Source organism: Ostrea edulis, chromosome 7 (genome assembly GCF_947568905.1).
Source record: "Ostrea edulis chromosome 7, xbOstEdul1.1, whole genome shotgun sequence".
Taxonomy (NCBI): domain Eukaryota; kingdom Metazoa; phylum Mollusca; class Bivalvia; order Ostreida; family Ostreidae; genus Ostrea; species Ostrea edulis.
In genome coordinates this window covers 15,637,169-15,757,168 of record NC_079170.1, presented here as the reverse complement: position 1 = coordinate 15,757,168, position 120,000 = coordinate 15,637,169, and the positions used below count along the sequence as shown (strand labels likewise).

Genomic DNA, 120,000 nt, shown 5'->3' with positions numbered 1-120,000 from the left:
AACTCCTTGTTTTCATTAGATATCTGACTAATTTACAACTATCCATGTGAAGTGGAATGGTATTAGGTATCTTGATATGCCATCGATTTTCAGATATCTACCTTAAGGAAGTCAGCTACTTATACCTTTTGATTCCTGGTAATCTGAAATTTCAAGTTTTTCATAAATATCTTAAAGAACTTTGAGTTTGTATTAGATATCTGACTAATTTACAATTATCCATGTGGAGTGAAGTGGTATTAGGTATCTTGATATGCCATCGATTTTCAGATATTACGCTTAAGGAAGTCAGCTACTTATACCTTTTGATTCCAGGTAACCTGAAATTTCTAATTTTGCATAAATATCTTAAAGAAGTTCTTGTTTGTATTAAATATCTGAGTAGAATACAACTATCCATGTGAAGTGGGATGGTATTAGGTATCTTAATATACAATTAATTTTCAGATATCATCCTTAAGGAAGTCAGCTACTTATACTTTTTGATTCTAAGTAACCTGAAGTTTTCCGTAAATATCTTGAGCAACTCTGCATTTGTATTAGATATCTGACTAACTTACAACCATCCACGTGAAAAGGAGTGATATTAGGTATCTTGATACCTATTATCATACCTCTTCACGTGGATAGTAGTTTACTAGTCAGATATCTAACAGAAACTCAGAGTTCCTTAAGCTATAGACAAAACACTTTAAATTTCAGGATGTCTGGAATCAAAATGTATAAGTAGCTGACTTCGTGGAACGTGATATCTGAAAATTAATTGCATATCAAGACACTTCATATAAAGCCCTGTAATATCGGGAAATATAAATTAGTCAGATATCTAACATATCTATCTGAAAATTGATGGTATATCAAGATACCTAATACCACTCCACTTCAGATGGATAGTTGTAAATTAGTCAGATATCTAATACAAACAAGGAGTTCTTTAAGATATTTATGAAAAACTTGAAATTTCAGGTTACCTGGAATTAAAAGGCATAAGTAGCTGATTTCCTTAAGGTAGATATCTGAAAATCGATGACATATCAAGATACCTAATACCACTTCACTTCACATGGATAGTTGTAAATTTGTCAGATATCTAATACAAACAAAGAGTTCTTTAAGATATTTATCAAAAACTTGAAATTTCAGGTTACCTGGAATCAAAAGGTATAAGTAGCTGACTTCCTTAAGGGTGATATCTGAAAATTGATGGCATATCAAGATACCTAATACCACTCCACATCACATGGATAGTTGTAAATTAGTCAGATATCTAATACAAACAAGAAGTTCTTTAAGATATTTATGAAAAACTTGAAATTTCAGGTTACCTGGAATCAAAAGGTATAAGTAGCTGACTCCCTTAAGGGTGATATCTGAAAAATGATGGCATATCAAGATACCTAATATCATTCCACGTCACATGGATAGTTGTAAATTAGTCAGATATCTAATACAAACTCAAAGTTCTTTAAGATATTTATGAAAAACTTGAAATTTCAGGTTACCAGGAATCAAAAGGTATAAGTAGCTGACTTTGTTAAGTAAGAAATCCGAAAATTGTTGGCTTATCAAGATACCTAATATCATACTTCTTCACGTATATAGTTGTAAATTAGTCAGATATCTAATACAAATACAGAGTTCTTTAAGATATTTATGAAAAACTTGAAATTTCAGGTTACCAGGAATCAAAAGGTATAAGTAGCTGACTTCCTTAAGCGTGATATCTGGAAACTTATGGCATATCAAGATACCTAATATCACCGTTCTTCACTTTGATAATTGTAAATTAGTCAGATATCTAACACAAACAAGGAATTCCTTATAATATTGGTAGAAAACTTGAAATTTCATGTTACCTGGAATCAAAAGCTATAAGTAGCTGACTTCCTTAATCGTGATATCTGGAAACTTATGGCATGTCAAGATACCTAATATCACTCTTCTTCACTTTGATAATTGTACATTAGTCAGATATCTACCACAAACTCAGAGTGCCTTAAGATATATGTGAACAACTTGAAATTTCAGTTTACCTGCCATCAAAAGGTATATGCAGCTGAATTCCTTAAGCGTGATATCTGAAAATTGATGACATATCACGATACCCAATATCACTACTCGCTATACGTATCGTTGTAAGTTAGTTAAATATATAATATAAACACGGAGTTCCTTATGGTATTCACACGGATCTTGAAATTTCATTGTACCGATAATCAAAATGTATAAGTAACTGATTTCCTAAAGAGCGATATCTGAATATTCGTGACGTACCAAAACACCATCTATTATAGTCATAAATTCGTAAGATATCTAATACAAACATAAAGTTTCTTACGGTATTCACACTTATGTTGAAATTTCAGGGTAACTCGAATCAAATTGTAAAAGTAGAAGATATCTCAAAATGGATGGTATATCAAATGATTGAAGGTCTGAATTCAATCCGTATCACTTTTAAAGTAAACACTCAGTTGAAAAAGTTTATTCGTATTTTGCATTGCAACGTTATGTAATTGGGGATAATTGAGCATGAAATATCATACGACTCCTTGTCCTCTTTAGAAATAAATCTGAGAGATAATAATTTTCAAACTCATTAACCATTATCTGGTAGCGAGCTATCAGTAATTATAACTTTTATATTGTGTAGTAGCTGGCTACGAGTTGCTAACTTTTCTTACTTTTAGTAGCTGGCTACTAGTAACTGGCTACTAGTAGCTAACTTTTCCTGGTTCAAGTAGCTGGCTACTAGTAGCCAACTTTTCTCTTTTTAAGTAGCCAGTTACTAGTAGCTGGTTACTACTAGCCAACTTTACCGATCTTCTTGTGACTCAGCCTAGACTCAGACGTCACGGTGTCAACAAATAGAAATGTTCGCATATTGAATTCTATAAATTGTACCCGTATTTCTATTGCAAAGAAGATATTTAAAAGAATTGTTTATATACAAATTCCATTTTATTGTCTATATACATTTTTCATTTTATTGTCTATATACATATTCCATTTTATTGTCTATATACATATTCCAATTTATTGTCTATATACATATATCCATTTTATTGCCTTGAATCCCAGCTACTGACACCCCACCCTTGACCCTGGTGTTAATGGTGTGTGACAGTATGATAAATGAAGAGAACTTAACTGGTCAGAGACCAGAGGACCATCAAATGTGTGCAGGACAATAAACTTTCTAAACGAATACGGGATGTCGGAACCATTATTTCCTCTCCGATTCCGACGGTTTTAATATTTAGAAGTACATGCGCACACGGGCTGTAGAAACTTTTTGTCTTTTTCTTCGTGACATCATTGCATTTAAAGATCACTCTTACAGTTTTAGATACACAAACACTGCCATTGTGCCCAGTGTCAGGACAACCAGGTATGGGCTGCAATCCTTAAGGTACAGTGCTCCTAAGGTGTGGAACTCTTTGCCAAATGAAGCTACGCATCTTACTACCTTAAATCAATTTAAAAGTTTTATTTCCACTTGGTCTGGCCCCACATGTAAGTGTAAATCATGCAGATCTTAGGTCCAGTGCACGTAGCTTTATATGTTGCTTCTGCTCTTTTTATCCATGCAGCTTTTCATTTTGGTGTTTTTGCATGGCTTAGTAAATCTTTCCTTTTTTTTAGTTTATACCGAGCGAAGCTCGGACGGGCCGAAGGCCCGTCCGCGAAGCAAGGCTCTAAAGGTAACACGTATGTAAAAGAAAAAAGTCAAAATTAGCAGAAGAAAAAGAGATCATCTCTATATACGTTCACTGAAATTTTCGTGATCCATATGGGCGCCGCCATTTATTTTTTCATTACCTGTTTCAACAGTTATTCGTGTTTTATTTTGAATGCCAATAATAGAATACTCTAACGTGCAATTCGTAATTTAAACACTGAGTTTGTTCAAAGTGAATAGTATAATTATCATTGTAACAGGTTTTAGCAAATAAATACATATAAAACCGTAATACGACTAAATAGATGAACGAGTTCATGAGTTTCTTTAAATAAGAAGATACGATAAAATTATGGTTACTTTTTAATCATTTTGAATTTATTGGTTAATTTTGTTTGGTTTTAACGGCCTTTTTCGTTGCATACGGAATGTATTATTTTTGTTTATAATTGTTTGCTTTGAAAAAGAGAAAAAACTCGAGGTTAAATGTGACGTCACAATGCACAGTTTACGTCGCCTTGCGTTTTATTTGCCGCGTTCAACGAATAGGCGGATCATGTGAAACTGTTGTCCCCATATAAACTCCTTTAATATTGAGATGTTACTTTGTGTTTAGCGCAAGGAAATTTCATTCAAAATATATATTTATAAAAGAATCATAATCTACCGTACTTAACGAAATTATGATTACCACTCGGGACACGGAGTTACGTACATGCTTCGCTCGGCCCAACGGTCACACCGTATACATATTAGCGAGCGCAGCGAGCCAGCGCGGAGCGTTGGCTCGTACTGCGAGCTCTAATGACTTCAGCGCGGGAAATAATCCGAGCTAAATCTCAACCTCTAACAAGAATTTTATTTTGACGCCAATCCCAGAAGTCCTTCGTACAAAATGGCGGATGGTTCGATTCGTAAAATAATAATTAAAAAAATCTTTGAAGTATTACAAACCTTTCTTATTTGAAAGGAAAGGATGACAATCATATTTTTCCCCCTTTCTTTTTCTTTTTAAAATATTGTCTAAAGAAATGTAAACAGTCACGTCACAACTACCAGGCTACGTCACAACACGGTCGTTGCATTTCCCGCTAAACTGGTTCCTACATTGGCGAGAAGAGCAAGACAGTAATCCTACGTATTGACAGTGAACCAGATCAGTTTTCCTTGTTTTCAATATAAAATTTTTGAAAACGTATTCAGATATGCTGCGCTCGCCCCAACGGTCACACCGTAATCATATTATTTTTAGTGAATTCTGGGTGAATTTTAAATATTTGTATTCATTTAATACCATTATTGATTTTTAATCATATTTAAATTATATTCATTAAATCATTAATACTATTTACACAGCTTCCTGTTTAAGATAGTTTGTACTTTAAATTGCATTATTTGCAACAACAAATATTATGTTGCAAGTTTATTTGAATTTAATCTAATTAACATCAGACTTCTTAGATCCGCGCCGTATACTCTGCGTAAGAATTGTGGGCGTATCTTAGGATCTGATTTTAATTAGATTGGTTTGAATCTTACCGCTGCTTTTTATGTGCATCCCCTTTTGATTATAGTGTTTTATTTCTTCCTCTAAATCTTATGCCTTCGTACAGCCCAGTAGCTAAGTACTTCGTTACTAGCTTGAAAATACGGATGTATATTTAATTGCTGTGATAAAATTTAGAAATTCATTTCAAAATTAGGGATTATCTCCCTCATGCATAGCTCTTATCCTTGGACGAATTTGGCTTCACTTGTTTGGCACGCTGTTTTTGGCTATATTTAGATCTAAAACTTCATAGTTATTTCGGATTTCAAACATTTCGGTTGAGCATCACTGAAGAGACATTATTTGTCGAAATGCGCATCTGGTGCATCAAAATTGGTACCGTATAAGTTTTACATCTGTATATTTTCGCATGAAATGTTTTATGTCAGTCTGTGATATGGTCTGTACATGCATGCTATGTGTCTTTGGTATATGTGATAGTCGGTTAAAAAGCTCTACAGCGCTTGTGTTGACATGTTAATTGTATACAGTTCCGACTTCAAATAAAATATACTTAATTTAGTCTGTCCAACGAGCTCACGTTTTCTGCGTTAACTTGGGCAACTTTTCATGAAACAAGGGGGATGCTCATATACAAAAAAAAATCTAACCAGGCCTGTAAACATCACTTAAATTCAAAAGCAGTACAAAGTCGATAGCCTAAATAAGACAGGTGGTGAAATCAGTAAAATTTGTTGAAATTATTAACGAAATCAGTCTGACACGATGCATAGAGAGATAGTGAAGATTTTAAATTATTAACATGATTATCTTTAGCGTTATAGGTATGATTAATTATCAAATTATAACAATTGACAAATGATTTTTTTATTACAATTATTCAACAAGCATCTTGTACATATTTCATAGTATACCTTTATAATATGATATAGAATTACAGAAGTGTTTATTTCAGAGAGAGAGAGAGAGAGAAAGAGAGCTATGAAAAGATTTTGTCACATCTGTTTCAAATGGCATCAAATTTTTCAGTATCATCATTTTTGTAAGAAATATTTTTTTTTGTGTTTCATAGAAGAACTTAAAAAATTATATTGTAAAAAAAGAAACACTCAATTTTTTCTCTGTACACCTTGCTGTATAAATATAATACTTTAACCAAAGTATGAGAATATTTTTGTATACCCTTGTTTTTCTCAAGGATGCCTATTATAAAAAACTTTTTTGTAAAGTTTAGTTGTCAAATATTGATATACAATATCATCAAGAATTAGTTTTGTGGAATTTGAAAATGTGACGAGAGAGAGAGAGAGAGAGAGAGAGAGAGAGAGAGAGAATTGAAACGATATTTATTATTTATAAATCAAATCAAAAATCTGCACACGGCGTATTAGTTCGGAGACTGTGGTATTTCATATATGCGACATATCCGCTCATTGTTTGATAAAACCAGGAACCTGTGGCCCTCAGGATGGAATAATATACTGTAGGGGTTAGATATTGCTGAACTAATAGTTCTCGATTTTTTTCCATCGGAACTTATCTGGACAAGTTCATTCTTTTCATGAAAGTCACATACATAGATATTATCCTGCGAATCAAATGCAATTCCGCGTAAATATTGGCGTTTCATTTTGTATTCAAAGTGCGTGTCTCCACTCAGGTTTTGAGAGGTGACTGTTTGTTCCTCAATACCAGTCTTCTTCACAAACGCAATTTTCTTCGTTTTGTTTGATGCAGCCACGTAAGCAATACCTCCATCTATCGTGATGTTTCGTTTTTCCTTCACGGAAAAATCCAGATTTAGTATCGTAATTCCACTATTATCTGCACAAATGATAGTATCGTCCATTAACGTGAAGCTTTGGATCATGACCCCAGGACTCATCGGGATTTTTCTCAACAGAGACATTTGATTTCCTTCGTTGATGTTGTGAACCGCAATATAGGTACCAAAGGCAACATAAACCTCGTGTAGGACTTCGGTTTGAGCTATTGCATGAGGGTTATGATTACATTTCTCTGTGTATAGATGTATCCAAGTATTGCCTCTGACGTCATATATTTGGATTGTTTGACCCACTGACAACAGTACAGTGTCATTGTATCTATACAGACCATGATTGCTGTATATGTCATATTCAGATACCTTTTGGGGAATAAAATTCATTAGATCCATGTTCGCCAGCCACAGTTTGGGTGCAATGGAACTACTAGTATGCGTTGACACGACGATGCTCAGCTGTGCCACGGTTCCACACAATGGTTTTGACTGAATGCATTTAACATCTGGGACCTTTCTGTTATTTGAGACAAAGTCAGTGAATTCACTTCCCATTGAGTGTTGGTAGTCAGAAAATGTTTCTACGTCCATCTTCAATTTCAGTCTTTGAAAGTGTTCTGCAATCTGTGATTCCAATCTATGTGTCATCACAAACAATTGCTTAAGTGACCCCTTCTCCTGCAGAAGGGAAAATGTAAACCTTGCTTCTTTCAGCGTGGTGGAAAACCTTCTCATCTCGTCGCATGCAATGTCGAGAGTTTGAAGACAATCTCCATGTTTTTCTTCAAACTGTTTTTGCCACTGAGAAAAACCTTCATCCAGAGCTCTCTTTGCTTTCTCAATTTTATCTGCAACATCTCTACATATCACTTCTTTCCGAGCCTTCAGTTTGTCGACTTGCTCCCTGTTATTTTCTTGCAAATTCTCAAGCATCTCCAGGGATTTAGAAAAAATTTCTAATCTGGGCTGTATATCAGTCCGATCAAATCTGCTAGAAACATCCTCTAATGCTTCGACGCGTTCACATCTCCTGTGCTGGGTTGCGAAGCAGACGCTGCAGCATAATTTATCGTGATCCCCGCAGTATACTTCAATGGTTTTATTTTTGTGTATGCTGCAGGGTTCATCCACATCAAAATTTTCCAGACAACCGTTCGCCTCAGAAAGATTGACTATTTTGTGATTCTGCAGGATAGATACATAACTGTGTAATGTCTTACAGTCGTCGCAAATTTTCTCCATACAATTCTTACACCAGTGAATAGCAGCTACATCCTTGCCTTGTCTCTTGCATGTAACACAAAGTTTTTCTGATTCACTTGACTTCACTGAAACAGAATTCACCAGGTAGTTGATGGGTAAACTTATGGCCCATTCATCAGACGACATATACTTTGCTGGCGGGCGGCTTTCTTTGCGACATACCGGGCACTCAATACTCTGATACTCTTCTTCTTTACGAATGGCCGTGCTAGAAATATATGTCTGGATGCAGGACTCGCAAAATGTATGTAGACACGGTAAACATCTGGGTGTCCTGACTGACTCCAAACAGATAGGACAGCTAAACACAAGGTCTTTGTCGACATTTCCGCCCAGAGCGGTAGCCATCATTTGCAGGTCGCTTACTTTCTGTTTGAAAAGAAAAAAGGTCCGAGTTGTCTCTCTTTAGATACCCGGTACTCAGCGTATTTTGAAGCGTTTTGTCCAGACCTGGGCGCACTTGGGGGAGGAGGAGGTAATTGGTTTTTGTGTGGTTACTTGTTTTTTGGAGGGGTATTCAATATTCTAAAACAATCGCATGTCTTTATTCTGATCTATTATTAGTAAATTAACTTACAGGACATTCTCGTGACTCGGATTTTCTAACTTTAAGATATTTCAAATCATGTTTATAAATTCTTTTATCAAGACATGATCGATTTTAAATGCATCCTTACATTATGTTATTAATGTTTTATTTTCCAAATTGATCGATATCGATGTGAAATTGGACTATGGAAATACTGAAGCTGCACGTCACAGAAGATGCTATATGAAAAATATGTGATGCTACTTTCAAAATATGAAATATGTTTATTCACCAATTAATGGTCATCGGGAGGGGATGCAACATGTACATTTTAACTAGTAAATAATTATAACAATTAATAAGAATAAATAACAATCATATTCCAATACTACTGTCAGATTGATTGATTTATTGAATATATATTGTTCAATACTTGAACCCCAGTTTGATTACATAGAATTGGCAGCAAACCGGAAACACCAATACCATTACCCGATGTCACAGAGGGTTCATAGGCAATCGTAGCTACTCGGCCATTTCCGCGACAAATAACGCTTGCAGAAATGGCCGAGTAGGTACGATTGGATTCATAGGGTCGGAAACATTATCTACCCAGAGTTCCGTGCGCTACTTGCACTGTAAGTGAAGCTTGCGTAACGCGCCCTCTAGTGAGAGAACGGGGTCGGAAAGTCTCGTTTACTTTCACTTTCGATTTACTACTTCCGGACAGCAGTCGAAAAATCCCGCTTTTTAACGACCGTGTGATTGATCTAAAACACATTTTACTGAATATTTCCAATAATAAACGGCAATCAAATTAAAGGGTGTAGTGTTCTATGATGTAGAACTAAAATTACATTGCTCAATTATATTGTAAGTCACTTTTGATAAAGGAGACAACCTGAATGCAAAGGGGAGGGGGGTAAAACAATTAGCTGTGTGAATATAATAAATAATAATAATAAATTCTTTTATTTAGACAGGATAGCACAATTAGTACAAATGACTAGTTTACATTGAGGTCCTGTATTAAACATATTCACAGACAGATAAATGAGAGAATAGAAAAATACATAACATAATATAAAATATATACATAAAATATACAACGATATCACTGGGGGGGGGGAATAAACATATACATCATATCTATATATCACTTATTTGAGAAATAATGCTGCAAATATGCTGATTTAAAAGATGTAATAGAACCACAGCTTCTGACAGACTCGGGCAACTGATTCCATAAAAGTGTGGAGGATACCTTAAAAGACCGTTTATAATATTCAGTTCGAACTTTTGGTAAATATAAAATGCCACTATCGCTACTTCTTGTTGTTCTGCAACTAATTTGGCTGACAAAACTAAAAACGTTGATATATTCTGATGTTATATTAATAAGAAACTTAAAATATATGCAAGTATCTATTTGTACCATGATTTGTCAATATCCCTGATTAATAGTCAATCATATACACTAGTAATTACACATTTTTATGGGATGCTGATAGCTAAAAAAAAAAAAAAAAAGAGTCCACACATTGACAAGGCAATGCAGTTTCACATTTTCTTTATGTTTTAATAATGATATTGTTTAAAATGTTTTTGTGACCCTCACAGAAAATGTTACCGATTTGGAAATAACAAATAATAAAAAACATCAGCAAAGACCATTGCAATTACTGAAACTAAAATGACATGTTTTAACAACAAGTACAATAAACAAGAATACATGTAATACAAGACATAGAAAAGGTTTCTGATACACATAATACAAATGTACTTCATTTCTGTATATGACATATTTTTGAAAGCATGTGTTTGCAAAACAGTATGCCTCTGGTGGCAACAAAAAAATAATAACAATTCACCCATACATTCACATCTCAAATCAATTTAGATTCAGTACCACTTGCTTGTCGTAAGAGGCGACTGAATGAGACCATAAAAACCGGGGCCCCGTGTCACAGTAGGTGTGCCACGATAAAGATCCCTCCCTGCTCAAAGGCCGTAAGCGCCGAGCATAGGCCTAAATTTTGCAGCCTTTCACCGGCAATGGTGACGTCTACATATGAATGAAAGATTCTCGAGAAAGGCGTTAAACAATATACAATCAATAGATTTGTGGTTTTTGGAGTCTTTTTGAAAATGAAAATTCTGATATAAGATTAATTGATTTTATATTGTTTAACGTCCCTCTCGAGCATATTTCACTCATATGGGGACGGATTTGAGCAGGGAGGGGTCTTTATCGTGCCACACGTGATGTGACACGGGGCTTCGGTTTTTGCGGTCTCATCCGAAGGACCGCCCCATTTAGTCGCTTCTTACGACAAGCAAAGGCTACTGAGAACATATTCTAACCCGGATCCCCATGGGAAGTTTATTTACTGTTATAATGCAGAGGCGCGACAGGGGCGATCCCCCTTTTAATTGTTCATCTGTAATAAATATGGGAATTTGGGATGCAATGTTATTGGTTTTACATATCTAACCGAGCAGCAAGGAAAGTCTTTATTAGGTTTTATGTTGTTTATTTTTGTAGAAATGTACAAGGATAAGGATAAGGCATTGACCACAAGATGCACATGATGAAAGCTGGACAGCTAGATCTTTGAAGTAAAATGTAAACTGCTTTGATTTACTCAGTTTGAACGGTAACTTATATAGTTAGAGGTGAATCATTAGTCTAGGGTAATACTTAATGACGAATGAAATTTAGCGTTACAAAAATATCAACTCAATCCGATGTGCAGTAGAAATCCTACTCAATCCGAAATTTACTAAACTTTTCAAAAATATAATCAAACGAAAAATGAATAAATACATAACAAATAATTAGAATAGATTTGTACTACTACACATACACGCTTCTAGGCGGATAGTATAAATTACACCCCCCCCCCTCCTTTGCAAATTTTAAGATCCACCCCTGCAATACTTTTAATTATATGATTGGTGTAAGTTATGTTTACGTGCCTGATTCATTTAGCTTTTAATTATAGGTGTCCTTTGTTTTTAAAACAGATTACTTCTGAAATTCTCGGTATTAAAGGGACTTGTTCACGATTTTTGAACAAAACATTATTTTTATTTTTGATGTGAAACATTAAAAATATAACTCATTTAATGTTGTCAGCCAACATTTTGACCTACTGAATGCAAGAATAAAAGCAATATTTTAGCCTTAAATCTGTGTTATGTAAACAAAGACTCAAGTCTTTTTATGTAAACAAACAAACCAGTGAAATATCAATTTTGAAATATAAAGCATCTTAATTTTGCATAATCACAAATTTTAACTTTTAGATGACACATTTTACCCGAAGAATGCTTGAAATGTGAAAGATATAATAAACTTAGATCGATATCCTTTTCCTCTGAAAATTTTGTAAACAATAACATACCGCAATCTTTGTTTACAAAACAAATAATGAACTCTCTAAAACGAGCTTCTGTGATAATGTAGAACCTTAATTTTTATGTGAAATCATTTGAACACATTTTTTTTTATAATTTCATCATTCATTAAAAAGTATACATACTATTTGGGATAAAATATCCTCGGATACTCCCTCTTAATTCTCACCAATGGTGCCAGGGGCCCATTGGATTTAATGTATTTAATTATGAATATTATTTTATATAAGGCATATATATAATTTATATGAAAATACATAATATCACAATATGCATAATAACAAATATTTTTCGAAGTCATAAACATATTATATACAACGTTGATGTAGATATATCAACAGTAGAATAACATAGAAATTACTCAATGAATAATATATAAACAATGTAGTCCTAAGTTGACCGTATAGTTATAATGATAAATATTTAAGGATACTGGTCTCCTCACAGCAGTCAACTTACATTAATTTACAAAGATGTTCAAAACATTTATGCTCTTTTGCATTTATATACTTCAATACTGATGTATAGAAACATAATGATTTTTTTAACATGATTATACATATTAAAAGTCGTTTCACTTAAAGAATCTAATCTACATAACATTTTATGTTTGTATATTCTATAGGCTATATAAGTAATAAGTAAATTTAAGGAGTTGATTTTATCATTTTGTTCTAGAAAAAATCCAACAACAATGTGTTTCCATTGAACTTTGAAGGATAGATAACTGCTAACAGTGTTCCATATATTTAAAACATTATCACACTCGTAAATCAAATGTTTTGTAGTCTCAACTTGCTTACAATGTGTACATTCATTCTTTACATCTTTTTTCCATTTGCTAATGCATTATTACATAATGTTATTCAATAACTTATAACTGAATTCAGCTATCTGTTTATCTTTCAAATCTTTAATTTTACATTTATAAATGTTTATCCAATTTGAATCACCGAATATTCTGAATTCTTCAGACAGTAATGCCTGAACATTGGGTTTGCAAAACTTTTTTTCAACTAAATATTTATAAAAAAGATTACTTGATGTTTTAAGTATATTGGTTAATCCAAGAAGGAAGTTAAAATTAGTGACATTTTGTTTATTTACACAGCTAGAATTTTAAAAATCGTTTAGTCCTCGAATTTTTCTCATGATTGTCATAATAATTCTGTATTCACATAGCCAGTTGGATTTGTCATTAATATTTGAATAATGTTCTAACGGTTTATCATTTGAACACATTAGGCAATAGACCCTGGTCATTAAAAGTGAAAAACAAAATTTGGGAAAAAGCGTGAGTCAGTCCCTTTAATTGCACAATAATTTGGATATATAACTAAACGTCAAATACAAGGTGAAGATAACGAACAGTGATCAACCTCATAACTCCTACAAGCAATATAAAATAGATAGTTGGGCAAACACGGAGCCCTGGACACACCAGAGGTGGGATCAGGTGCCTAGGAGGAGTAAGCATCCCCTGTTGACCGGTCACACCCGCCGTGAGCCCCATATCCTGATCAGGTAAACGGAGTTATCCGCAGTCAAAATCAGTGTGCCAAGAACGGTTTAACAATCGGTATGAAACACGTCAGACAGCATTTGACCCAATGCGAGGTTGTATTGACGAACTAGATCGTTATAACGACCATACCTCCCCCCCCCCCCTCCTCCCCTTCTTTCACAAACTCTACAATTTGACGAACTGCACGTATTTTAAAATTTATTTATAAAATCAAAGATACTGTACCTTGTTTCGTCATAGATGTAGTACAAACTGTTAAAACTCACCTTAATAGATAATTTGGTAGTGTAAGTTTTACTATCCATGAAGCTTAGGAACGCAATGGTAAGCACGCCTCCAACTTCTGGTGTAAGGGGAGTAACTGCAAAAATGTAGGTAATCTTTAACAGACCATTTTTGAAGGGGCACTTGTTTTGTGTTAACAGTTTATTTTAATGTATAAATCTTCGTGTGGTAACTCATATGCCTAATGGACAGGAAAAGGTATTTTCTTCCAAAATCCAGTTTTTAATGATTTTTGTTTGACATTGAAGGTTTCAGTCCAAAATTCGGAAAGGGAAAATAAATTTTGGTAAAGAAAAATGTTTTGGTTGTGCATTTGGACGTTTTATTCTTAAATTTATAAGATCAATGTCATATCTTCTCTAAAGCAGTCATTTCCTATCATTTCCAGTTTTTCACTATTTCTTTTTTTTTTCAGAAAAAGGAAAGTTACCTACCTAAAACGGCATTTTTCCATATATATTGTCAATAATATATTTTTCTTACTTGTCGAACAGTTTTTAAAGAAAATCCTAACCTCAATTTTGTATTGGTAACCTCAAATGAATGAAAAAAATGTGAGTTTTCTTCTTAGAATCTCAAACTTTAACAATTATATTCAAAAAAGCAAGATTTTTCCCAAAAATTACAGTCACGGAAAGAATCTATTCTGCTGTCAAAAGTTTTAATCGAACATTTCTAGGTTGAAATTTGAAATATGAAACTGATTTTTACTGTATGTTACATGAAATGGACCTTTTCTTCCATTTCCATTTTTTAGCTATTTTCACAAACAAAAACCCGACGTCATTTTACCCCAAAATTCCAATTTTCCCATTGAAATACAAATGCCGATTTTTAATATATGTTGTATGCATGTGTTTTCTTGCATAAATGATCAAAATTTCATTTCTGTTGCAATTAGTTTGAGGTTTTGCTCATATATGGCTGGATTGACTACAACAAATTCTCTAAGCCCTGTTGTTATTCCCAACTCTCTCGCCTTTTGTAGTAAGCTCTGTGTGGTTTTCTACGGAAACCGATAGGTGCCAGGGTATAGCAGCGAGTCTAGTACATTATAGACACAGGGGCTCGGTTGTCAGATATTAAAGTTATTAAAATAAATAATATAAATAAAATTCAATCCGCTTTTGTTTTTCGTCGTTTTAAAAAAGGTGTATCATGTGTGCATTTATTTTTTTACAATTCACCCTAGTATTAATTAACTATCCATATTCTTTAAATACTAGTATCTACTTCATGAAGATTAAAACGGAGCTGTCACGTGCTATGACACATTATAAATTTGACAAATATGAAAGGAAATAATGCATGGTACCAAATGCATTTTTATGTTAGCTCCGAAATGAAAGAGCGTGAGAATTAGGTTATTGGGTTTTTTTAAGTCAAAATGTAGGTTGTACAGTCCTATATTCGAAACTCGTTTTCCGTTCTCTCTCTCTCTCTCTCTCTCTCTCTATATATATATATATATATATATATATATATATATATATATATATATGTATGTTTTTTGTATGTATGTATGTATGTATGAATGTATATATATATATATATATATATATATATATATATATATATATATATATATGTGTGTGTGTGTGTGTGTGTGTATATATATATATATATATATATATATATATATATATACATTCTGATGGTTTTGGAGAAGACGATTTCTAGAGAAATTTTGAATACATGTAAATCCAATGTAACACTTTGATCCCCTCTCGTGACTCAGCCTAAACCAAGAGTTCAGGGTCTCAACAAATAGAAATTTACACAAGGGTGTTCGCATATTGATTTCTATAAATTGTACCCGTGTTGCTATTGTAAAGAAGATATTTAAAGAATTGTCTATATACATGTTCCATTTTATAGCATTGAATCCCAGCTACTGAAACCCATCCTTGACCCTGGTGTTCATGGTGTCTGACAGTATGAAAAATGAAGAGAACTTAATCAGCCAGAGACAAGGGGACCATCAAATGTGTGCAGGACAATAAACTTTCTAAATGAATACAGGATGTGGGAACCATTATTTCCTCTCCGATTCCGACGGTTTTAATACTTAGAAGTACATGCGTACTCGGGCTGTAAAAACTTTTTTGTTTAAATTGTAAACAAATCCAGCCGTCTTTTTCTTCGTGACATCATTGCATTTAAAGATCACTCTTACAGTTTTAGATACACAAACACTGCCATTGTGCCCAGTGTCAGGACAACCAGGCATGGGTTGCAATCCTTTAGGTACAGTGCTCCTAATGTGTGGAACTCTTTGCCAAATGAAGCTAGGCATCTTACTACCTTAAATCAATTTAAAAGTTTTATTTCCACTTGGTCTGGCCCCACATGTAAGTGTAAATCATGCAGATCTTAGGTCCAGTGTACGTAGCTTTATATGTTGCTTCTGCTCTTTTTATCCATACAACTTTTCATTTGGTGTTTTTTTTTTGCATGGCTTAGTAAATCTTTCTTTTTTCTAGTTTATATTTTTAGTGAATTCTGAGTGAATTTTAAATATTTGAATTCATTTAATACCATTATTGATTTTTAATCATATTTAAATTATATTCATCAAATCATTAATACTATTTACACAGCTTCCTGTTTAAGATAGTTAGTACTTTAAATTGCATTATTTGCAACAACGAATATTATGTTGCAAGTTTATTTGAATTTAATCTAATTAGCATCTTAGATCCGCGCCGTATACTCTGCGTAAGAATTGTAATCTTCAGATCTGATTTTAATTTAGATTGCTCTGAATCTTACCGCTGCTTTTTATGTATATCCCCTTTTGATTATAGTGTTTTATTTCTTCCTCTAAATCTTATGCCTTCGTATCTGTATATTTTCGCATGAAATGTTTTATGTCAACCTGTGATATGGTCTGTATATGTGTACATGCATGCTACGTGTCGTTGGTATATGTTATAGTCGGTTAAAAACCTCTACAGATCTTGTGTTAACTTTTACCTGTTAATTGTATATAGTTCCAACTTCAAATAAAATTTATTTACTTTACTCTGTCCATGCAAAGAGATCACGTTTACTGCGATAACTTGAGCAACTTTTCATGAAACAAGTAAGGGGGGCACATATATATATAAAGGAAAAAAAGCTAACCAGACCTGTAAACATCACTTAAATTCCAAAACAGTACAATGTCGATAGTCTGAGTAAGACAGGTAGTCAAATCAGAAAAATCTGTTGAGATTATTAACGAAATCAGTCTGACACGATACATAGAGAGATAGGCAATATTTTTTTAAATTATTAACATGATTATCTTTAGCATTAAAGGTATGATTAATTATCAAATTATAAGAATTGACAAACAATTTTTTAAAATTATAATTATTCAACAAACATTTTGTACATATTTCATAGTATACCTATATATAATATGATATAGAATTACAGAAGTGTTTATTTATTTCAGAGAGAGAGAGAGAGAGAGAGAGAGAGAGAGAGAGAGAGAGAGAGATTTGTGTTTGTTAGAAGAACTTTAAAAATGATATTGCAAAATACACACTCAAATTTTTCTCTGTACATACTTGCTTTATAAATATAATACTTTAAACAAAGGATGAGAATATTTTTCTATACCCTTGTTTTTCTCAAGGATGCTTATTATAAAAGGTTTTTTTGTAAAGTATAATTGTCAAATATTGATATACAATATCATCAAGAATTACATTGTAATTTTGTGGAACTTGAAAATGTGGCGAGAGAGAGAGAGAGAGAGAGAGAGAGAGAGAGAGAGAGAGAGAGAGAGAGAGAGAGAGAAATTGAAACGATATTAATTATTCATAAAACAAATCAAAAATCTACACACGGCGTATTAGTTCTGAGACTGTGGAATTTCATATATTCGACATTTCCCCTCATTCTTTGATAAAACCAGGAACCGGTGGCCCTCAGGATGGAATGATATACTGTAGGGATTAGATATTTCTGAACTAATAGTTCTCGATTTTTTACCATCGGAACTTATTTGGACAAGTTCATTCTTTTCTTTAAAGTTGCACACATAAACATTATCCTGCGAATCAAATGCAATTCCGCTTAAATATAGGCGTTTCATTTTGTATCCAAAGTGCTTGTATCCACTCAGACTTTGAGAGGTGACTATTTGTTCCCCTTTTAAAGTCTTCTTCACAAACGCGATTTTCTTCGTTTTGCTCGACGCAGCCACGTAAGCAGTACTTCCATCCATCTTGATGTTTCGTTTTTCCTTCACGGAGAAATCCGGATTTAGTATCGTAATTCCACTATTATATGCACAGATTATAGTATCGTCCATTAACGTGAAGCTTTGGATCGTGACCCCAGGACTCATCGGGATTTTTCTCAACAGAGACATTTGATTTCCTTCGTTGATGTTGTAAACAGCAATATAATTACCAAAGGCAGCATAAACCTCGGGCAGGACATTGGTTTGAGCTATTGCATGAGGTTTATCATCACATTCTTCTGTGTATAGATGTACCCAAGTATTGCCTCTGACGTCATATATTTGGATAGTTCGACGCACTGACAACAGTACAGTGTCATCGTATCTATAAAGACCATGATACAGACATCCGCTATCATGCAGTATACCTTTGAATATATGCATAGAATGATACAGAGATTCCTCGCAGCCCTGTATAACATGTTCGGATACCTTTAACGGAATAACTTTCATTAAATCCATGTTCGCCAGCCAAGGTTTCGGTGAAGGTGACTTATCCGGTGACACAACGTTGCTCAGCTGTGCCACGGTTCCACACGATGTTTTTAACTCAATGCATTCAACATCGGGGATCTTTCCGTTATTTGATACAAAGTCAGTGAATTCACTTCCCATGAAGTGTTGGTAGTCAGAAAATGTTTCTACTTCCATCTTCAATTTCAGTCTTTGAAAGTGTTCCGCAATCTGTGATTCTAATCTATGTGTCATCAGAAACAACTGTTTCAATGACCCCTTCTCCTTCAGAAGGGAAAATGTAAACCTTGCTTCTTTCAGAGTGGTGGAAAACCTCCTCATCTCATCGCATTCAATATCGAGGGTTTGAAGACAATCGCCATGTTTTTGTTCAAACCCTTTTTGCCACTGAGCAAACCCTTCATCCAGAGCTCTCTTTGCTTTCTCAATTTTATCTCCAACAACTCTACATATCACTTCTTTCCGAGTCTTCAATTTGTCGACATGCTCTCTGTTATTTTCTTGCAAATTTTCAAGCATCTCCAGGGATTTAGAAAACTTTTCTAATCTCGGCTGCATATCAGTCCGATCGAATCTGCTAGAAACATCCTCTATTGCTTCAACGCGTTCACATCTCCTGTGCTGGGTTGCTAAGCAAACGCTGCAGCATAATTTATCATGATCCCCACAGTACACCTCAATGGTTTTATTTTTGTGTATGCTGCACGGTTCATCCACATCAAAATTTTCCAGACAATCGTTCGCCTCAGAAAGTTTGACAACTTTGTGATTTTGCAGGATCGATACATAACTGTGTAATGTCTTACAGTCGTCGCAAATTTCCTCCATACAATTCTTACACCAGTGAATAGCAGCTACATCCTTGCCTTGTCTCTTGCATGTAACGCAAAGTTTTTCTGATTCACTTGAATTCACTGAAACAGAATTCACCAGGTAGTTGATGGGTAAACTCGTGGCCCATTCATCAGACGACATACACTTTGCTGGCGGGCGGCTTTCTTTGCGACATACCGGGCACTCAATACTCTGATACTCATCTTCTTTACGAATGGCCGTACTAGAAATATAAGTCTGGATGCAGGACTCGCAAAACGTATGTAGACACGGTAAACATCTGGGTGTCCTGACTGACTCCAAACAGATAGGACAGCTAAACACAAGGTCTTTGTCGACATTTCCGCCCAGAGCGGTAGCCATCATTTGCAGGTCGCTTACTTTCGGTTTGTAAAGAAAACAGATCCGAGTTGTCTCTCTTTAGATACTCATAGTATTTTTAAGCGTTTTGTCCAGGTGCGCCCTTGGGGAGGAGGGGAGTAGTTGGTTTTTGAGTGGTTATTTTTGGAGGGGTATTCAGTATTCTAAAACAGTCGCACGTCTTCATTCTAATCTATTATTAATAACTTAAAATTTACAGGACATTCTCATGACTCTGATTTCCTAACTTTAAGATATTTCAAATTATGTTTATAAATTCATTTATCAAGACATGATCGATTTTAAATGCATTAAAAAATAATATGTTACATGATGTTATTAACGTTTTATTTTCCAAATTGATCGATATCGATGTGAAATTGGATCATGGAAATACTGAAGCTGCACGCCACAGAAGATGCAATATGAGAAAAATGTTTGGTTTTTGCGGTCTCATCCGAAGGACCGCCCCATTTAGTCGCTTCTTACGACAAGCTAGGGGTACTGAGAACCTCTTCTAACCGGATCCCCATGGGAAGTTTATTTACTGTTATGATGCAGAGGCGCGACGGGGGGGGGGGGAGCATCCCCCTTTTAATTGTGTAGGTAATCTTTAACAGACCATTTTTGAAGGGGCACCTGTTTTGTGTTAACAGTTTATTTTAATGTATAAATCTTCGTGTGGTAACTCATATGTCTAATGGACAGGAAAAGGTATGTTCTTCCAAAATCCAGTTTTTAACGATTTTTGTTTGACATTGAAGGTTTAAGTCCAAATTTCGGAAAGGTAAAATAAATTTTGGTAAAGAAAAATCTTTTAGTTGTGATTTGGACGTTTTATTCTTAAATTTATAAGATCAATGTCATATCTTTTATAAAGCAGTAATTTCCTATCATTTCCAGTTTTCACTGTTTCTTTTTTTCAGAAAAAGGAAGGTTTCCTTCCTAAAATGGTATTTTTCCATATATATTGCCAATAATATGTATGTTTTACTTGTCGAACAGTTTTTAAAATAAATCCTAACCTCAGTTTTTTATTCGTAGCCTCAAATGTATGAAAAAAATGTGGGTTTTCTTCTTAAAATCTCAAACTTTAACAATTATATCAAAAAAGCAAGATTTTACCCCAAAATTACAGTCAAGGAAAGAATCTATTCTGCTGTCAAAAGTTTTAATCGAACATTTCAAGGTTGAAATTTGAATTATGAAACTGATTTTTACTGTATATCACATGAAATGGACCTTTTCTTCCATTTCCAGTTTTTAGCGATTTTCATGAAAAAACACATGATTTTACCCCAAAATTGCAATTTTCCCAATGAAATACAAAAAACAATTTTTAATATGTTGTTTGCATGTGTTTTCTTGCATGCATAATAAATATGTCATTTCTGTTGCAATTAGTTTGAGGTTTTGCTCATGTATGGCTAGAATGACTAGACTATATCTAGAACAAATTTTCTAAACCCTGTTGTTATCCACCGCTCTCTCGCTTTTTTTAGTAAGCTCTGTGTGGTTTTCAACGTAGCGGGTCTTGTACATTATTGACATAGGGGCTCGGTAGTCAGATATTGAAGTTTTGTATTATTTGTTCCTGAATAATAAATTATATAAATAAAATTCAATCTGCTTTTTTCGTCGTTTTAAAAAAGGTGTATCATATGTGCATATATCTTTTTTACATTTCACCCTGGTATTAATTACTTATCCATATTCTTTAAATATTAGTATCTACTTCCTGAAGATTAAAACGGACTGTCACGTGCTGTGACACATTACAAAATTGACAAATATGAAAGGAAATAGTGCATGGTTCCAAATGCATTTTTATGTTAGCTCCGAAATGAAAGAGCGTGAGAATTAGGTATTGGGTTTTTTAAGTCAAAATGTAGGCTGTAAAGTCCTACATTTGAAACTCCTTTTCCGTTCTCTCTCTCTCTCTCTCTCTCTCTCTCTCTCTCTCTCTCTCTCTCTCTCTTACTCTGACGGTTTTGGAGAAGACGATTTGTACAGAAATTTCAAATACATGTAGATCCAATGTAACACCCTGATCCCCTCTCGTGACTCAGCCTAGACCCAGACGTCAGGGTGTGGACAACTAGAAATTTAAACGTGGGTGCTTGCATATTGATTTCTATAAATTGTACCCGTATTTCTATTGCAAAGAAGACATTTAAAGAATTGTTTACATACATATTCCATTTTATAGCCTTGAACCCCAGATACTGAGACCCCATTTTGAATTAACTTTGAATGGTAAATGTTCATATGCAGCATTTCATGTGGTGTTTTTGCATGGCTTAGTAAATCTTTCTTTCTTTTTTCTAGTTTATATTCGTAGTGAATTCTGTCTGCAAAGTGAATTCTAAATATCTATATTTATTTACTACCGTTAATGATTTTTAATCATATTTAAATTATATTCATTAAATTATTAATACTATTTATACAGCTTACTATTTAAAATAGGTTGTGCTTTTTGCATTGTTTGCAACAACAAAAATTATGTTGCGAGTTTGTTTGGATCCCATCTAATTAAAATCAGACTTCTTAGATCCGCGCCGTATACTCTGCGTAAGTATTGTTGGCGTATCTTAGGATCTGATTCTAATTAGATTGGTCTGAATCTTACCGCTGCTTTTTATGTACATCCCTTTTTTATTATAGTGTTTTGTTTTATTTCTTCCTCTAAATCTTATGCTTTCGTATCTGTATATTTCTGCATGAAATGTTTTATGTCAATCTGTGATATCCATGGTCCGTGTATGTGTACATGCATGCTATGTGTCTTTGATACACAATATATGTGATAGTCGGTTAAAAACCTCTACAGCACTTGTGTTTACTTCTTTTAAAATTATATATAGTTCCGACTTCAAATAAAATTTACTTACTTTAGTCTGTCCATGCAACGAGATCACGTTTTCCAAGTTAACTCAGGCAACTTTTCATGAAACAAGTAAGGGGTGGGGGGAGGGGCACGTATATAAAGGAAAAAAAGCTAACCAGGCCTGTAAACATCACTTAAATTCCAAAGCAGTACAAATTCGATAGCCTAAGTAATACAGGTAGTCAAATCAGTAAAATCTGTTGAAATTATAAACGAAATCAGTCTGACACGATACATAGAGAGATTGTCAAGATTTTTAAATTATTAACATGATTATCTTTAATGTTATACGTACGGGTATGATTAGTTATCAAATTATAACAATTGACACAAAAAATTATTATTATTATTCAACAAACATTTTGTACAAATTTCATAGTATACCTTTATAACATGATATAGAATTACAGAAGTGTTTATTTATTTCTGAGAGAGAGAGAGAGAGAGAGAGAGAGAGAGAGAGAGAGAGAGAGAGAGAGAGAGAGAAAGCGAGCGAGAGCTATGAAAAGATTTGGTTACAACTGCTTCAAAGGGTATCACATTTTTCAGTATCATCATTTTTCTAAGAAATATTTGTTTGTGTTTCATAGAAGAACTTTAAAAATGATATTGCAAAACGCACAATCAATTTTTTCTCTGTACATCTTGCTGTATAAATATAATACTTTAATCAAAGGATGAGAATATTTTTGTATAACCTTGTTTTTCTCAAGGATGCCTATTATAAAAGACTTTTTTGTAAAGTTTTTATAGTTGTCAAATATATACAATATTATCAAGAATTAGTTTTGTGGAACTTGAAAATGTGACGAGAGAGAGAGAGAGAGAGAGAGAGAGAGAGAGAGAGAGAGAGAGAGAGAGAGAGTTGAAACAATATTTATTATTTATAAAACAAATTAAAAATCTACACATGACGTATTAGTTCTGAGACTGTGGAATTTCATATATTCGACATTTCCCCTCAATGCTTGATAAAACCAGGAACCGGTGGCCCTCAGGATGGAATGATATGCTGTAAGGTTTAGATATTTCTGAACTAATAGTTCTCGATTTTTTACAATCGGGACTTATTTGGACAAGTTCATTCTTTTCATGATAGTCACATACATAAACATTATCCTGCGAATCAAATGCAATTCCGCGTAAATCTTGGCGTTTCATTTTGTATTCAAAGTGCACGTCTCCACTCAGGTTTTGAGAGGTGACTATTTGTTCCCCATTATCTGTCTTCTTCACAAACGCGATTTTCTTCGTTTTGTTCGACGCAGCCACGTAAGCAATACCTCCATCTATCTTGATATTTCGTTTTTCCTTCACGGAAAAATCCGGATTTAGTATCGTAATTCCACTATTATATGCACAGATTATAGTATCGTCCATTAACGTGAAGCTTTGGATCGTAACCCCAGGACTCATCGGGATTTTTCTCAAGAGAGACATTTGATTTCCTTCGTTGATGTTGTAAACAGCAATATAATTACCAAAGGCAACATACACATCGTGCTGGACATTGGTTTGAGCTATTGCATGAGGTTTATGATTACATTTCTCTGTGTATAGATGTATCCAAGTATTGCCTCTGACGTCATATATTTGGATAGTTTGATCCACTGACAACAGAATAGTGTCATTGTATCTATACAGACCATGATTGCTGTATATGTCATATTCAGATACCTTTTGGGGAATAAACTTCATTAGATCCATGTTCGCCAGCCACGGTTTGGGTGAAGGTGAACTACTAGTATGCGGTGACACGACGCTGCTCAGCTGTGCCACAGTTCCACACGATGTTTTTGACTGAATGCATTTAACATCTGGGACCTTTCTGTTATTTGAGACAAAGTCAGTGAATTCACTTCCCATGGAGTGTTGGTAGTCAGAAAATGTTTCTACTTCCATCTTCAATTTCAGTCTGTGAAAGTGTTCCGCAATCTGTGATTCCAGTCTATGTGTCATCAGAAACAATTGATTAAGTGATCCCTTCTCCTGCAGAAGTGAAAATGTAAACCTTGCTTCTTTCAGCGTGGTGCAAAACCATCTCATCTCGTCGCATGCAATTTCAATAGTTTGAAGACAATCGCCATGTTTTTGTTCAAACTGTTTTTGCCACTGAGAAAAACCTTCATCCAGAGCTCTCTTTGCTTTCTCTATTTTATCTGCAACATCTCTACATATCACTTCTTTCCGAGCCTTCAGTTTGTCGACTTGCTCCCTGTTGTTTTCTTGCAAATTCTCAAGCATCTCCAGGGATTTAGAAAACTTTTCTAATCTGGGCTGCATATCAGTCCGATCGAATCTGCTACAAACATCCTCTATTGCTTCGACGCGTTCACATCTCCTGTGCTGGGTTGCGAAGCAGACGCTGCAGCATAATTTATCGTGATCCCCGCAGTACACTTCAATGGTTTTATTTTTGTGTATGCTGCACGGTTCATCCACATCAAAATTTTCCAGACAATCGTTCGCCTCAGAAAGATTGACTATTTTGTGATTCTGCAGGATCGATAAATAACTGTGGTATGTCTTACAGTCGTCACAAATTTCCTCCATACAATTCTTACACCAGTGAATCGCTGCGTTTTTCTTATTTTGCTTCTTGCATATAACGCAAAGTTTTTCTGATTCACTTGACTTCACTGAAACAGAATTCACCAGGTAGTTGATGGGTAAACTCGTGACCCATTCATCAGACGACATACACTTTTCTGGTGGGCGGCTTTCTTTGCGACATACCGGGCACTCAATACTCTGATACTCTTCTTCTTTACGAATGGCCGTGCTAGAAATATAAGTCTGGATGCAGGACTCGCAAAACGTATGTAGACACGGTAAACATCTGGGTGTCCTGACTGGCTCCAAACAGATAGGACAGCTAAACACGAGTTCTTTGTTGACATTTCCGCCCAGAGCGGTAGCCATCATTTGGAAAAACACCAGAATTGCCTAGCTACAGGGCGCCGCCATTGTGGACACCCAAAGTTGTGCGGAGAAGAAAAGTTGACAGGAGATCTGATTGGTCATTAACAGAAAATCTTTGTGATGGAATTTAATAGTGAAATATAAGTGATAAAAATGACAGGTGACATAACAGAATATGTAGAAAGATACAGAAGTTATAAGGGAAGATCTGAGTGGAGAGGTGATATTTGGATGGACAATTTCATTCAGTGCGGATCTACACTAGTTGTAAACAGGCCAAAATTTGAAGGAAAAACGCAACGGCAAGCCATATATTTTTTGGTGGAATTTTGAAGGGGAGATGATGAACTTTGCTGAATGGTGACTGATTTTTTGAAAATTGGCTTAATAAATAATTGACAGTGATTGGAATTTGTATGGAAGTCTATGGGAAAACATTTGGTGGTGTTTGTCCATTTGCAGGTCGCTTACTTTCGGTTTGAAAAGAAAACAGATCCGAGTTGTCTCTCTTTAGATACTCAGCGTATTTTTAAGCGTTTTGTCCAGGTGCGAACTTGGGGGACGAGGAGGTAGTTGGTTTTTGTTTGGTTATTTATTTTTTGGGAGGGTATTCAATATTCTAAAACAGTCGCACGTCTTGATTCTGATCTATAATTGATAGGCTTAACTCAAAACTTACAGGACATTCTCGGGACTCGGATTTGCTAACTTTAAGATAGATCTATTTCAAATTATGTTTATAAATTCATTTATCAAGACATGATCGATTTTAAACGCATTAAATCATAATATGTTACATTATGTTGTTAACGTTTTATTTTCCAAATTGATCGATATCGATGTGAAATTGGACCATGGAAATACTGAAGCTGCACACCACCGAAGATGCAATTTAACCAAATTTATTTCAACATAATGAAGTATACAATAATAAATAACCAAACTTCTTCACATAATATATTTTACGGTGTGACCGTTGAAACGAGCGAAGGCACATAACCGTGGTGTAAGACAGGGGGACAATCTAAGTCCCTCTCTGTTCAAAATCTTCATCAACTATTTTCCATTATATATCTCGAAAAATGTATACCGGTAGGTACTGTATCACTTCAAAATGAAAATTGAAATTTTACGATAAAGTAATAATGTCAACACTAACAGACGGTTTACAGCAGATATAGTATCTATCATGGAAACGTATGGTAAATGACTGGTGTTAGAAAGTTAATGCTAAGAAAACAAAAAGTTATTGTCTTCAATAAGGCTGGGAGAATACTGCAGTGTAAATTTAGATTTCAGAACAAACATATTGAACACTAGGGTACCTTTTTCCCTGCACCTGGCAGTTTTAGTACTGATAAATCGGAACTATATAACACATATATGGTATGCATGTGTATGGTATCATGTAGTAATGTTTAATTGTTAAAAATTGCACACTATAGATAAGCTGTCTCGAATACGAGTACAAGACTGCCAATCCGATTGCTTTGGCACAGGCACTGTCCCTTGGAACCCTCTGCGTTCGGGACATTTTATATTGCTTTACGTTACTTCCCATATAGCATCCTTGTTAGATCTATACGGTGCATTTTCAGTCAGCATTGTTATGAGCCAATGTCAGACCAATGTCAATATAGAAATCCTTAACATGTGTGTATTGTATCATGTACTTATGATGTTTACTTGTTAGAATTGTATATGCCCCCTGAGGGCCCTTTATTGGTGAATAAATAAATAATAATGATATAGAATCCGTATGGTTTTTCGCCACGGAGAATCGTTACGTCAAAAAACAACGTCACAGCGTCGCGTTTCACAGTTTCTCAAAATGTCCTCTTCTACATTTCACACACAGCCTGTGGCGCCTTCTAACTTTATCGTCTAGATATCTAGCGAGCTGCAACTCTTCTCATTTCCAAATGTCCAGTAAGAATAAAGAAGACGGTGCCGGAGCTAACATCAAAATTATCTGCGAATATTCCGCGACAGTAACGTAGCCAGTATTTTACATAGCGTTACTTTTGACAAGTTCTTCACAAATAATTTGTTTCCTACCAGGACGTTTGTCATCCAATGTAGAGTCTCTATCACAAGAAAATTGTCTGTGTCATTTATACACTAAAGCACAACTCACTTATGACATATTATGGCATAATCTTGTCATTAGCATCGCGATGCTAATAATATTTGACGTTCTTTGACGTAACGTCTGAAGCGTTTAAAAGTATCAATAAATAACTATATTACAGTTGAAAATTAGATATGAACAAATGTTGTATATTGTTATTACATATAATTTTATTTTAACAGTTATCACTATTAAAGACCTCTTCTGTCAATATATACTCCTGTTATTAGCGTCGCGACGGTCTAGAGGTTACAGCAAAAATATACGTATTTTTAACGACCCTCGTATATTATAATATGAAGTAAAACCGTGACAGATATTCTTAGAATACACGTAGTTCTCTATGTGTCAGTTGTGACCTTTGAATATCACTATCACTATCTGCTATCCCAGAAACTGATGTGTGAAGCAGTTGGGTTATTTTATTTATCATGTTGTTAATTTAAATCTTGTCTGTAATCAATATTTCATATATAATTATAGATATGTGCAGTGCAGAAGTGTGAACTCTGTCAGTATTACCGGTAGTACTTCTGAATGATTGTTATTTATTTTCATTGTTATAATTAATTGCCTGTTAACATGTACATGCCCCCCGAGGGCCCTTGATTGGTGAATAAACTAATAAATATATGCTCTTTTAATGTTAATAAATTTAAATGTCATTTTTCTGTCTTACTTTCAAAAAATCCTCAAGTCATAAATCCTTTTTTAAATCTCGTAAAATCAATATCTTTAAATCATTGAATCTAGGAATTATGTGGACTACCGAGATACGGAGCCGTACGTTCACTTTACGGATGAAATCTGACGTGAAGCTTTCCTACAAGTTTAAAAAATATTTACCATGGAACACAAAAACCTACAAAATGTAAAAAAAAAAAAAATAATTATGAGTTAATGTTAATTAAAAGAAACACTCACCGCAAAATACAGTGGGGATTTTTTTTTTCTTTTCTTTTTTTTTTTTACAAGTGGAAATAATTTTAAGATTTTACTTGTAAAACGAAAATTTGATTACATGTAGTTCATTTGACTTTATCAACGCTGCATTTTTTGGTTTGTTTTTTAATTATAATTTGAATATTTACTAGAGTTAAAGAAACCATTGAACCTCCTGCACAGGGGCTAATACTGATGACCAAACCGGTACGGTTTGCTTTATTTCTACGTCTCATTTAAAGCTATTAAGTAACTTTTAAGGTCATCGATTGCTTATGCAATGCACTTGAAACATGAAATAGTTTATGCTAACTTTCTATCGGGAGGAATATGATTATGGAATACTGTTCTTTACACACCACTTCCGTTCTGTCAATAACCGCCGCGTCATAGGCGGAGGAGTGTTCGGTCATGTAAGAATCTGAAATGATTAACCCGTACTTTAATAAACCTACTGGAAATCTCCATGAAGCTGTGAGAAAAAATTCTTTTACCCTTGTATTTACTGTCCAAGAGCAATTAAACAAAACAACCCCCCCCCCCCAAAATAAAACCCAATATATTTTGAGGTCAGTACTCACATGTTTTTAAGTTTATGATCTCCCCTACAATCATCTACAAAGACAATAACTTTCAACCGACCTTTGGAATTTATTCAGTGCGTGGGCTTTATTTTATTTGGGCGACAAGAATTCAATTCATGGAAACCTAACACTCGTCAGACAAACTGTAAATTTACAAAAAAGCACACATTTTATCATATACTCGATGCATCATACCCGAACAGTACTTCAAAGTCCGATATGTTTAACGTGTCTCATTAAACCAAAATTTTATTTCATGGCTCGCTAGATCATCTCATATGAAGCTCCAGCTTATTTTAGATAAAGGCATTTTGTTTGCAAACAAGAGATTTTAAGAGTGCAAACGCTGTGATTTGATGCATATATCTATAAAAAAAACAAAAAACAAAAACATGCATCACTGTCTATCACTTAACAAGCCACTACATAAAATTTTGGTGTGATGAGCCACCTTAATTCCGTGAATAGTCTTGGTATACAGTTCTTATGCTCATAACTCCCAATCCACTTTGTTCTATCTGAACTTTCATCTCAAATACTTCTCATTGTTAGATGCATCTTGGTGACTTGATCACTAAGTAAATATGCAGAAGAAAAAACACAAATGTGTACAGAATCTCTATCATTTAATGTTACGATACTCTGAGGAAGTACATACAGGTATATACAAGATAATGTTTAACATTTACACTTAAAAAATTCATTATTATTTCATATTCCTAGAAAAAAAAATGTTATATCTTATTTTAAAATCAATCTTATTTCAATAATTTCCATTCAATGCTACATATTCTTTATCAATCTTTATATTAAGTACAATCACATATTGAAAATAATTCAAAAGTATTAATCATACATTTCATTACAAGTATTCCTCAAAATTGTTTTGTTAAAAAATGCACATTGATTTACAATGTACATCGTGATTAACATTGGTGCATGTCACAATTTGTGATGGTTCAGGTGTCAATTCCATTTACACATACAAACACAACATCTTCTATGATACAGAAACAAATATCTCCCATTACAAAAAAAAACAAAAAAACATGCATCAAAATGGCCTCTACACTGGTGAATGCATTATAGAACAATTCACTACATGATGACAATACATACACACAATTCCAATCTACCTCATGTTGATCAAAGTTTATATGTACTGTAGAACTAGTACATGCAGTCAAAATACACTGCACAGGTTATGATGTACATGAAGAAATGATTAGTTAGAAATAACTGAAAGACATGTCAATTCACATGTACAATTTGTATCAAAGTTACAAATACTGATAAACACAAATTCTTAAGCACTAGACTTGTAAAAAACATAAATAGTGTGCCCCATGTTATTAGCAATAAATAGTGGGAGTTTTACTCCATCCTACATCTCCGTTCACATGAATACTGGTAATAGTGACTAACATTATCTCTGATTGGCTATACTTAATCTATTCACCAGATGAATTGGACAAATTGTTAATTTACATCTTACATTTTAAACATCAAGTTCAAAACCTGTTCTAATAACAAGTTGTATTGCGTGTTTTTCCCCAATGAGAACTAGTGGTATTTTTGTTTCACTAGATCAACAATTGTCCTTGTTTAGTAAACATCTTTACCTACACATTGAACTAGACCTGTATAATGTTTTGTTATTAATACGCACACCGGTACTTGGAATTTTTAAGAGCAGTTCTGTTAAATGAAAACTTGAAAAAAATTTAGTCAATGAAAATTAGATTATGCTCATCAATTGCACCAGAGCAGAGGAACTAACAATATGACGATAGTTACGTGTATAAGATGAAATTTTATTACAATACGTAGTGTGTACCTATTAAAATGTATGTCGCAAATTATTTTTTTACATAGCCATAATTGAAAACATCAATTAAAATAACAGTTACATTATCCATTACATAAATCAATGAGCAGAACTCTCTACACACAAAGTCAATTCATTTACAATGATGCTCAATTCTGAAACTATGAAAAATGAAAACAGAAAACAAATCAATAAATACATCTTACTTTCACTTTGATTTGTAGCACTATGCAGAAGATATAAACACCTGAATTAGACACGCAGCATGAAGGTTAGTTTAATATTTTTATCATTGTACATGTGGGAACATATAGCAGCTGTCTTTAGTTGATTTGTTATGGATCAATGACAAATCCCTCTAAGGTATACTCTATAGACTTCATTACCACTCTATGGTATACCTTACACTTCATTACCAGAGATGAATTTCACGAATCTCCCCAATGATTTGACTGGCTCTTTGAAGTGCCTGGAAAGAATTAGCAATGTTGAAATTAACAGAAAGTTCATAATTTGTTATGGGTATGTACAACATTAGTAGAGAATAATTGTAGAGGATATAATGAATCTCATAAACTGAAATACACCCAAACAGCACCTGGTTACACATCAAGAAATAAAAGTTTTAAATTAAAAAAAAAAAAAAAAAAAACTATGTTGGTTCAGTAAACACATAATTATTTGATGAGGCCATGCTACTGTAAGAGTATTGATCAATAGCCGAGGTAGTGTTTTCCCCATACATGTAATTATTTGATGAGGTCATGCTAAGAGTATTGATCAATAGCTGAGGTAATGTTTTCCCCATACATGTAATTATTTGATGAGGCCATGCTAAGAGTATTGATCACTAGCCGAGGTAATGTTTTCCCCATACAAGTAATTATTTGATGAGGTCATGCTAAGAATATTGATCACTAGCCGAGGTAGTGTTTTCCCCATACATGTAATTATTTGATGAGGTCATGCTAAGAGTATTGATCACTAGCTGAGGTAGTGTTTCCCCTATACATCTGCATTTAGAGGCACATGTAAGAAAAAACATAAAAGTTACAGTGAAACTTGTCTCATCCAAATATTGTACAATCTGAAATGTTGTGTAAATAGTACATATACACATAATGATGGCAACAAACTTTGAATTCTATCATTAAAAAAACACTCAAATTCATAATTGTTGCCTGATCCAAAGACTTTTTTCTCTACGCACATCTGGATTAAAAAAGCTTCACCAAACAATTTACTTGAAATCTCGGTAAAGTAACTCATACATTCTCATTGTACATGTAATTTTAGTTAACTATACATAATTTACTTACAGTGCACTTAACCACAGATAAAACTCTATAACATCTGACCTGTAACATATCGCTGGCCTCATTGCATCTCTGTGCTATGAATAATTTACTTACAACGCACTTAGCCACAGATAAAACCCTGTAAAATCTTACCTGTAACATATCACTGGCCTCATTGCGTCTCTGTGCTATGTGTTCAGATTCCTCCAGAAGGAACTCGAGCTCCTCCTTCTTGTACACGAGCTAACGAGCTCACTCTGAAGATTGTCTTTTACAAAATTCACCAGGAAGTGCATGATTGCTTTGGGTATTGTGTCCTGTATGTTCTTCTTCACAATCAGGAAGTAGGATCGGATCAGTCTCTCTGTTGTAAAAAGAAAGAAAAACCTGCACAATCAGGAAGTAGGACCGGATCAGTCTCTCTGTTGTAAAAAGAAAGAAAAACCTGCACAATCAGGAAGTAGGACCGGATCAGTCTCTCTGTTGTAAAAAGAAAGAAAAACCTTCACAATCAGGAAGTAGGACCGGATCAGTCTCTCTGTTGTAAAAAGAAAGAAAAACCTGCACAATCAGGAAGTAGGATCGGATCAGTCTCTCTGTTGTAAAAAGAAAGAAAAACCTGCACAATCAGGAAATACGATCGGATCAGTCTCTCTGTTGTAAAAAGAAAAGAAAAAACCTGCACAATCAGGAAATAGGATTGGATCAGTCTCTCTGTTGTAAATAGAAAAGAAAAACCCTGCACAATCAGGAAACAGGATTGGATCAGTCTTTCTGTTGTAAAAAGAAAAGAAAAAAAATCTGCACAATCAGGAAACAGGATTGGATCAGTCTTTCTGTTGTAAAAAGAAAAGAAAAAAATCTGCACAATCAGCAAATAGGACCGGATCAGTCTTTCTGTTGCAAAAAAGAAAAAAAAAACCTAAATACATCCATTGACAGACAGAAAACCATGGACATTAATGCAGGATGAGAAGTATGCATCGTCAAAAGACATTTCTTTATATTCTTATTTTTTGTATACTTCATTTACAGCATCAATGCAAGAACAACTACAAAATGTACAAACTGTTTAGGGCTATTCCAGAAATAAATACATGGGGGGGGGGTCGGGAGGCACCTTTTGTATATACCAAGCACCCATAAAAAAAATAAAAAATTACCCCATGACCCATCAAATTAATAAACTCATTTTACAATGACCCATCTAATAAAAAAAACAAACTAACCAGACCCACCACAAAAATATTTTTAAAAATGAAAACGGTACAAATCTCGCGAGGTTTTCGGGACAAACATTCTAGTCAATGACGCGGTAATGCCTGTGCGACATTGTATCACAGTAGTTCTGAAGAAACGATGTCACATCAACAATCAAAGGCATCTATGGCGGGAATGTTGGAAAGATTGGGAGTCCAAACGATGCTTTTATCATGAAATGGGTATGGATATGTTTTTCCACGAATAGTTCGTCTTCTAATGGAGCCCGCGCCCGGAGGCCTCTATATCACCATCACACCGACTGATAAATATAACGCATCGGTACCCTCATATAAATCAACTAAGGTTTACCTATTTTTATTAGAAAACGGAGTACCTATTGGTTTCAAAATATTCCCAAAATCAATGCACTGTAAACTGTAATAATCTACAGAACAGACCCTACTAAACGCGCCTCTAATTTGAAGAGTGCCGTAATGGGAAGTTATGCGCTGCAAAGAGCGACAACTCGAATAGTTTTATGTTACTTCCGATTTCCGATTTCGAAAGCACGTTTTCAATTTTCCCTCCGACGTTTTGTAACCAACACGACAAGAGCGACAATAAAAATATTCTGAAAACTCAACACCAACGTGGCACAAAATAAAACAATAGAAACTACCCACTACCCATAATAAATATTTTTTTAACAGTCCAACCACGGACCAATTAAAATATGAAAAAATACGACCACCCACACAAAAAAATATCGTTTGCCGCCCGACCCCCCCATTTGATCATTTCTGGAACAGCCCTTACAATATACACATGTATATATGCATTCCCTGTCCAATTAAATCTGCCTGTTTGTCACACTGTAGAACGCTGTTGGAGCTGAAATGATATTACTTCAGCACTGAGATTTCCTTTATTACTGTAACCTACCTATAACGTCACAGTCTCTCTGTTCCCGGGGTGAAAGTTTTCTAGAAGTGGGCTGTGGCTATAAAAGATACAGATTCTTCACTACAAACACAGTCTGCTGATCTTCATCAAACACTTGTTACTTATATAACTATACAATGTACATTCAGAAATGCTGTAACTTCATAAACTACAGATACAGTCAAACCTCGTTATCTCGAACTCAATGGGATCAAAAAAACACTTCCGAGATATCTGAGGATAAAATACTTAAAGAATAGGTCAGGGTGTCAAGTCACTTTTGGTCTAAAAATATAGGATTATGGGAATTTTTTTGGTAGTTTATTGGGCAAATATAAGGACTTTTACAGCAGATTTATAGGAATGAATAGGTTTTTTATTAAAAAAAATTGTATAAAAGTTTATTGCTTCTGCATAAAAATCTAGCAAGCATAGTATCTTACTGGAGAAGAAATAATGTTAAACATAAACAAAGACAAAATCCTATCAGGTGTGAACAGTTTTCCAACCAATAGACAGTTCTTATACAATCATCAGAGCTATCATCTTCATAACAGTCTAATTAAATATCAATCTAGCATCAGCTCCTGGATCTTTTTTTTGGGGGGGGGGTGTCTTCTTTTTTTCATCATTTTTGAAAATAGGACTGTCATTTTATTTTAGATAGATAGGGCTTTTAATATGACTTATAGGGAAAACATAGGAACCTTCAAGTTTATAGGAAAATATAGGAATAAATAGGGACTTGACACTCTGATAGGTGGTTTGGACATCTGAATCACTTCGACATATCCATGGTATTCAAGATACTGATGTTTTCAATATCAAAGTTCAACTGTACATTGTAACTACAATATTAAATTTATAGTTGTGTTTTGTATTCACAATGTAATTGCTCTTGGTCTGTAATATACACTTTTACACTTCAGTGTCTGTACCCTTAGAAATGTAGATTTCATAATCAAAGTCCCAACATTTCATCTCAATTATATTCAAATAAAACAAACTTTAATTTACACTATTCATTCTATTACAAAACATGAAAAGTTTACACCTGTCATACAGATATAAGCACACTTATGCATGCATAATATGCTTATAAAAATGTGTGTATACGTATATACAAATCTAAAGAGAAAAACAGAGACCAAAAAAAAAAAAAAAAAAATATCCTTTTTTTTAATCAAAAGATCTTGAGAGAGTCTTTAAATCATATCCTATTGTACATCTGTGGTAGTATTTCTAATGCATCAGACAATGAAAATATCCATTCATAAGACTTACTACATCAGACAGAAGGTTCACGCCTTTGATACTATGAGCCGGTGAATCAGGTCGACTACTGGCCGGGCTGCTTGCCTGTGACGAATCTTGCTGCTGTATGTCACCCTGACCCCGCAAAAAGTTTGAAATTTTACCAGTATTTACTTTCTGTAACACAAAAAAGTCACGAATATAATCTATAACATTGGTTTAATGAGAATAATTTATCTAAATACTTTTCCCATTTTAAAAGTGTTTTCACAATGCAATACTGCTACAGACATGGATGTCATTAAATTTCTTCCCATATTTGCATATTTGTCAACAACAACAAAATTGAATGCATACTATACATTAAAAACTTGTTTCAAAAACATTTATTAATAGCATAAAATGTTTCATGATTTTCTCTATATGATCAACTTGTGTGAGCTTTCATACCTTATTATCTTTAGTAGATTCATTATTAACATGGAAATCATTCAGATGTTTAGTCATTTCCAATTCCTGTGACCTTTGGAATAAGTTAGCTTCATGAAAATCCGGATGTTTGGTATTAATATAGGATAACTCTATAGCTACTAAATTTTGTACCTGAAAAATAGCAAATACAAAATGCCGATAAACTGAAATGCACAACACTTGCTTAACATCAGATGATAGTACAACTACAAATGTCTATATCACAAAAGTTAGTCCTTGGTATAGGAAACAGTGTTAATAAACAAGAGGCCCATGGACCATATTGCTCACCTAAGTCACCTTGGCCCATATTTAAAGATTTTCCCTATCTATTCACATGTAAAACTTTGATCCCTATTGTGGCCCCATCCTACCCCCAGGGGCTTTGATTTTAACAAACTTGAATCTGCACTATGTCAGAAAGCTTTCATGTAAATGTAAACTTCTTTTGCTAATTGGTTCTTGAGAAGATTTTTAAAGATTTTCTCTACAAATTTGTATGTAAAACTTTGATCCCCTGATGAGGACCCCATCCTACCCCTGGGGGCCATGATTTTAACACATTTGAATCTGCATTATGTCAGGAAGCTTTCATGTAAATGTAAACTTTTCTGGCCCAGTGGTTCTTGAGAAGAAGATTTTTAAAAGATTTTTCCCTATACTGTATATTTGTAATGTAAAATTCTGATCCCCTATTGTGGCCCTATCCTACCCCTGGGGGTCATGATTTTAACAAACTTGAATCTGCATTATGTCAGGAAACTTTCATGTAAATTTGTACTTTCCTAGCCCCGTGGTTCTAGAGAAAAAGATTTTCAAAGATTTTACCTATATATTCGCATGTAAAACTTTGATCCCCTATTGTGGCCCCATCCTACCCCCAGGGGTCATGATTTTATCAAACTTGAATTTGCACTATGTCAGGAAGCTTTCATATAAATATCAGCTCTTCTGGCTCAGTGGTTCTCAAGAAGATTTGATGACACCACCCTATTTTTGCATTTTTGTGATTTTCTCCCCTTTAAAGGGGGCATGGCCCTTCATTTAAACAAACTTGAAAGCCCTTCACCAAAGGATGCTTTTGGCCAAGTTGGGTTGACATTGGCCCAGTGGTTCTGAAGAAGTCGAAAATGTGAAAAGTTTACAGACGGACGGACAACAGGCGATCAGAAAAGCTCACTTGAGCTTTCAGCTCAGGTGAGCTAAAAAAAAATCATCCTAGAAAATGAAATTTTTTTAGTCTTGGTACTTCCATAATACTTTTGCATCTTGGTTCTTCAATGTAATATTAAACATTAACAGTTTTAAAAGCAATGATGATGAAAGTTGAATCTGTTGTTTAAAATTCAGCTTAAGAGCCAACATGGCAAATGTATTTTGGAAATAAACATAATAGATAAACTTAAACATTGTCAATATTCTAGGATTTTTTGTTCATTAAATCTCTTTTCATTCAAAAATAGTGCAAATTTATCTAAATATTTGCCAATTAGCAGTTACATGTATTTTTAAAAGTGAAACAAAAAAACAGATCTATTAACTTGGTATTTTCCTCGGACTCACCATAATGTTTGTTGGTTGAAGTCGCCTTCTAAGCAAGTTTGTAACGACATCTACAATCTTTTCATGGAGTTTGGGAAATCTCAACATTTCTTGCTGTTTGAATGACAAAAGTGAGCATGAAAAGCTTCTGTATACACATGTACATGTAACGAAATACAGGTTACGTGTTCCCTTCACTATTCAGTGTGTATACACAAGTACATGTAACTAAATACAGGTCACATACAGGTCACCTGTTCCCTTCACCATTCAGTGTGACTAGAGGTTTATTTTGTATTGTTCAAATTTAGGACCAGGATAAAAGAGAGGAATATCAAACACTATCCACACTCCATCCCATATCATTCTGAGGCATGACAAGGTGTACTAGTGAAGATCAAACACTATCTACACTCCATCCCATATCATTCTGAGGCATGACAAGGTGTACTAGTGAAGATCAAACACTATCTACACTCCATCCCATACCATTCTGAGGCATGACAATGTGTACTAGTTCCTCTGCAGCACCACATACCACGGAGCTGTATGTTTACTCTCCTGAAGAGGATTTACTTTAATACAAGAACTAATTGTATTTTTTATGATTCCTTGTCTATAAAAGAGATTAGCTATCTCCAGAGCACATACATGTAATGGACAAGTATCCAGGTATTTAACGCAAAAGAGGATAGATTTTAATTTAAAATTAACATTCAAATTTACATGTACTATATAGAAAACTGATCAAATGTTCCAAGTTCACATTGGACTTTCATCAACATTTTCATGAAAACCTGAAATTTGCCACATCTGAATATCAGTAGGCGAATGATAAAATATCTATTAATATACATGTACCTGATAAAAAGACAAATGATTATACCAATACACAATACTTGTGAAATGTGAAAATTTTCATATGTACATGTACTATGCATAGCCCTTTCAGAGGGGTAAAATTATAAATCCACTAATCAAAGTAATTAATATTCATGTAAGAATTGCGACTTTTCCTTCTAAGCATCACTTACATGTGTAGACAGACATCACTACACTGATTACGACAGGAACACAGCGAGACCTTCTCTCCGTACATCTTATCTACATGTTTGTGTGTATATACAGAAGCAGAAATCAACATCAATCCCTAACTGCCTGAGGTGTTTGCTAAGATATGCTTATCTTGTCACACATTTAAGCTGCTTAACTTTACCTGGGTTCAGCTGCACAAAAGTAAGTTACTTTTATTTGCAAGCGATAAATTTTCACAAGGTTTGCGAGAACCTTATCATCACAAATATTTCTTGCTACGAAGTAGACTTTTAATGGATCTTGTATCTCGGTCGCAAAAATTTGTCACCAAAAAACCAGTTCATCACCGGTAAATCACAAAAATAAAGTTGTCACTAATAGGTATAGAGTAACTAACCCTTAATGCCTAGTCTAAGTCAACACTATATAAATGTTAACTGTCAGTCAAATTTATAATTGACCATCAGGCATCTGGGTTCTGATCTCAGATAGCGACATCTAATCGGGTCACATTTACAATAGATACTGAGATAGCGACATCTAATCGGGTCACATATTGACATCTAATCGGGTCACATATTGACATCTAATCGGGTCACATAGCGACATCTAATCGGGTCACATATTGACATCTAATCGGGTCACATTGACAATCACCTGTGTTCCGCAGTGCTGTATAATCCTCTGCATCTCTTCGTGAACTAACTCAACACAACGTAAGCTCGGCTCCTCCAGGCGCCGGATTTGTCGCTTGACGAGCAGCTCAAACGAAACCTCAGGTACAAAAAGGGCTGGTCTAGGGCCCTAAAGTCAAATGACATGGATTAAAATTCTAGGCAACCCTTATATCAATGCAATGATCAAAATTTAATTAATATAATTATAATTTGAATACATATGCATGCAACATACTGTACAATGACATGCATATGTACCAAGTAATTCATTGCTCCCTAAACTTTTAAGGTGAAGGACAATATACTATGATTTACACACATGTATGATCATGTAAAATACTAAATGTATGCATGTTTCCCAAAGCCTTTCACAAGATTTTTGTTCTGTTTCTTTGTAGAAATGATTATAGATTTCATTAAATATACAAACTGTGGCATTTCTGATGGCTGTCAATATGTCCAAGGGAGTTAACCCTCCTAGGGGGTTAACAATCTCCAGTGTCCGACCAAATGTCTCATGGAAAATGTAGCATATCCTTGCCCCTCCACACCTGAAAAAATACATTGACAATAAACAGGGGTTAAAACAGATATCGTACATATCCATAAATTTCCTTAGTTTCAAAAGCCAAACATTTTTGGTCCACTTGAAATGACTGCTGAATGATTTTTATACTGAGTATGTGTGCATACTTTATCAGGATTCATATTTTAGCTCCTTTTACAGTGAGTAAGAGCACTGATTTTGTGGTGGTGATAAACTATGAAAATTAATCCATCATGATACATAGAAAAAGCACTTTATCTTAATTATGCAAAATAGTGCATTTCTTTGAATCTGCTAAATTTTACATAGTACGTTATAATAAGCACACATCCTGCACGCAAACACTGATGTTCACTAAAATGTCTTTTCATGGGGGATATCAATAAATATGTAAATAGTCATCCATCCCCGGTACACAAGTTAAGTAAAAACGTCTTGCTTACAGTTCCGAGGTTTCGATATTCTTGGAGTTTCCCTCTATCGTGCTGCAGTAACCTGTCGCAAATCTGGTGATAATTTGTAGTAACAGCTGACTCTAAAAGATACAGAGATACCAAGTAATTAACATGTCTGGAGAGCGTCGTCATTAAAACATACACTTCTCACCGGGGAGAAGCTACTTTGATTTTCGTGATTGACAGTGGTGGTATGTGACAGGGTAACGTGGTCACCCAATCGAAGATGTGGCTTTTCTCCAGCTACTCTGGTTTACTCCCCTTTATAACAATGTCCAAGCCAATGATGGGCATTATCATTAATTATAGAACTTGTTTGTTAATAATCGCAAAATAAACAAAGTCTAAACTTTACCTATTAATTGTGGTATGACACATTGATGTCATATGAGGGTTTTGCTTCACGAAAAGGTATGATCACATAACCCCCTCATACTCCATGTCATATGTGTTTGTGATAACCTCTACATCACATAAACCTTAGCGATTCTTTTCTGAGACAATACTGGATGAAACCTCAATGTGACACAGACTAATTACTACTTACTTTGTCTTTTACTGGTTCTCCAAACCTTCATCTGACACAGACTAATTACTATTTACTTTGTCTTCTACTGGTTCTCCAAACCTTCATGTGACACAGACTAATTACTACTTACTTTGTCTTCTACTGGTTCTCCAAACCTTCATGTGACACAGACTAATTACTACTTACTTTGTCTTCTACTGGTTCTCCAAAACTTCATGTGAAACAAACTAATTACTACTTACTTTGTCTTCTACTAGTTCTCCAAACCTTCATGTGACACAGACTAATTACTACTTACTTTGTCTTCTACTGGTTCTCCAAATCTTCATGTGACACAGACTAATTACTACTTACTTTATCTTCTACTGGTTCTCCAAACCTTCATGTGACACAGACTAATTACTACTTACTTTGTCTTCTACTGGTTCTCCAAACCTTCATGTGACACAGACTAATTACTACTTACTTTGTCTTCTACTGGTTCTCCAAATCTTCATGTGACACAGACTAATTACTACTTACTTTGTCTTCTACTGGTTCTCCAAACCTTCATGTGACACAGACTAATTACTACTTACTTTGTCTTCTATTGGTTCTCCGAGGGAATTCAACAGCGACTGAAACTGGGCGATGGACACATTGACTCGAGTTTTCAGCTCCGGAAGACAGTCTCTAATATGATGCATCAGCAGCTGGGTTAATAGAATTACAGTATTTCTGTCATCTATCATTCAAAATGTAGTGATCAACATACACTAACAGAGTTGTGTAAATAATAACATTACAAGGGTTTGATTCAATTTGTGTATTGATGTTGTCATCTGTCACATGAAATTGTTAAGTAAGTTTCTACACATAAACTTTTGTGCACTGTATGACAAAAATGCAATACAAAATTTATGTTTCTACTGAAATAGTATATCTTCTGTAATCACTACTGTACGCAGTGAAATCAACTTGCTCTGTTGAGAGTTCTGCAATCACTACTGTACGCAGTGAAAACAACTTACTCTGTTGAAAGTTCTGTAATCACTACTGTACGCAGTGAAAACAACTTATTCTGTTGAAAGTTCTGTAATCACTACTGTACGCAGTAAAAACAACTTATTCTGTTGAAAGTTCTGTAATCACTACTGTACGCAGTAAAAACAACTTGCTCTGTTGAGAGTTCTGTAATCACTACTGTACACAGTGAAAACAACTTACTCTGTTGAAAGTTCTGCAATCACTACTCTACACAGTGAAAACAACTTACTCTGTTGAGAGTTCTATAATCACTACTGTACACGGTGAAAACAACTTACTCTGTTGAGAGTTCTATAATCACTACTGTACACGGTGAAAACAACTTACTCTGTTGAGAGTTCTGGCTAAATACTGTGAGCCATGTCGGCTGGCAATGGAGGGGTACTTTCTCTGGAGAAATGATGCCTCGTCTTTTAAAGCTTCCCTCATATCCTGATAACAAAACCAAACAAGGTACAGGTTTATGACACGTCTTAGTTCTCTTGTACAAATGAATACTGTAGTGTAAAGGTCCTCTGTAGTCAACACCTAACACTTCCTTTACATCACAAAAATCAAAATGTTTACAGTTTTCTGTAGTCAATACTTAACATTTCTTTACATCACAAAAGTTTACAGTTTTCTGAAGTCAATATCTAACAATTCCTTCACATCACAAAAGTTTACAGTTTTCTGAAGTCAATACCTAACAATTCCTTCGCATCACAAAAATCATAAGTTTACAGTTTTCTGAAGTCAAAATCTAACACCTCCGTCATAGCAATATAATGTTTGCATTGAAATCAAACAATTCCTTTAAATCACAATAATTGTTCTCTGTAGTTGAAACCTAACACTTCCTTTACAAAACAAAAAGAAATGTTTACATTGCCTTCTGTAGTTAAAACTTAACACTTTCTTTCCATCACAACATTAAAATACCTATACTTAACACTTCTAAACATCGTGATGATAAAGTATTACAGGGGTCTCTGGTTTTAAAACAATCTGGAACAACATGGACTTAAGCCCCTGAACAACACTTTGCAATTTGAAAATGAGAGAGAGAGAGAGAGAGAGAGAGAGAGAGAGAGAGAGAGAGAATTGTCACAATATTTATTATATATAAAACAAATCAAAAAAATCTACACATAGCATATTAGTTCTCCGACTGTGGTATTTCATATATTCGACATTGCCCTTCATTAGTTGATAAAACCAGGAATCTGTGGCCCTCAGGATGGAATGATATGCTGTAAGGGTAAGATATTTCTGACCTGATAGTTCTCAATTTTTTTCCATCGGAACTTATTTGAACAAGTTCATTCTTTTCATGAAAGTCACATACATAAATGTTATCCTGCGAATCAAATGCAATGCCGCGTAAGTCTTTGTGTTTCATTTTGTATTCAAAGTTCACGTCTCCACTCAAGTTTTGAGAGGTGACTATTCGTTCCCCATTACCAGTCTTCTTCACAAACGCAATTCTCTTCGTTTTCTTCGACGCAGCCACGTAAGCAATACCTCCATCTATCTTGATATTTCGTTTTTCCTTTACGGAAAAATCCGGATTTAGTATCGTGATTCCACTATTATCTGCACAGATTATAGTATCGTCCATTAAAGTGAAGCTTTGGATCGTAACCCCAGGACTCATCGGGATTTTTCTCAAGAGAAACATTTGATTTCCTTCCTTGATGTTGTAAACAGCAATATAATTACCAAAGGCAACATACACCTCGTACAGGACTTTGGTTTGAGCTATTGCATGAGGTATATGATTACATTTCTCTGTGTGTAGATGTATCCAAGTGTTGCCTCTGACGTCATATATTTGGATGGTTTGACCCACTGACAACAGTACAGTGTCATTGTATCTATATAGACCATGATACAGATATCCGCAGTCCTGTTCGGATACCTTTTGAGGAATAATTTTCATTAGATCCATGTTCGCCAGCCACGGTTTGGGTGAAAGTGAACTACTAGTATGCGGTGACACGACGCTGCTCAGCTGTGCCACAGTTCCACACGATGTTTGTGACTGAATGCATTTAACATCTGGGATCTTCCTGTTATTTGAGACAAAATTAGTTAATTCACTTCCCATGGAGTGTTGGTAGTCAGAAAATGTTTCTACTTCCATCTTCAATTTCAGTCTTTGAAAGTGTTCCGCAATTTGTGATTCTAATCTATGTGTCATCAGAAACAACTGTTTTAGTGACCCCTTCTCCTTCAGAAAGGAAAATGTAAATCTTGTTTGTTTCAGCGTGGTGGAAAACCTTCTCATCTCGTCGCATGCAATGTCGAGAGTTTGAAGACAATCGCCATGTTTTTGTTCAAACTGTTTTTGCCACTGAGCAAAACCTTCATCCAGAGCTTTCTTTTCTTTCTCAATTTTATCTGCAACATCTCTGCATATCACTTCTTTCCGAGCCTTCAATTTGTCAACTTGTTCTCTGTTATTTTCTTGCAAATTCTCAAGCATATCCAAGGATTTAGAAAACTTTTCTAACCTGACCTGCATATCAGTCCGATCAAATCTGCTAGAAACATCCTCTATTGCTTCGACGCGTTCACATCTCCTGTGCTGGGTTGCGAAGCAGACGCTGCAACATAATTTATCGTGATCCCCGCAGTACACTTCAATAGTTTTATTTTGGTGTATGCTGCACGGTTCATCCACACCAAAATTTTTCAGACAATCGTTTGCCTCCGAAAGTTTGACAATTGTGTGATTCTGCAGGATCGATACATGACTGTGTAATGTCTTACAGTCGTCGCAAATTTCCTCCATACAATTCTTACACCAATGAATAGCAGCTACATCCTTGCCTTGTCTCTTGCATGTAACGCAAAAATTTTCTGATTCACTTGACTTCACTGAAACAGAATTCACCAGGTAGTTGATGGGTAAATTCGTGACCCATTCTTCAGACGACATACACTTAGCTGGTGGGCGGGTTTCTTTGCGACATACCGGACACTCAATACTCTGATACTCTTCTTCTTTACGAATGGCTGTGCTAGAAATATAAGTCTGGATGCAGGACTCGCAAAACGTATGTAGACACGGTAAACATCTGGGTGTTTTGACCGGCTCCAAACAGATAGGACAGCTAAACACAAGGTCTTTGTCGACATTTCCGCCCAGAGCGGTAGCCATCACTTGCAGGTCGCTTACTTTCGGTTTGAAAAGAAAAACAGATCCGAGTTGTCTCTCTTTAGATACTTAGAGTAATTTTAAAGGAAGTGAACATGAAAATGTGACAAAGGGTTTAAATTTGTCATTTTGATGTATATATTGAATTCTGAAAATCATTAAGATGTAGCTTTCTTTGGTAGGGAGATATTTCATAGATATTAACTAATCTTTTCAATCCTTGGGAGCTGCCATGTTGAAAAATTATTACCTCCCTGCTGGGTTATCTCTTAGCATCCACTAGCCGACAGCACTGATGCTGGTGGCAGTAAGATACATTGTGTATTTTTGGCACATTGTAAGCATCAACGTTGAAATGTCAGCAGAAAGTTAATTGAATATGGGATATCAGTTTGAAGGTGATGTTACAGAGGAAGAAATTGTTTCTCAGAATAATTCCTCTTTACCAGCAATTTATTTTAATGAGAGGATTTATTTACATTCAAGGGGTGTCTTTGTTGTCGTGAGTTTTAACATTTTGTGTCAGATTACATGGATATACGCATAAGGTGTGGTTCTCTACACCCATATTTTGACATGGTGTGTCTAAGTCCTGTTATAATTGATACAGCTTACATTTATCCATGGATTTATGTATCCAGAGAGGAAGGGTCTCAGAGGACTTGAATAACAACTTGTTAAACAAGTAAGAAAAACACGAAAATGAAAAATACCGTCTGTATTCACATGTATTAAAATCTAAACATAACATAACATTTGTGTGTAAATATTTCCAATCACACACACACGTGATAGAATACAGTACCAATTCTGTTGCAGGCATGCTATCAAGATTTATGGCCTACGGACAGTTTATCAATTAGGTCAGACGCGGTCATCCTCTTGATCAGAGTAGTAAAATAAGGGAGTATTTCCTAATGGCACTGCAATTATAAAGGATTTCTTGAAACCATACATTTTGATACAGATTCTGAATACATGTAAGTAATTTTTATTAGTGTAAATAAATAATATATCTCCGAAATTTATCTGTGGTCCATGTTCATCAATTATTATAAAATTTATAAATTATATGCCTATATTGCAGTACTTTTATTACTGGGTCACCTTAATCATCTCCAAATATTTTAAAATCTAATAAAATTAATTGACTTGGAATCTTGAAATATAACAGTACTAGTGTTTCTGAGCAAGTTCAGAAGTTGGACAATCAATTAATCAATAGATTTGTGGTTTTTGAATTCTTTTTGAAAATGAAAATTCTGATACAAGATTGATTGATTTTATATTGTTTAACGTCCCTCTCGAGAATATTTCACTCATATGGAGACGTCACCATTGCCGGTGAAGGGCTGCAAAATTTAGGCCTATATGCTCGGCGCTTACGGCCTTTGAGCAGGGAGGGGTCTTTATCGTGCTGTGGCACAGGGCCTCGGTTTTTGCGGTCTCATCCGAAGGACCGCCACATTTAGTCGCTTCTTACGGCAAGCAAGGGGGTACTGAGGGCCTATTCTAAGCCGGATCCCCATGGGATGTTTATTTACTGTTATAATGCAGGGGTGCGACAGGGGGGAGCATCCCCCTTTTAATTGTTCATCTTTAATAAATATGGGAATTTTGGGTGCAATTTTGATGGTTTTACATACACACCTCTAGGGGGATAGTATAAATTACACTTGCCCCCCCCCCCTCCTTTGCGAATTTTCAAGATCCACCCCTGCAATACTTTTAATGATATGATTGGTGTAAGTTCTGTTTACATTTTTCAGAAAAAAAATAGATAAACTATATGAAACTGTAAAACGTTCAGAAACATAGAATAAAATAGGACTATATCCATGTTATACACAACAATAAAATAGGACTATATCCATGTTATACACAACAATAAAATAGGACTATATCCATGTTATACACAACAATAAAATAGGACTATATCCATGTTATACACAACAATAAAATAGGACTATATCCATGTTATACACAACAGGTTAAAATAAGACTATATCCATGTTATACACACAGGAATAAAATAGGACTATATCCATGTTATACACACAGGAATAAAATAGGACTATATCCATGTTATACACAACAGGAACTTTTTTAATGCTTTCCTAGTGCTCTTGCGTTTTTACTCGATGCAGATTTTTACTGGTGGGGTGGGGCTGGGGGTGTTTACCACAACATCAATCAAGAATCAGTTTAATCAAAAGTACACAAATGTATATTGCTGAGATTTTGACCGAGGACTTTCGATATCTTGAACTAAACTTCGAGATATAGATGTACGAGTGTTTAATATGTGTATATGATGCAAACGACTGTACAGTATATATTATGCAGACGACTGTATAATGTACACATATCTGTACTTTGTTGGAATGTCTGTCGTATTGACGCTTGAACAACTGCTGTAATTACGCAGAGCTCTTTATTTATCAACAAATTTTCTAAACCCTATTGCTATCCACTGCTCTCTCGCTTTTTTTAGTAAGCTCTGTGTGGTTTTCAACGTAGCGAGTCTAGTACATTATTGACACAGGGGCTCGGTAGTCAGATATTGAAGTTTTGTATTATTTGTTGCCGAATTATTAATTATATAAATAAAATTAAATCCGCTTTTTTCGTCGTTTTAAAAAAATGTGTATCATATGTGCATATATTTTGTTACAATTCACCCTGGTATGTATAAGTGCATGTTTATTTGTAAAATTTATTTTTATCTGGCTAGACAAACATGTACATGTATATACCCACAATTGTAATTAATTATCCATATTCTTTAAATACTAGTACCTACTTCCTGAAGATTGAAACGGAGCTGTCGCGTGCTGTAACACATTACAAATTTGACAAATATAAAAGGAAATAGTGCATGGTTCCAAATGCATTTTTATGTTAGCTCCGAAATGAAAGAGCGTGAGAATTAGGTGATTGGGTTTCTTAAAGTCAAAATATAGGTTGTAAATACGTTCAATATTCGAAACTCGTTTCTCTCTCTCTCTCTCTCTCTCTCTCTCTCTCTCTCTCTCTCTCTCTCTCTATATATATATATATATATATATATATATATATAGTTTGTAAAATCCAATAATAAAAGTCAAGAAACACAAAACTCGAATAACATTTCACTGTTAGCGCTTTCGGCTTTAATGCCTTTACAGACAGTCTGAAGAGGCATTAAAGCCGAAAGCGCTAACAGTGAAATGTTATTCGAGTTTTGTGTTTCTTGACTTTTATTATTGGATATATATATATATACAGTATAATTTGATAGTCCCTAACATTTCTTTAACAAATCCTTTATTAATAATTCCCTGTACTCCGGATACTGCGTATTCTGTATATCGGCCGGCTTACACAACTTCATGCAGTCACGAGATGAATTTTTTGTTAATTCACCCAAATGTATTCTGTATAGACACCTTATTGATAATGTTACCATTCAATTTTACTTGACAAAATCTATTCCGGAAAATCTTATTAATCTTTTAGCAAAATTTAGATTGTCTGCTCACCAGCTTAGAATTGAACACGGTAGATATAATGGCACAGCAAGACAAGATCGATTGTGTGAATTCTGTAATTTGAACGAAGTTGAGGACGAATATCATTTTATTTTAATATGTCCTTTGTACAAAAACCTCAGATCTGCATATATAAAAAAATATTATTGGTCGCATGCTTCTATGTTTAAACTGGTACAATTGATGTCAATTCATAATAGAAAACAAATCTGTAATCTGGGTAAATTTTTAAAAGGTGCTTTACTCTTACGATCTAGCCAAACTATCGTCTAATGTATATGCTGGTTTTTGTTGGTTTCTTTTTTATGTAAACTTGTCTTATAACTCTCTTCATGTATGTCCATCCTCTAATATTCACTCCACTTTTCATACTGTATACATCTTTTTTGTTTATACTTTGTAATTGAATATGTATTATGCTGATGAGCCGTAAGGCTTAAAGCCAATAAACAATACAATACAATACACAGCCCCAACTGCTATCAATTAACTTTAATTATCCTGTGTAAACCGGCCTAATTGTTACGGTCAATTGTATTCAGTGTACACGAGGTCCCAACTGCTCGTAATTAGCTCTAATTATCGCATTTAAACCAGCCACCCCATGATAACCAACCTGTCGGTATTCGGTCGATCACACGCGGCGTACACAAAGGGTATCTCAAGGGAAGCCACAGGTAAGTAAAAGAATGTAACTGGCGATGAGTCGCGATCAGTTTAAAATAAAACCTGATTTTTGGGGGGTGCAGTTTTCAATTATGACAGTACCACGCAGGAGGTAATGGCGCCCTCCCCTTAACAACAGAGACAAGAACTGAAATTAAAAGACAAAGTTCAATTAATCGATGAATTGATACATTCTTTGAATGAAACAAAATCGGCAACAATCCTGTTATATGTTTTCCAAAAGCAGGGTTCCCCTCGTGGACTTCTCGGAGCTCTCCAGCGAGTCAGACAGTGATGATATGCACTTAGTTAGCACAACTCGCCATGTCCGGTCGATCACTCGGCATTACATCAGTTTCCGTTTCACAAATTGAGACAGTTGAAAGCAATACATTTACAACGAAAGCTGGGAAAGACAAATTTTAGACGAACACAACACAAACTTGACGAACGTACAGAATGTAGCACTTGATGACGGCGATGATGTAGACGAAATCGACAATTTACCAAAAGAAAAGTGCGCGAATAATTCCCAGATTTTAAACTGTTTAATAAAAATTGATTTTTTTGCAAATGAGCACGAAAATAAAACACTGACATTTATATTTTTACATTTTGAATTCTTCTGTGATATAATAAAACGTTAGCAATCATTACACAGGTATGCATAGATAGTAAATACAAGGGAAGCAACTCTCACTCTTGTCAACATTCTGCACTCCGGACTCTGTGTAAACCGGCCAATTTATTTGGCACCACACATAGCCGGTTTGGACAGATTATACTGTATATATATATATATATACACTGATGGTTTTGGAGAAGACGATTTGTACAGAAATACATGTAAATCCAATGTAACACCCTGATCCCCTCTTGTGACTCAGCCTAGACTCAGACGTCACGGTGTCACCAAATAGAAATATTCGCATATTGATTTCTATTAAGGTGTACCCGTATTTCTATTGCAAAGAAGATATTTCAAGAATTGTTTATATACATATTCCATTTTATTGTCTATATACATATTCCACTTTATTGTCTATATACATATTCCATATACATATTTCATTTTATTGTCTATATACATATTCCATTTTATTGCCTATATACATATTCCATTTTATTGCCTTGAATCCCAGCTACTGAGACCCCACTCTTTACTCTGGTGTTAATGGTGTGTGACCGTATGATAAATGAAGAGAACTTAACTGGTCAGATACCAGGGGACCATCAAATGTGTGTATGACAATAAACTTTCTAAACGAATACGGGATGTCGGAACCATTATTTCGTCTCCGATTCCGACGGGTTTAATATTTAGACGTATACAGAAACTTAAAGACAAATGTAAACAAATTCAGCCCTCTCTGTCTTCGTGACATCATTGCACTTAAAGATCACTTTTACAGTTTTAGATACACAAACACTAGAAAGGTCTATAGTTATGGTATCACAGAGTTCGAGCCCAAAACGGGCTGGCCCCTGTCATTGTGCCCAGTGTGAGGACAAGCAGGTATGGATTGCAAATCTTTAGCTACATTGATCCTTAGATCTAGAACTCTTCGTCAAATGAAGTTAGGCATCTTACCACCTTAAATCAATTTAAAAGTTTGATTGCCACTTGGTCTGGCCCCACATGTAATTGTAAATTATACAGATCTTAAGTCCAGTGCACGTTATTATTGATTGCACGTCATTATTGATTGTAAATTATAACAAAATTTTATTCATTAAATTATTAATATTATTTACACAGCTTCCTATTTAAGATGGTTTGTACTTTTTGCATTATTTGCAACAACAAAAATTATTTTGCAAGTTTATTTGAATTTAATCTAATTAAAATCAGACTTCTTAGATCCGCGCCGTATACTCTGCATAAGAATTGTGATCTTAGGATGGATGCAAGGTGAAAATAACGAACAGTGATCAATCTCATAACTCCTATAAGCAATACAAAATAGATAGTTGGGCAAACACGGACCCCTGGACACACCAGAGGTGGGATCAGGTGCCTAGGAGGAGTAAGCATCCCCTGTTGTCCGGTCACACCCACCGTGAGCCCTATATCTTGATTAGATAAACGGAGTTATCCGCAGTCAAAATCAGTGTGCCAAGAACGGCTTAACAATCGGTATGAAATACGTCAGGCAGGATTTGACCCAATGCGAGGTTGTATTGACCAACTAGATCGATATAACGACCATAGAATTTGCGAAATGCTGACTTCAATCGAGACTGTTGAAACCCCTGTACCATCAAATTGTTTGTCAGTAGCTTACCTCGATTTAAAAACTGACTATATGCAGAACAAGCTCTTGCATATCGAATCAGTTGAGATATATAAACACCATATACAGATGATAATGGAATATTGCTACATAAATATGGGAAGTTGACGATGGAGAAGCTGAAATCATCCCGTTTGTCATACAGTTGACTTGTCAGTTTGCCGTTAATGTCTACTTTCAATAAAATATCTAAGTATGAAGCAGAAGTGGACGACTCTGTGGTGTCCTTTATTTCGAGCTCACAGGGATATATCAAATCGACATATGAATGAAAGCTATTATTGTTAATAGACAAAACGTCATCGATATAATTAAATGTCGAATTGAAGACCACAGCGAGAGATTTTTTCATATCGTGTAGAAGTTTTTGAATAAATTCTGCTTCATATGAATATACAAACAGGTCAGCTAACAAGGGAGCACAATTCGTGCCCATGGGAATTCCAACAGACTGTTGGAAGACCTGATCACCAAAGAGTCAAAGACCACGAAGATATTGTCAATGAGGAACTCTAGCATATTTTTTATTTCAACTTCAGAGTACTTGTGCATGGAATTAGAGTGGTGTTTAACAAAGTAAGTTTTTGAATGACTGATCACTAGATATGAATATTTCCATTTTCCATTTTTGTTGAAGAAGCAACTGTCTATGATGTCAAAAAGTCTAGTCTTTAATTTATCGTGAGGAATGGTCGTGTATAGTGTTGAAAAGTCATAGGTTTTAATGTCATTGATTTGGGAAAAATTCTGCGATTTCAAGTTTACTAAAAGTTCTTTAGAATTTTTTAGATACCACATTTGATTAACACCACTTCTGGCATATGTAGTCGTACAGTAAGTTTGAAGTTTCTCCTTCTCAGCTGTTAATATTTTCGTGAGGAGCAAAGATAGGGGCTTGGTAGAGCACTTACTGGATCCAGCAATGTATCTTTGTTTGTAAGGGTTTTTATGTAGTTTAGGAATCCAGTATAGGTACGGTAACTCATATTCATTTAACCCATTGACTGGGATATTAAATGTGTCTAAAACTGAAGCATGGTTTTGAAGAATTTCATCGTTTGAAAAGGCAGTTGGAGTATAAGTATGATTACCAAAAGTGGAATTAATGCCAAGTTCGTTTAAAAACAGTTGTAATAATGTGCCGTACAAACAAAGACAATGTTGTTACTAGCTTTGTCAGCTGGAACCAAAACATATTCCTCATGTAACCTATTAAATTCTTTCATCACTTCTGGTTTACTAAACATAGAAGGATAGATGGTACGTACTTTTGTTTTCATGTGTCTAATGCGGGATTTTAATATCCCTCTTATGCTTTTAACCCATTCTGACAATGTATCAAGTTCTTCTTTTTCATATTTAGCCCATCGTCTGGCATAATCTTCGACTCTGATTTTAAATTATTAGATTGGTCTGAATCCTACAGTTGCTTTTTATGTACATCCCCTTTTGATTTTAGTGTTTTATTTTTTCCTCTAAATTGTATGCCTTCGTATCAGTATATTTTCGCATGAAATGTTTTATTTTATTTGTATTATTTTCTTAATCTGTGATATGTTTATGTATATGTATACATGATTGCAATTCAATTGTAATTCAGTTGTTTTTAAAAAGATCCCCGAACAACGTAATTTTAATACAAGAGGTACTGTGAGCAATGCTCACTAAGAATACCCCACGCTAATCCCAAATGGTGTTGTTAATAGGTATAAATTACCTCTTTCCTGGGTGTCAAAGTGTAATAAAAGATGTCATGAATATACACAACAAATCTTCTCATGGCATCACACCAATGTACAAATATGGTATGCCTTTGTAGAAGAAAATGGAAGATATAGTCGGAACACAAATCCATGGTATAAACCTATAATTTTGACATTGAGATCAAAGGTCAAGGTCATAAAGAGGTCATGAATGTACATGACACATAGTATCATGGTGATACATCTATGTATTATGGTATGACTATGTCAAAACCCTATAATCAATTTTGACCTTGATGTCAAACTTCAAGGTCATATAGAGGTCATGAAGGTATCCGACACATTGTCTCATGGTGATACACTCATGTGTCAAATATGGTATGCCTATGTCAAAGAACAAAGAAGTCATGGCTCTGACACGAATCCATTGTAAAAACCTTTAATTTTGACCTTGAGGTCAAGGTCATATGGAGTTCTTGAAGGTACCCGACACGTCGTTTCATGGTGATACACTCATGTGTCAAATATGGTATGCCTATGTCAAAGAACAAAGAAGTTACGGCCCGGACACGAATCTGCACAGACAGACAGACGGACAGACAGACAGAGTGATTCCGATATACCCCCCTGAACTTCGTTCGCGGGGGTATAATAATTGTAACTTCCCCCCACTATATACATGTATCATAAATTACACAATTAGAAATCAAACAATAATTTGCCCATTAATTTCTAAAACTTGTAACTTATTGAAATAATTTATATTATCAATTTATGATAGTTCTATATTTATAAAAGAAATTATTCATTGAGGCAATGACTGAGAGTAAAAGAGAGAAAGAAGAGTGGTGTAGACTGTGTGTCATCTAGCCATAGCGATACAACCATTATACAAACACTATGACCACAGACACTGCAAACGGCCCCAAGACCCTTCCTGTGTACATCAAAAGTATACACAGCACCCTGATATCTTGGCCAAGTAAATAACAATGACCATAGATGAGATCCGCCCACATTCAGTGATCCGTAAAGAAACCGTATGGTTCTTTATTTGGGTCTGTAAGGTGTCTTAAATTTGTCTTCGATATATGTGATAGTCGGTTAAAAAGCTCTACAGCGCTTGTTTGGTTTGTTAATTGTATATACATTTGTAGTTCCGACTTTAAATAAAATGTACTTGTCCAACGAGATTACGTGTTCTGTGTTAGCTTGGGCAACTTTTCATGAAACAAGCAGGAGGAGGGGTGTCACCACTGGATCAGCATATGTAAAGGATTTCTTGTGAAAAAGGGCTAACCAGACCTGTAAACATCACTTAAATTCCAAAGCAGTACAAAGTCGATAGTCTTAGTAAGACAGGTATTGAAATCATTAAAATTATTAACAAAATTAGTCCGACACGATACACCTCTAGAGATTGTCAAGATTCTTAAATTATTAACATTATTGTCTTTCGTGTTATAAGCATGATAATGATTAATTATCAAAATATAACAATTAAACATTTCTTTTTAAATAATTGTTATCATTCTTCTACAAACATTTTGTACATATTTCATAGTACATGTATACCTTTATAATTATGATATAGAATTACAGAAGTGTTTATTCATTTCACACACACACACATAGAGAGAGCGAGAGAGAGAGAGAGAGAGAGAGAGAGAGAGAGAGAGAGAGAGAGAGAGAGAGAGAGCTATGAAAAGATTTGATTACATCTGTTCCAAATTACATCAAATTTTTCAGCATCATTGTTTTTGTCAGAAATAATTTTTTGTGTTTCATAGAAGAACTTTAAAAATAATATTGCAAAACGCACACTAAAATTTGTCTCTGTACACCTTGCTGTATAAATATAATACTTTAACCAAAGGATGAGAATATTTTTGTATACCCTTGTTTTTCTCAAGGATGCCCATTATAAAAGACTTTTCTGTAAAGACTAGTTGTCAAAAATTGATATACAAAATCAAGAATTAGTTGGGTTTTTTTGTGCAATTTGAAAATGTGGAGAGAGAGAGAGAGAAAGAGAGAGAGAGAGAGAGAGAGAGAGAGAGAGAGTTGCAACAATGTTTATTATGCATAAAACAAATCAACAAGAGGCCCAAGGGCCTAGAATCGCTCTTCTGATAAATTGTACAACCCCACCATTTCTATTTTTAGCCTTTTAGTATTCTAAATCTTTAGTTAAATCCTAAGAATTAAAAAAAAGTAGGTCAATGTGACCTACTTTTTGGCTTACACATTTTGAGAACCCAAGAAATATCAACTGACAAAGTTTGATGATTTTAAACCAATTAGTATCTGAATATTGAAATATAGCTGTCAAATTCCAATCGTAGGTCATGGTGACCTACTTTTTGGTCAGCGAACTCCGAACATGCAAGACCCATCAACTGACAAAGTTTGATGACTGTAGGTCAAATAGTATCTGAAATATATAAATATAGCCGTCAAATTCCAAAAGTAGGTCAAGGTGACCTACTTTTTCGTCAACACCCTTCAAACATGCAAGACCCAACAACTGACAAAGTTTGATGACTGTAGGTCAAATAGTATCTGAATTATATAAATATAGCCGTCCAATTCCAAAAGTAGGTCAAGGTGACCTACTTTTTGGTCGAAACCCTTCGAACATGCAAGACCCATCAACTGACAAAGTTTGATGCCTGTAGGTCAAATAGTATCTGAAATATATAAATATAACCGTCAAATTCCAAAAGTAGGTCAAGGTGACCTACTTTTTGGTCGACACACTCCGTAGACTCAAGATGCATCAACTGTCAAAGTTTGATGATTGTAGGTCAAATAGTGTCTGAAATATAGTAATTTAGCTGTCAAATACCAAAAGTAGGTCACGGTGACTTACTTTTTGGTCGACACAAACCGAAGACTGAAGACGCATCAATTGACAAAGTTTGATGATCCTAGGTTTTACAGTGCCCAAAATATGCATCTAAAATTGAAAATGTGAAATTTGAATATCTGCAAAATTCAAAAAGTAGGTCACTGTGACCTACTTTTTTATAAATATGTTTCAAGGCCTCAAGGTGCATCAATTTACAAGATTTGATGATTCTAAACCTCTCGGTATTTGAAATAACAACTTAAAATGTATCTATAAATGATAAGCCATAAAATTCAGAAAGTAGGTCATGGTGACCTATTTTTCAGTTGACGCATTTCAAGGTCCCATGATCCACCAACTGACAAGTTTTGATGATCATAGGCTTCAAAGTGTCCAAGATATGCATCAAAATTAATTTTAAAATAAATACCTGCAAAATTCAAAAAGTAGGTCACCGTGACCTACTTTTGAGACAACTTGACACAAGGTCCTAAGATGCATCAACTGTCAAAATTTGATGATCCTAGTCCTTATAATGACTAAAATATCAAAGATTTAAGGAAATATAAATTTAGGTCAACTTTGAAGTGACCTTGAGACCACGCCCTTTGCCCCAGGGTAATGCCTTGAACAATTTTTAATCTACAACATATCCTCATCCTTCTGTGTAAGATTGGCGATAATCTGCCCAGTGGTTCTTGAGAAGAAGATTTTTTAGCAACCACTACTTTTGTTTGTATTTTCCTGATTATCTCCCCTTGTTAAAGGATCACATCCCTCTATTTAGTATGTATGAAAGCCCTTGGGCCAATGATACCCTGTAACAAATTTGAAAAAAATTGACCAAGGGGTTCTTGAGTTATAGCCCTTTTTCTAAAAAGTTTACGCACACCGTATAAATGGCCATAGCATTAGCTCTTTTAGCCTTTGACTCAGAAGAGCTAAAAACCTACACACGGCGTATTAGTTCAGAGACTGTGGAATTTCATATATGCGACATTTCCTCTCAATGCTTGATAAAACCAGGAACCTGTGGCCCTCAGGATGGAATGATATGCTGTAAGGGTTATATATTTCTGAACTAATAGTTCTCGATTTTTTACCATCGGGACTTATTTGGACAAGTTCATTCCTGACATGAAAGTCACATACATAAATATTATCCTGCGAATCAAATGCAATACCGCGTAAATCTCGGTGGGTTTTTTTGTATTCAAAATGCATGTCTCCATTCAGGTATTGAGAGGTGACTGTTTGTTCCTCAATACCAGTCTTCTTCACGAACGCAATTCTCTTCGTTTTGTTCGATGCAGCCACGTAAGCAATATTTCCATCTATCTTGATATTTCGTTTTTCCTTCACGGAAAAATCTGGATTTAGTATCGTAATTCCACTATTATCTGCACAAATTATAGTATCGTCCATTAACGTGAAGCTTTCAATCGTAACTCCAGGATTCATTGGAATTTTTCTCAACAGAGACATTTGATTTCCTTCGTTGATGTTGTAAACCGCAATATAACTACCAAAGGCAACATACACCTCGTGCAGGACATTGGTTTGAGCTATTGCATGAGGTTTATCATCACATTTCTCTGTGTATAGATGTACCCAAGTATTGCCTCTGACGTCATATATTTGGATAGTTTGACCCACTGGCAACAGTACACTCTCATTGTATCTATATAGACCATGATACAGATATACACTGTCCTGTATAACATGTTCGGATACCTTTTGGGGAATAAACTTCATTAGATTCATGTTCGCCAGCCACGGTTTGGGTGCAATGGAACCACTAGTATGCGGTGACACGACGTTGCTCAGCTGTGCCACGGTTCCACGCAATGGTTTTGACTGAATGCATTTAACATCTGGGACCTTTCTGTTATTTGAGACAAAGTCAGTGAATTCACTTCCCATGGAGTGTTGGTAGTCAGAAAATGTTTCTACTTCCATCTTCAATTTCAGTCTGTGAAAGTGTTCCGCAATCTGTGATTCCAGTCTATGTGTCATCAGAAACAACTGTTTCAGTGACCCCTTCTCCTTCAGAAGGGAAAATGTAAATCTTGCTTCTTTCAGCGTGGTGGAAAACCTTCTCATCTCATCGCATGCAATGTCGAGAGTTTGAAGACAATCGCCATGCTTTTGTTCAAACTGTTTTTGCCACTGAGTAAAACCTTCATCCAGAGCTCTCTTTGATTTCTCTATTTTATCTGCAACATCTCTACATATCACTTCTTTCCGAGCCTTCAGTTTGTCGACTTGCTCCCTGTTGTTTTCTTGCAAATTCTCAAGCATCTCCAGGGATTTAGAAAACTTTTCTAATCTGGGCTGCATATCAGTCCGATCAAATCTACTAGAAACATCCTCTATTGCTTCGACGCGTTCACATCTCCTGTGCTGGGTTGCGAAGCAGACGCTGCAGCATAATTTATCGTGATCCCCACAGTACACTTCAATGGTTTTATTTTTGTGTATGCTGCACGGTTCATCCACATCAAAATTTTCCAGACAATCGTTCGCCTCCGAAAGTTTGACAATTTTGTGATTCTGCAGGATCGATACATAACTGTGTAATGTCTTACAGTCGTCGCAAATTTCCTCCATACAATTCTTACACCAGTGAATCGCTGCGATTTTCTTATTTTGCTTCTTGCATATAACACAAAGTTTTTCTAATTCACTTGACTTCACTGAAACAGAATTCACCAGGTAGTTGATGGGTAAACTCGTGGCCCATTCTTCAGACGACATACACTTCGCTGGTGGGCGGCTTTCTTTGCGACATACCGGGCACTCAATACTCTGATACTCTTCTTCTTTACGAATGGCCGTGCTAGAAATATAAGTCTGGATGCAGGACTCGCAAAACGTATGTAGACACGGTAAACATCTGGGTGTCCTGACTGACTCCAAACAGATAGGACAGCTAAACACAAGGTCTTTGTTGACATTTCCGCCCAGAGCGGTAGCCATCATTTGCAGGTCGCTTACTTTCGGTTTGAAAAGAAAACAGATCCGAGTTGTCTCTCTTTAGATACTCAGCGTATTTTAAAGCGTTTTGTCCAGGTGCGAACTTGGGGGACGAGGAGGTAGTTGGTTTTTGTTTGGTTATTTATTTTTGGGAGGGTATTCAATATTCTAAAACAGTCGCACGTCTTGATTCTGATCTATAATTAATAGGCTTAACTCAAAACTTACAGGACATTCTCGTGACTCGGATTTGCTAACTTTAAGATAGATCTATTTCAAATTATGTTTATAAATTCATTTATCAAGACATGATCGATTTTAAATGCATTAAATCATAATATGTTACATTATGTTGTTAACGTTTTATTTTCCAAATTGATCGATATCGATGTGAAATTGGACCATGGAAATACTGAAGCTGCACACCACCGAAGATGCAATTTAACCAAATTTATTTCAACATAATGAAGTATACAATAATAAATAACCAAACTTCTTCACATAATATGTTTTACGGTGTGACCGTTGAAACGAGCGAAGGCACATAACCGTGGTGTAAGACAGGGGGACAATCTAAGTCCCTCTCTGTTCAAAATCTTCATCAACTATTTTCCATTATATATCTCGAAAAATGTATACCGGTAGGTACTGTATCACTTCAAAATGAAAATTGAAATTTTACGATAAAGTAATAATGTCAACACTAACAGACGGTTTACAGCAGATATAGTATCTATCATGGAAACGTATGGTAAATGACTGGTGTTAGAAAGTTAATGCTAAGAAAACAAAAAGTTATTGTCTTCAATAAGGCTGGGAGAATACTGCAGTGTAAATTTAGATTTCAGAACAAACATATTGAACACTAGGGTACCTTTTTCCCTGCATCTGGCAGTTTTAGTACTGATAAATCTTAACTATATAACACATATATGGTATGCATGTGTATGGTATCATGTAGTAATGTTTAATTGTTAAAATTGCACACTATAGATAAGCTGTCTCGAATACTTTGAGTACAAGACTGCCAATCCGATTGCTTTGGCACAGGCACTGTCCCTTGGTACCCTCTGCGTTCGGGACATTTTATATTGCTTTACGTTACTTCTCATATAGCATCCTTGTTAGATCTATACGGTGCATTTTCAGTCCGCATTGTTATGAGCCAATGTCAGACCAATGTCAATATAGAAATCCTTAACATGTGTATATGGTAAACATGTGTATATCGTATCATGTACTTATGATGTTTACTTGTTAGAATTGTATATGCCCCCTGAGGGCCCTTTATTGGTGAATAATAAATAATAATGATATAGAATCCGTATGGTTTTTCGCCACGGAGAATCGTTACGTCAAAAAACACAACGTCACAGCGTCGCGTTTCACAGTTTCTCAAAATATCCTCTTCTACATTTCACACACAGCCTGTGGCGCCTTCTAACTTTATCGTCTAGATATCTAGCGAGCTGCAACTCTTCTCATTTCCAAATGTCCAGTAAGAATAAAGAAGACGGTGCCGGAGCTAACATCAAAATTATCTGCGAATATTCCGCGACAGTAACGTAGCCAGTATTTTACATAGCGTTACTTTTGACAAGTTCTTCACAAATAATTTGTTTCCTACCAGGACGTTTGTCATCCAATGTAGAGTCTCTATCACAAGAAAATTGTCTGTGTCATTTATACACTAAAGCACAACTCACTTATGACATATTATGGCATAATCTTGTCATTAGCATCGCGATGCTAATAATATTTGACGTTCTTTGACGTAACGTCTGAAGCATTTAAAAGTATCAATAAATAACTATATTACAGTTGAAAATTAGATATGAACAAATGTTGTATATTGTTATTACATATATTTTTATTTTAACAGTTATCACTATTAAAGACCTCTTCTGTCAATATATACTCCTGTTATTAGCGTCGCGACGGTCTAGAGGTTAGAGCAAAAATATACGTATTTTTAACGACCCTCGTATATTATAATATGAAGTAAAACCGTGACAGATATTCTTAGAATACACGTAGTTCTCTATGTGTCAGTTGTGACCTTTGAATATCACTATCATTATCTGCTATCCCAGAAACTGATGTGTGAAGCAGTTGGGTTATTTTATTTATCATGTTGTTAATTTAAATCTTGTCTGTAATCAGTATTTCATATATAATTATAGATATGTGCAGTGCAGAAGTGTGAACTCTGTCAGTATTACCGGTAGTACTTCTGAATGATTGTTATTTATTTTCATTGTTATAATTAATTGCCTGTTAACATGTACATGCCCCCCGAGGGCCCTTGATTGGTGAATAAACTAATAAATATATGCTCTTTTAATGTTAATAAATTTAAATGTCATTTTTCTGTCTTACTTTCAAAAAATCCTCAAGTCATAAATCCTTTTTTAAATCTCGTAAAATCAATATCTTTAAATCATTGAATCTAGGAATTATGTGGACTACCGAGATACGGAGCCGTACGTTCACTTTACGGATGAAATCTGACGTGAAGCTTTCCTACAAGTTTAAAAAATATTTACCATGGAACACAAAAACCTACAAAATGTAAAAAAAAAAAAATAATTATGAGTTAATGTTAATTAAAAGAAACACTCACCGCAAAATACAGTGGGGATTTTTTTTTCTTTTCTTTTTTTTTTTTACAAGTGGAAATAATTTTAAGATTTTACTTGTAAAACGAAAATTTGATTACATGTAGTTCATTTGACTTTATCAACGCTGCATTTTTTGGTTTGTTTTTTAATTATAATTTGAATATTTACTAGAGTTAAAGAAACCATTGAACCTCCTGCACAGGGGCTAATACTGATGACCAAACCGGTACGGTTTGCTTTATTTCTACGTCTCATTTAAAGCTATTAAGTAACTTTTAAGGTCATCGATTGCTTATGCAATGCACTTGAAACATGAAATAGTTTATGCTAACTTTCTATCGGGAGGAATATGATTATGGAATACTGTTCTTTACACACCACTTCCGTTCTGTCAATAACCGCCGCGTCATAGGCGGAGGAGTGTTCGGTCATGTAAGAATCTGAAATGATTAACCCGTACTTTAATAAACCTACTGGAAATCTCCATGAAGCTGTGAGAAAAAATTCTTTTACCCTTGTATTTACTGTCCAAGAGCAATTAAACAAAACAACCCCCCCCCAAAATAAAACCCAATATATTTTGAGGTCAGTACTCACATGTTTTTAAGTTTATGATCTCCCCTACAATCATCTACAAAGACAATAACTTTCAACCGACCTTTGGAATTTATTCAGTGCGTGGGCTTTATTTTATTTGGGCGACAAGAATTCAATTCATGGAAACCTAACACTCGTCAGACAAACTGTAAATTTACAAAAAAGCACACATTTTATCATATACTCGATGCATCATACCCGAACAGTACTTCAAAGTCCGATATGTTTAACGTGTCTCATTAAACCAAAATTTTATTTCATGGCTCGCTAGATCATCTCATATGAAGCTCCAGCTTATTTTAGATAAAGGCATTTTGTTTGCAAACAAGAGATTTTAAGAGTGCAAACGCTGTGATTTGATGCATATATCTATAAAAAAAACAAAAAACAAAAACATGCATCACTGTCTATCACTTAACAAGCCACTACATAAAATTTTGGTGTGATGAGCCACCTTAATTCCGTGAATAGTCTTGGTATACAGTTCTTATGCTCATAACTCCCAATCCACTTTGTTCTATCTGAACTTTCATCTCAAATACTTCTCATTGTTAGATGCATCTTGGTGACTTGATCACTAAGTAAATATGCAGAAGAAAAAACACAAATGTGTACAGAATCTCTATCATTTAATGTTACGATACTCTGAGGAAGTACATACAGGTATATACAAGATAATGTTTAACATTTACACTTAAAAAATTCATTATTATTTCATATTCCTAGAAAAAAAAATGTTATATCTTATTTTAAAATCAATCTTATTTCAATAATTTCCATTCAATGCTACATATTCTTTATCAATCTTTATATTAAGTACAATCACATATTGAAAATAATTCAAAAGTATTAATCATACATTTCATTACAAGTATTCCTCAAAATTGTTTTGTTAAAAAATGCACATTGATTTACAATGTACATCGTGATTAACATTGGTGCATGTCACAATTTGTGATGGTTCAGGTGTCAATTCCATTTACACATACAAACACAACATCTTCTATGATACAGAAACAAATATCTCCCATTACAAAAAAAAACAAAAAAACATGCATCAAAATGGCCTCTACACTGGTGAATGCATTATAGAACAATTCACTACATGATGACAATACATACACACAATTCCAATCTACCTCATGTTGATCAAAGTTTATATGTACTGTAGAACTAGTACATGCAGTCAAAATACACTGCACAGGTTATGATGTACATGAAGAAATGATTAGTTAGAAATAACTGAAAGACATGTCAATTCACATGTACAATTTGTATCAAAGTTACAAATACTGATAAACACAAATTCTTAAGCACTAGACTTGTAAAAAACATAAATAGTGTGCCCCATGTTATTAGCAATAAATAGTGGGAGTTTTACTCCATCCTACATCTCCGTTCACATGAATACTGGTAATAGTGACTAACATTATCTCTGATTGGCTATACTTAATCTATTCACCAGATGAATTGGACAAATTGTTAATTTACATCTTACATTTTAAACATCAAGTTCAAAACCTGTTCTAATAACAAGTTGTATTGCGTGTTTTTCCCCAATGAGAACTAGTGGTATTTTTGTTTCACTAGATCAACAATTGTCCTTGTTTAGTAAACATCTTTACCTACACATTGAACTAGACCTGTATAATGTTTTGTTATTAATACGCACACCGGTACTTGGAATTTTTAAGAGCAGTTCTGTTAAATGAAAACTTGAAAAAAATTTAGTCAATGAAAATTAGATTATGCTCATCAATTGCACCAGAGCAGAGGAACTAACAATATGACGATAGTTACGTGTATAAGATGAAATTTTATTACAATACGTAGTGTGTACCTATTAAAATGTATGTCGCAAATTATTTTTTTACATAGCCATAATTGAAAACATCAATTAAAATAACAGTTACATTATCCATTACATAAATCAATGAGCAGAACTCTCTACACACAAAGTCAATTCATTTACAATGATGCTCAATTCTGAAACTATGAAAAATGAAAACAGAAAACAAATCAATAAATACATCTTACTTTCACTTTGATTTGTAGCACTATGCAGAAGATATAAACACCTGAATTAGACACGCAGCATGAAGGTTAGTTTAATATTTTTATCATTGTACATGTGGGAACATATAGCAGCTGTCTTTAGTTGATTTGTTATGGATCAATGACAAATCCCTCTAAGGTATACTCTATAGACTTCATTACCACTCTATGGTATACCTTACACTTCATTACCAGAGATGAATTTCACGAATCTCCCCAATGATTTGACTGGCTCTTTGAAGTGCCTGGAAAGAATTAGCAATGTTGAAATTAACAGAAAGTTCATAATTTGTTATGGGTATGTACAACATTAGTAGAGAATAATTGTAGAGGATATAATGAATCTCATAAACTGAAATACACCCAAACAGCACCTGGTTACACATCAAGAAATAAAAGTTTTAAATTAAAAAAAAAAAAAAAAAAAAACTATGTTGGTTCAGTAAACACATAATTATTTGATGAGGCCATGCTACTGTAAGAGTATTGATCAATAGCCGAGGTAGTGTTTTCCCCATACATGTAATTATTTGATGAGGTCATGCTAAGAGTATTGATCAATAGCTGAGGTAATGTTTTCCCCATACATGTAATTATTTGATGAGGCCATGCTAAGAGTATTGATCACTAGCCGAGGTAATGTTTTCCCCATACAAGTAATTATTTGATGAGGTCATGCTAAGAGTATTGATCACTAGCCGAGGTAGTGTTTTCCCCATACATGTAATTATTTGATGAGGTCATGCTAAGAGTATTGATCACTAGCTGAGGTAGTGTTTCCCCTATACATCTGCATTTAGAGGCACATGTAAGAAAAAACATAAAAGTTACAGTGAAACTTGTCTCATCCAAATATTGTACAATCTGAAATGTTGTGTAAATAGTACATATACACATAATGATGGCAACAAACTTTGAATTCTATCATTAAAAAAACACTCAAATTCATAATTGTTGCCTGATCCAAAGACTTTTTTCTCTACGCACATCTGGATTAAAAAAGCTTCACCAAACAATTTACTTGAAATCTCGGTAAAGTAACTCATACATTCACATTGTACATGTAATTTTAGTTAACTATACATAATTTACTTACAGTGCACTTAACCACAGATAAAACTCTGTAACATCTGACCTGTAACATATCGCTGGCCTCATTGCATCTCTGTGCTATGAATAATTTACTTACAACGCACTTAGCCACAGATAAAACCCTGTAAAATCTTACCTGTAACATATCACTGGCCTCATTGCGTCTCTGTGCTATGTGTTCAGATTCCTCTAGAAGGAACTCGAGCTCCTCCTTCTTGTACAGCGAGCTAACGAGCTCACTCTGAAGATTGTCCTTCACAAAATTCACCAGGAAGTGCATGATTGCTTTGGGTATTGTGTCCTGTATGTTCTTCTTCACAATCAGGAAGTAGGACCGGATCAGTCTCTCTGTTGTAAAAAGAAAGAAAAACCTTCACAATCAGGAAGTAGGACCGGATCAGTCTCTCTGTTGTAAAAAGAAAGAAAAACCTGCACAATCAGGAAGTAGGATCGGATCAGTCTCTCTGTTGTAAAAAGAAAGAAAAACCTGCACAAACAGGAAATACGATCGGATCAGTCTCTCTGTTGTAAAAAGAAAAGAAAAAACCTGCACAATCAGGAAGTAGGATTGGATCAGTCTCTCTGTTGTAAATAGAAAAGAAAAACCCTGCACAATCAGGAAACAGGATTGGATCAGTCTTTCTTTTGTAAAAAGAAAAGAAAAAAAATCTGCACAATCAGGAAACAGGATTGGATCAGTCTTTCTGTTGTAAAAAGAAAAGAAAAAAATCTGCACAATCAGCAAATAGGACCGGATCAGTCTTTCTGTTGCAAAAAAGAAAAAAAAAACCTAAATACATCCATTGACAGACAGAAAACCATGGACATTAATGCAGGATGAGAAGTATGCATCGTCAAAAGACATTTCTTTATATTCTTATTTTTTGTATACTTCATTTACGGCATCAATGCAAGAACAACTACAAAATGTACAAACTGTTTAGGGCTATTCCAGAAATAAATACATGGGGGGGTCGGGAGGCACCTTTTGTATATACCAAGCACCCATAAAAAAAAATTAAAAATCACCCCATGACCCATCAAATTAATAAACTCATTTTACAATGACCCATCTAATAAAAAAAAAAAACTAACCAGACCCACCACAAAAATATTTTTAAAAATGAAAACGGTACAAATCTCGCGAGGTTTTCGGGAGAAACATTCTAGTCAATGACGCGGTAATGCTGTGCGACATTGTATCACAGTAGTTCTGAAGAAACGATGTCACATCAACAATCAAAGGCATCTATGGCGGGAATGTTGGAAAGATTGGGAGTCCAAACGATGCTATTATCATGAAATGGGTATGGATATGTTTTTCCACGAATAGTTCGTCTTCTAATGGAGCCTGCGCCCGGAGGCCTCTATATCACCATCACACCGACTGATAAATATAACGCATCGGTACCCTCGTATAAATCAACTAAGGTTTGCCTATTGGTTTCAAAATATTCCCAAAATCAATGCACTGTAAACTGTAATAATCTACAGAACAGACCCTACTAAACGCGCCTCTAATTTGAAGAGTGCCGTAATGGGAAGTTATGCGCTGCAAAGAGCGACAACTCGAATAGTTCTATGTTACTTCCGATTTCCGATTTCGAAAGCACGTTTTCAATTTTCCCTCCGACGTTTTGTAACCAACACAACAAGAGTGACAATAAAAATATTCTGAAAACTCAACACCAACGTGGCACAAAATAAAACAATAGAAACTACCCACTACCCATAATAAATATTTTTTTAACAGTCCAACCACGGACCAATTAAAATATGAAAAAATACGACCACCCACACAAAAAAATAGCGTTTGCTGCCCGACCCCCCCATTTGATCATTTCTGGAACAGCCCTTACAATATACACATGTATATATGCATTCCCTGTCCAATTAAATCTGCCTGTTTGTCACACCGTAGAACGCTATTGGAGCTGAAATAATATTACTTCAGCACTGAGATTTCCTTTATTACTGTAACCTACCTATAACGTCACAGTCTCTCTGTTCCCGGGGTGAAAGTTTTCTAGAAGTGGGCTGTGGCTATAAAAGATACAGATTCCTCATTAGAAACGCAGTCTGCTGATCTTCATCAAACACTTGTTACTTATATAACTATACAATGTACATTCAGAAATGCTGTAACTTCATAAACTACAGATACAGTCAAACCTCGTTATCTCGAACTCAATGGGATCAAGAAAACACTTCCGAGATATCTGAGGATAAAATACTTAAAGAATAGGTCAGGGTGTCAAGTCACTTTTGGTCTAAAAATATAGGATTATGGGAATTTTTTTGGTAGTTTATTGGGCAAATATAAGGACTTTTACAGCAGATTTATAGGAATGAATAGGTTTTTTATTAAAAAAATTGTATAAAAGTTTATTGCTTCTGCATAAAAATCTAGCAAGCATAGTATCTTACTGGAGAAGAAATAATGTTAAACATAAACAAAGACAAAATCCTATCAGGTGTGAACAGTTTTCCAACCAATAGACAGTTCTTATACAATCATCAGAGCTATCGTCTTCATAACAGTCTAATTAAATATCAATCTAGCATCAGCTCCTGGATCTTTTTTTTTTGGGGGGGGGGGGGGGGGTCTTCTTTTTTTTCATCATTTTTGAAAATAGGACTGTCATTTTATTTTAGATATATAGGGCTTTTAATATGACTTATAGGGAAAACATAGGAACCTTCAAGTTTATAGGAAAATATAGGAATAAATAGGGACTTGACACTCTGATAGGTGGTTTGGACATCTGAATCACTTCGACATATCCATGGTATTCAAGATACTGATGTTTTCAATATCAAAGTTCAACTGTACATTGTAACTACAATATTAAATTTATAGTTGTGTTTTGTATTCACAATGTAATTGCTCTTGGTCTGTAATATACACTTTTACACTTCAGTGTCTGTACCCTTAGAAATGTAGATTTCATAATCAAAGTCCCAACATTTCATCTCAATTATATTCAAATAAAACAAACTTTAATTTACACTATTCATTCTATTACAAAACATGAAAAGTTTACACCTGCCATACAGATATAAGCACACTTATGCATGCATAATATGCTTATAAAAATGTGTGTATACGTATATATACATCTAAAGAGAAAAACAGAGACCAAAAAAAAAAAAAAAAATATCCTTTTTTTTAATCAAAAGATCTTGAGAGAGTCTTTAAATCATATCCTATTGTACATCTGTGGTAGTATTTCTAATGCATCAGACAATGAAAATATCCATTCATAAGACTTACTACATCAGACAGAAGGTTCACGCCTTTGATACTATGAGCCGGTGAATCAGGTCGACTACTGGCCGGGCTGCTTGCCTGTGACGAATCTTGCTGCTGTATGTCACCCTGACCCCGCAAAAAGTTTGAAATTTTACCAGTATTTACTTTCTGTAACACAAAAAAGTCACGAATATAATCTATAACATTGGTTTAATGAGAATAATTTATCTAAATACTTTTCCCATTTTAAAAGTGTTTTCACAATGCAATACTGCTACAGACATGGATGTCATTAAATTTCTTCCCATATTTGCATATTTGTCAAAAAAAAAAAAATTGAATGCATACTATACATTAAAAACTTGTTTCAAAAACATTTATTAATAGCATAAAATGTTTCATGATTTTCTCTATATGATCAACTTGTGTGAGCTTTCATACCTTATTATCTTTAGTAGATTCATTATTAACATGGAAATCATTCAGATGTTTAGTCATTTCCAATTCCTGTGACCTTTGGAATAAGTTAGCTTCATGAAAATCCGGATGTTTGGTATTAATATAGGATAACTCTATAGCTACTAAATTTTGTACCTGAAAAATAGCAAATACAAAATGCCGATAAACTGAAATGCACAACACTTGCTTAACATCAGATGATAGTACAACTACAAATGTCTATATCACAAAAGTTAGTCCTTGGTATAGGAAACAGTGTTAATAAACAAGAGGCCCATGGACCATATTGCTCACCTAAGTCACCTTGGCCCATATTTAAAGATTTTCCCTATCTATTCACATGTAAAACTTTGATCCCTATTGTGGCCCCATCTTACCCCCAGGGGCTTTGATTTTAACAAACTTGAATCTGCACTATGTCAGAAAGCTTTCATGTAAATGTAAACTTCTTTTGCTAATTGGTTCTTGAGAAGATTTTTAAAGATTTTCTCTACAAATTTGTATGTAAAACTTTGATCCCCTGATGAGGACCCCATCCTACCCCTGGGGGCCATGATTTTAACACATTTGAATCTGCACTATGTCAGGAAGCTTTCATGTAAATGTAAACTTTTCTGGCCCAGTGGTTCTTGAGAAGAAGATTTTTAAAAGATTTTTCCCTATACTGTATATTTGTAATGTAAAATTTTGATCCCCTATTGTGAACCTATCCTACCCCCGGGGGTCATGATTTTAACAAACTTGAATCTGCATTATGTCAGGAAACTTTCATGTAAATTTGTACTTTCCTAGCCCCGTGGTTCTAGAGAAAAAGATTTTCAAAGATTTTACCTATATATTCGCATGTAAAACTTTGATCCCCTATTGTGGCCCCATCCTACCCCCAGGGGTCATGATTTTATCAAACTTGAATTTGCACTATGTCAGGAAGCTTTCATATAAATATCAGCTCTTCTGGCTCAGTGGTTCTTAAGAAGATTTGATGACACCACCCTATTTTTGCATTTTTGTGATTTTCTCCCCTTTAAAGGGGGCATGGCCCTTCATTTAAACAAACTTGAAAGCCCTTCACCAAAGGATGCTTTTGGCCAAGTTGGGTTGACATTGGCCCAGTGGTTCTGAAGAAGTCGAAAATGTGAAAAGTTTACAGATGGACGGACAACAGGCGATCAGAAAAGCTCACTTGAGCTTTCAGCTCAGGTGAGCTAAAAAAAAAAAAATCCTAGAAAATGACATTTTTTTAGTCTTGGTACTTCCATAATACTTTTGCATCTTGGTTCTTCAATGTAATATTAAACATTAACAGTTGTAAAAGCAATGATGATGAAAGTTGAATCTGTTGTTTAAAATTCAGCTTAAGAGCCAACATGGCAAATGTATTTTGGAAATAAACATAATAGATAAACTTAAACATTGTCAATATTCTAGGATTTTTTGTTCATCAAATCTCTTTTCATTCAAGAATAGTGCAAATTTATCTAAATATTTGCCAATTAGCAGTTACATGTATTTTTAAAAGTGAAACAAAAAAACAGATCTATTAACTTGGTATTTTCCTCGGACTCACCATAATGTTTGTTGGTTGAAGTCGCCGTCTAAGCAAGTTTGTAACGACATCTACAATCTTTTCATGGAGTTTGGGAAATCTCAACATTTCTTGCTGTTTGAATGACAAAAGTGAGCATGAAAAAGCTTGTGTATACACATGTACATGTAACTAAATACAGGTCACCGGTTCCCTTCACCATTCGGTGTGTATACACAAGTACATGTAACTAAATACAGGTCACATACACTGTACCTGTTCCCTTCACCATTCAGTGTGTATACACATGTACATGTAACTAAATACAGGTCACCGGTTCCCTTCACCATTCAGTGTGTATACACATGTACATGTAACTAAATACAGGTCACATACACTGTACCTGTTCCCTTCACCATTCAGTGTGTATACACATGTACATGTAACTAAATACAGGTCACATACACTGTACCTGTTCCCTTCACCATTCAGTGTGACTAGAGGTTTATTTTGTATTGTTCAAATTTAGGACCAGGATAAAAGACAGGAAGATCAAACACTATCCACACTCCATCCCATATCATTCTGAGGCATGACAAGGTGTACTAGTGAAGATCAAACACTATCCACACTCCATCCCATATCATTCTGAGGCATGACAAGGTGTACTAGTTCCTCTGCAGCACCACATACCACGGAGCTGTATGTTTACTCTCCTGAAGAGGATTTACTTTATCTAATACAAGAACTAATTGTATTTTTTATGATTCCTTGTCTATAAAAGAGATTAGCTATTAGCTATCTCCAGAGCACATACATGTAATGGACAAGTATCCAAGTATTTAACGCAACAGAGGATAGATTTTAATTTAAAATTAACATTCAAATTTACATGTACTATATAGAAAAATGAGGAAATGTTACAAGTTCACATTGGACTTTCATCAACATTTTCATGAAAACCTGAAATTTGCCACATCTGAATATCAGTAGGCGAATGATAAAATAATTATCTATTAATATACATGTACCTGATAAAAAGACAAATGATTATACCAATAAATACTTGTGAAATGTGAAAATTTTCATAAGTACATGTACTATGCATAGCCCTTTCAGAGGGGTTTAATTATAAATCCACTAATCAAAGTAATTAATATTCATGTAAGAATTGCGACTTTTCCTTGTAAGCAACACTTACATGTACATGTGTAGACAGACATCACTACACTGATTACGACAGGAACACAGCGAGACCTTCTCTCCGTACATCTTATCTACATGTTTGTGTGTATATACAGAAGCAGAAATCAACATCAATCCCTAACTGCCTGAGGTGTTTGCTAAGATATGTTTATCTTGTCACACATTTAAGCTGCTTAACTTTACCTGGGTTCAGCTACACAAAAGTAAGTTACTTTTATTTGCAAGCGATAAATTTTCACAAGGTTTGCAAGAACCTTATCATCACAAATATTTCTTGCTATGAAATAGACTTTAAATGGATCTTGTATCTCAGTCGCAAAAATTAGTCGCCTCAAACCAGTTCATTACTGGTAAATCACAAAAATAAAGTTGTCACGAATAGGTATAGAGTAACTAACCCCTAATGCCTAGTCTAAGTTAACACTATATAAATGAAAAAGTTATTGGCAAGTTAACTGTCAGTCAAATTTATAATTGACCATCAGGCATCTGGGTTCTGATCTGAGATAGCGACATCTAATCGGGTCACATCGCGACATCTAATCGGGTCACATTTACAATAGATACTGAGATAGCGACATCTAATCGGGTCACATAGCAACATCTAATCGGGTCACATAGCGATAATTGGGTCACATAGTGACATCTAATCGGGTCACATTAACAATCACCTGTGTTCCGCAGTGCTGTATAATCCTCTGCATTTCCTCGTGAACTAACTCCACACAACGTAAGCTCGGCTCCTCCAGGCGCCGGATTTGTCGCTTGACGAGCAGCTCAAACGAAACCTCAGGTACAAAAAGGGCTGGTCTAGGGCCCTAAAGTCAAATGACATGGATTAAAATTCTAGGCAACCCTTATATCAATGCAATGATCAAAATTTAATTAATATAATTATAATTTGAATACATATGCATGCAACATACTGTACAATGACATGCATATGTACCAAGTAATTCATTGCTCCCTAAACTTTTAAGGTGAAGGACAATACACTATGATTTACATACATGTATGATCATGTAAAATACAAAATGTATGCATGTTTCCCAAAGCCTTTCACAAGATTTTTGTTCTGTTTCTTTGTAGAAATGATTATAGCTTTCATTAAATATACAAACTGTGGCATTTCTAATGGCTGTCAATATGTCCAAGGGAGTTAACCCTCCTAGGGGGTTAACAATCTCCAGTGTCCGACCAAATGTCTCATGGAAAATGTAGCATATCCTTGCCCCTCCACACCTGAAAAAATACATTGACAATAAACAGGGGTTAAAACAGATATCGTACACATTCATAAATTTCGTTAGTTTCAAAAGCCAAACATTTTTGGTCCACTTGAAATGACTGCTGAATGATTTTTATACTGAGTATGTGTGCATACTTTATCAGGATTCATATTTGAGCTCCTTTTACAGTGAGTAAGAGCACTGACTTTGTGGTGGTGATACACTATGAAAATTAATCCATCATGATACGTAGAAAAAGCAATTTATCGCAATTATGCAAAATAGTGCATTTCTTTGATTGTGTTAAATTTTACATAGTACGTTATAATAAGCACACACCCAGCACACAAACACTGATGTTCACTAAAATGTCTTTTCATGGGGGATATCAATAAATATGTAAATAGTCATCCATCCCCAGTACACGAATTAAGTAAAAACGTCTTGCTTACAGTTCCGAGGTTTCGATATTCTTGGAGTTTCCCTCTATCGTGCTGCAGTAAGCTGTCGCAAATCTGGTGATAATTTGTAGTAACAGCTGACTCTAAAAGATACAGAGATACCAAGTAATTAGCATGTCTGGAGAGCGTCGTCGTTAAAACATACACTTCTCACCGGGGAGAAGCTACTTCAATTTTCGTGATTGACAGTGGTTTTACGTGACAGAGTAATGTGGTCGGCCAATCAGAGACGTGGGTTTCCTCCAGGTACTTTGGTTTCCTCCCACAATAATGACCCCTTTACAACAATGTCCAAGCCAATGATAGGCATTATAAATTATAGAACTTGTTTGTTAATCATCGTAAAATAAACAAAGTCTAAACTTTACAAATTAATTGCGGTATGACACACAAAACCCCCTCATACTCCATGTCATGTGTGTTTGTGATGATAACTTCTACATGTACATCACATAAACCTTAGCGATTCTTTTCTGAGACAATACTGGATAAAACCTTCATGTGACACAGACTAATTACTACTTACTTTGTCTTCTACTGGTTCTCCGAAGGAATTCAACAGCGACTGAAACTGGGCTATAGACACATTGACTCGAGTTTTCAGCTCCGGAAGACAGTCTCTAATATGATGCATCAGCAGCTGGGTTAATAGAATTACAGTATTTCTGTCATCTGTCATTCAAAATGTAGTGATCAACATACACTAACAGAGTTGTGTAAATAATAACATTACAAGCGTTTGATTCAATTTGTGTATTGATGTCATCTGTCACATGAAATTGTTAAGTAAGTTTCTACAAGTAAACTTTTGTGCACTGTATGACAAAAATGCAACACAAAATTTATGTTTCTACTGAAATAATATATCTTCTGCAATCACTACCGTACACAGTGAAAACAACTTACTCTGTTGAGAGTTCTGGCTAAATAGTGTGAGCCATGTCGGCTGGCAATGGAAGGGTACTTTCTCTGCAGAAATGATGCCTCATCTTTTAAAGCTTCTCTCATATCCTGAGAAACAAAACCAAACCAGGTACAGATTTATGATACATCTTAGTTTTCCTGTACAATGAATACTGTAGTGTACAGGTCCTCTGTAGTCAACACCTAGCAATTCTTTTACATCACAACAGTTTACAGTTTTCTGAAGTCAATACCTAACACTTCCTTTACATCAAATTTACAGATTTCTGTAGTCAAAATCTAACACTTCCATCATAGCAATATAATATTTGCATTGAAATCAAACAATTCCTTTACATCACAATAAAATATTTACCATGTTTTCTGTAGTTGAAACCTAACACTTCGTTTACAATAAATGAAATGTTTACAATGTCTTTTGTAGTTAAAGCGTAACACTTTCTTTCCATCACAACATTACAAAATGTTTTCAGTTTCCTATAAGTAACCCATATCTAACACTTCTAAACATCGTGATGATGAAATATTACAGTGTTTTCTGTAGTTGATATCTTAACACTTCTAAACATCGTGATGATGAAATATTACAGTGTTTTCTGTAGTTGATATCTAATACTTCTAAACATCGTGATGATGAAATATTACAGTGTTTTCTGTAGTTGATATCTTAACACTTCTAAACATCGTGATGATGAAATATTACAGTGTTTTCTGTAGATGATATTTAACACTTCTAAACATCGTGATGATGAAATATTACAGTGTTTTCTGTAGTTGATATTTAACACTTCTAAACATCGTGATGATGAAATATTAGTGTTTTCTGTAGTTGATATTTAACACTTCTAAACATCGTGATGATGAAATATTACAGTGTTTTCTGTAGTTGATATTTAACACTTCTAAACATCGTGATGATGAAATATTACAGTGTTTTCTGTAGATGATATTTAACACTTCTAAACATCGTGAGGATGAAATATTACAGTGTTTTCTGTAGTTGATATTTAACACTTCTAAACATCGTGATGATGAAATATTAGTGTTTTCTGTAGTTGATATTTAATACTTTTAAACATTGTGATGATGAAATATTACAGTGTTTTCTGTAGTTGATATTTAACACTTCTAAACATCGTGATGATGAAATATTACAGTGTTTTCTGTAGATGATATTTAACACTTCTAAACATTGTGATGATGAAATATTAGTGTTCTCCATATTAGTCCATAGTTGATACCTAACAATCCTAATAATTACAATAATAAAATGTCAACATTGTCACCAAATACATAGCACCGTCTCAATGCAATTTCTCTCCTACCAAAATATCCAGTGATTTACATCTACTTAGGTGTATAAAAAAAAAAAGACCTGGAACAACACTGAACTTAATGTATCTGTACTATAGTTCCACTAAGCATTACTGATATTTTGTAGGTAACGCTCACACAAAACCTTCTGAAAAGTACAATCTAACACATTACCTTCTGATAAATACAATCTAACACATTACCTTCTGATAAATACAACCTAGCACATAACCTACTGATAAATACAATCTAGCAGATAACTTTCTGATAAATACAATCTAGCAGATAAATTTCTGATAAATACAATCTAACACATTACCTTCTGATAAGTACAATCTAAAACACTACCTTCTGATAGGCTAACACATTACCTTTTGTGTGTTGATGTCTGCCTGACTCCTGTTGACAACACCTATTATGCCAAGTTTAACAGGTATGATGTGTCCACACAAAACTTCCATAGCATCTGTCCCATGATCCATCAGGTCAAGCTTTGTCAGCACGGCCAACGTACGGCGACCTAGATACATGTAAATAACTTATGTAGTGCCTATATGTAAATGCTAGTGTCACTTTACACATACAGCCATGTTTTTAAATCTCAAGCAATAAGATAATGTTTACAACCATTATTTGAATATGTTGTGTACAAATATAGTGTTACAGAGTCAAAAACAATTAAAGAAAATGATTAAATATTTCCTATGTGTACACATTTATGAGATATTGATCAATTTCATTAAAATAAACATACAAATCCATCAGATAAACATTAAGGGGATTAAGTTTACCGTCTGGATCCACCTCTTTGGCAAGCTTGAGAGATTCTGATGTGGCCATGTCTGTGTTAGCAGCACACACTGCCAGGATGATAGAATTTGGATTCTGGATGTAATCCATACACAGGTCTCGGATCTGGAGCTCTATATCCTCAGGCTGATCTCCAACTGGAACCTTGGTCATTCCAGGTAAGTCTACCAATGTCAAGTTTACCACTGTCGGAGAATAGATTTTCAGGTTGATTGGCTCTGGGCATATTCCCTATTCAAATGAAGTACACATATATACATTACTGCATCTTTATACTTGATTAAGCTCAGTGTCAAAGTTCAAACTAAGAAACTCCTCCAACATGTGCAGAATCATTTGTAAAAAATAAATAAAGAAAAACAAAAAAAACAACAACAACAACAAAAAACAACATAAGTTTGATTAACAAATTCACCACAACTTCAACTATTTTAACAGGGATCAACGGTTGTCCGATTGCCTGAGCCAAGTGAAAACCAAGTTCGGACAAGTGAAACTCAATACACACTTGCCCAATGGGGCAAGTGATTATTTCAGTAGGAAATGTGATTATTATAATAATTGTGTTAAACTTGATGAATATTAATCATTAGAAAGTAATGTCCAACTCTGTATTACTAAATCATCAGTTTATTTTTGATACTACTATTAGCGAAGATCGTGAAATAATACATTGAGCATTTGAATCGAATACATCTATCAAAACTTTGCCTTATATTACGTCCCTTGTCCGTTCTTTTGCGGTGAAAAGATCTATTTTCTACAATGACCATTGTAATTTTCTTATCTATAACTAAGAATGACATTTTACATCAACTACAATAATGCAACTTGTATGGCATAATTCATAGGTGTAACCTCTTACACTGGGGAAGGGGGTAAGCTTGAAAGAGAGAAAACTATTCTAAAGCTATTGGCGGATTGACAGAGAGAGAGAGAGCTAAGAGATTACTGGTTGATAAGCATATTAGATAATTAGAGTCTATATTTTTTCAGACAACTAAGTTTTTCATTCGGGCAAGTGAAAGCTGGAGTTTACTTGCCCAAAGGGCAAGTGACAGAAAAAGTTAATGTCTATCCCTGTTTAAAATGTCAATATTAGCATGATTGTTTTTAGATTAAAGTATTGCTTCAAAACAATGGCTTCAGCTTTTCCCACCTTGTTTGACCCTGTCATTCTGTCAGTTTCATTCTCAATTTCACTTCTGATCTCCTGGAAGTCTGTGTAAATTTTATTTTTTGTGTGTAAGAATTTTCCCCATTCTTCTGCTTTAATAGGATCTGAAAAACGAAATAAACAAATATAACTGAAATAAAACTCACACTTATCTTATGATGCAACTCTGGGTAATTGCCAAATGACAAATCAGAACGTTAATTTTCAGTGAGATAAAACAGTAATCGATTATCTAAAAGTATTTACATCTCTGCATGTTTATTCAGTAATCAGCTTACGCTTTTTTAATGTATGGTTTGTACATGTATTATAAGAGATATGAAACCACTAAAAGCATGAGATAATTCCTGCTTAGTCAGCTCTTTATTATTTGTGACCTACATACTACTCTATATATCATAAATGTAGTCATATTTATTGGTTATTAACAAAAAAATCAAGAACATGAATAAGCACTATCATAATACAGTGTTTGAAATTAACCATAGATCGAGTCTATGTCAAATGACACTGGTCTATGTTATAAGGATAAATGCATGGTCAGTCGAAGTCTGATAAGCGTTATGAGGGAAGGAGAATATTGTTATGAAAAGGAAATATGCTTTCTAAGTACATTAAATGTCATTGAATATGTTTTAAATTAGTGGATTTTTTTTTTCAATGTTGCGGTCTATGCTAATTCAATGAGATCTATATCATGTTGTTTTGCCAAAGAACCGTCAACATAAAGTTTTAAACCAATTTCAAACACAGATAGTATATATATCATGGGTATCACATTTACTGTTAGTGTTACCATGGTAACAATGTGTTATTTACCTCCATCTTGAGCTCTCGTCTCTCTGTCACTTTTGCTGACATGGATCAGCTGGAGAACCAGAGGTCGACGGGTCACAATACCAGTACCTCTCGGCAAAAAATCTCTCCCCACCAAACTTTCAAGTACAGAACTTTTACCAGAGCTCTACAAACACAATAGCAAACGGTGAATTTTTTACATTAAAAAAAAATCCTCTAATAAAACATTACACTATATAATCAGACAACTAATGAAAATAAATTGCTACTGTTTATGACAAGGAGAAAAATATAATGTTTAGGATAAAGCATTAATTATAAAATTATTTCAAAATGATATTTGTTAGATTGATCATCATGATGATACAGCAATTATGATTGGTTAAAAAAAGAAATGATACCTGTATATCAATTAAAACATGTACTACGACGTCACGATCATGCTATTGTTCAAACTATTGTCATAACGTCACACCACAGGATATAGCTTGTAATGATTTCATCTCAGTAAATTATTATTCATGGTCTAAAAAATTCAATTGAGGTATAAATAATAAATGATACAAAATGTGAAATTGACTAAGGTTTTTTTCAAAAACCATTTGACTGAAAAAGACTTCTAGACTCCCCTAAACATACACCCACTAATCATGATAATCAGATAATATTTGATTTGACAAAAATTGTTACACACACATGAAAGCCTAGTCCGAAATATCAAAATCATTAAAAAAGCCAGACTAATGAAAGCCAAGGAGATTCTCATAACTGTGTCCATGATATGTATATATTCTTCAGATATCTGACTTGCAATTCCGACATCTGAGTGAATTATGCACATATAAAATAGTAGGCTGTAAAGCAATATTCAGTTTCACTTTTGGTTTCAGTCTAACGCAATCTGTATTTGTCCACTCTGACATTGAAACCGGTATCCCTCTTTGCCTTAGGACACCCTGGGGCTAGCAACTTACCTGGTTGCCTATCACTACAATCTGAGGCAAGTTAATCACTTCTGAACCGACAGTATTAAACACATCTTGGAGTTTGTTTATCACAGGTATAAGCCCTTCCATTCTTCTTATGTGTACTGTAGTCTACATTCAATTTGATTTCTGGAGAGTCCGTTTCCTAATTTAACTTGCAAAGGGTGAAGGTTGAAATCGGTTCCTTGTAAAAACTTGTATTCGGAGTAAATTGGATACATTTAAGAATACGTCATACCTCAACTTAGATTCATTTTCATGACTAAAAATAAAATAATCAGTTACTACTTATTAATAAGATGTAATTTTTAAAGGAATATGATATCATAATTATCTGTACGTTAAATGCTTATACGAAAAACAATGCAAACTGACTGATCCGTGACTATCATTTTCAATCATCCGGAATAGTAGTATACCACTCAAACCGATGACGTACCACACATCACAGAAATATGTCTGCGCCCATGAACATGCTTCGGACTTCTCGGAGACTGTCAAAATTCAGTTCACTCCTGCAGAATTTTAAAGAAGAAAAGGTAGGTCTGCAAAATGTATGATTCAGAGGAACCAGATAGCAATTTTGCAGAAATTTGTGCTGAGTATTTTGAGGTTTTTATTTATGTATCGGCGAATCGCTTATCAGCTGATAACACTTGACCTTGTTATAAAATGTCTGGTGATACTGATTTACACAAACGTAGGAAAAGTATATAACGCAATCATGTACACAGCTTGTTCGGAAAGAGTACTGATCTTATAGAACTCGCATGCAAATAAAATATTACTTGAAACAAATACCTAACAACATTTTGAAACTGAAAGTCCATTACAACACATGATCTTGATCTGTGGCAAGAAATAAGCCATGGCTCTGAGCACCTTGCATAAATAAGCCATGGCTCTGAGCACCTTGCATAAATAAGCCATGGCTCTGAGCACCTTGCATAAATAAGCCATGGCTCTGAGCACCTTGCATAAATAAGCCATGGCTCTGAGCACCTTGCGTCTAAATATGTGACACTTCGTATATAGCTGGTGATGTCATCGTATGAGTGAAAAATTTCTCAAAGGAATATAAAACAATAAAAGAAAGAAAAAGAAACACACACACAAAATCTATAGAGGGTCTGCTTGTTTTTATAGGTCATATTTGTACTTCTTACAACAGTGATCCTCAGTGAAATGCCGTATTCATTATCCTTGGTGTGATAATTTCCTCCGTCGTTTCCCCATTATCAATAGAATTTATCAATGTTATACTCTTCACGTCAACCTATTTACATAATACTTCAAATTATGCAACATGACACATGTCATGAAATCAACATTATGCACGGTTTTTAAAATCCTTAACTAATAGTGAAAGCATCCTGTTACTATCTAATATTCTCTCCAAGTAAGACATTATATATTGACACAGTAGTAGGTTTTACTTGAAATGTTTGTTACAAACGTTTGTTTATAAAGTTAAAATAAAGTTTAATCACTATATAAAAGTGAGGAAATTTTTATAAAATTTTGATGATTTTGCAGTGGGAAACTTTCAAAATAGTAGTAATTCCAGGGCCGTAAATTAACCTTCAATTTGGAGGAGGCAGGAAATTAGGCGGGGGTCTGGGGGCCGCCCAGGCCCCGAGACGCTGAGCACATTTTGTGCACACTGAACACGTTTCGTGCAAAATCCTTGATTCTAGGGCCTTCTAAGATGTTACTTGACTAACTCATTCTAAAAGAAAGATTTGGAATGCTTTTTAAGGGAGGTATCATGTTCTTAGTTATTGGAAACAACATAAATTCTAATGAACTTTAAATTTTAATTTTTTTTGGCTCAAAAGTTGGAGGAGGCAGCTGCCTCCTCCGCCTCCATGTAATTTACGGCCCTGAATTCTTAATATGTATATAAAACACCATGCAATTTAAAAGTAAAAATTCACAAATCATATAGTTTTACATTCAGCAATACTTTGAGTGATCTATGGGCAGTAAACATAGTAACCAAAATGCAGACAAGGTGTTTTTAAGCAACATTTTTTTTCTGCTGTACAGAATGTATTGAGTATCCCCACAAGATGTCTGAGTTTACAAGAGTACCAAAGCAAGAAGCTCATGGCAGACAATGGTGTGGCTGTTCAGAAGTTTGTTGTATGCAGTTCAACGGATGAGGCAAAATCGGCAGCCCGCAATTTAAGTAAGTAACTGGAATTGATAAGCTAACAACACAATTTAAGTAAGTAACCGGAATTGATAACCTAACAACACAATTTAGGAAGTAGCCTGATTTGATAAACTTGCAACACCATTTAGTAAGTAGCCTGATTTGATAAGCTTGCAACACCATTTAGTCTTTTCCCTATATGAGCAAAGTGACTGAGGTGACTCACCGTGAGCTTTCTGAAAATAAACTTAAGTCCAAACTTGGACTTAAGTCTGAAATTTTACTCCATTTTCGAGAAATCAAAATCAGAACTACAGGTCTTGTGTTTTTAACATTTCTCATTGACATGCAAATTGGCCAGTTTGTAAGATCAACAGATTTCCAATACATTTATTGATTCTACACCAAGTTTTAAACCAATTTCAAACACTGTTTATTGATTAGCATGTTCAGCTGACAGATGTTTTATGAAAACTGTTATTAACTTGCTTTAGAAAAAAATGGATTTCATAACATGTATTAGATGGCTTGAAACAATGTTTCTATGACATGAAAAAAAAATTCTATGTTTTAATGTATTATAACTGAGACATTGTATGCTGTGTGTGTGTATTTCATTATTATTATTATTATTTCAATATGTCCTGAAACTGGTGTTTATTCTTATCTAGCATATTTATGGTATCTTGTGTTTTCACGTTTTATATGTACAATCAGGATAGGTACAGCTACGGACTGTTTACATGTGATAACACATTTTATATCATTGCTTTTTAGTGTTTTATTTATTTTCTATGTATTATGTGTATAACATTCTGTTGTAAGGTATATATGCATTGTAAAGCACCTTTGAGCATACATAGTGTATGAAAAGGGTGCTATATGAATATGGTATTATCATTATCATTATTATTATCTCTTGATTTCTCTTAAATACATCAGACATTCAAAAATATTAACACATTACATAGTGTGTTTTTAAAAAAGATGATGCAAAATTTCATATATATGCTTACTGGTTTTTCATTTTGTGGTATCACTAAAGAAAAGATGTATTTCTGGTTTTGAATAGTGTGGTATTGCTAAGTTTTAAATTCAGTTATATACCTATGTCTCCCCTCTTCCAGCAATGTCCAGGGGGAGTCATATTGTTTTTGTACTTTCTGTCTGTCAAAATCTTGTAAATGTTTCTTCTCCTCTATGGCTTATCTGATAAGACTTGAAACTGTGTACAATGCTTCGTTGCCATTTGTAGATGTGCTTATTGTCAGGACATGAGGATCCAATTATTTTCCTATTAGTGATAGTGACTGTCGATCTAAGAGGGGTGGAGGATGTGGAATAACTTGCGAGCACTTTTCCTATATGGCTTATTTGATAGATGTGAAACGTTGTACAATGCTTTGTTGTCATTTTGCAGATGTGCATACTGTAGGGACAGAAAAATCCATGCAGTTGTTGTCCTTAAAGTGATAGTGGATCTGAGGGGTGGGGAGTGTAATATAGGTTGTGAACACTTCTCCTAAATGGCTTATCGGAGTTCATATTGTCTATGTCCCTGCTCATGCCTTCTCCCCATACCATGCAATCCATTAAGGAGAGGAGGTTTTGTTTGGAACACTTCCAATTTGGGAAGCTGGGGAGATATTTGTTTTTCATAAAAACAATCTCTAGTTTTATCTATGATTTAAGGAGGAAATAATGGATATTGCATGTAGGCCATCTGCTATTATTTGTTATTGCTTACATTTTCCTGTTTAAAAAATATCTGAAACATACTACATATATGTTATAACAGAAAATTACAAATGTGCAGATGTATGAATAAAATAGGGAGGAAATAATTAATCTTGCACATAGTTCATCTGCTATTATTTGTTATTGCTTACATTTTCCTGTTAAAAATAAATATCTGAAACAGACTACATGTATATTGTAACAAAAAATTACAAATAAAATATCGGGTGAATTTTGTGATATAGATCAGTTGTTTTAGTGTGGCTGTTGTTGTAAGACATTTGTTTTATTTTTGCAGAGGTAGATGAATACGTAATCAAGGCACAGATACTGGCTGGGGGGAGGGGAAAAGGTGTGTTCTCCAATGGATTTAAAGGTGGAGTCCATCTCACCAAAAAGTAAGAAATATCTCGTTCTGGAATGTTGATTGTCATTCATGGAGGATTTCTATGAACTTGGTCTTAAAGATGTGGTCACTTGATTTCATGCAGGGGTGTCCTTGAACTTGAACAAGGCACCTCCCCTGTGCTATCTTACACTACCACCCACCCCAACACTAATTGGTGGGTTTGGTTTGACTGGGAGTTACATTGCAAAATACTGACATTTTATCCAACACATTTTATACAATAGAAGAATGAGACTAAGGAAAGTCATTTAGCTTTTCTATAAATGCATGTATCAAAGAATATTATGTTTACAGGTCAATACACAGTGCTTTTAAAACTACTTGGACCTGTTTGCCCTCTTGGCAGTCAACATCTGTTAACACAGTACACATATAGTTATATGATTGCAATTGCATTTATTAAAAGAAATGTTGTACATGTATATGAAAGAAAACTCATTTAATGATAAGTGTAACTCTGTTTTCAGTCCAAGTGACGTGGAAAATCTGGTCTCGAGTATGTTAGGTCAAAAGCTGAAGACGAAACAAACCACAGGAGAGGGCGTCAAAGTCTCAAAGGTCGGATTTCTTGTATATTAAAGCAGTTTGATTAAGTGACATCTTATTTAGAAATGCCAAAATTTATGTATAACCATGATAACAGGCTAAAAAAAATTCCAAAAAAAGGGGAAAATATCTAAAGAAAAAGTAACCAAACTAAAATTTTGGAGATATAAAATGCTTACCATATTATGAGTACTGTGAGACATCTCTCATTTGCATGCAAGAAATGTTTGGGATGGTTGCATTCATCGCTTTCTTCCAAACATTTGTCATTATTAACCTTACAATTGACAAATAAAACTTGCTTTAGAGTACCTGAATCTATCGTTGAATGATTTGATGAAATGTGTATTTTCAGAGACTGTTCCCTCTGTGGTGTACTTTACTCTATTTTTAGGTAATGGTCGCTGAGGCATTAGACATAGCTCGAGAGACTTACTTTGCCATTGTGTTAGACAGATCGCATGCGGGACCTGTGATCATTGGCAGCAAACATGGAGGAATGGACATCGAGGAAACCGCCGCCACAGACCCCGACTCCATTATCAAGGTGAAGGGCAAGACAATACATTGCATTAGAATGAAAAGAGGGAGGTCAGATTGTTTTTAAAGTCAGTAATGGTACAACATCATAGTGTGCCCCTGCTGTGATATAACCGGGGCATATAGGGCTCTCCTTTTCCATCCTTCTGTCATAATTCAGTTTCCGTTCATTTTCTCTGCTACAGATGCACATATTCAACTGAAATTTGGCATATAGATCCATCATTAGAACATTTCGGTGAAGTTTTTATTTGGTTCTGGTTAAATAATTTTTGTCAGAGTTGTTGTCCTTGGATTGAGGAAATTTCAAACAGTTTATACATGTAATTCCAATAATTTTTCTCAATCTTATATAAGACATTTTAATTTGAAATTTGGTATATGCAGTGTAGATGTCATGTATCATGAGCAGGAGAATATGCAAGTCAAGTTACTATTAATTTCCTGTCAGATACTGTTTGGCAGAGTTATGCCCCTTTAGACTTTGAGAATTTTTTTTTAACAATTCACAGTTTCTATTCGTTATCTCAGTTGTACTTGGAGATCTTAATTGAGGGTTTGTTGTCTTAGTCATACATGAACATTTCGAATTGAAATTTGGAATGCATATATAGATATATGTATCATGAGAACTTACAGGTCAGGTACTTATACGGTACAGTGACATAATTTTGGGAAAGTTATGGCTCCTGAGCGGCGGCATTCTTATTGCTTTGACACATCTAGTGGTTATTATGGAAAATGCTACATGTATATGTTGTAAATAATGGATATATAATAAGCACTGCTACAAAGCGTAATTAGTTTTTCGGAGTTCCGTTCTCACTCTCGTATTTTGCTACTTTTGCATGCATTTCTTCACTTATTGTATAACTTTCTTCATATCTCTGTTTATATACTGGGCACTGCTGAAGATTATTCATAATTTCTCTGTAGGAACCTGTGGATATTGTAAGCGGTGTCTGACATTTCTATAAGTTATACATGATTTCTCTGTAGGAGTCTGTGGATATTGTAAGCAGTGTCTGACATTTGTATAAGTTATACATGATTTCTCTGTAGCTGTGAATATTGTGAGCAGTGTGTGACATTTCTATAAGTTATACGTGATTTCTCTGTAGGAACCAGTGGATATTGTGAGCAGTGTTACAGAGCAGCAGTGTCTGTCAGTGGCAGAAAAATTGGGATTCCAAGGCAGCAACCTACAAACAGTAATTATCATTTCCATGTACCAGAGGTACATGTCATATCATATCTGGTTGTAACTCTCAATTTGATTGGTTGATTTTCATTCATTAGACCAATTATATCACATTAAATGGTCAGCTGTTCAACTGCACCATATCATTGCTACAGACACAATACAGATTCTCGGATGTGTTGCTACATTATAAAAGACATGGCTTTGCATCACTAATTGAGCTGTTCCTTGTAAAAAGGGCCTTTATAAAGTAATTTAGTGCTAAGGTGTGAACTATAGGGAACGATACTTCAAAATATTAGAACAATATTGATTATCGTCAAAATATTAAAGCCAATCAAAGATGACAACCAACTCATGATTGGTAATTGTGACCCTTTTCTCTACAAGTATGCAAAAAAAAAATAACTTCACGTTTTTTCATTTAATATGACGTTTTTTGAAAAACATTGTTGGATAAGATTAGGTTCTTTTTGCTAGGAACAGCTCAATTCATAAATCCATCATTGATAAAGCACAATCTGCTCTAAAGCATTTCTTAACGTTACATATAAAAATGATCTGATTAAGCATTAGCTTCATTTCCTGAAACAAAATCTCCAGTGTTGTAAAGATTATTTGAATTTGTATAAATGTTAAGAGTACAGAACTTAGGCACTAAAGTATCAGAGTGACTCTGGGTCATGCTGTGTGACACGAGATAAACTGTTGTGTCGTCTCATTAAAAATCAACAATTAGCTATGATGGACACTCAGCTGTTAAGGACATACGCAACGCTTCCAAGATTTTCTCTAAAAAATTTATCTCCTCGATATGAAGAGTTCTTGTATGATTTCTGAAATAGGTTTAGATTCCATATCGTAGTGATATTACCATATTTTGTATATCGGTCTTGGTAGCTCTTAACTAGTAATGTAAGAGTCCCGGGTTTGATACTTGATTGTTCCAAAGATTTTTGTCTCCTTCTTTGCTACAGTAGTGTCAATTTATACAACTTATGTAATACATACACGTAAGAGCTGACTTGACATTTTTAATTGCAACAATCAAGAACTATCAAAATTTGCCAACTCTTAAACAGACATGGTAATATACCCCAAGACTTTTTGTAGAGATGATGTAATGCAAATGAATTGTATGTGAAATGTCACCAAAAATATATTACTGAGAAACATCGTGTATGTTTTAAGTAAAGGTAATATACATGTACCTTTGACTTTTCAGGCCGCTGATCAGATTCGAAGACTGTATGACTTGTTTGTTAGTGTGGATGCCACACAGGTGGAGATAAATCCATTTGGGGAAACCCCTGATGGTAGAGGTAGGGTATGCAGTATATCAAAATACGGGGGGCATTTTCAGACTTTTATCAATATTTTCTGTTGATGACTGCCCAAAGGTCGAAACAGGTCAACCACATAGAATTAGCACAGCATTCTCTTGATACATTGGTGACCTGTTTTAATTCTTCAAGTCAATATAAATTAGTTTAGTGGATTTGTTCCATTATTGAAATAATCTAAAGTTCTGAAACGAAAGTGTAGTTTTTTGCAAAACTTATTCTTATTTCCTGATATGACATTACAGATTTTGGTGAATTTGGACGTTTTGTGGGATTTTTGGGATAAAAATCATGAACCTCTTGGGTTGACCAAAACTACATGTGTTTAAGAAATAAAGATCACGTTTTCATGTATGTTGCAGAATAACCTCTGAGGTTGAGAAATCTTGTTTTGTAAATATGAAAGCTGAGGCTTTTATATTTTGAACAACATTTCGAGACCGAGGAGGTTATCCTGCATCATCCACGAAAACAAGAACTTTATTTCCATTCTACTACGGCTCAGAAATATACCGCTGATTGTTTACCTATATGAATTAGTTCACTGTGACGTCATGGCAGTAAGCCTACATGTTTTTAGCTGACAAAAAAGGTTAGATGGTAGGGGTATAGTAGATCTATTTTGAAAAATAATCTAAGTATTTAGTTTGATGATTGATTATATCAACACAGTCCAAGAAAACTAAACTTACGTGGAAGAGGATTAGCTTGTCTGTGCATCGACATGTATATATGTGTATCGATCACAGAATGCAGACGATTGGTTTATACTGAATGACAAATGTTCTTCAGTCATTTATAAATTTGTTTTGCAACACATATTATTCTAATTTCTATGACTTTATTGTTATATTAGCAAAACATGAAGTGCAAGTGAGATGCATATAAATGTTTTCATAATCAGTTATTACGTATGAAGATATATTGCAGAATAATGGCCACGGCATTCCTTTCATCTTTGCAATAACTGTGGTAGAATTTCCTATATAAGTAACATATTGACAAGTCTCAATGTGATATAATACATATCTTGACATGATTGTGGTTGATGCGTGCAGGTCGTGTTTATATTATAATTAGTTCCGTAAATATCATGTAATCATACTTAACAATTCATGTGTAGATATATATTTCTGCTTTCAGTGGTTTGTTTTGATGCAAAGATCAACTTTGATGACAACGCATCATTCAGACAGAAGGAGGTGTTTGCTATGGATGACATGGCGGAGACTGATCCCCGTGAAGTGGAAGCTAGTCGATTAAAACTCAATTACATCGCCCTGGAGGGGAGCATAGGATGTCTTGGTTTGTGAAACATAAAGCTATATTAAAGTTCTTCATTTGGGTCCCCCTCTGGAGATAAGCGAATTCTCGTTCTGTCTGTCCGTCTGTATTACTGTCAGTCTGTGCACAATTTTATTTTGAGTGCCTTTCTCTAAGAAATGCACAATAATGATGGCAGACGACAAAATGTGTCATTCTGAAGCCAAATTAGAAGAAATGGTGCCAAATTTGTAATAAATGATATGGTTTGGTCACAAAACACTCTCATTAAAATCTCCCAGATTTCACTTCAATGCTCACATTATTTTTAGAGATCCTTATCATATGTGCTTTTTGTAGATTTTATTCATTTATCTATTTATTGTTTTCCTTTTTTCACATTTTGTATGCATGTAACAGCTCCGGCTTATATTTCAGTTGATTATCATAACCAATGAGAGTTACAACTTCTCTTAATTGAAATGAATCCATAGGGCATTATCATTGATAAACAAAAAAGTCTGAAATTCACGGGTCATTAAAAGGGCAATGTAATACTTTTAGGGAGCCTTTATAATGTAGCTTTCTGACTGGTCAGTTAATGTAATACTTTTAGGGAGCCTTTATAATGTAGCTTTCTGACTGGTCAGTTAATGTTAAAATGTTTTCTCTACACTATTTAATCCCTCAATGATGGGGTTAACTTGATGTGATAGAGGTCACTTCCTGTTCCTGTAATCAACTATTAAGATGTACATGTATGTATCTATGTACATGTTTTATTTGAATATTTGTTTTCCAGTTAATGGTGCTGGTCTGGCCATGGCAACAATGGACATCATTAAACTTCATGGAGGAGAACCAGCCAACTTTTTGGATGTTGGAGGGGGTGTTTCAGAACAGCAAGTTCATGATGCATTCTTTCTCCTCATGGGTGACAAACACGTAGGCAAACATAATATTTCTTTTTGGACATAGTAGGGAGTGTGTTAGAACAGCAAGTTCATTATGCATTCTTTTTTAGCTCACCTGAGCTTTTCTGATCACCCGTTGTCTAGCATCTGTCCGTCTGTCTGTAAACTTTTTACATTTTCAACTTCTTCTCCAGAACCACTGGGCAAATTTCAACTAAACTTAGCAAAAAGCATTCATGTGTGAAGGGCTTTTCAGTTTATTCAAATGAAGGGCCATGCCTCCTTCAAAGGGGAGATAATTACAAAAATGCCAAGATATGGTGGGGCCATTTAAAAATCTTCTTCTTAAGAACTACTTAGACAGAAGAGCTGAAATTTACATGACAGCTTCCTGACATAGTGCAGATTCAAGTTTGTCAAAATCATGACCCCTGGGGGTAGGATGGGACCACAATAGGGGATCAAAAAATTTTAAATATAAATACAAATGAGGTAATTGCATAATAGAGAAATAACGTCACAAACATCGTATACTGTTCAGCACATTAAAAAATTCCGCAGTGGGGTTTTTTGTTTTTTATTTTTTTTGCTTTTTTTTCATTCTTCATATTTTGGTTTATCAAGGTTTAAGAAAAAATATTTAATATACATAGTTCTTACAAGTACCTAAATTCAGAACTTTAATTTTTAGCCCCAGAAGAGAATGTTCGTAGAATATATAACAGGAGTTATTGGCCTTTACAAAAGTGAATGTAAAATGCGTTTTTCTCCCTATAAGAAAGACGTACTTTGCGATTTTGTAAACATTTGTGCTAAATAGGAATGTGATAGATCAAATGTAAAAACTTTCAGTGTGAGTCAATCGAGATGAACATCGAGTGTCTGTACTCTGCACTATTCCATCATCCATTGTATACGACAACTAAGAAACGACCCGGATTTTCTTTCCTGCACGATATTCGAGTATAACTATTAAGAGCAATGGTAGTTATGGGGGTGATTAATTAATTATAATGGTGAAAACAGAAATAAACAATTATATCTTTTGTGAGCTTGATTCAACAGGCATTATAGGAGAAAAAAATAAATACGCAAGTACTTCTTTTTTTCATACGCAGGTTTGCGTGTATAGACTTTATGGATAAGTGTAGATTCAGATGTAGCATTAATAAGAATTATACTGGAAACATTACATTTGTTAAACAATGCTAAAATACAGATAGATCACCACCGAGAACAATGTGATGACAGGAACATAGCACCAAAGTTGAAAGGGGTGTGGCAGCCAGACAAAATATTGGAGGGGGGGGGCAAAGGTTGGATTCATAGCTTGCTACATGTATAAACAAAAAGTGAGAGGCGGCAACCAGCCAATGCATGGAACTTTGCAAGCAATAAAGACTTTCCAATTGGATGTAACAAAAAAGGACACATGACGATGTATACGATGCCAAAATCACCCCTCTCTAGTTCTTTCTGTCTAATATACATACAAATTAAAATGATATATTTATTGATCTATATTTTAGTTTCCATTTGTATGTAATGAATTCAGTTGTGCATCGGCAACATCAATGTTTACAGGCCCATGATCAATTATCAAGATAGATATAATTGTGCATCGATTATGAAAATTCAAGAAATCTGCCATCGTTGGATACTCACGGCTGATCTCGTCTTCTACTCATCACTTGATGAGTAGAAGACGAGATCAGCCGTGGGTTTCCGGCGATGGAATTTTGCATTACCTGTAGAAATGATAGCTCATGAATATAATTTCAATATCAATTCCTGTACTAATATCCTATTATACCAACTGTTTTGTGTGTTAAGGGGGGGGGGTAATATACGAACATGTAATATAGTTGAGACATGTAAATAATACGCATGTCAAGTATATAGTGCATTGCACCATGATTTGATTTTGTGGGTTATCCAAGTTGTACCCCTACAAGAAGCATTCCATTACAGTTTTAACTATATATAAATACACACCAAGTTCACTAGTCATGTTATGCTCAGGACCAGTCGCGGCACCTCAATGGTATTGTAACCGGGAGGTCGTGAGTTCGAGCTCCGCTCATGCCAAGGCCGCGTCAAGCCTAAGACTCTAATATAGGTAGTGATTGCTCCTCCAAACGCTCGGTATTTACATGTAGAAGTGAGAATCACAGGTCTTTTTCATATGACCTTAAAACTGTCGCATCTGGCATTGGTACGTTAAAAGCATTCACTGCTATGGTCCTGAGCGTAGGTACTTCACCTACAGCTGATGACATCTAAAAATGAGTGAAAAAATCTCGACGGGACGTTAATTACCAAACAACTAACATTATGGTCCGAAAGTTGGGTCACTCTTTTCTTTAAAACATCAAAGAAGTGTCGGAGCTCTGTCATTTGTGCATAGGAATTTGGCATTTTACAATCTTGAATATCAGTTATTGTCTCATGACAGAAATATTATATATATTAAGATTTAATTCGATAGGTAAATCAACACGAATTCCAATCAGGTCTATGGAAATAATTTTGCCTGAAAACAGAAAATTAAACTAAATTCTGATAAATTTAATTTATTCACTGCTAATATATAATTTAATATATGACAGTAATTTATTACGACGTATCATTTCAGGAGAGAAAAAAATATTATAACACTTGAGTTTACTTATGAAAGTTGCTTTGAATGTTTACTTCAGTAGCATAGAATATCATAAGTGCCAGTACATACTATATACTTTGAATAAAGTACATGTATCAGTTTTCATTTCCCCCCAAACAAATTAGTACGTCTGTGAAATATTGGTCAGCCTATTAATTACTAGTCAAAGTTGCACAAAGTTAACTTGTTACATGTACATTATAATGTTAATCATGATTAAATGATCATAGTTACAATAAAACTTGATACCCGGTATAATACAACAATTTTAAGATATTTGTATGTTATCATTCTTATTAGCTTTTAGATCTATCATGATTGAGTTAGTTTAAAATACAAACTTGGCATGCTAGCTTTAGAAGCAGGTAAGAATAATTTTTAAATTATAAGAGAGAACTATCTACGTCTAATGTGATACAAGGCCGCCACATTTCACCATGTTATAAATAGATATTGTATAACCTTGATAGCATGGTTTATCACGCCTCAGACAAAATTGTTGAAATCTAATTGGTCAGATCTTGGTCACATGACGCCGTGGAAAAAAACCGTATCATGCAAGTAAAATCCGTATTGGGCGAGTAATTTTATTTATCGTCGGGTTCGACTTGCAGCCGTGTCAAAAGGAAAGACATTTGACTCCCCACATATACAGTTAGAGGTCTTCGACGTGATAAATTCGTTACACAGTTAGTTAGTAACCTGATACGGAAAAATACATGGTGTGAAAAGAAAACCCGTATCGGGCGAGGCTTCCCCTCGCCCGATACGGGTTTTCTTTTCACACCATGTATTTTTCCGTATCAGGTCACTAACTAACTGTGTAACTAATAGTATGGAGTTTGACTGCATGGATATTGGTAGTTATTATCTATTGAGTTGAAATATTTTGCAACATAGCGCTACATGTAATTAGTATTTTTTCTACCGGTAAATAATTTTACTTACTGAGAAAGTTGAAGAAACACGATTTTTCATTTATAATTATATATTTGTAATGGTTGCTATGGTGACAGTATTCTAATGGGAATGTTTCCTATGGTAACTGTTAGCTAAGATAATGTCTGTATGATACACTTTAGAGAAATTATTGACAAAACGTGTTTGTTCTTAATAAATATGGTAACATTGTTTAGAATTGACTTCAAATTGTGTGCATCATTGAGTTTCAAGTGTTAGTTCTAAATGAATGAAATTCTACACAATAATATATCATATTCGTGACGTCACATCTCCGGAACCATGCAAGATAAGACCATAGAATTTTCAATGCGCAATTAGGCATACATGTGTGTCATTTTAAAGCGAAAATCTCATTTTTGATAAATTCCTCATTTGGACCCAAAATCCCATGGCTGGTCACATGTAAGTAAAATCTTTGAAAATCCTCTGAAGAACATCTGGGCCAGGAAAGTACAAATTTACATGAAAGCATCATGACATAGTGCAGATTCAAGTTTGTCAAAATCATGACCCCGGGGGAGGATGGGGCCACTGTAGGGGATCAAAGTTTTAAATACAATTATAAAGGGAAATCTTTAAAAATCTTCTTCTAAAGAACCACTGGGCCAGAGAAGTTTACGTTTACATGAAAGCTTCCTGACATAGTGCAGATTCAAGTTTGTTAAAATCATCAATGCAAACTCTCCTCAGTATATATTTTGAATGTGTGTCATTAAATCATCCTTTTATTTTTCAGGTGAAGACAATTTTAGTGAATATATTTGGAGGCATTGTTAACTGTGCTACGGTTGCTACCGGCATTATCAAAGCCAGCAAGAAATTACACCTAGATCTTCCCCTGGTGGTCAGACTGGAAGGTCAGCATTACTATCACGGAATTTGCTATGCATTTAATGCACTATTTGTATCAGACAATAATAATAATCTTTTTTAAAGTCAGACATACATAATCAACAATGAACATTAGCTAAATGTATATATGAGCTACATGTATTTAACAACTTGAACGGATGTTGGCATTAGGGAGTCTCTATGTGGGAGGAAACTGGAATACCCGGAGGAAGTCCAAGTGGGCGACCACCATACCCTCTCACATACAACCACTGCTGATCACAGCGGTGAGAAGCGATTGTGTTAACTACTACGCTACCCGGACACAACAATTTCAAGATATAGGAATTTAATATGAAATCATGAATGACTGAAGTCTTTTATTCATTGTTCATAACTGTACTTCCATTGTTCAGTTCAAAAACCTCAAAGTTTTCATTTTATGGTTAACTAACCAGGGTCATTGAAGGAGAAGTTCCTCAGTTTGTTTTTTCTGTTGATAGTGAGTTGTGCAACTTCAACTTCTCTGCACATGATAACTTTTGACTTACATTTGCAGGTAATAATGTGGAAGAGGCCAAAAAAATCCTGGCTGAGAGTGGATTGAAAATCTTGGTGGCTGATGGTTTCAACGAAGCAGCTCGTCTGTCTGTAGAATCGGCATCTAAAGCCTCACTGTGATACCATACAGCTTTTAAAATGCAAACTATTTTTTTAAAGACTCTGACATTAAATCCAGGAGGGTTGTGTGAAATGAATCAGGGTGCTTTTCTTTATATGATGTATGGTGATATCTAGATATATAAAGCAATGAAGGCTAGGATTTTGCTGCTTGCGGGACATTTAAAATATATACATGTATATAAATTCCCAATGATTTGGTGAAAATGTAGTTTGGTACAAAAATTTAATTTATGCAAAGTTTGTGTATATGAAATGTACTTGGTATACAACTGACTACTAGATGATAAACCTGTTAGAAGTTTGGTGGGTTTTTTTTGTTGGTATGAGGCATTCTTTGATTGTTTTGGGAGTTTTACTTTGTACTTAATCTGGATTCATTAAGAACCACACTGGTTTTAGTTTTAACTGCAGATTACTTCAGTTTTGTTTTCTTAACACATACTTTTTCCTGGATGACTTTGTAATGTTGAAAGAAGTGTGGTGACTTAATCAATACTTTTCTTCAAATCTACCGTGGAATTATTATATTTCACATGAGCTCAGTTTTCAAGAAGTATTTACGATTCCACAATTTACACACATAGAAAAAGACTATATTTATAATGCCTCAACGATCAAAATCCATGCACACAAAATAACATTCCTGAAAGAGTTGATGCAAAGTCTTGTCAATCCATGAAAATTGCCCCCCCCCCCCCGAAATATAATTGTACATTATTTTGATTGAAGTCTGTTGGTACGTGTAATAGTATGGTTGTGTTGGATTGTATTTTTCCTCTATATCTCTATGTCACACAGGAAATAATGTACAATTTAATGCTTGTTTAAATACACTCTAATTAAAATTAGATCATTTGATCTGCATCCATATAGATCATTACCTATAGAAGTATTCTAACAGATCCGACATCTAATTATAGTTTTATAGAATTGATGTGTACTTATCTTAGTAGTATTGTAACACAACGTAATTCATTATTAGAAGAGTGATAGGAGACACTGAGGAGTAAAAACAAAAGTAACGAAGGATATCAATGATTTATATTACTCTTAGCCAACATGCTATTCTGGAGAGTGACTGTGTATAATAAACATCAGATATGCTTTTTCGTGTCATCCACAAAGACAATTTCATGATCCCATGTAGTACTGTATGTATCTCTATCAAACTATTAAATTAAAATTCATATACACTTTATATATTTATCCTACATGTGTTTCAAATGATGGACTTTTTTCTGTGCATTGTATGTAGATTACTTATTATGCGCTAGTAATTAACGATTATATTCTCATTCCTATCTATCTGTATTTATTTAGGGTGCATCACTCTTGATTAAAACTTCTCGCAAGATGACACTGAGCGACATTTTTACAAGTTCTCGGACGTCATAAGGAATCTACCTTCTCCTGTATGTTAAAACAATGTGGCCTATTGTATGCAAGTTTCCAGATTCATTACACTGTAATTTTATGTATATCGATCAGTGATCGGTTAAATCATTATAATATCACTAATTGGCATTGTGATACTCAGAATAAAGCAAATTAAAGTGAAAGACGTCTTTGTCCAAAGTAATTAGCCAATGGAAAAATAAATATAGAACCAGTAATTTATCCAAAATACCTGGTATGTGATTTCCCCCACCGATCATAAGAGAGATGTCCATTTGTGAGGTACTATTGTATATATACAGAAAGTAGAAACTGACTATTTACAGAAAGTAGAAACTGATTATTTACCAGGTGAAACTTCTTGTGAGGATGATGGGTGGGGATATCACATATTTTGGATAAATTAATGGTTGTTTATTTACTTTTTCATTGGTAAGAGGGGGAGGGTATGTACTTTTATTTATATATATAATCAGGTGCTTGTGGTATAGGGCAGGCTGTGCTAGACCCGTAGCTGTTCTGTTAACTCGAGTTTGTGGCACTTCACCTATACGCTGTGGATGATGACGTCACTACATGAATGAGACGTCAAACAACACACAAACTTACGAGTTAAAGAAAGTAGGAAAAGAGTCATACATGTATATGTCCTCGTGGACAAAAATATTATTTAGTAACCCAAGTCATGATTATCTCAAAATCAGCGTTTGTCTATCACAGCAAGGATTCCGTTCAATAAGGCTTGGAAAATCAACGTAAAAAAAAAATGAGGATCACCCTCCACCCCTGATTCTACGAGTCAGGGGCGGTACGGACTTCCACTTTTAGGAACAAAAAGCCCGCAGGCCTTATCAGTCGTCTGAGTATTGTTAAAAGCATCACTAGTGCCAAGGGCTATGAAATCCTGTTCTGCATAATTCTAATATTTAGCAACAGTGTAAAACAAGAGGTACTGTGAGCAATGCTCACTAAGAATACCCCCTGCTTACATCAATCTCCCAAAGGGTGTTGGTAATAGGTATAAACTACCTCTTTTCTGAGTGTAAAAAACAAATGGCATGACAAACAAAACCATATTGCTACTTCAATGTCCAGTGCGCTTGACCTTTTGACCCCAAAATCGATAGGGAACATCTTCATCCCATGGGTAGTCCATATATATGATATGGTGACTGTAGGTGGAAAGGATAACGCTTTAGAGCCCGGAAACCATATTGCTACTTCAATGTCCAGTACGCTTGACCTTTTGACCCCAAAATCGATAGGGAACATCTTCATCCCACGGGTAGTCCATATGTATGATATGGTGACTGTAGGTGGAAAGGATAATGCTTTAAAGCCCGGAAACCATATTGCTACTTCGATGTCCAGTGTGCTTGACCTTTGACCTTTTGACCCCAAAATCGATAGGGAACATCTTCATCCCATGGGTAGTCCATATATATGATATGGTGACTGTAGGTGGAAAGGATAATGCTTTAGAGCCCGGAAACCATATTGCTACTTCGATGTCCAGTGCGCTTGACCTTTGGACCCCAAAATCGATAGGGAACATCTTCATCCCATGGGTAGTCCATATGTATGATATGGTGACTGTAGGTGGAAAGGATAACGCTTTAAAGCCCGGAAACCATATTGCTACTTCGATGTCCAGTGCACTTGACCTTTGACCTTTTGACCCCAATATCGATAGGGAACATCTTCATCCCATGGGTAGTCCATATATATGATATGGTGACGGTAGGTGGAAAGGATAATGCTTTAGAGCCCGGAAACCATTGCGTCTACAGACGGACGGACGGACAGACGGACAGACAGACGGACAACCCGATTCCAGTATCCCCACCTCCCACAACTTGTTGCGGGGGGTATAACAAGATGTGTTCTTCTTACATGTATATATAACTTCAGTGCCCTCGATAGTGCCTATACTGATGAAAGGCTTTACATAATAAATGTAACATTAACACGATAAGACTAATTTGGACCTGTCCTATCTGATTAAAATCAGATCTTTGATCCGCTCCGGTTATGTCGCTACAATAACGGAGCGGATCAAAGATCTGATTTTCATCGGATTGGTCCTATAGAGTCAAATCCTTTTTGTTGCAAAATTCATAATTTTGATACATCCTTTCCTGTATGCTTTTCCTAAATATGTAGTTAGTTTTTAATACTATAACAGCAAACATAAAGTCTTTCAAATGATAAAGACAATAATCACTAAAATAATTTTGGCCCCACCCTGGAACCAAAACCGTTACCCCTTGGGATCATTGATTTTACAATTTTGGTAAAGATAAAAATCTAAATTTAAATAGGTAGGGGGGACCGTTAGTTTCTGTTATCCGACATCGATTACACTTTTGTGAGAAAAAAACAACAAACAAGTGACTGTTAAAAACCACATAATAATATTATACATTTTAATGAACATTTCAATTTACACTTTCATTTGTGAATAAACAATACAAAAGGTTTTAAGAGTATTATTTATACTCGTATGTTTTTACTTGTTAATCGATTAGTTTCAACATTAATCATGAATGTATTTAGTTTTAAGGGGCTAAGGGTCTTGGTGAAAACTACGTGAATTCAGTTTTTTGTCAGACATTGAATTTTTGATACATGTAATACTAAGTTTTGGCCACCTCCTGGAGTCAGAACCTCTACCCCAGGGATCATAAAATTTACAGTATTTGTAGAACCTTCTTAATTTACATCACAATGTATTTACTTTTTCTTACACGTGTGATTGTAGAGGATATTTTTAGAATTGGTCAATTTTTGGCAGGTGCTAAGGCCCCAGGGGTGCAGGAGTCCTGAAATTTACAATTTATGCCCCCACCCCACCCTGTCCAAAAATGCTTCACACCAAATTTGAAAGGAATGGAATGGTACTTATCAAGAAGAAGTTGGAAATGTTCTAATAGTCACACATTTGATAACTGACCATTTTGGCCCCTCGTTGATACCAAAATCCCTACCCATTGGGATCATCAGATTTACAATTTAGTATACATTTTGATTAAAAATTAGTATACAATTTTTTTTTATTTTTTTTTATTTTTTGGTGTTTTTAAATATCTATTTAGTTTCATTTTCGTATCAATAGCACTATTAAAGAAGATGCTATTTAAGTGTTTTACACATTAACACTACATATACTATGTTTGGCCCCACCCCCGGGGGTCATGACATTTACATTTTTGTTAGAAGCCTTCCTGCTCTACATCACTATGCATATATATATACTATGCATATATATATACATATAGGTTTTCTTGCACATCGGTGGTCGTAGAGAAGATTTTTAAAAATTGGCCAATTTTTGGCAGTTTTGCCTCACTCCAAAGGCCCCAAGGGTGCATGAGTCCTGAATTTTTTAATTTATGACCCCCTTGTCCCAAATATGCTTCATATCCCGTTTTGAAAAGAACTGAAATGGTACTTATTAATTTTTAAAAAGGGTCCATTGTTAATTAAACGCACGACGGACGCATTGGTGCCCGAGTTACTCAGGTGACCTAAAATATATTACTGTATGGGAAGTCTACATAATGAAATAGCTTTCTGAAATATGTTTTTAGAGAGGGTTGACCATAAATATGCTGTGTTTACATTGATCTCATGAGCTATGCAATTCTAACTTGGAAGACTTTGAATACTGTAAATTAAATCCCGAGGACTCGTCAACACCGCGCTATATTACGATATCATATAGAAAAAAAATAAAATAAATTTACCTTCAACTATCTCGTAATTACGAGAGAATGATTTCGAAATTACGAGAAAATACTAGGCCTATAGAACCTCTAAAGCTAGATGGCCTAGTTATCAGAGCATCTTGCTGACATCTTGAGTGCACTACTTAATTCGTATTTCAACGGGAACTTAATTTAAGATATTTATTTTCAAATGTTATTTGTATTACACCGGCATGTTGCCCCCTTCTCTCTCTGTGGATATAATATGTGCACGAATATCCACATTAACACCACCGTAATGTTTCAGCAAATATTGTTACCTTGCCAATCATTAAAAGAAATTGAAATATGTTGAAATTTGTTAGTACAAGTTCTGTGGTGAGGGCGGGGTTGTTGCAGGGGCTATGATCCCATTTTGTTGAACATTTGAAACAAAATGGTCATTCTGCTAGCTTTCTGCAAGCCTCCTTTTCTAGACAGAAAAGGTACAATCTTTGTTTGTAGCCCCCCCCCCCTCCCCCACCCCCCTTTTTAAAATAGTTTTTTCCCCTTCATATCCTGGATCCGCCCCTGTAAGTGTATACATGTATCAGAGTGTACACATATGCTAAGTGATGTGTTGATATAATTTCTTGATTAATGAATCATTACACATCCTGTACAGTGGCGGATCTAGAGGGGGGGGGGGGGGGGGGGGTTACGGGGTTGCACCCCCCCCCCCCCTTTGGATTCGCTAAAAAAGGCGATGGAAATTGTTTATACAATTGTGCGTCAACATTTCTATCAGATGATGATAATTCAAATTATCTTTTATAAAGTTTGTATCTGTAATATTTCATTTTATTTTTAAAAAAAAATTAATTAAATGGGAGTAAATCGGAATGCATTTTAAAACAGGATTCGTTTTAAAACCAAGAGTGACAGATCTACGTCTGATAATTATACAATAACATTAATCCAAATTTGAATTTAGAAATACAAATTGATAGCATTCCTGTTAAGTTGTCGCCGGTTTAACTATGTTAACGTACGTTATAACAACTCTCTTTTCAGTGGCGGATTTAAGGGGGCGCAGCCGGCGCCCCCCCCCCCTCCCTAAAATTTTCAAATTTAAGGTAAATCGTGGTATATTATTTAAACGATAAAAGAAGCAATAAATTCTTCCACTCCCGGAGAAATGAATGACAAAATCTTTTTGATTTCTTGAATTACTTAAAATTTGCGTCATTTTACTAATTTCACCTTATCAAGAATGATAGAAAATAGTAAAAATTACTTAAATAGGAGACATATCATAAACCCTATAAAATCTGCAAAATCCAGGAGCTTCCGGGAGCTTCGCCCACTGGGCCCCCACCAGGGCTTCGCCCTGGACCCACTGGGGGCCCCAAGGCGGCCCCCAAACCCCCTGCCTCTAAAGTGGTGCCCCCCGTAACAGCAATTCCTGGATCCTCCCCTGCATTTCCTCTTCAACCCCCCCCCTTTGAAAAATTTCTAGATCCGTGCCTGCTGTATTCCTTCATAATCAGTGTCGGCACAGTATTGATGTGTACAGGAGTTACTGTTCTTTGCTTTATTAAAAAAGTTTACGTATATACAACAATATTAAACTGTACCATCTTAATTACTATCTATTCTAATGCAAGAATTTAATTAATAACTTTTACTTATATTATAAATACAAATAAATGCCGATTTATATCTTTGTAAGTTAGGAATGTCAAAAAAAATTAAATATCACTTATTTATTTATTTTTTAAAAAAGAATATATCAAAAAGTTCTTAATTCATTTTAATCAAAATGACTAAGTTTAACTGTTTTTGGAAATCCCGTTTGCATGCGGGATTACTTTTCTAACCAATTTTATGAAGATTTCGAGTTGGCAAACGATGTGTAAGAGACACTAAGTCGTAAGGTATTAGCACACTTTGATAGTGTCTGTTTGTTATTTATCAGAAATGTGTGTATTTGATGTCCATCATGTATACGGTTCAGAAGATTCGGAATGGACAATATCTTCAATGTCTAGAGTAATTTGACCCAATGACCTTAAACATTGTCATTTCAGAATCAACAAGAGTCCTTTTGCATGTGTGTTTTACAAGATTTTAACAGTATACTTTGTCCTCAGGAGTCCATTATTTGGCAATAAATGATTGAATTGTACATATTATTATTGAATAGCCTACCTCAGGGATGTGACTGAATTCCTCAGAAATCAGAGGAAAACTGGTCAAAAAGGGAGGACAACACCTCACCCTACCTGGAAAAATATCATTTTCTACTACTTCATTAGATCAAATCCAGAGTGTTTAATTTTTTCAAAAATTGAGCAAATCAGGATTTCCTCTGAAAAGAGGAAAAATATCACTCCCCTGCTACCTTTACACTCATGCATGCAAATGGAAAAATTTAGTTCTGTAGAACTTGATATATATTTTTTAAAATTTGAATGATTAAGTGATAATTTAAAAATATTATGCAACATTCATCAAATAAAAATTATATAATATTCAATCAATCGATACCCCGCCCCTCCAAGGTACAAAATTGAACAGGGTTATACACATGCATCATTTAACACCCCCCCCCCCCCCCTACAAAATTGAACAGGGTTATACACATGCATCATTTAATTGTTATTGGTGCCAAACCAGTTCAAGATAATTGAGCAGACAATATTTTCCCCAAGTCCAGAGTGAATTGACCATGTGACCTAAAAATCAATTGGGGTCATCTAATCCTTATGCTGTACCAGTGTACCAAGTTTGGTGCCAATCAAGCAAATATAGGAGACAACATATTACTACCGGTATGTCCAGGTTTACCCTTGACCATATGAACCCCAATTTTATAGGGATCATCTACTTCTTATGATGTACCAGTGTACCAAGCTTGCATGATGTCTGTCAAGCAAAGGGTTTTCAAGATATTGAATGGACAGTATATTCCTATGTTCAAATTAACCTTTGACCATGTGACCTCAAAATCAATAGGGGTCATCTACTCCTTACAATGTACCAAGTAAAATGTCTGTTAAGGAAAGGATTTTAAAGATATTGAGTGGACAGTCTCTTCTTATGTCCAGAGTGACCTTTTGACTTGAAAATCAATAGAAGTCCTCTTCTACTCATCCATTACCCACATATGAAATATCATTACGTTATCAAGATATTGAGCAGACAATATGTGGTCTACCAACCCACAGGAGCAAAGCAATATGGCCCTCTTCTTTGAAGGGGGTCATATGACAGCTGGTGCAATATAATCATTTTACATGTGTAAGACTGTAAAGAACAGTAACTCTGTATACATCATCTGTATTAAGTTACTCAAAAATGTAGAAGCAACACTGATACTTTGATTTGTTAGTGTTTATAAAATAATGACCTTGAAGAAATACAGGGATGTATAATAGTTTTGACTTTCATTAACAGAGAAATGGTATATTGACATGTACGCTCCAGGCACATACCGACATTTTATTAAAAATAAGCACAATCCTAAAATACCATAATTTTGACAATCATCAAGACAACATCTTGATCGTGAATTCTTTCTCTGAAATTTCATACACTAATTGTCAATCCAGGCATAAATTTCCGTCACAATCTTCAATTTACAGTTCAAGTCATCAGTTACAAGTACAAAATTAAAATATAAGTACATGTAATTAGAAGATCTAAAAAAAAAAATCATATTGTAAAAATATTTCTCCTAAAAATTTCGTTTTTCATGTCAATGAGTTGTTGATGTATTGCACAAACATATTGGGGATTCTGGTGAGGTTCTCCACGGGATGCATTTTTGTGTACGTTATAAACTGACGTCGGTGTCGTTGTAGCTCAGCTAAGGTCACTGGTCGCATGAGGCAAATCTGAAAAACTTATTAAGGAACACATCAAGAGGTCTCTGTGTCTAATCTTTCTAAATGCAATAATTTTATTCCATATATTTTTTCACATGGAATACTCCAATCAAACCTCGTTATCTCAAAGTTGATGGGACAGCGAGAAAATATCCTAGGGTTAAAGATATCGAGGTTAAAATAAATAAAAAAAATTGCAGTTGGGACTTCAAACTCACCTCCATATATCCATAAGATGTGGTATATGGAGTATTGAGATATATATATATATATATGAAGTATTGTGGCATGTGAAGTTTTGTGGTAAACTGAGTATCAATAATACTTGCCGAATAACTGTAGCTTGTTGAGTATGAAATCACCGAGATGTCCACCCAGACTGATCGTACATCAAAATCATTTTTAAACAGTAGAGCTACAGCTCTGCAGCCACTTGGACAGTATTACAAGAACAGTATATACAGAGAATTCTTATCCCTGTCCTATTTCTGCTCACTTCCCCCCTCCTCCTATGTAGGCAAATATTAAAACAGGGTGAATAGAAATTCGCTTGTTGTTCTGAAGTAGCACAAAATGGCTTGAGTAAATTCAAATCGGGATGAAATTGCTTTTCAATTTCGGGCAACAATGATCCGAGGCAAAATTCTCCACTATACAGTGTTATAAAGTGACTACTAGTAGCTCTCTAGGCTCAATCCAGACAGAGAAACAAAAAGACCTAAAACAATATGCGTGATGTGTAATCTCAGAGGTGAAAAATTTGACAACTAGAACAATGGACACTTACGCTGGATTATGTCAACATATCTTCATACATGCACCTGGTGAATGTGTCTATGTGAGCGAAAAATTCTTGAATGGCACATAAATAACATGCAAGCAAGCAAACAAAAAGACATCAACATCAATTATAAAATATACAGGTGACTCTCAATAACTTGAAGTTCAAGGGACCTTGATAAAACTTCAAGAAATCGAGAGTTCAAGAGATCAAAATTCGGAAATTGAAGGTCTGCCGGTATGGTTCAAATTTTACAGTAACCAGAAATGTTTATTACAAGATCAGATATGTTTCCTTCATACATGTATTTGTCAGTATTTGAAATCAAAATAAAAAACCTTATTTTGCATTAATAAAAACATTTCAAAGTTTATATATTTATTTGTTCTTCAATCATGATAATATGATTATGATAATGAGATAGAAAACCAAGTTCCGATGAAGCTTTACTATCGCAAACTAAACAGAGCACAATGTTATATCACTTTACCCAAAGCAAAAATACTAACGAATGAGTAAACGATGTTTTAGAGTAACTTTACACAAAGAACAAACTCGAGAAATTTAACAGTCTGTAGATCTCTAAATTATGTATAAAACTTACTCCCTCGTTGTCACGTCAAAACAAATTCTAGATTTTATTCATAGTCGGATTATATATAATTTTAATCATCACGACACAAACCCCAGTGCAAGGTGTAAACTGACCAATTAGCCAATTATATACTCAAGTGTGTCACCTCCACAAAGAAGCACGGGCGATGTTTCAACAATGTAAACACCTAATTACCCTTCCGGCATTCAACAAAATCCAGGTAAGGTCCAAGCGGAAATTATTACACTCTTGGGTAACGGTGGTTATACGCTACCACCACTTCGAGAGATCGACAGTGAAAAACAATGAAATGTGTTTTATGGGACCCAACTTCACTTTGAGAGATCGAGAACTTTAAGAGATCGATAGTGAATTTGCTTTGTTATATAGAGAAAAAAATTGGGACCATGATTTCACTTCGAGAGACCGAGAACTTCAAGAGATCGCAGTTCGAGCCATCGAGAGTCACCTGTAGATGAGTTTTCAGGATTATCAAATCCCTAAAAACCAGCATAGAAAGGATACTTTTTCAGTAGCTCCAGGAACAGGAATTTCATCTCCAGCCACACTGAGTTTCTGAGATTCCATAATGGTCTGAAAAATCAAGCAATCCTTATTCACGGTGGTGAATCACGTGACTATGGAATAATCCATTACCCGGAAAAATTAGTGACAAATGGAAAAGGAAAAATTTAAACGAGTAAGTAACACCTCAATAACAAATTGTCACATAACTTATGTCAACATTTTAAGAATTTTCTCAGGAACAAATCTAAACTAAAATGGTAGTTCTACATGCGACAGAAGCAGAGAACATTGACACAGTTTTTTGTTTTCAGTCAAACACCTCCTGACCGCCAAAAAACTGTCAGTGTTCTCTGCTTCTGTCGCACGTAGAACTACCATTTTAGTATAGACTTGTTCCTGAGAAAATTCTTAAAATGTCGAAACAATTTATGAGAGAATTCGTTATTGATAAAGGTGTTACTTATTCGATTGAATTTTCCCTTGTGTTGACTTTCGTCAGCATTTCTCCAGGTAATAGGTCACGCCAAAGTCACATGATTCGCCACTGTGCTCATTCCTCATTGCACATCAAATTTTGCTAAATTTCATTATTGTTGAAGATCACAAAATCAAATGATCAACAAAATACATGACTTCATTCAAAGGGGGAAAACGGTATCTCTTCACAAATGCTTATAATAATTTACGAACCCTCAATAATTGTTAGAAAAAGCCATTACAATCCTGTGGGACCTGAACGACTTCGCTCACCGTGCACTTGGTACTTACAGACACTGTGTCCTGTGTTACTCGGTCTAGTTCATACAGGAAATTGGTGGAGGAGAGTGGTTGCTACAAAAGTTTTAACGATAATTACTTCAACATAAACGCACAAATAAAAAATTCATAGTGGTTCTTGTCTTAATCTATTTCAAGAAATCATTTTTTAAAGAACACTATCGTGTAGAAATATGAAACGAGCACTTTCTATCTAACAGTCAACATTACAGACGAGAAGCACCTTCTGATATCAGTTGTTCTCAACACGGTAACAGTAACATACTCCCATAAACGTTATGTATGAATGCGAGCGGATCTATAATCTAATTTTAATTTGATTGGTATGCACTACTTATGAGTGTGCAATTTAATATACAGTTATTGTATAATTAACTATGACCATAGATTTAGAGATGCATTTAATAAATATAGACTTGTTTACACTCAATCTAATTAAAATTAGATGTTAGATCCGCTCACATACTGACATACACTACATGTGTGTATGCGAGCGGATCCAACATCTAATTTTAATTAGATTGGGTGTAAACAAATCTATACCTACTTCTATAAAATGCATCTTTAAATGTAAGGTCGTATTTAATTATACAGTAACTGTTATTAAAATAGAACACTCATAAGGTCAAAGAGCAAGGTCACAGAGAAAAGGCATATTCAGTCATTTTCAAAATGGACTAAGTGTGAAAACTTTAAGACAACTATTTCATGCATGCTGTAAATCACTTGATTTCTTTCTGGGTACTTGTTTTGATTACATTCTGTGTAGCCATGTTAGGAGGTGGGGGTTTCCTGTTGAAGAGAGCATCACAGATTTGCTGGTAAGGAAGCTCATCTTCTGGGTGTATAACAAACAGTGGACTGTCCCAGCGCTGGTTAGGATTGGGCTCCTCGAATCTCATCATCAGCTCTTCTAATCTAAAATTTACACAAAGATAATATACAGAACCTCATCATCAACTCTCCTAATCTACACAAAGACAATACACAGGACCTCATCATCAGCTCTCCAAATCTAAAATTTACATAAAGACAATACACATGCATCATTTAATTGATAGTAGTATCACCAATTCAAAATATTGAGCAGACAGTATCTTCCTCTGTCAAGAGTGGATTGACCATGAGACCTAAAAATTAATAGGGGTAATCTACTCCTTATGCTGTACCAGTGTACCAAGTTTGGTGTCAATTAAGCAAAAAATTCTTAAAATATAGGAGCCAATATATTACAATGTCCAGTTTAATCCTTGACCTTTGACCACATGACCTGAAAATCAGTAAGGGTAATCTGCTCCTTAAGATTTTCAAGATATTGAGCGGACAGTGTATTCCTATGTCCAGTTTGACTCATGACCCCCCCCCCCCCCCTCCTTCATGGTGCAAAATTTATAGTAGTGCCAAAACAATTCAAGATATTAATCAGACATTATTTTCCTATACCCAGAGTTCACTGACCCTTGGCCTTTGACCATGTGACTTCAAAATCAATAGGGGTCATTTCTCTTGAAGATGTACCAGTGTACCAACTTATATGTCTGTCAAGCAAAGGGTTTTCAAGATATTGAGCGGACAGTATATTCCTATGTTCAGTGTGACCCTTGACCTTTGACCATGCCACCTCAAAATCAATAGGAGTCATCTTCTTTGATGATGTACCAGTGTAACAAGTTTGATGTCTGTCAAGCAAAGGGTTCTCAAGATATTGAGCAAACAGTATATTCCTCTGTCCAGTTTGACCCTTGACCATGTGACCTCAAAATCAATAGAGGTCATTTATGCCTTAGGATGTACCAGTGTACCAAGGTTGATGTCTGTCAAGCAAAGGGTTCTAAAGATATTGAGTGGACAGTATATTTTTATGTCCAGTTTGACCCTTCACCATGTGACATCAATAGAGGTCATTTTCTCCTAAAGATGTACCAGTGTACCAAGTTTGATGTCTGTACACAGTGCTCGAGCTGGGCTTTGCCATTTTCGCCAATGGCGAATTTTTTTCAAAATTGGCGAAAAAAAATTTAAAGTGGCGAAAATCCCTTTTTGCAATAAATTGTATTTTAAAATCTGTCTTGTGTTTTCCTTTGTCAATGACACATTATTGCCAGTTTGTTTATGCAGTCAAAATTAGTTTATTCAGTCAACGCGTGCGACCGGAATTCTCGCGTCGCTCCAGTGCACACAGAGCTGGTCACGAAGGCCAGATAATAGCCTCAGGTAATGTATGGCTGCAAAAAAGTCGGTGATTATGTAATAAAGTACATCGGACAGTTGTGTACCCTGCTGTGGTCAATTGTTTAACATTTAAAGTCTTATTCATTATTGTGTTATCATCTCCACATTAATGTCAATTCTTAACCACAGAACTGACTGGTAATTAAATTGGCCGTATTATTGTGTATAATGTATATACATCAATTGTTTGTTTTTGCGGCCAAGCTCGTTGATTACAAGATATTGATTTTGATGTGTTTGATTTTAGTTCAAATATTTCATAAACGATGCGGTCGGTCACCATTGATATGGACATAGCAATTTTAATAAATAATTTTCTTTGAAGTTCAGTGCGCAACAGTATAAAAATGCTAATCTCATAAGACTATGCACCGCATTCTATTTTGACACTAAACTTGTAGCTTCTGACCCTAGTCAGTCTAAAATTCAAAAAGTATCTATGTTTGGCTTTACTGTCAACCCCACCTGCTCAAACATCTCAAAATCTAATTATCTTCCATACCAAAACGGAAATTTAATAGGGAATGGTTGAGATACGACTCTAAATTGGGCTTGATGTTTTGTGACATCTGCATTTCGGGCAATGTACACAATGTTTTCACTGAGGGGTGTAGCATCATGAAGTTTATATTTATATGATTTATTATCTGATTTTGATTTCCATAATAGAATTTATCAAACAAATCAACTTATTATTTCAGAAAGAAGTGTTTAGGTATGGTAGCTGGATATGATTAAGTATTAAATGTAACTGATTCAAAATGCTAAAATCAGTGTAATTAATAAAATAATATGATGGAAATAATTGTAAAGCATGAGATTATTTGCGCTGTGCCGCACCCCGAAAAAGTGGCGAAGGGAATTTTGGTCCAGTGGAAGCACTGTCTGTACAGCAAAGGGTTCTTTAGACATTAAGTGGTCAGTATATTCCTATGTCCAGTTTGACCCTTGACCATGTAACCTCAAAATCAATAGGGGTCATCTACTCCTCACAATGTATGAGTGTACCAAGTTTAATGTCTGTCAAGAAAAAGTTTCTGAAGATATTGATCGGACAGTATCTTTCTATGTCCAGAGTGAATTGACCCTTGACCTTTGACCTGAAAAACAATAGGGGTCCTCTTCTACTCATAACCAACCCACATATGAAATATCATTACGATTAAGTAAATTGTTCTCAAGATATTGAGCGGATAACATGTGGTCTACCGATCGACCAACTAAGAGGTGAAAGCAATATGCCCCTCTTCTTTGAAGGGGGGCATAAATATAAGAAATGTAATTAAAAGATATCAATTTTAAACATCCACAGTATAACATATAGAGATAGGGAATATAATGAAATCTACGATAGAAATTGCTGTTGAAATATACATTTTGTCAGTGTATCGGTCTGTCTCCGGTTCTCTACGGCTGTTCCATTCTGCTGTCTTCTCTTTACTGATATCACAGAATATCTGCATAAAAAAGGCTAATCATCATACGATGTTTACATTTGCCCCTCCCTTGCCTTAATATTACCTCTTATAATATGAATGTATAAATACACTTTGACCAACCATTTTAGAAACTGGGATGAAGAATTTTAAAAAGGATACCTTTTAACCACAGAGCCTCACCTTGAGACCAGAACCCAGAGGTAATGAATTTCACAATCTTGGTAAAACCTTCTTTTCTTACATGTAATTTTAATGTTTACATGATTTCATTGGTTGGTCAAGGAATTAAGAAGTTTGAGTGACCATGAAATTCACAATTTCAAATTAGTTTCCCTTACCCCAAAAATGTTAATATCAAATTTGATAAAAAAATGGCCATATAGTTTCAGAAAATATGTTCATTATTTTCAAATGTTAAGGAACATCGAACGATGGCAGAAAATTACCATTTGCAATAGGTCATCTGAGTGACTCGGGAGACCTAAACAGTACATTTGTTATATTAATTACCCTTGATAAAACCACTGGTTAATCATACTCACAACACACTGGGGAGTTTTACAGGATTTTGTAATGCAGTATAATTCATATCGGAAACCTGAAAGTACATGTGTAACACTTGTGTATTTATCAAACATCAAATGAAATACATTACAGAATACTTACATCAAATGAAAAGAAAAATATTGAATATAGAGTAGATATCATTATGATAGAAGCTACTAGTATTTCTCAATTTCAGCCACATTTAAAATGCAATTGGATTTTCCAAAAAAAAGAAAGTTATTCATTTTAAACATGTACTAGTAATTACAGTGCTCTATTTCACTTTACTTTCCTGTTTTGCATTGTTTTAGAGGACTTACCTTTAATATAATTTAAGGAGTCCAGAACAACAACATCGTCTTTGTTCAGTAACCTACGAAACAAAGCACCCCGTTAAGGCATCGCTATGAAACAAACCACCTCGTTAAGGCATCGCTACGAAACAAAGCAACCCCGTTAAGGCATCGCTACTTTGTTGATTCAGGAAATTACCTTAATCCTGTATACATTGTTTCAAAATTTAGAATCATTTAGGAATCACCATGATCACTGACTTGTCAATGAATTTGATGACTGACAAAATATGTCACAGTAGCTGACACGATTTAATTCCGTCAACAATGCACGTTTTCTGTTTACTCAGTTGGTCGAAGCATTTCACTGAATCTAAAGACATTTCGAGCATTGTCACAGTGACATATTTCGTTATCCTTCATATCAGCTTTTTACTAACATTAACATCAATCTAGTAAAATGACTCTATTAATTTACATCTAAAAATTTAAAGGGATCTACAATACCATACATCACCTCTGCACTTCCGATTTCAATCTCCCTCTGATTTCTTTCTCCTCAATTGAATCTGAAAACACAAATTCTTGCAAAAGTACTGGAGTTATTTTAGATATATATTTCAAAGTACTTTCACAGAATGTGGGACGTTTCGACCCAAGAACTCTCTCTCCATGTAGGTATATTTATATAATTTATTTTGTTTGATGTGTATATATGAATTGATTTTGGAATGTCAGTGTTATGTATCTATGATGTTAAATAAAGATGTTTCAATGTTTGCCACTTGCATTGTTAGTTATGGAGATTTTGATTTACATAATGATTTTTGTAAAGTTTGAAAACAAATGCTTGTTTCTTCATTGGAATTCATTGTTATAATAATTAATAGTCGCTGTGAATACAAAGAGCAGTGTGCGGGATAACTGCGATCAAACGTGACAAAATTGGCGCTAATTGGTGGACTCGAAAGCGAAGCCTTTAAAAAATAATTAGGAGGCAGTGTTTGGCGTGGAGACAATAATGATGAGATCAATGTATGCACATCCAAATACATATGAAAGTCACCCCAAACAACCTTCGTTACACCTTTACAAGTTAGAGTTGTTGACGATTCAAGATGTTTGGTAAGTTGAATTCATATTATTCTACCATGTCTACTAAACACTGATTTTCACATAAGTGTGAGATTTCCTCATTAGAAATAGGCTAAAACCATCAGACGAAAAGAAACACAATTGATCATCGAAATGACCTAGGTCGAAATGTCTTTGAGGTCGAAACGTCCCGTTACCCTCTCACTGAGTAATCAAGTACAAATATTTTTTTTCCATTTGATCTACAGAGCACTGTATAATATAGTCACTGGGATATATACCTATCAATCAGTCATTAGTGTGGTTGGGTTTAACATTTGCCATTACTGTGTGTAACAGTAAACTTCCTGTAAACATTTTAGCGATGTTGCCATAACTGATGATATTAATGTTACTCTCGCTAGAGAGGGATAATCGCATTTTAGCGAGACTATCTCCCTATAGGGAAGTGTTCCCAACCTGATAAATGCATACTGTCTTCACTTGTCATACATATACATGATGTATCAATTGTATGTGATTCAAGTAGATACATTGTCACAAAGTTTTAACTTCCTACGTGAAAAAAAAAATGAAAGTAAAATATTTCATGTTACACATAAAAAAAATGTGAAAACTATAAAATCTTTTAGATGTCTATCATACCATTAATGCATTAGTTTCCATTTCCTATAAATCCCTCATCAGGCATATCACAGGAGAATGAGAAAATTCGGACAGGACCACATTCTACATGAAGCAATTTTACCTGCATAAACTTTATTCTTGTCGAATCCGAGTGATTGGTCGCTTACAGTGTGGACGATTCTGTCTGTGTTTTCACTCAAGTAATGTCTTAAATCCTCCGTTCGCTTACTTTTCCCACTTGATGGAAATCCACAAACCAAAACAAACGGCATGACGTCTACATGTTCTATGAAACACTCCGAGGTTTACCGGGTGATTTGTAAAATTAGATCGTACAATAAATAATTCGCATAATAATAATATGCAACTAACTTGTCTAAATGAGATTACTGCTCTCTTTTAAGCCTAATATACATGTTTCTATTATGGGTTTGTACTTTAATTGGGGAGGAAAGCATCTTTCATCCCAACAATATCCTTCTCTTGATTTACCCCCTCTCTCCATTGTTAAAGCTTTGCTTTCAATCTATTTTTTATACATACATGTATTTTGCCATCCTAAATAAATGCCCTGCCCCCTCCACTTTACGCTGTCTCCATGTAAATAAAATGTGGCAACAAAATGTTTTATTTTTGGCACTCTGCACATTCACTAAAATTCATGAATTTATTAGGCCTACTAAGTAGAGTACATATGTCAAACCCACCCATAGGCAAACAATTAACCTTCAATTTCTCCAAAGCGACAAGATAACAAAGTGAATATGCATTTTCCTCCTACTTTAAGAGACCTGGAAGTTTATTCAATCATTTACAAATACATGCATGCACTTGCCATCATTCCTGAATTAGTGGGTTTTTTTTTTTTTTGCTCAGACATTTATATTGACAACCGTTTTGAACACTCCCAATTCTACAGTATAGTCTGGACCGCCTCACCATTTTTTGTATCATCCCCATTTGTGGCAATTGCTCGCATACATGATATATAGGGTAATTCAGATTATACAGTCCACCTGACACATTAAAATTGACACGTCGTGTATAGTATTTGGATTGATGCTTGAAGACATTAATTAAGTCACTGTCTGAGAGGTATTATTTCAATCATTTCACCCTGCAAGTCATTTTAAAACAAAACATTAACAATTAACCCATTCAAATGCTGCAAACAAACAATGGTAACAATAAAATCTGGATTAAACATAGGCAACCTGGGCATCAATTCTACCAGTCAAAAACATTTCCTGTAATCTAATTAAGTCTGTTGTTTAAATTACATTGATCCAAGTAAAACACAGTATTCCAACTGCATGTCAGAATTAACAAAACACCTGTGTATGTCAGAATTAACCAAACACCTGTATATGTCAGGATTAACCAAACATCTGTATATGTCAGGATTAACCAAACATCTGTATGTCAGAATTAACCAAAACACCTGTATATGTCAGGATTAACCAAAACACCTATACATGTCAGAATTAACCAAAACACCTGTATATGTCAGAATTAACCAAACATCTGTATATGTCAGAATTAACCAAAACACCTGTATATGTCAGGATTAACCAAAACACGTGTATATGTCAGAATTAACAAAACACCTGTACATGTCAGAATTAACCAAAACACCTGTATATGTCAGAATTAACCAAACATCTGTATATGTCAGAATTAACCAAAACACCTGTACATGTCAGAATTAACAAAACACCTGTACATGTCAGAATTAACCAAAACACCTGTATATGTCAGAATTAACCAAACATCTGTATATGTCAGAATTAACCAAAACACCTGTACATGTCAGAATTAACAAAACACCTGTACATGTCAGAATTAACCAAACATCTGTATATGTCAGAATTAACCAAAACACCTGTATATGTCAGAATTAACCAAAACACCTGTATATGTCAGGATTAACCAAAACACCTGTATATGTCAGGATTAACCAAACATTTATATATGTCAGAATTATCCAAAACACCTGTATATGTCAGGATTAACCAAACATTTGTATATGTCAGAATTAACCAAAACACCTGTACATGTCAGAATTAACAAAACACCTGTACATGTCAGAATTAACAAAACACCAACTACTGGTATAATATATGCCAGGATTAACCACACACTGCAGACTAGATGGCATGCCATTACTATCATTAAACCATGATAATGCGTATCTCTAAGCAACGGTCAGACTTGAAATTACTGCATCTACATTTTTTTTTACACCACAAATTGTCAAAGGTTCTAGCCAACAATTCAAAACACACACACTGCATTCACAATTAATCCACAACACACTTCAATCAAGTTCATTTAATATCCATAATAGATTTCAAAGAATCCATGAACTTCAACCTGTAAGTATAAAATCTACTATGAAACTGTAAATGGGGTACTGTACCATATTGTTCATGTTGTCACCCATAAAATTAAATATGTGGTTTGTGGAAATATAAATCGATGTTCATGGAAATTCAATTCCACAGCAGATGACAAATTGTTATTCTTTACTGCAGTTATTTTTCTCTCTTTCCTTGTGGATTTGAATTTTGTGGATGCACAGTATCATATCACAAAAACTAAAAAATGAACTACACCCCAATTAATAGATTTTTAAAACAGTATCTCCATGTCAGACACGTACAGGTATGCATTTTAAGAATAAATTCAACCGAACGTACAGGAGTTTATCCAGAAGTTATACAAGTACCCACTCATTGACAACATCATTCTCAGAGTAAACTATGTATGCAATATATATTCCATGTCAAAGCATCTTAAAATATAGCTAACTTTTTGTGATGTCCACGCTTGGTCTTGTGATTCTCAATAGTCCTCTCTGATGTTTTCAGTTCCTGTAAATAATGCTCAGTTTTAGCAATCTTGGCTCGATACTGTTTTGCCATTCCTTCGTCCTTCTTGTCATGTCTTTTTAAGGCTTGATTAAGTCGGGAGAGCTCACTCTCTGTCTTCCGGATTTCCTCCTCCGTTTTAAGCAATTGAACATTTAGGTTCCGGTCACTGCGACTGGAGAGTTCTTTTTCCAGAATTCTGACTGGAGCATTCTTTGTTTTGTGATTATGATGATGGATCAGTTCTTTGATGTTTCCCTTTTTACCACCTAATTTTCTGTTGATAAAATGAAACACATCGTTTGAGGACTTCACATTTTTCTGACTCGATTCATTAGTTTTCTTTACATGTTTTTTCTTTCCCATTTTCTTAGTGACGTTGAACATGTCATGATCACCTGCTTTCTCTTTCAACTCCATGATTTTATCCAATGATTTCCCCTGAGGAATTAAATGAATAGGAACAGGCTCTGAACGACCTTGACTTAATTTTCCAAGCCCTTGTCCAATAATGTAACCCATTTTAGCCATAAGTTTTGAGCCGATCCCTCTTGTATGCTCTTCCCAAACTCCAAGTGCCTCGGTTGTTTGGTTCGGTCTCATGAAATATCTTGGAATCATTTCTTCTTCTGAGGAAGAACCACTTGATTCGTCTTGTTCTAACACCAAACTTCCATCATTTTCTTCCTCTTCATCATCACTAGAATCCGAGTCAGTTGAATGGAGTGGAAGAATGTCTTTCATGTCCAATGTGGCAGTTTCGTTGTAATTATCGTAAGCCACGGTATATTGGTGATCTTCAAGGATATCAACGATCATGGCCCTGTACCAAAGCCCATCAGTAAAGAGTGCTAAGCAAGGCGACTCCATCTTCAATGAGCTGTAATTTGGCTCAATGTATTCTCGGAGGTCCTCAAGTTTCACAGAATGTCCGTGTGAGAATCGGCACTGATCCGAAGTAAATTTGCATTTTCCTTCTATATGATATTCACATGGAAGCATTCCTTCATGTGTGGGATTGCAGAACAACACAGAAACAATGATCTCATTGTCATCGGACATTTCAATGTTAGTAACCATGGCATTGTGGTGACTGGACGATCCCCAGTCATGTGTGTAAGGTGCTCGACACAGAGTACCCACGATCTCCGACAACTTCCCAGAAAGGTCTTTCATTTCTTGAGACTTTGCCATTGCTTTTGTGGTTGCAGAGCAACTTGAAACCTTAAAATCATTGTCTTCATTTTTCACCATTCCCTTTGGTAAAGCAGACTGATCATCATTCGTGACGTCCGTTTCACTCACTGTTACAGATTTGTCTTCCTCTGCTAAACTAGCTTGAAAGGCAGCATATTCTTCATCTTCAGAAATGTTTGTATTGCTATTCTCCTCTAAACCCTTTAAAATGTTGCTCTTTTTCAGCGATAGCAGGCCCTCTTCAGTTAACGAAACTAATTCCTTTAAATCATCTCTAAGCTGTATAAGATCTGTATTCTCTGCCAACTCCGTGGTCTGTATAGTTTGTTCTACTTGAGATAATTGTGACTGATATAGCTCTAATGATGCTTCGAGAGTCTTTTCATCCATGGTTTACAATATTGAATAACACCGTACACAAAATCACAGCAACATTTCCTATGGAATGCCGAACCCGATTACAATCCACACGACACCTCTATGTACGATTTATCGTCAGCTACCTTTTCCCGAGGCCTTCCGATTGTGCAAACAGTTTTTAGCTCACCTGAGCTGAAAGCTTTTCTGACCGCCTTTTGTCCGTCGTCTGTCCGTCTGTCTGTCCATCTGTAAACGTTTTACTTTTTCGACTTCTTCTCCAGAACCACTGGGCCAATTATAACCAAACTTGGCGAAAAACATCCTTGGGCGAAGTGCTTTCAAATTTGTTCAAATGAAGGGTCGTGCCCCTTCAAAGGGGAGATAATCACAAAAATGCAAAAATAGGGAGGGATCATTTGAAAATCTTCTTCTCATTAACCACTGGACCAGAAGAGCTGAAATTTACATGAAAGCTTCCTGACGTAGTGCAGATTCAAGTTTGTTCAAATCATGGCCCTGGGGGTTAGATGGGGCCACAATAGGGGATCAAAGTTTTACAAAAATCTTCTTCTCAAGAACCACTAAGCCAGAAAAGCTGACATTTACATGAAATCTTCCTGACATAATGCAGATTCAAGTTTGTTCAAATCAAGTCCCCCGGAGGTAGGATGGGTCCACAATAGGGGATCAAAGTTTCACATACATTAAATATATAGCGGAAATCATTAAAAATCTTCTGAAAAATCACTGGGCCAGAAAAGTTTATGTTTACATGAAAGTTTCGTGACATAGTGCAGAATCAAGCTTGTAAAAATCATGGTCCCCGGGAATAGGTTTCGAGCCACAATAGGAATCAAAGTTTTATATGCGAGTATATAGGAAAAATCTTTAGATATAAGCCAAGGTGACTCAGGTGAGCGATGTGGCCCAAGGACCTCTTGTATTGTACGCCCGTCAAAGACGGAATGAAATGTGGTATGGCGTCGTCCGTCCGTTTGTCCGGACCTTGTAAGCAAAATGAAATATGATATGTAAGCTCCGGGATCTTACAACTTAGTACATTTGATCATCATGAGAGGAAGATGCCTAATGTTTCTCAAGGTCAGTGGTCAAAAGTCAAGGTCGTAGTATCACTTGGTAGAAAAAACTTTGTAGGTAGGGGTGATATAGATTGAACTATTGGGGCTAGGACCGTCAATCTTGGTACACATACTTCTCATGAAAAGTGGAGAACGCCCTTTGTTCGTCTAGGTCGTACTATCGATTATGTAGGCAGGATCCAGGCAAACCCGTAATCTCCAGGATCTTTCAGCATGGCTCATTTGATCGCCATGGTGAGAGGAAGGCGTCTATTTTTCCTCAAGGCCAAAGGTCAAGGTAGTGGTATCACTTCTAGTGTGAAAACCTTGTAGGCAAGATACAGACCAAACCGTAAGTTCCAGGATCTTGCACAACTTAATACATTTCATCACCATGATGAGAAGAAAATGCTTATTGTTTTTCAAGGTCAAGGTTGCAGTATCACTTAGTAGGAAAACCTTGTAGGCAGGATACAGACTGAACCATTGGGACTAAGGCCGTCAAACTTGGTACACATGTACCGTATGCCTATCAGAGGATGCGTATTGTTTCTCAAGGTCAAAGGTTCAGGTCGTAGTATCACTTAATAGAAAAACCTTGTTTTCAATGTGGATACAGATATTGCTCTGAAATTTAGTCACACGCTTCCTCGTGAAGGAATATAAGTTCAGTTTACAATTCATGAAGCTGGTTGGTGCACCATGACCTACTTTAGGAGTAAAATAGGTCAAACAGTTTTTTTAATAGATTTTTCCCTCATGAATACAGATATTGCCCTGAAAGATTGTCACAACCTCCCTCTAAGAGAAACACATAATCAGTAATTGCATTTCAACTTGATTGGTGCACCATGACGTACTTTTGGGCTAAAAGTAGGTCAAATAGTTTTGTGAACTTTTTTTTCTCATCATGGATATGAATCACATGTTTTTAAATATGAATGATAAGATTATCGAATATGAATAACATGTTTTTGAATATGAATGAAAAGTTCAGAATATGAATAACAATTTATTGAATAAGAATGACATGTTTTTGAATATGAATAACACGTTTTAGAATAAGAATAACATGTTTTTGAATATGAATGATAAAATTATCGAATATGAACAACAACTTTTCGAATATGAATGATATGCTTTAGAATATAAATTACAACTTTTCGAATATGAATAACAAGATTAGTATGATAGTGCAACGTTTTACACGCCATAGCTGACCCTCCACTTTTTTGACAACGTTTATTTTCTGTTATTTTCACATGCAAATTAAGCTATTTTCACATGTGAAATAAGATTAATTGGCGGATTGGCCCCCATCCCACTCTTTTGTTGGTATAGTAATGAATGGCAAAAAAATGTAGTAATGAATTGATGAATTGAACGACGAACGGAGCCCCCTCCCTCCAATTTATGAGTAATACTATACTATACTATACTATACTATGAAGTTTGGGCATAAGAGACATTTTTAGGACATAAATTAAGTGGTGACCGCCAGTTAAATGAATATTA

At 34.9% G+C, this 120,000-nt stretch overlaps 9 protein-coding genes and 1 pseudogene across 10 annotated transcripts; 1 reads left to right on the top strand and 9 right to left on the bottom strand.

Moving 5' to 3' along the window:
• Nucleotides 1–4,925: 4,925 nt before the first annotated feature.
• LOC130047845 (transcription intermediary factor 1-beta-like) lies at nucleotides 4,926–8,586 on the bottom strand. The gene has a single exon (XM_056143467.1). The coding sequence runs from the start codon at nucleotides 8,584–8,586 to the stop codon at nucleotides 6,580–6,582; it is 2,007 nt and encodes a 668-aa protein (XP_055999442.1). The 3' UTR covers nucleotides 4,926–6,579.
• Nucleotides 8,587–17,336: 8,750 nt separating this feature from the next.
• Nucleotides 17,337–19,961, bottom strand: LOC130047843 (uncharacterized). The gene has a single exon (XM_056143464.1). The coding sequence runs from the start codon at nucleotides 19,903–19,905 to the stop codon at nucleotides 17,839–17,841; it is 2,067 nt and encodes a 688-aa protein (XP_055999439.1). The 5' UTR covers nucleotides 19,906–19,961; the 3' UTR covers nucleotides 17,337–17,838.
• A 3,694-nt stretch (nucleotides 19,962–23,655) lies between these two features.
• On the bottom strand, nucleotides 23,656–26,163 carry LOC130047846 (RING finger protein 207-like). The gene has a single exon (XM_056143468.1). The coding sequence runs from the start codon at nucleotides 25,712–25,714 to the stop codon at nucleotides 23,708–23,710; it is 2,007 nt and encodes a 668-aa protein (XP_055999443.1). The 5' UTR covers nucleotides 25,715–26,163; the 3' UTR covers nucleotides 23,656–23,707.
• A 3,814-nt stretch (nucleotides 26,164–29,977) lies between these two features.
• Nucleotides 29,978–43,310, bottom strand: LOC130047847 (dynamin-1-like protein; annotated as a pseudogene).
• Nucleotides 42,632–45,342, bottom strand: LOC130047844 (uncharacterized). The gene has a single exon (XM_056143465.1). It carries the CDS (start codon nucleotides 45,318–45,320, stop codon nucleotides 43,314–43,316), a length of 2,007 nt encoding a protein of 668 aa, XP_055999440.1. The 5' UTR covers nucleotides 45,321–45,342; the 3' UTR covers nucleotides 42,632–43,313.
• An 11,982-nt stretch (nucleotides 45,343–57,324) lies between these two features.
• Nucleotides 57,325–59,340, bottom strand: LOC125656682 (uncharacterized). Its single transcript, XM_056145574.1, has one exon. The coding sequence runs from the start codon at nucleotides 59,338–59,340 to the stop codon at nucleotides 57,325–57,327; it is 2,016 nt and encodes a 671-aa protein (XP_056001549.1).
• A 3,827-nt stretch (nucleotides 59,341–63,167) lies between these two features.
• LOC125653955 (dynamin-1-like protein) lies at nucleotides 63,168–80,050 on the bottom strand. 2 transcript variants are annotated; one of them, XM_056143462.1, is made up of 16 exons: nucleotides 79,833–80,039; nucleotides 78,880–79,024; nucleotides 78,043–78,164; nucleotides 76,865–77,114; nucleotides 76,445–76,593; nucleotides 74,742–74,846; nucleotides 74,362–74,475; nucleotides 73,827–73,918; nucleotides 73,267–73,387; nucleotides 72,817–72,963; nucleotides 70,982–71,074; nucleotides 69,397–69,549; nucleotides 68,977–69,123; nucleotides 67,688–67,745; nucleotides 65,839–66,050; nucleotides 63,168–64,855 (listed from the first exon to the last, which is right to left on the bottom strand). In XM_056143462.1, exons 1-16 carry the CDS (start codon nucleotides 79,932–79,934, stop codon nucleotides 64,799–64,801), a joined length of 2,067 nt encoding a protein of 688 aa, XP_055999437.1. In that variant the 5' UTR covers nucleotides 79,935–80,039; the 3' UTR covers nucleotides 63,168–64,798. The 2 variants fall into 2 exon arrangements, with proteins under 2 accessions (XP_055999437.1, XP_055999438.1); XM_056143463.1 differs by lacking the exon at nucleotides 63,168–64,855 and having other exon boundaries at nucleotides 65,844–66,108; nucleotides 79,833–80,050.
• Nucleotides 80,051–80,246: 196 nt separating this feature from the next.
• On the top strand, nucleotides 80,247–96,654 carry LOC125653956 (succinate--CoA ligase [GDP-forming] subunit beta, mitochondrial-like). The gene is made up of 11 exons (XM_048883632.2): nucleotides 80,247–80,383; nucleotides 81,894–82,035; nucleotides 84,038–84,137; nucleotides 84,616–84,706; nucleotides 85,089–85,241; nucleotides 86,356–86,445; nucleotides 87,661–87,757; nucleotides 88,922–89,083; nucleotides 89,844–89,986; nucleotides 94,317–94,437; nucleotides 94,971–96,654. Exons 1-11 carry the CDS (start codon nucleotides 80,300–80,302, stop codon nucleotides 95,090–95,092), a joined length of 1,305 nt encoding a protein of 434 aa, XP_048739589.1. The 5' UTR covers nucleotides 80,247–80,299; the 3' UTR covers nucleotides 95,093–96,654.
• A 6,903-nt stretch (nucleotides 96,655–103,557) lies between these two features.
• On the bottom strand, nucleotides 103,558–113,916 carry LOC125654905 (protein KTI12 homolog). The gene is made up of 9 exons (XM_048885012.2): nucleotides 113,101–113,916; nucleotides 111,775–111,826; nucleotides 111,285–111,337; nucleotides 110,961–111,016; nucleotides 110,354–110,436; nucleotides 107,506–107,665; nucleotides 106,739–106,801; nucleotides 105,968–106,036; nucleotides 103,558–104,075 (listed from the first exon to the last, which is right to left on the bottom strand). Exons 1-9 carry the CDS (start codon nucleotides 113,249–113,251, stop codon nucleotides 103,932–103,934), a joined length of 831 nt encoding a protein of 276 aa, XP_048740969.2. The 5' UTR covers nucleotides 113,252–113,916; the 3' UTR covers nucleotides 103,558–103,931.
• A 1,379-nt stretch (nucleotides 113,917–115,295) lies between these two features.
• Nucleotides 115,296–117,567, bottom strand: LOC125654904 (zinc finger CCCH-type with G patch domain-containing protein-like). Its single transcript, XM_056143470.1, has one exon. It carries the CDS (start codon nucleotides 117,434–117,436, stop codon nucleotides 115,775–115,777), a length of 1,662 nt encoding a protein of 553 aa, XP_055999445.1. The 5' UTR covers nucleotides 117,437–117,567; the 3' UTR covers nucleotides 115,296–115,774.
• Between the last annotated feature and the right edge of the window lie 2,433 nt (nucleotides 117,568–120,000).

Excerpts from the sequence above, each read along its gene's own strand:
- LOC130047845 (XM_056143467.1), bottom strand. The coding sequence starts at position 8,586 with ATGATGGCTACCGCTCTGGGCGGAAATGTCGACAAAGACCTTGTGTTT.
- LOC130047843 (XM_056143464.1), bottom strand. The coding sequence starts at position 19,905 with ATGATGGCTACCGCTCTGGGCGGAAATGTCGACAAAGACCTTGTGTTT.
- LOC130047846 (XM_056143468.1), bottom strand. The coding sequence starts at position 25,714 with ATGATGGCTACCGCTCTGGGCGGAAATGTCAACAAAGAACTCGTGTTT.
- LOC130047844 (XM_056143465.1), bottom strand. The coding sequence starts at position 45,320 with ATGGCTACCGCTCTGGGCGGAAATGTCGACAAAGACCTTGTGTTTAGC.
- LOC125656682 (XM_056145574.1), bottom strand. The coding sequence starts at position 59,340 with ATGGCTACCGCTCTGGGCGGAAATGTCAACAAAGACCTTGTGTTTAGC.
- LOC125653955 (XM_056143462.1), bottom strand. The coding sequence starts at position 79,934 with ATGGAAGGGCTTATACCTGTGATAAACAAACTCCAAGATGTGTTTAAT. Across the intron at positions 78,165-78,879 it reads GACGAGAGCTCAAGATGGAG|ATCCTATTAAAGCAGAAGAA; the intron begins GTAAATAACACA and ends TTCGTTTTTCAG. Across the intron at positions 74,847-76,444 it reads CAGACATCAACACACAAAAG|GATATGAGAGAAGCTTTAAA; the intron begins GTAATGTGTTAG and ends TTTGTTTCTCAG.
- LOC125653956 (XM_048883632.2), top strand. The coding sequence starts at position 80,300 with ATGTCTGCGCCCATGAACATGCTTCGGACTTCTCGGAGACTGTCAAAA. Across the intron at positions 85,242-86,355 it reads ACCCCGACTCCATTATCAAG|GAACCAGTGGATATTGTGAG; the intron begins GTGAAGGGCAAG and ends ATTTCTCTGTAG. Across the intron at positions 86,446-87,660 it reads AAGGCAGCAACCTACAAACA|GCCGCTGATCAGATTCGAAG; the intron begins GTAATTATCATT and ends TTGACTTTTCAG.
- LOC125654905 (XM_048885012.2), bottom strand. The coding sequence starts at position 113,251 with ATGCCGTTTGTTTTGGTTTGTGGATTTCCATCAAGTGGGAAAAGTAAG. Across the intron at positions 111,017-111,284 it reads CTCCTTAAATTATATTAAAG|GTTTCCGATATGAATTATAC; the intron begins GTAAGTCCTCTA and ends ATGTACTTTCAG. Across the intron at positions 110,437-110,960 it reads GTAAAACTCCCCAGTGTGTT|ATATTCTGTGATATCAGTAA; the intron begins GTGAGTATGATT and ends TTTTTTATGCAG.
- LOC125654904 (XM_056143470.1), bottom strand. The coding sequence starts at position 117,436 with ATGGATGAAAAGACTCTCGAAGCATCATTAGAGCTATATCAGTCACAA.